This window comes from Aethalodelphis obliquidens, unplaced genomic scaffold (genome assembly GCF_003676395.1).
Source record: "Aethalodelphis obliquidens isolate GAN/ISIS:26980383/991018 unplaced genomic scaffold, ASM367639v1 scaffold50, whole genome shotgun sequence".
NCBI lineage: Eukaryota > Metazoa > Chordata > Mammalia > Artiodactyla > Delphinidae > Aethalodelphis > Aethalodelphis obliquidens.
This window is the reverse complement of record NW_020837994.1, coordinates 2377391-2518359: the sequence shown is the minus strand read 5'-3', so window position 1 is coordinate 2518359 and position 140969 is coordinate 2377391. Positions and strand designations below refer to the sequence as shown.

Sequence of the window (140969 nt, the reverse complement as noted above, 5' to 3'; positions counted from 1 at the left end):
CTGGGCTCTAACCTCATGTCCTCTTTCCCTCTGGGCCTCTGCACAGGCTGTTCTCTCAGCTGGAGACTTCCTCCCTCCACTCCCTTGCCTTCACCTGGCTAATGCTACTTATCATTCTCAGTCTCCTAATGCTCTGTACTTCCCCATGGGACCCTGCCACACTGCGAGCTCCAGGAAGGCAGGGACTATGTCTTGTTCACTGACTGGCACAGAAAAGGCTCTCAATAAATACTAACTTAATGTATTCACTCGACCTACTATGGGCCAGATCCTGTACTCTTGGGGAGGGGCAGACATTAAATAGAATAATCAGGGTGTGGTCAACAGGGAGCACCTGTCGGAGATCCCAAGGAGAGTGGACGGGGTGAGGAGATGGGGGTAGAGTTATACCCCCCGCACATACTGGATCTCTGTGGGGTCGATTGAATTCCTTGACCAAAGGCTACAGCTCCTGTCAGAGGGCCCTCCTTATACAGATATTTTGTGCAGGTTCCAATAATCTCCCAGCCCTCCGCCTTTAGACCTTGGGGAGGTAAAGTCTCCCTGCTATTGGTAGCCATGTGGCACTGCTCTATCCCTTGTGGGAGTCCCAAAACACTGTCTATGCTTTTGTAAATCCTTCCTTTATTAGAATCTCCTTAAGTTACCCCATCTGAGAGCATGCCATCTGTCTCCTGCCAATACTGATAGGAAAAAGCTTAGCACGTCTGAAGAACAAAGAGCAGTATGGCTGATTGGGTAAGTGGAGGAGGAGGTGGTACAGCTAAGACAGGGTCTAGACCTTCAGGTAGGCTGGGACTAGCTCACTGAGGCCATTAGGAATCTTGACGGGGGGACGGAAGGAAGAGTGGTTGCATGAATGAAAGCACACTAGTTAAGATAATGCGAGCCTGCCTGAGTAAACCAGTGAACCAACGGAAGGAATGGTGGGTGAGAGGCCTCCTGCCCTCTAACCGGGCCCCAGCCAGGTGGATTTGCCGACGACGCGGTCTGTGTTCTCTGCCCGCAGGACGCTGGAGGGCCCGGTGCCGGAGGAGCCGGAGCTGGATTGGGGCTCCGAGGAGCCGTGCGCGGGGTCCTGCCACGCACAGCGCATCCTGCAGACCCTGAATGCGTATCGGCGGAGCGGCACCCTCACCGACGTGGTGCTACGTGCCGGCGGCCACGACTTCCCATGCCACCGCGCAGCGCTTAGCGCGGGCAGCACCTACTTCCGCAGCCTGTTCGCGGCTGGGCAGCCAGAGCGTGGCCTGGCTATGGTGCCCGTGGTACCCGAGGCGCCGGGCCCTGCCGGGACAGCGGTGGCGACGGCGCTGGCCGTGGTGCTCGACTACCTGTACGGAGCGGGCGTGCGGCTGCGCGCGGAGGACGAAGCGGCCGCGGTGCTGGCGCTGGCCGAGCGACTGGGCGTGGCAGGCCTGCGCGAGGCCTGCGCGCGCTTCCTCGAGGGTCGCCTGCGCGCCGCTAACAGCCTGGCGCTGCGTCGCGTGGCCGCTGCCTTCTCCCTTGCCTCTCTGGCCGAGCGTTGCGGCCGCGTGCTGCGCCAGGCCTTCGCCGAGGTGGCACGCCACGCCGACTTCTTGGAGCTGACGCCCGACGAGGTGGCAGCGCTTCTGGCCGATCCAGCGCTGGGTGTGGCGCACGAGGAGGCCGTGTTCGAAGCGGCCATGCGCTGGGTGCGTCACGACCCGCCAGCCCGCCGCGGACAGCTGCGGCGCTTGCTGGAGCACGTGCGCCTGCCCTTGCTGGCGCCCGCCTATTTCCTGGAGAAGGTAGAGGCCGACGAGTTGTTGCAGGCCTGCGGTGAGTGCCGCCCGCTGCTGCTAGAGGCCCGTGCCTGCTTCATCCTGGGCCGCGAGACCGGCACACTGCGGGCCCGGCCGCGGAGGTACGCCCTGCCCCCTCCCTCCCAGCTGCCCCTTGCCTCCTGCCCTGCGTTATTTCCTATGTTATTCCCTTGTTCAACCGCTCTCTCAGTCCGCCATCATCCTTTAATCCTATCACTTGATCATGCCTCTTGAATGAGACTGTCATACATACAACAGACATTTCATAGGCTTGGTGCTGGGTCCTTAAAGAGTTCACAGTCCAATGGGGGAAATGCAGGGATCTCACATCTCGTGCACATTCTGCCTCAGTGCGGACTCAGGAGTGATTTGGAAACACCCTTTACCCTCAGGGAACACAGTCTAGTAAGGGGTATAAATAGGCAGGGCTTGGGGGAAAAAAAGAAAGGCTTATTCCCACCCCTGGAACACCAGACCAGAAGACTTCGGGTGGAGTAGTCAAGATGGTCTGTCACCCTCACAGGAATAAGGGACAGACTCTGTCTTACTCATCACTGTATCTCCAACAGTAAGCTCAGGGCCTGGTGCAAGATGTTCAATATTTGTCAAAGGAATTAGGTAGGAATTGGCTAAAGGGTTTGGAAACTCTGGTGGGGTCAGTGGGAGGGAGAATGATTTGCTGAAAGGGCGTGTAGCCTGGTTCAATGGATTCAGTGATTAGGGGATAAGTTTAGGAGATGGTTATAGGAGGAGGGACACAGCAAAATTAGTCCACGATGGAGGTCAGAAAAGGGTGAAGAGAATGAGTTAGTGGCACACCAACTTGGGCTTGAATTCCACCTCTGTCTCCTACAGCTACATGACTTTTGCAAGCCAAAGTCAGGATTAAACAAGGTGATTTTTCTAGGTAAGGGTAAGGACTCTGTAAAGATTCTTTTCTTGTAACTTAGAGGTCAGTAGAATGGGGTAAGGAGTAGTGCCCCTCTTCCCCTCAATAGCCAGAGGGGAGGCTGAAAGTGGCAGAGTCCAGCATGCGGAGGGTGGGGAGCAGAAGCGCACGGAAGGGCAGCAGGACCATACAGTGCAGTCCATGAGCGGGTGAAATAGGGCTGAAACACGGGTGTGGGTTAACCGGCATTGGGCTTGTCCCCACGCCAGATTCATGGACCTAGCTGAAGTGATCGTGGTCATCGGCGGTTGCGATCGCAAGGGGCTCCTTAAGCTGCCGTTCGCCGACGCCTACCATCCCGACAGCCGACGCTGGACCCCACTGCCCAGCGTGCCCGGCTTCGCGCGCTCAGAGTTCGCGACCTGCACTCTCCGCAATGACATCTACGTCTCTGGTGAGGGCGGAGCCATAGCCGGAGTCCCACAGGATTGGCTCATCACTTCCCGTGCGCCGCCCTCTGTTCTTCCCTCCAACCAGGCTATAGGAGCAGATCGGTCCTGATAACCTACAGTTACTGGCTGAGGTGGTACTGCAGAGCCAATCACTGGTGTGACTCCACCCTTGCAATGTTGACTTCAACTCAGATTAGTACTCATCACTTCTCTTTAGCCTAGCATGTGCTGTGCATTATGCTAAGCAGCTTACATTAGTTATTTAATTCCCATTACAACCCAATTTTATAGGGAAATTAAGAATTTCCCCTGTTGTCTTGACAGTGGCAAAGATCGGTTTGATACCAATGGATGGTGCCCGCCCTGAGATTCGAGCCCTAGAGGCTCAGAGAATAAAACAGTCCCTGCTACCCTGGGGATAGCAAGAGGGCCTGGGAACAACAGCTGCTTCTCTCTCCCTAGGAGGCCACATCAACAGCCGTGATGTGTGGATGTTTAGCTCCCATCTGCACACCTGGATCAAGGTGGCCTCACTGCACAAGGGCAGGTGGAGGCACAAGATGGCGGTCGTGCAGGGGCAGGTAGGGACACCCGGCAGCTGCTGCCTTGGGCTCAAGGTAGAGATCTATGGACTGACGGGGGGAAGTCCCTTTACAATCCGCTCTCTGTAAGAAGGGATCTGAGGCCCCCAAAAGAAAAAAGGACTTGCCCGAAGTTGCATAATGATGCTAATGCTAATAATGACAGTAATTACTGTAATAGTACAGCCTAGTAGCCGGTGGTCAAGGGTGTGCGCGCTCTGGGGCCGACGAGCCTCGGTTTGAATCTTGACTCTGTCACTTAAGACCAAAAAGAAAAAGGAAAAATAAAATCTGCCAATTATCTTTGCAAGCTACATCCCTAATGCAGAAATGCAAATAAAAGTGCTTCTTAGGATCACTTAAGTAAGGTGGTAAACCTTTAAGAAATTAGTAGGTATTTTTATTAAGCATCAACTTGGTGCCAGTTATTTTACAGATCTAATCTGTATTCAACACCCATCCTACAAACCAGTATCATCCGGTTAGTACAGGAAAATCTGCTAAGGGAGGTTCAATTATGGGGAGTCAGGACGCGGAGCCAGGAGCTGGGATGCGCCCCTGGTGGGATAGTTTCTCCACACACAGCCAGAGGCTGTGGGGCCGAGACGCAGACAGCCCTGACTCTTGGCGACCCCCTCATCCACAGCTGTTCGTGGTGGGCGGCTTCGACGGCCTGCGGCGCCTGTGCAGCGTAGAGCGCTATGACCCCTTCTCCAACACCTGGGCTGCTGCGGCCCCGCTCCTAGAGGCAGTGAGCTCAGCTGCCGTGGCACCCTGCGCCGGCCGGCTCTACGTGATGGGGGGCGCCGGGCGGGACGGCGTCAACACCAACAAGGTGAGCTGGGAGAGGGCGGTGGAGGCCTGCTGTGTGCCTGGCGCAGAGCTGGGCCTTTCATGTCCTCGTCCACGCACTGAGGAGTCATCCCCATGTTTCAGGCAAGGAAATGAATTCAGAGATGACCCAAAGGTCACACAGTAGGTCTGGACCCGAATGCTTGGGCTGGTGCCACATGGGTTTCAGAGATCTAAAAAATTAAGTGAGGGCAAGGGTGGGACTAGTTAAAATGCTTTTCCTCCATTCCAAAATACAATACACTTGGGACTTCCCTGGCAGTCCAGTGGTTAAGACTCTGCACATCCACTGCAGGGGGCATGGATTCGATCCCTGGTCGGGGAACTAAGATCCCACATGCCACGTGGTGTGGCCAAAAAAAAAAAAAAAAAAAAAAACACTCATTATTGAAAATTTAGAAAACAGAGAAATAGAAAAAAACATCATCCATAATCTCACCACCTAAGGATAACTACTACCATTAATATTTGGTGCAATGCCTTCTAAGCTTCCTCTGGGTTGACTTTTGCTTTTGTTTTAGTTTTAGTAAAATTTTGTATTCTGTTTTTTCTTGTTCCAAGTATAAGCACTTTCTACATGCTTAGAAACTCTTCACAGCCATCATTTCAATGTCTGTGTAACAGTCAATGGAGTGGATGAATCACAGTCTACCAAATTTTCTATTGTACATTTAGGCTTTCTGTGAATAAAAACTGATCTTCGTTGTGGCAGCTCCCTCCCCACCCTGATGGCCTCACAGGCATGTGATCCCGAGATCTGACTCTTTCCCAAACTAGGGTCTCTCACCCTCCTCATTCCCCCTCCACTCCCAGCACACCTTCCTGGGCTGGCTGGGGGAATGCCCTTTAGCACCTTCTTGTGCAGCACTGACATGAATAGGCCATTCTGGGGGTTTCCAAGGACACAACTGAGGAAGTAGGGAGTAAGGTGAGCAGGCAACTACAGGTATGAACCCTCAGAAATTGTAGGCGTCATAAACACCTGTGAGCCTAGGAGGCCTGTGGACAGCTATAGAAATGGGGGCTGCGAGACATCCCAGCTGGAATCTGGTCATGACCTCAGCACACCAGGGAGGAAGAGGGTTGACAGTATATGCAGCCAGGAATGCATCTCCATGGGGGACCTGCTCTGAGAACCCATGCAGACGGTATCTCCACCTCCTGGGATACAGACCTCTTCCTGGACCTTGAAAGATGAGAAGGCTTTTGACAACGGCAGTCCAGGGGGAGGAGCTGGAATGTGGAACCAGACTGAGCACACGTGAGGGGAGACACACATGCTCAGGCCTGGTGGACACAGGCATATGTGTTGAATGAGTCCCCTTGACTGAGAGAAATAGGAGGTGTGGGCAGCAGGGCAGTTGAGGGGCAAGGCTTCACCTCTGCCACTCCTTCCTCTCAGGTGCAGTGCTTTGACCCCAAGGAGGACCAGTGGAGCCTGCGGTCACCAGCGCCCTTCTCGCAGCGGTGTCTCGAGGCTGTTGCCCTGGAGGACACCATCTATGTGGTTGGGGGCCTCATGAGCAAAATCTTCGCCTACAACCCTGGCATGGATGTCTGGGGGGAGGCAGCTGTCCTCCCCAGCCCTGTGGTAAGTGGAGGGGCCTGGGCACAGCCCTGGCACTGGTTCCATTTAGGAGTAAAAACCCACTTCTAAGGATCTGGTTCTCAGAGGTACTGAGTCCTGTGTCTGACTCCATGCTAGGCGGTTTTACTAGGCGGTAGTTCTCTAGCTTTGTCCCACAGTGATAATCAGCCTTGGGCTTCAAAGATAAGGAGACTGGCCTTAGAGAAGTTGAGGCCATCAGTTAAAGCCATGTACGGCAGAACCTAGAACCCCAGTCCCAAGTGCTAGAGCTTTGGATGGGGGGCTTGGTCTCAATGACCCTGCAGTCTCTCCTGATCTGTAGGCCACCAGGTGGTAGCTTACTGTTGGAGGAGGGGGGAGAATGGAGAGGGGACTTGGTAAGTTTCCCTTGCCTCAGTGATATCAGAGAAGGGAGGTCTAGGCCCTGGACGTTCCACCCCTGCATTTCTTGCCTCCCGGCACTGTTCTGTTCCCTCTCCAAAGAGACTATATAGGGGTATGGATGGATTGGTGATCCCTGCCAGTTCTGACCTCCAGTGATTCTAAGAGCCTGAGATTTCTGGCTTCTCTGAGTCTGGTGGTAATTATTATTGGAGTGCTTACTATATTTCAGGCACTATGTAAAATGCTTTACATGCTTAATCTCATTAACTGTTAAGGGAACCTTATGAAGAAGGTACTATTATTCTTCTTACTTTGCAGATGAGGAAACTGAGGCCCAGAGAGGTGAAGTGACTTGTCTAAGGCCATTCATTTAGTAAGGGTCAAGCCAGAGCTTGAAGTCAGGTCCACCCAATTCTTACCTCTTTACCTTCCAGACTGCCTACTCATATTCTGTGGGTCAAGGTTTTGTTGTCTGGCCTGGCCAGCTAGGGACAGAGGGAGCTCCCGGCTGGACCCTATAGCTAATTGTCTTTCTGTCTGTCCACCCAGGAGAGCTGTGGCGTGACTGTGTGTGATGGGAAAGTCCACATCCTTGGCGGGCGGGATGATCATGGGGAAAGCACCGACAGGATCTTCACCTTTGACCCCAGCAGTGGGCAGGTGGAGGCCCAGCCATCCCTGCAGCGCTGCACCAGCTCCCATGGCTGCGTCACCATCGTCCAGAGCCTGGGCAGGTGACTCATACTTGAACCAGGAGGTGGGGAGGGGAGGGAGAACTCAGGTTCACCACTGCTCCCCTCATGGCACCTCGGTGTAAACAGCCTCTTAGCTTACTGCCCCTTTTCTTGTAGAAATAAAACCTCCTTCAAAGGTTGGATCTGTGTTCCAGCTCAAGCCTCCTTTGCCTGGAGAAGTAATGCCCAGTATCTGCTCCCTGCTTTGACTCTTTACAAAACACCTTCATATGTTATTACCTCGTTTACCGTCATAATAGCAGCGTGGACATTTTAAAAAATTATGAAATATTTCATGCATAAAAAGAATATATTTTGTATAGTTTAAGAATTATAATAAAATAAATATGTGTTTCCACGACCTAGCTTAAGACATAGATCACTAGCTTAAGAAATGCCTTTGTAGGCCCCTCTATTTCCAAACCCATCCCTTCGCACGTTCCTCCCAAGAATTGTCACTATTCTTAAATTTCAGATTATTGGCACTTAAAAAAAAAAACTTTTAGTGAGCTAGTTACTAATATCTGTATTTTACAGAGAAGCAACTGATTTTAAAAGATAAGGAGACTCACCCAAGGCCACATACTTAGTAAGAGGCAGAATCTATGACTCATAGATTCCATGAAGCTTTAGAATCTATGAGACACTTCTGGCCAGGATGGTTCTCCCTTTCTAAACCACCCTCTCCAATTCAAACACCTATAGCAATGATAGATAAAATTAAAAGCCAGACAACTGAGGCATAGGCTTGTAAGTAAGCAAACATGTCTGAGGACCAGAAACAGAATTGTAAAACATAAGGCAGAAGCTCAAGCTTCTAAATTCAGATTCTGGGATAAAGGCTTTAAAACCAGGATGACAAACCAGGATCACTGCTAGAAGCCTGGGCCAAGGTGGGGCTCCCCCGCTCATGAAAGAAGCTGAAACAAAACAGAACAGTTGTAGAACCCTGAGCAGCCTCGGGGGTCAAGACTCGCAGTAAACTGGAGGCCCCCGGTAGTGGGCATCAGAGCCACAGGCCTCTAAGACACCAATGAGCCCAGCTTTGCACCTGGATGTGTGAGATCCCCAACATCAACGTGGGGTACAAGCTCCTGATGCCATTATAAGTGCCTGGGTTGGTCTGGGGCTGAAGGGCAGCAACATAAAACTGCTGGGTCGGGAGGGGTGAACTCAGTAGAAAGAGAGGGAACAAAGGACTGATGCCACAGACTCTGTGAATCAAGGCCCAGCGGTTCAGATTCTGTGCCTGTATTTCTGAGGCCCAGAGGAGCTAGCCAGGCCCCACCTGGGGCTCCCCTTATTTGCACTCAGATTGCCTTCTGAAGAGCTGTCATCTGCTCCTCCATCTCCTCCAGCACAGGGCCAGCACTAAGCCCCTAGCCATCTTCCAAAGCCCCAGGGCCCTGTCTGCGGGATCTCTCCAGCTGGGGCTGACCCATCACAGAGCAGCATAAAGGCCCGGGTCCCAGCTGAGCTCCTACCCTCCGATTATCTCAGATTAGGGAGCCTGTGACCATCTGGACACAGCTGATAATGGCAGAGGGGGAGGGGAGTGGGGTAGAGGCCCAGCCTCAGAGCCTTCCTGCTCCCACCCCATGCACAACACCCAGGACAAAGCAAAGGTGCTGTACTGCTTGCTTACCCAGGCGAAAGCCGGAGTGGAAAGGGTAGGGGCAAATCCAGGGCAAGCTCTCCCCAGAGACATGGGCATCTTACCCAGGCTCAGCACTTCTGTGTAGCCAGACAGATTGCCCAGTTTCCCCCATGATGGCCATTTGTGCCCCAGTGCTTGCTCATGCAAGTGCCAATGCCCTTTCCTGCTCTGTCTGCCTGGGCAGACCTGACACCATACACCCAAGAGCTGACCACTCCCTCCCTGTACCCCTTCCTTATCAGCCCTTCTTCCATCACCTGACATACGGCCAGGCCTTCGTGTGACATCTCTGGTCTCTCCTGACACACCCATAGGATGCCTCTTGAGGCAGGAAAGGTGTCACCTTCATCTCTGGGTCCTCCAGTGACTGGAACAAACCCTTCCACTGAATACCTTAAATCAAGGTTTCCTGGATTTCTATCTCATAATACCTGTGAGGTAGTTACTACTGCTCCCCTCCCCCCCTCCCACCTCCGATTACAAATGAGTAAACAGACTCAAGAGTTGTGAAGTGACCTGCTAACTAAGGTCACAAGGCTGGTGAGTGGTGGCAGAGCCAGGATTCCAACTCGGGTCCAGCTATCTCCAAAGTCTGCTTCCTCCATGCAGCCTCTGCTAATCTGAGAAAATGGTGTGGGGCACAGCAAAGCAGTTGTTTAGAAGTAGGAGATACATCATTTCCACGTGGGAAATTCCAGCTTGACAGGATACTGTCCCTGACCTTCTGGGCTCCCGACTTGATGAGACATGGTGCTTGTTCCTGGTGAGTGAGGCTCACAGGAACACAAGCAAAAGGTGACAGCCACGGGTCCTAATTACAAGGACTACTGGTTAGACCGAGACCATATACAGAGGATCCCCCTGGCTCCTAGTCCACTGCTCTCTGGCACCCCAGGCTGCCTGCTGAATGTGAACTGTTACCATTCAGTTCAGAGGGAAGCCAGATAAGTCCATGACCCCTTAGCCACACACGGATTTGCCATCTTCTCACCGGCTGAGAACAGAGACAACTCTTGGTATGCAATCAGAAAATGATGAACCCAAATTTAATTTTTGAGTTTCTTTTTTGAGTAGATCTATTTGTAAAGATTGATATTTTATGACTGTAATTCTTTCTTAGCGGGCTTTCAAAGAACAAAGAACAAGGAGAACTTTACTTCTTACATAATAGAATAAAACTTTCTATTTTGTAATCACTATATGGACTTGTTGAATTCTTTTATAAATCTGAAACATATCCATGCTGTATATGCTACCCACCCATTAGTACAGGAAAAAACATAGTATATGTAGAGTTCCCTACTATCTGCGGTTTTAGGTAACCCCTGAGGTCTTGGAACGTATCCGCTGCAAATAAGGGGGGACTACTGTATTAAGTTGTTCAAGAGGAAAGATTTCATCACACAATTCTTTGTGACAAAAACCTGGACTATCCCATTTTGCTCAAAGACAATGTGACAGTATGTATCTTTTATGATGACTATGCCCCCAAATTTACTTGGTAGTTTGTTACAGTTCATAGAGACAAGCTGAAGGCAGCTGTACATAAAGATGAGTGGAGAAAAACAGATGCTGTAGGAGTTTTTAAAATTCATTGGTCATCTGAATTGACCTTTATAAATCTAAAAGTGAAAATGTTTTAAAATTATGAAGCAAAGAAAATGGCTATCCTCTCTTCAACAAAGTTATAAGCAACCAATTTTTTTTTTTTTTGGCAGTACGCGGGCCTCCCTGTTGTGGCCTCTCCCATTGCGGAGCACAGACTCCGGACGCGCGGGCTCAGCGGCCATGGCTCACAGGCCCAGCCGCTCCGCAGCATGTGGGATCTTCCCGGACCAGGGCACGATCCTGTGTCCCCCGCATCGGCAGGCGGACTCTCAACCACTGCACCACCAGGGAAGCCCCAACCAAAATTTTTTAAGGCACTGCATGTTGACAATCCAAGTGTAATACAAAACAAAACCAAAAAAGCCCCAGAAGCTAGAGCTTGTTAGAGATGTATTTGAAATCTGGAATCAGCAGCTACAAGATGAATACCTTCACTTCATGGCAGCTGATAAACATTTCACTGCCTTCAAGTAACATTGCTCATTTGGGGTATATATCCTTCTAGACAATGAAAATGTGAAGTTGTTTGCTGTTATAACTCATATGTCTACGTATGTATACACATACAAATATATGTATATATGACAGCTCTACTGAGATACAATTCACATACCATAAAATTCACCCATTTGAAGTTTACAATCCAGTGTTTTTAGTATATTGTTATGCTGTTAATACTTGCTAAATTTTAAATATTTTGGATACTTGTTAAAATTTATCATAAAATTGACTTTCACTTTTCCTTTATTCTTACAGTGACTTAAAATATAAAAGGGGGGTGTTTATGGGCCCAGGTGGTAAATAGTGATGGCTATTTTTTCTGGTATATTAAGGGTAAAATCAGTGAGTAAAAGATCCATTTCCTCTGGTCCCCCTCCTGATGGGAAAGCAGCCCCCCTACAGTACCTATGCTCTCCCTTCCCCTCCCTCTGTAAAGCAAATACATTATTAAAGGTTACGGGAGCCCTACCCTCTCTCTAGGCAATTTTGGATTTTAATGGCTCCAGCTTCTCTGGTTCACCACACAAAGGACTGTCGGGTGCAAGCTCGTCATGGGGGCAGTCAATGGCTTGCCAGTGAGGGCAGGATGAACCCATCATAGCTGTCCTCACCAGAGGACAAAGGCCCAGCTGCACCTGGCCGGCTGAACTATTAGTGCAATACAGGACTGAGCAGCAGAAGTGTGGTTTCATTTGAATTTCAGAACTACAGGTCTCCATCTTTTTTGTTGTTGTAGAAATAAGAGTTTGGGATCAGATAAGTTGTTGCCAATCTAGGATCTCATGTTACTTGTTCTCAAATGAGAAGTGGTAATCTCTCTGAGACAGTCTAAGTACAGCTGACCCATGAACAATATGGGTTTCAACTATACCGGCCCACTTATATGTGGATTTTTCTCAATAGTAAATACTATAGTACTGAACTACCCGGGGTTAGCTGAATCCACAGATGCTGAACAGCAGATATGGAGGAACCGCATATACAGAGTTGACTGTTAAGTTAGGGTCTGCACCCCTGATGCCCCCATTGTTAAGGGTCAAACTGTATTTTCCAAAGCCTAAGATGTATTGCATGGGTTAATCAACACTGCTATAAAATGAAGTTAGTAATAGAATCTGCCCATAACAGGGATGTTGGGAAGATTAAATGATACACCCACAGCAGGCTCAGGGCATATAATAATCTATAACAATAATCTCCTCACCATGGTCATGCTGCTTATCAAGTTATAAATGTAGCTTTGATTAGTAACAAATAGAGAAATGGCTTAATAGCCATTTCATAAAATAATGTCAAGATCTCATGTCTCTTAGGGAGAAAATAGTAAGAAAAACTATCTTCTGAGACAGAAAATGTTGACTATCAACAATACCTAAATGTTTTCTTGGTCTGATGTTGACAGGCCTTACTGACATACAACAGCTTCATTTATACGTAGCCACACTGGAGCTCAGAAACAATCACTAAATGAAACACGGCACAGAAAAAGGCCATGTAAAATGGGGCTAGTGATACCTGCCCAGCTATGCCCACTTCCCTGTAGAAGCAGAAAGCATGGCCCCTGTGGTCAGGGCCCTTACAGTTAGGATGGGGAGAATCCATTACCATGAAGTTAGCTATTAATGATTTCCAAGAGGATAGATATGCTAAGTAGGTAGTAATAACAGCTAGCATTTACTGAGCACTTGCTATGAGCCAGGCACTGCTAAAAACATGCAGATGAACAGAGGCACAGGTATGTAACTGATGTGCCCATGCTTGTACTGCTAAAAGTTGTGGATTTAATTTTGAATCCAGACAGACTGACCTGAAGGCCTGGGCTTGTAACTTGTCTCCAGATGATATAAATGACACATAGTAGGGAAACATACTGATATTTAGATCTCCTTTAACTCCCATAACAGCCCTGTGAGGTAACTGAGGATCAGAAAAGTCCAAAGGCATCCTCTCAGTGAATGAGTGCTGGTGCCAGCATTTAAACCCAGATCTGATTGCAAAGCCCAGTTTCTCCCCACAACCCCTTGAGTCTCCTTTGTAAACTGCTCTGCGAGGGAAAGGTATCCTCCACTCTCACTGTGCTGACACCCTCACAGCCTTTGCCTCATTTCCCAACTAGGAGTGGAGATTAGCTGACCTGGGGTGGGAGATGGGAGGGTGTGCCAGCCCCAAGCCTCCACTCTGCTGTGGGTTATAGCAGCCTTTTCAACAGTGGTTTGCAAAACCAGATTGTCTGGGGGTGGAACCCATCTCCCTAAAATTAACCATCACCTGGACCCCACCAGTTCCTGTGCCTTTCCTGGTTCTACAGTGCTGTTGGTCTCCAACCTTTGTTTGCCCTTTAGGCCTATTCCCACACTCTCCCATGCCAGCAGGTGTTCTTTCCTTGCCTGATGGGCAAGTGGTTCAATCAGCACCCAGCTTTTGAGGCCCCCATCACCAGCTGCCAGGAGTCCTAATGACCAGAACCTAATAGCTCTTCAGAGCCTAACAATAATCTTTTGGTGAAGAGTCCATGGAAGGCTTCAGCACTTGCTTCCATGTTGCCAACAGCCATTATTCCCACCAGGCGGTCCCAAGGCCATTTCACAACATGGTCTTGGCTGACCAGCATCAACACCTTGCCTACTGAGGGGAGGGGCCACGGCATGAGTCTGGCCACAAGGTTAGACGTCAGATGCACACCTGGAAACCTGAACCTCAAAGGAAGTGAAGCAAAGAAAAGGACGGCTGAAAAAATCATTCACTGGGAATCTCAGGGTGGTAGTGATGACATCCTCTAAGGTAGTTTGCACTTCTTGATAAGCTGTGATTATGGAATGCTCATGTCAGCGCTACATTACATCTTACGTGATTTTCTTAAGTAACTTAACACTTAATTTAACCCCTCCTCCACCTCTGAGTAATGGGTAGACAGAGGTGTTCACACTGATAATTCAAGCTGCATACTTGCACACTAATAATTTGCATACTTTTCTGCACATGTGTTACACTTCATGAGTTTACTTCTCCCTCCCCAAGCTACTTTGGTGCACCCTTCCTGTTACAGCACCACCTGGTGGTATATTAACAGCACTACTGAATGACAGACTTGACCTCCAGTTCTAAGTTTGCAGAAAACTCACCAGGAAAATAAATTTAAAAGATCACCTGATCAAATATGCAAAGAACTGACTGGCAATGCCAGTACTAGACACTAAGATTCTAGATGACCAGGACTGTCTTAACCTGTTTCCAGCACCACTACTCCACAGGCACAGGCTCAAATTAGTTGAAATGGTTTCACTACCAACAGTCTCCTCATAAATGAACTACATCATAAGCCCAGAAATAAATACAGGAATAAATCAGCTTAGCTCAGTTCTCACGCTAACATTTTTCAGTAACCACCTCTCTCAGCCCTTTCCATAAAACTTTCTTTCACTTGAGAAAGGGCTCATTCCTGGAAACGTGCCACTCCAGGGTAAGGGAAAGCACAGGGAAATGAAAAATGTTTTTGTATTCAGGCTCTAGTTCCTAGCCACAAGATAAAACATTTACATGAACCCACTCCCTGGAACACAGTAAATGGTCATTAACACATGAGCTATTTCAGTGGTTGGAGAATTGTAAAGTATTTCTACTACTGAGACATGGTCTCAACTCCACTAACACTGACAAAAACAATGAGATGTTACTCTCTAGACAGTAGAAACATCCAAGGCTCTGTTAAAAGGGGACACACACACAGATAATGTCAGCGTGCTCTCAACATAATTCACTACCTCTAATTAATCTTGTAGGATTTTTATGCCAGCCTGTCCCTCACTAGTTTCACCTGAATAAGTGAAAAAGCACCCAATTTCTAATAAATACATATCAGCAAACACCTTCAAAATATCACAGATAAAACGGTAGATAATTTAAATGTTCTTTATACTTTTCTAGAGTGTAATGGTTAAGAGAACAGGACATAGAAATGTGGATTCTAATCGCAGCTCTATAATGCTTAGGCAAACTTACTTCTGAGCATCAGGCTCTTTCTTCATCAGCAGCACAATCAAATTCCCTTTTAGAGATGTTGAGGATTAAATGAGAATGTATATACCTAGAAATGAACACCACCCAGAGCACAGCATAACCCAAAACGTAATGGTCATTACATTTTCTATGTGTAATAGACAAAATGATCCTAAATACGTCCTTCTAAACCTCTAACCCTGAACTCCAGGTTGAGTCAATCAAGGTGCTGCCCTGTTAACAATCAGCCACCACCGTCACCAGATTTACTCCCCCACAAGGTATTTCCTTGGTTACTTCTGCTTGGGTCCTCCTGTTCCGGACCTCTCCTCACAAGTACAATTGAAACCAACGGGATTTTGAGGGAAAACACACGAACACTGTGAACCAGACAGCCCTAAGAATCTATCAAGCAACGGTCTCATGGAGTGACATGACCATCAGTCTGAATACTGGATGTAGAGTCTAGTCAGGCCACAGGTCTTTTAAAAAGATTTTATTAAAGGTCTTTATAGAGCAACATCCAGACTCCAGATCCAGCGGCCAAGGAGACCCTGAAACCAAATAAAACAAATAAAGTACAATAAGAACAGAAAATACACCTGAATATCCGGTTCGCATGAAAATTAATACACAAAGAATGTCTAGAAACAACACAACAGGCGCTGGGCACAGGAGAGGCTTGTTGTTACTGTTTTAAGGGGGTTGCTTCAGAACAGCTAATTACTAGCAAGAGTGCCTTGAAAATTTTAAGGGAGGATAATAAAGAAAAACTCATATTTACAACAGTGGTAAACGTAGGAATGTCTTAAAGAGACCAAAGGCACACACTCCTCCCAATAGCATACCATGTTAAATGAGTCCCTGGCTCCAACCTGTGTTCTCTCATGTAAAGCAAGTGTAATCCGATTTTTATCCACTAGGTGCTCTCACAGCGTGGGACACAAGTGTTAACAAGGACAATGGGATAGGGTCCTATTCTGCCCCCAGAGGGCCTTACAGACATACCTATTATGCTGTGGGTACCGGCTGAGGCATGGCAGGCGGCTCTGGCTTCCCACCCTTCTGTTCGGAGATGGGAGTGGTGGGCAGTATTTCATCTTTGGGTTCCACAATGCTCACGTGATCAGGCAGGGGCTTCTTAGGGCCAATCTTACCAGTTGGGTCCCAAGGCAGCATGATCTTTACCTTGATGCCCAGCACACCTAGAAGATGCCATAGTTAAGACCGAGCTATGGTTCCATCGCCCCCCACTACACAACGGGATGGGGCAGAAGGAAAACAGGAGGCTACTCAAGAAGCCCTGGGTCTGGTCCCTTCTCAGACAAATGCCTCTAATCAATCAATGAAGAGGACACTTTTGCAAAAGGAACCCATGCACAGCACCACAGAACGTGGCACTGACAAGGACCAAGAGCAGGATGTGCCCTTTCTGACTCGTCATCGTGTCATCACTGAAGGGTACACAAGTGGCCGAGACAAGGACAAACCAACTCTCTCCAACGAAGCTAAACAAAATTGCTCCACGACTCCCAGACAAATTCCCCAAACACTGAGGTGTGTATATAAAACCACGTCTACCCATTTAAAAAGCCCCTTGCCCCAAGCACTCCTGGCTGCTCACCCTGTCTGAGCAGCACGTGGCGCACGGCAGTATCAACATAGTAGTTAACAGGGTCCCCACTGTGGATCATCAGGCCATCCACAAACTTCATGGATTTAGCCCTCTGTCCTCGGAGCTTCCCCGACACCACGACCTCGCAGCCTTTGGCCCCACTCTCCATGATGAACCGCAGCACACCATAGCAGGCCCTTCGGGAGCGCAAGAGACAAATGGCCAGTTGTGTTATCACCAGACAGGATTGCTCAACCCCACCATGCTAAAGAAAAAACACTCATTAGCCTGCACTGACTACTTTCAATGTTCCTTTAATGGAGAATAAGTCTGACCAGAGCCTGACCCAAGAGCTAGAAACTTTCTTCCATTCCCATCACACCTAATCTTAGGGAATTCCTTAGGGAAACACACGAAGTTCCTTCTAACCAAGTGCTTTCCAACCTTGGCTGCACACTAGGAACGCCTCAAGGTTAAAATGAACCACTCTGGTGTGTGCAAAATTCACCTGGAGGGATTATGACGACAGACAGCTGGGCTGCACCCCCTATTTCCCAATTCAGTGAGCCCGGATTGGAGACTGAAAATTTATTTCTAACCAGTCCTCGGGTGATGGCAGTGATGCTGGCCCACGGACCAAACTTTTGAGAATCACTGTTCTAAGCGGCAGAGCTGGCGTTCAAACCAGGTGGGCAGTCTTCTGCACATCCTTGTTGCCTACAGCACTGCCACCATGTCAACCTGTCTACAGCACAGCTCTAGCGTCCCTCCTCCGCTGAAAAACCTCCCAGGGCTCTGCGTTAAGTATTAACAAATTCCAGACACCCAGGCAAGGCATTTCCATTTACTCCACAAAGAGTGGAACTACTCAAAGAACTGCCAGCTGCAATATTACGAGCAGGCCCAGCGCTAGGGCCAATCTAACCACCTCATGTCCTTCACTCCTCATGTTACTATCTATATACACGGAAATCTGACTAGATTTTAAGCTCTCATCAGGGATGAGTCTTAGCTCTTTACAGTCCCCAGAGAATTAACAACACATAATGGATCTGAATGACTCCAAAAGGAACCCTAACCACTCCCCCGCATCACCCCGTTCTATTTTTGTTTTACTCCCAAAGCACACCCAGAATAGTTCTCCACCAGAGCACCCACCACTCTTTAAAAACTTGATTCTTTACAAGTCTTTCTTATTAGGCCGCCAGTTCAGTGACGACATGGATTAGCAACGTCTTATTGTTAAAACCCTCAGAGACTAGCCGAGCCTGTCACATAAAAAGAGTTCATTTACTAAATGAACAAAATGCTGATATTCTGACCCACAAAAGGACACAACCATTAAAAATCTCAGGACACTTACCTCCGCACAGCAAGGCCTCCCAGGAGTTTGTAACGCAGAGACTCTGCCTGGGCAATGGCACACAGACCTCTCGTGGCCACCTTTTCAGCATAAAGCTTTAAGAAGGAAACAAGGCACATCCTTGAATTTCTTACCTTTGCCACTGTTTTCAAATAAAAACCAGTACATCCATTATACAAGCATACACCATTTTATGTATCATTGTACTACCCAAGTACTAAAGCACTTCTAATGCCCACACCTAACACACACTCAGTGACATAGGCTGAACTATTCCTCATTGCCCTCCCACCCCTAGCTCTTTCTATGGCCACACCAAGGAGACCGATGGGGCATCCAATCCTTCATATGTATCATTACTATACCCAAGGTGAATGTAAAATCCTGCTAAGTGCTTATGAGAAGAACTTCAACAAAATACCAATCCATTTGTATTACTCACTGATCACAAATAACTTTTCAGGGTGATAATATGGGTTTTCAGAAGTACCATCCTAAAGAGCCATTTCCAGGTCCACAGTAACCTCTGGCATAAACCAGGATCACTCACCTCTACACTGCCCTCAGGGAAGCCAAATCTCTTCTGAACCACAGCAGTCAATTCCCGGATCCGCCGGCCCTTCTCACCAAGAACATTCTGTGTCCTGGGGAAAATAAAGAATGGCAATTCACAGCTCTCATAAAATTCCAGATGTGATTTTAAATCTTGCGCACGTGTGGTAGTAAAATCTCATTCATCTGACACAAGCCAAGTATAAATTTTGGATGACAAAAACTAGAGTTAATTTTTTTTCTAAATGCAGCTTAAAAAAATTACATTCAGTAAGACTAAATTCATTGATTGTCCCCCTAAGTTTACAGAAAAGACCACCTTAGTACAGACGACAATTATAGGCGATGGCCAGAAAAACGAATTTTTACCTGGTAGCCAAGATAATGATTTCTGTCCTGGTTGGTGTAACTCGGACCTCAACTCCAGAGTACCCATCTTCAGCCAGCTCCCGAGTGAGAAACTCATTCAGTTCAGCTTTGAATATGCCGTCAGCAACAAACTAACCAAAAAGTAAATTCAAAATTAGGATGTGGGCGCAGGCTCACTTTTTCTAGCCCAGACTTTCCGCCAATGCAATCCTCATCAAAACTCAACGCCTCCAACAAATGACCCATCATCGATTATTTTACCTTTGCTCCAGAGAAAACATGGCAACCCTTCTCAGACAAATGCCTCTAGGTCATCTTTTGGAAGTTACTTTGACCCAGGGCCCTTAAAACTGTGCCACAGAACGCAGCACAGGGTAGGGGCCACATGGACAAAGAGAACACCTCCAGTCAGACTCGTCATCTTCTCTTCACTGAAGGGTTTTAAAACTGTCATTTATATGTACACATGCTAAACAAAGAACTGCTCTTAAATGGCACATTTAGAACTAATTCAGCACAGCAGGAACACTATGTTTGCAACCAGCAAAAAGAGCAGATAGTGACTTTAGTTAAGCAGTCTCACCTGTAGACACAACTGGGCCCATGAGAATCCCAGCCACCTTAATTATTGCCTTAATTATTCCCAGGTGTTTCACAAAGTCGGCAAATCCTAACTCACAAAAGCGTGTGGATTTCACCTTAACATAGATGTTATGCGTACACAAAATGGCAAATTGTCTAAAACCAAATGCACTTTACACACTTCTCTCCCATGGAAAAGCAAAGAATTAAACTCAAGGAAGCGTCTTCCCCAGGTCCCCCCTCCATTTCCCCAGAACTTTTCCTTGGCCCCAGCTGGAACAAGAAATTGTCAGTAACCTTCCCGACTGAGGTCTTTGGGGTCAGAAGGCTGCACCCCGACAGGACTAGTAAGAAGACAGGAAGAATACACTGCTACAGCCCTTTCCCAAAGCCACAGTTAAGATGAGGGAAATGGCTCATGCCCTCAAAACACCACACGTTCACTAATTTTATTGATTGACCAAGAAATGCTCACAAGCGCCTTCTCCGGGGGAGGAGGGGTCCCCGGTGCTCATCTCTGCTCTCCGCCCAGAACCGGCAGAAATCTCTCTCTCCCATCCCCACCATACTGCGCTCGCCTGGCTCGGGCCTGCGCTCTATCAACCGCCATCCGCGGCCCACGGGAATGCCACGCGGCCCAGCCACTGCCCGAGGCATGGCAGGGAGCCGCGGGGCTCGCGACGGCACCCAGAGAAACTCCTGACCCGCGCGGCTCCAAAGTTCCCTGCAACCGGGCCCCGGTGTGTCTCACCTTCCTCTTCTTGGATATCTGCACCGCCATCTTCCCCCACGCACCGCCGAAAGGAAAAGGAGGGGTTAGTGGGAGGAAGTGCGGATAAAGGGCGCGGTTCGACGACAAAGAACTGCGCGACGTCGACGCCTGTAGGCGCTCATGGGAAATGTAGTTTTTACTTTAGGAAGGAGGTAAAAGGAAAGAGAAGAGTAATGTAGATACCTATAGGAAGAAACAGGATCAGATCAATCGGAACTTAAAAACTACAAGGGAGTTGAGAGTCCAATTCTCATCAGTTTAAAAACGAGCAACGTCCGGCGCAGAGATGGAAATTACAGGTATAAGCTCACACAACAAATGCATGGAACCCTGGTCCCTACACTTTACGCTGTAATGAAAATTGGCTGAAAGCCCTCAATGAAATTCATTGAGGCGCCTATCTCTTCCAATCTGTGTCCATTTCCTCTGTTCCAAATGATAATAATAATAGTATCTAATATGTATTAAATATTCTAAGGACTGTTTTTTCCCCCCCTAAGGACTGTTTAATTCCCTTTATATTATTAACCCATTTACCTCTACCTCACTTTCATAGTCTGTTACAACTTGTAACAGAAGTCACAATAGTGGCTCACAATTCTTTTTCAATTAAAAAAATTTCCCCTCACATTTTATTACAAAAAATTTCAAGTGTACAGAAAAGTTGGAAGGACTGTACAGTGCACACCCATATATTCATCACCTAGGTGCTGCAATTAACATTTTTGCTATATTTGCTTTATCATATATTTATCCATCCCTCTATCCACACAACGATGCATCTTTTGATGCATTTCAAAGCTACTTGCAGACATCAGCACACTTCACTCCTTAACACTTCACCAACAGTTTTTTTTCCAGCTTTATTGAGAAATACTTGACATACATCAATGTATAAGTTTAAGGCATACAACATAATGGCTGGATTTACATACACCATGAAGTGGCTTGTGGTAATCAAGAAATGATTACCACAAAAGGTTCAGCTAACATCCATCATCTCATAGAGATACAAAAAAAAGAAAGAAAAAATTTTTCCTTGTGATGAACAGTTTTATTTTAAACCTGAATAGTTTGCCTCCATTTAAAAATCAGATTTCTCTATAAAACTATTCTAGGTTTTCTTAAAAATATAGAAAAGTCTAGCAAAATACCGGGCCCACATTTCCTCATAGCAGCACTCTCCTTCCCTGTTATATGGAAAAGCGTTTTTCAATGTGCCAAGGTCTCTGGCAGCTTCACTCACTTATTGTCTGGTCCTAGAAGCCATTTGAGCTTTTCCCCAGCGCTGAAACAACTCTGATGCTGAGCTCTGTCCTATAATCATGGAATTAACAGAGTTCTGGGGGGAGCTGTACAGAGGGACCAGGGAAGATGGAAAGAATTGCATGAACCAAAAAGACATTCTGTGGACCTGATGTACCTTGGTGATGGATTGAGGTTGAGGGGGAAATTGAGAATGACACCAGGGGTGGATGCTTAGTGACAACGCTCACTGAGGTAAGGAAATCAGGAACAAGCTTTTTTCTCCATGTGTCATCTCCCTCTGTCACTTCCTCTAGGATTGGGCCTCTCCTAGTTACTCCCATAACTATAACACTCATCTCACTGGGTTGGAATGGCCTGTCAATATATTTCTCCCACTAGACTGTAAGCTCCATAAGAGCTGAGACCAAGCCTGTTTTGTTCATTACATCCAGAGTCTAGCATATGGCCTGGCTCAGGCCCAGTGTCAATCAAAGTTTGATTATCAAGCAAATCAGTGCATGAATTCTAGATCAGTTTTTGGTTGTGTGGTTCATATGAATTTGCTTACAAGTGCCATGGCTTACTGGGTTGCCCACAAAACCAAGTTGCAGAGACTCACAGCTAAGGATCAGACAATGGCAAGTTCTTTCAGGTAAACGTCACCTCTGGAGTCTCCACAGTAGCTCGTCTGCTGCCCTTCCCCAATGACACAAGAGTATGCCTGCCTGGGTATTGTCCTCTGGTCCCAGGAGAAAGCCCATGAAGGAAACCTTTACCTTTATCATAATGCCTTTCACTTTATCTAACTATTATTAAGAAGACATTATATTACTCAAAATAACGCTGTAAAAATAATAGTAGTCACAATACACTGAATTCTTTTTTTTTAATTTTTTTTTTTTTTGGCTGTGTTGGGTCTTTGTTGTGTGAGGGCTTTCTCTAGTTGAGGTGAGCAGAGTCTACTCTTCATTGTGGTGTGTGGGCTTCTCATTATGGTGGCTTCTCTTATTGCGGAGCACAGACTCTAGGCACGTGGGCTCAGTAGTTGTGGCTCATGGGCTCAGTAGTTGTGGCGCATGGGCTTAGTTGCTCCACGGCATGTGGGATCTTCCCAGACCAGGGCTTGAACCCGTGTCCCCTGCATTGGCAGGCAGATTCTTTTTTTTTTTTTAAACATCTTTATTGGAGTACAATTGCTTTACAATGGTGTGCTAGTTTCTGCTTTATAACAAAGTGAATCAGCTATACATACATCCCCATATATCCTCCCTCTTGCGTCTCCCTCCCACGCTCCCTACCCCACCCCTCTGGCAGGCGGATTCTTAACCACTGTGCCACTGGGGAAGTCCTGAATTCTTTTTTTGAAAAGAATATTTATTTATTTGGCTGCACTGGGTCTTCATTGCGGCACACTGCATCTTCGTTGCCGTGTGCAGGATCTTTGTTGCAGCATGCAGTGTCTTTAGTTGCGGCATGCGAACTCTTAGCTGCGGCATGTGGGATCTAGTTCCCTGGCCAGGGATCGAACCCAGGCCCCCTGCATTGGGAACTCAGAGTCTTAGCCACTGGACCACCAGGTAAGTCCCTACACTGAATTCTAATTAAAAGTTGGGACCGTGAGGGAATTCCCTGGTGGTCCAGTGGTTAGGACCCTGTGCTTTCTGTCAAGGGCCCAGGGTTCAATCCCTGGTCAGCTGTTCGGCATGGCGGGGTGGCGGAGGGCGGAAGATATCTGACTTTGGGACTTCCCTGCCAGTCCAGTGGTTAAGACTCCTCGCTTCCACTGCAGGGGGCGCAGGTTCAATCCCTGGTGGGGGAACTAAGATCCCGCAAGCTTCGCAGTGTGGCCAAAAAAAAAAGTTGGGACTGCGAGAATGACTTAATCCCTTCCTGGATATCCAAAATGTAAACAAGGTTTACTCAATTTGGCCCTTCATGCCACAGGAGCGTACCTGGAACTATGAAGAGAGGGCGACATGTCTGTGAGTACCACCCAGGTCCTGTCCTGAAATTCCTAAAAGTCAAAGGTGAGACTTGCCTGGTTGAATGAATATAGCCCACAGTTTTGGAGTACAGTTTAGTCACTTGAAGACCAGCACAGTGGAATCTCATAGAAAGCATTTAACACATGCGGATCCAACTAGAGGAGCTTGGCAAAAAAAGAAGAGAGAATTTAAATTGAGTGAGCCAAGGGACTTCCCTGGTGGTGCAGTGGTTAAGAATTCGCCTGCCAATGCAGGGGACATAGGTTCGAGCCCTGGTCCGGGAGGATCCCACATGCCGCAGAGCGACTAAGCCCGTGGGCCACAACTACTGAGCCTGCACTCTAGAGCCCACCAGCCACAACTACTGAGCCCGCCAGCCACAACTATTGAGCCCGTGTGCCACAACTACTGAAGCCTGTGTGCCTAGAGCCCGTGCTCCACAGCAAAGAGAAGCCACCGCAATGAGAAGCCTGCACACCACAACGAAGAGTAGCCCCCACTCGCCGCAACTAGAGACAGCCCGCGCTCGCAGTAATGAAGACCCAGTGCAGCCATAAATAAATAAATTTAAAAATAAATAAATAAATAAATTGAGTGAGTGAAGGTGGGTGTGTCTGCCTCCCTGCTCAGTGAGGTGGGAGGACAGAGGAGCCCTTCTGCTTAACCAGGCTCTGTAGGTCTTGCTTCCCGAGGACCTCTCATGGGGTGAGCATCTAGCTGGGCTGAGTGTTCAGCGGTTTATGTTTTTTTCCTACAAGACCTCTGAATAAGCCAACAACTTTTTCCAGTGTTCAACCGAAGAACCAGGGATCTGTGCCAGTCCTAGAGGGAAAACTGGATTGACAGAGAGAGGGTAGGTACATCAGTCTCCACTAGACGAAGTGGTCCCCAACCTTTTTGGCACCAGGGACCAGTTTTATGGAAGACAATTTTTCCATGGACAGGGTGCGGGGGGGAATGGTTCAGGCAGTAATGCGAGCGGTGGGGTGTGACAGATGAAGCTTCGCTCGTCCGCTGCCCAACTCCTGCTGTGCGGCCCAGTTCAACAGGCTGCACACTGATACCGGTCCAGGGGTTGGGGACCCCTGCACTAGAGCACCTCTTAAGAGATTATTGTTTTAGGATAATATCGACTACATTTGGTCATCACTTCCTTTAGATAATAACGCTTCCAAGTGAGATATGATGATGCCATCACATTCTCAATGATTTGATTAAAATTCATCAGTGACTCACTCTGGGCGTTGAATTGAGTCTGTGGATATCAAGAGAACAATACTATAGAATAAAATTTTAAAGAACTTTAATTAATTAATTAATTAATTTATTGGCCTCGCTGCATGGCTTGTGGGATCTTAGTTCCCCAACCAGGGATCGAACCTAGGCCCATGGCAGTGGAAGCACTGAGTCCTAACCACTGGATTGCCAGGAAATTCCCCAAGAATTTAAAAAGTTTATTGTCTTGTATCATTGCTAAAAGACTCACACTTCTGTTACCCCTACTTCCGATAAAAATAAGATCCAGTGTACAGAAGGGTGTGAGAAAGAGAGCATCCTCACCCTGTAGGTGGGGTGTAAACTGGGCTTCCTTTGGGAAGGCAGCTTAATGGTACCTACTCTAACTTAAGACAATTCCCTTTGGCCCAGCAAATATGTTTGTTTTTATCTACTCCAGAAAAACACACAAATGTAAATGAAAGTGGTGCAAGAATTTTTATTATGCTACTATTAGTAACAATGAAAACATAAATTAAAAACAACCTGAAAGCCCTACAGTAGGGAAATGGTTATGGAATATTATGTAGTGATTAAAAGAGCACCAAGAAAAGAGCACCAAGAAATATCACTGTGACCAAACTTATTTTCAGAACAATATGGACTGTTTAATATTTATGTACAATAAACTAAAATGGATATGCATATAAACTCATAGGAGGATCTATACCCAACCGATAGATAACTAAGCTTACTTGGGGAATTGCAGTAGTATTGGGGGAGCTTTAGGGGCAATTTACTTTATTGCTTGACTTTTCTTATAATAAAATATTTTCATGTATCACTTGTGAAATTTATTTTTTTATTTTTTGGCCATGCCACACGTCATGCAGTACCTTCCCCGACCAGGGATCGAACCCGTACCCCCTGCATTGGGAGCGCGGAGTCTTAACCACTGGACCACCAGGGAAGTCCCACTTGTGAAATTTAAAATGAATAAAAATGGAAAAATATTCAAGGGCCGCATACAGATAGGATTTCTGATCACGTGGCCACTTGTGAAACAATGTGAATGTCCCAGCCTCCAACACCAAATCCCATAATCCTTTCTTCTGGAAGCTCAGGATAAAGAAGAGTTTATTCTCTTAATCAGACTGTAAATCTGTACTGTCCCATACGGCAGCCACTGGCCTCGCAGGGCTGCTGAACACTTGAAATGTGGCTGGTCTGAGTGGAAAAGGGCCATAAGTGTAAAATACACTCCAGATTTCAAAGTATAAAAAAAAAAACCTCAACGATTTTCATATTGGTTACATGGTGAAACAATAACAGTTTAGATATGTTGAGTTAAATAAAATATGCTATTATAGTTAAGCTCACCTGTTTCTTCTGCTTTTTTTTTTTATGTGGCTACTAGAAAATTTGGTCACATATATGGCTTCCACTAATGGCTCTTATATTTCCCTTTAATAGTGCTACTGTAATCCTTTCAACCACAGAAATCAATGATGTCTTACTTCTCTGTTTCCATGAGGTTAGGCACAGTGATTGGCAGAGAGTAGGCACTTAGTAACTGTTCACAGACTTAATGAACAGAAGATTACAGTGGAGTGTTACATACCAATCTTGTTTACCTGTTTGCCTGGGGCGCTGGGAAACTCAGAACTGTTTCATGCTTGGTGGATCCCTGGGATCCCACCCTGGCTCAGATCAGCTCTAGACTGGAGCTAGGGTGGACGAGGCCCCTCAGGCAGAATTCAGTATTGTTCCTGGAGCCAGGAAAGTGAGACTGTCACAGCCCCCTCTTCCATATACACAAGCCCTTTTTCTTCTATAAACTGAGGTCCAACAAAGTCCAACAAATGAATAGAGCCAAACTCAGTGAGAACAACCATTTAACCTTGTTCAGGTTCTTCTGAGCAAACTTCCTGTGTGTCACTGGATCCACACAGTGGCCTGGGATATGGATTTAAATCCCTGCCTTTGGGACCAGCCAAAACATCCTTCAGTTTGAATGATATTTTAGAGAAGCTCTGGGTTTTTCGTTCAGCAAAAGTTTTCTAAGCATCTATTCAGTGTGGCATAGTGCTTAAGTTCACAGACTTGAGCCAGATGGCCTGGGTTCACATCCCTGGTCTGACTGTTTGCTAGCTATGTGACCTTGGTCAAGTGATCTCTGCATAATTTTCCTCATCTGTGAAATGAGATGGAAATAATAATTAACCCACCCCATAGAGTGGTGGTGAGATTAAATTAATTAATACAGGGAAAGTGCTTAACACATAGTAAAGCACCTGGAACATGTTACCGAAAGTGGAGGCCCAGCTGCTTGCACTGCTCAAAAGCCAATAAGGAGGCAAAGTTGGTGGAAATGAAAGTTTGCTTTATTTTGGAGGCTGGCAATCTTACGGGGGGGGGGGAGGGGGGACTCCCATCCGAAGGCCGACTCCCCACCACTGACCATCAGTGGGCAAGAGCTTTTATAGACAGAGGGAGGGGGCTACATTCAGAAACAGCACAGTCAGCTCTGAAAGTCATCTTGAAATTAGTCATGCAGTGGTCTGATCAGTGTCATCTTGATTGTTTTAAGTACAGTTAGTCTTTAGTTCCAGGGTCGGTTTGTTCCCATTTCTCTGAGGCCAAGTCTCAGAATTGTGGCAGTTTATGTCATGGATATAGTCTGGTCGTCACGTAGTTAACTTCTTCCACCTGGTGGGGCTTTCAGTATCTCTAAGACAGCTCACAGGATATGGCTAAGAATGCTAACTATAGCCCTTGAAGAGGAACTAAAGGACTATGCTTAATGACTGAACTATTATTATTTAGTCTTGTTGGACTGCTTTCCTTTGTTTCTGCATTTCCTCACTTCTCTGATTAAACTTATTCTTTGGCTAAAGTTTTTCCACAGACAAAAGGCAGGCTGAGGACATGGGGGGCCAGGACCATAGGCTGCTGCTCCGTTTCAGTAAGTGTTCAATTAGCATTAGTTACTATTACTTGGAACCACTGCCTATGTCAGGTCCTGGGGACATTGATGAATCTGACACTGCTCCTGCCCTCCAGGAACTCAGAGCTGGGGCTGGGGGCTGGGGATACAGACAAGTAAATAAGTGTGATAAGCATCATAGGTATCAAAATAGGGACAATAGGGCACTGAGGAGGGCAGGGTGTTGGAAAAGATGTCACAGAGCTCCAGTCCTTGAACTGAGGCTCACAGGATACTCAAGTGGTTGCCAGACAGACAGACACATCAGGCAGAAGGAATGGGAGCAAAAGAAGGACTCCCCCTGCCCCCACCATTATGAAAATAGTTTTCCTATTCAAAAAATAAAATACATTCATAAAAAGCATTGAAAAGATAGAGAAGCAAATAAAAACAGCACTCTTCTTGTTAAGCAGTGTAAACATTTCGGGATACATGTTTCCAGATGTCTTTCCAGGCAGTGAGATGCGCTGTGATGAATGGTGTGCACCTGTAATGTCACACAGATGGGGTCATCGCAATGCACGGGTGCCATGAAGGATTCTGGTGTCCTACCAGGAGGGTGCCGAGGGAGTAGACAGCTTGTCAGAGGTGGGGCAGTGGGGAAATAATGAAGCCAGCTCAATCTGTTTCATATCCCAGTGCTACCGCTTACAAGCTTTGTGATCTCAAGCAAGTCACTTAACGTTTCTGAGTCTCAGATTCTTCATCTGGAAAGTGGAGAAATGATCATTAACCTCATAGGATTTCTATGATTGAATTAAATGGTGTCTTTATATTTTTATTTTATTTTTTATAATTAATTAATTAATTAATTTATTGGCTGCATGGGTCTTCGTTGCTGTGCTCGGGCTTTCTCTAGCTGCGGTGAGTGAGGGCTACTCTTCGTTGCAGTGCACGGGCTTCTCATTGCGGTGGCTTTTCTTTGTTGCGGAGCACAGGCTCTAGGCACGTGAGCTATAGTTGTGGCACACGGGCTCAGTAGTTGTGGCTCGTGGGCTCTAGAGCGCAGGCTCAGTATTTGTGGTGCACGGGCTTAGTTGCTCTGCGGCATGTGGGATCTTCCCGGACCAGGGCTCAAACCCGTGTCCCCTGCATTGGCAGGCGGATTCTGAACCACTGCGCCACCAGGGAAGTCCCTAAACGGTGTCTTTAAAGCATTCATCATAGTGCCTAGCATGTGGAAAGTGTTCATTAAGGGGGACAGATTATCACTGCTTTTAAGGCAAATAAACAACTTGGCATTTAGGTTTATGCTAATCTTCAATGTTTTGGTTAGGGTGTCACCTTGCCAACACTAACACATGGGCCCACACCTCTGCTCTTTGCAGAAGGCCGTAACACACCAGTACCTTTCACACATACCAGGCCCTATTTGCTATGTAGGGCAGAGAAATCTTTCTTTCAAGAAAGATGTGGGGAAAATTGGATAAGAGGTCAGGTTGCAGAAGCAGAAAGACATGGCCAAGGGAGAGAAAAAGGCCAAGGAGGTCCCAGCTCATCAGGCTTTTTGCAGGGGTTTGAGATCAGCCTCTGGTCTGGGGAGATGCGGCCTGACGACAGCTGTAACAGGGACCTGCCCAGGGCCAGTAAGGGCTAGGAGGGAGAGGGCAAGGGGTAGGCAGGCAGGTAAAAAAGACCAGCTGGACCTTTCCTGAGTGGGTGTTACCAAGCCCAGCTCAAGGACGGGGAACACAGATGCAGTACCCAGAAAGAGTAAGTTTGTCCAGTTTGATTTTAGAACATGAAATTCCCCCTTTCCTAAACCGGCTCTCCCGAAGCTCTGCATATGTCGCCCTCTGGCGTTCACAACTGGCAACTACAGTGCCTTGTTCAACCTCTTTCCCAGAAAGGGGCGGGACTGCTGCTCTCCCCGAAGACGCTCCCCACCCCTTCAGCTGGTCCACTGGCCAAGTGGGCATCTTTGGCTAACCCCATGCAAAGGCCTGAGAATGTGGGACAAAATATAGCTGGGGAGGTGAGAGTCCTCCGCAGAAACAAGAGTCAGGAGGCTGGCTTAGCAGAATTTGACTAGCGGAGTCCACACATCAGGACTGAATTTACCATGACTCCATTCAGGTGACTGGAGAACAGGAACAAGATGATAACAAGCCAGGGCTACCAACTGCCTAGCTTCCTACCCAGAGCCAGGTCGTGTGAAGGGGCGGCTGGTCAGCTCGGAGACAAAGGGAGAGGACAAGAGCCAGGGGCCGGCATGCGGCCAACACGGGTATGACAGGGGGTGGGGGGGCTCGCTGCCTCTTTCTTAACAGTGAGTGCTTTGGGTTTTTGTAGAGAAGCCATTAGAATCATCTAATCTTGTCCTCCAGACCCTGATTCCACAGGCTCAGAAGATTCAGAAGGGGTTCAGGCTCCAAGTAACCTCTGCTTAGCCTTGTGCGTCCCCAGAGAGTCATGGCCACGTTTACCCTGTGAATGTTGCAGACCTCCACATGGTCAACAAGCACTGGGGAGCAGTGGAACTCACCTCCACTGCTGGGGGGAATGTAAATTAGCACAGCTGCCTTGGAAAGTTTGGTATCCTGAGGAATGTTGGTGGTGCATCCCCAGACCCCAGCAATTCCACTCCTGGGTATACAGCCCAGAGCCCCGATCTTCAAATGTTTGTGCTCACATTCTCTCTACAAGAATTTAAAGGGTACAGTTTTCTTTTGTACATTCTAAGTTACGTAGAACTTTAACATAGGTAGAACTTTTCACCCTTAGTTTAAACAAACTTGAAAAGACTATTCTTTCCAGTATTATCGTAATGTCAACTCTTTGAGATAAAGCAGTTAGTCATTCTTTTAAATGTATCATAGGAATATAAATGCCACAGTGATTTGAACCCACAATTATCCACTTTAAAGGTAGGCAACAAGTTTTTCTTGACCAGTTGCACGTTATATATTGTTTCATTTTCTCCTTGAACTTATATTTCCATTCCGCACAGCCCTGGGAATATCTTCATGTACCCTGGAAAATCCAGAGTTCCCTGTGAAGTGGATCCATGACCTGTCTGCCATTCACTCTGAGTTAACTCGGGTTTGGCTCAGCTGAGTGATTTTCCAGGAAGATCCCAAACCAGCTGGGTGTTCTTCTAGCTCGGTGACCCGTTGAAATTCAGTTCCTTTCCATTGCCCTTTGTTTGTTCAAGAAGAGTCTGAACCAGGGTCCTAGCATGCAGGGGCACAAGTGCTTCTAACGACAACACTCTTAAAAGATTGCTGCTTATGTAAACAACAGGGAATTTCACACACTAATAATTACATATATCAGAGCTTATAATGTACCAGGCACTGCTCTAAGTGCTTTATAAACTTTATTGCCTGATAATCCTCACCATGCAGTTTCACCTATTTATCACACTATGACCCATTTTACCAACAAAAGGAAAGTGTCTTCTAAGACCAAAAACCTATCCCCCTAAATAAAATTCCTTATGAATATCCAGGAATTTAAAGGATTAGGCAACCTCATTTTCCAGACGTTACTGATAATTTTCCACTAATAAGAAGCCACAATTGGAGAGAAGTTAAGAGAAGTTGAAGATGTCTTCATTTTAATTGTAATGAGACCTATTGAGAAGAAAGTAACCAGGGACCAGAATGATTCTTAAATTCTTTCCTTAAAGAGACTTTGAATTAACTACAGTCAAAACAGGACACTAGATGAGTGAAATAAATGTTTTGGGACCACAAAGTGTTTCAGGATACCTAGTCCAGTACAGTCCCATCGCGAAGATGGGATGGCTGATCAAGAGCAGGACAGCTTGGAAGAGGGACCGCTAGAGGGCGGCAGAGCACAACGAGCCCGCACCGGTCACGGGAAAGCCAACCGCGTCCCTGATGTCGAGAGAAGCCAAACGAAAAAGCCTTGCGGGCCTGGGGCGTGGGGAGAGGGGGGCGGCGGTGGGGGAACTGACCGCCTATCCCACAGCTTCTCCTGAAGGGCAAGGGAGGCAGGTGCCTGGAGGAAGGTTATGGACCAGCGGTGTCCAACAGAAATAACAACATGAGCCACTTATGTAATTTCAAGTTTTCTAGTAGCCACTTTATACAAGAAAAAAAGAACAGGTGACATTAATTTTAACATTTTAAAATTTACCCACATATATCCAAAATGTTATCATTTCAACATTAATATAAAAATTAATCTAATTAATTTAATATAATAATATATTAATATATAAATTAATATAAAAATTATTGCGATAGCTTACTTTAAAAAATTTTGGTATTAAGTCTTTGAAAACTGGTGTGTATTTTCTATTCACTACAGCACTTCTCAGTTTGGACTAGCCATGTTTCAAGGGTTCAGTAGCCACTCGTGACTATAGATATTTAATTTCTTCCAGGTAAGTACCTCCTGCAGGACAAAGGCCTTATGAGGATTCCAGTAGCATCCTAGGGAAAAGGTCAGGGCCCAGCCTACAGTCTTGACCTACACCCCCAACCCCTCCCCCAAAACACCTCCCGTACAGGTTTCTGCCGGGGCGCTGCTACCTCTCTGCTCATCTCTCAGGCCCCTCCTTGCTACATAGAGCTGCTTACTGAAATGCAGCTCAGCGTGTCAGGCCCCAGATTAGGAAATTTTCATGGCTCCTAGTGTCCCTTCTGCTCTCCTCTGCGACCAGAGATGGTCAGTCTTGAAGAGGTTCGAGAGTTTAGATAGCTTACCTTCAATGATTGGGAAGATGATAATAGCAACGATTGGATTGTACATTCAGTTTCCCACTGAGAGAGGCAGACCCTCAGAGAGGTGAGGGCAGGCTCTGCTATCACCAAGCCTGGTGTGGATCCCAGCTGTAGTGGCCTTGGGCAAATGGCTTAAAGCTGTCTCTGTGCCTCAGTTTCCTTATCTGTAAAATAGGGGTAATAATAGTCCTTATCCAATAAGCATGTTGTCAGGATTAAATGAGATACTTAGTGCTTGGCACATAGGAAGAGCTAAATAAATATTAACTCTTAAAAATCAACTTTTGCATAACTGCATGTTAACCCTTTTAAACAATTATTATTTGGCAAAATACATAAACTGTTGAGAACTGCCAGCTGCTGTGTTGGACCTGAATTTGCTCTGATTAAACCTTTGTCTGTGGTGCCTGTGGATTGGGCTGTTATGACAGCACCTCCTGTCACCAGCCAAATGGATCCCATCATTATCAGTCTGCCAACTACAATTTTTAAATAACATAAAGAAAAAGTTTACCAATTAAAATACCTTTAAAAATAATTTAGTTATTTGCTAATAAATGGCTAATGCTTATTGAATACTTGCAAAGTGCCACGTGGGTTTTTTTTTTTTTTTAACGTGCTCTAATGCATTGAATTTCCACAACAACTTCATGAATTAGAGTCTATATTTTACAGATGAGGAGACAGGTCACACAAGTAGGAGGTGGCAGAAGTTAGATTCAAATCCAGACAGCCTGGCTCCAGAGTCAGCATGGGCCACCCTTTTCTACTTTTCACCAGCAAAATCTATTCCTTCAACCCTTAGGCCTTGTGTGAAGCTCTTTCCCCCAGCCCAGCCCCACCCCGGCCTGTGTTCCCAGAGGTGCTTGGGTCGGACCGCCAGTCACCTGTCATGTGACATCGCCATGAGTTATGCTGGAATCTAGTTCCTCATACCAGCGTGTCAGCCTCCTTCCTGGTGACAAGGCCCAGGCCCAGGCCCAGGGTAGGGAGCTGGATAGGTTTGATTTCTGGCTCTGGAACCTACTTTGTGGGTGCCTTAAACAAAAAGCTTAATTTGCTGTGCCTCAAAGGTGTCATGAGTGCTTTTGGCCCTATGTGTAAAGTTCCTGACACATAGTAGATGTTTTATAAATCCTGGCTTCTTATCATCAAAGATAATGACTGTGCTATATTTTTCTCTGAATTAAAATGTAAGTTAGTTTCCTTACAACCATAAAATGGCATAATCAGTAAATTGATATGGAAGGCAATTTGGTTACAACCTGAAACTCATTAAATACACTTGCCCTTTGACCCAGCAATTGCATTTCTAGGGAATTATATACATATGTGAGAAATTATATGTGAGAAATTATATGTGCACAAGAAAGTCATTGTAAGAAAAGGTTGGGAGCCACCAAACTGTCAAACATTAGGAAACTGTTTAAACAAATTGTAATATATCCATCAGATGGGGTATGATGAAATCACGAACAAGAATGACATGGCTCTATGTACAGTGGGAGGAACCACTTTCCAAAAAAAAAGAGCAAAGTGCAGAAGAGCGTGGAAAATGTTACAATTTGTATAAAAACTAAAAAGAAAGGCTATATGTGTAAGTACTTATATGTGGATTGAATATCTCTGGAAGGAAGTGCCAGAAACTAGGGGGCTGCAGAGCTGGGCTTCACACGTGGGTAGGAAGCTGACTTTTCACTGACTACCCTTTTTGAATGTTGTATGATATGCATGTATATCAATTAAAATTTTAACTAAAAATAAAAGTGAACACCTGGGGCTTCTCTGGTGGCACAGTGGTTAAGAATCTGCCTGCCAATGCAAGGGACACGGGTTCAAGCCCTGGTCCGGGAAGATCCCACATGCCGCGGAGCAACTAAGCCCGTGTGCCACAACTACTGAGCCTGCGTTCTAGAGCCCACAAGCCACAACTACTGAGCCCATGTGCCACAACTACTGAAGCCTGTGTGCCTAGAGCTTGTGCTCCGCAACAAGAGAAGCCACCACAATGAGAAACCCATGCCCCGCAGCACAACTAAAGAAAGCCCGCGTGCAGCAACGAAGACCCAACACAACCAAAACTAAAAATAAATAAACAAATAAATGAAAAAAGTGAACACCTGAAGATATTCAATCTCAGTCATAACATTTTTCCAAAAATGATATACAAATGGCAAACAGATATATGGAAATATGCTCAACATCACTAATCATTAGGGAAATGCAGATCAAAACCACAATGAGATATCACCGCACACCTGTCAAATGGCTATCACCAAAAAGACAACAATTAACGAGTGTTAGGGAGGATGTGGAGAAAAGGGAAGGCTTGTGTAAAGCTGGTGGGAATGTAAATTGGTACAGCCACTCCGGAAAACAGTTTGGAGGTTTCTCAAATAATTAAAAATAGAACTACCATACGATTCAGCAATCCACTTCTGGGTATATATCTGAAGGAAAGGAAAACACTCTCTCAAAGCGATATCCGTATGCCCAGGTTCATTGCAGCATTATTTACAAGCCAAGATAAAGAAATAACCTCAGTGTCTATCGATGGATGAATGGATAAAGAAGATATGTATATATATATAAATTATTCAGTCATAAAAAAAGAAGGAAATTCTGCCATTTGTGACAACATAAATGAACTTTGAGGGCATTATGCTAAGTGAAATAAGCCAAACAGAGAAAGACCAATTCTGTGTCATCTTACTTATATGTGAAATCTATGAAACAAAACCCCAAACTCACAGAAAGGTGGCTGCCAGAAGCTGGGGGGGGGGAGAAATGGGGAGAAATGGGGAGAGGTTGGTCAGAGGGTACAAACTTCCAGTTAGAAGATAAAGAAGGGCAGGGGGGGTAATGTATAGCATGGTGACTATAGTTAACAATTATGTATTGTATACTTGAAAGTTGCTAAGAAAGTAGATCTTACAAGTTCTCAACACACACACACGTAAAAGTTAACTACGTGAGGGGTGATGTGTTAACTAATCTTATCGTGGTAATCATTTTGCAATATATACAGTTGCCACATCATCATGTGGAATACCTTAAACTTACACAACATCATATTTCAATTATATCTCAGTAAAGCTGGGAAAAAAACAGTTGTAGTAAGGGACATGCAAATTAAAACAAGGTGGTTATACTTTTCATCCGTCAGATTGGCCAGCATTTTCAAGTCTGGTGTCAAGTGTTGGCTCATGCCGGTCCTGTAACACCTTGTTGGTGGCAGAGTAAGATGATACAGCTAACTTTATTATTTTTAAAACATATTTATTTATTTATTTTGGTTGCACTGGGTCTTAGTTGCGGCACATAGGCTCCTTAGTTGCAGCATGCGAAGTCTTAGTTGTGGCATGCATGTGGGATCTAGTTCCCTGACTAGGGATCGAACCCAGACCCCCTGCATTGGGAGCACGGAGTCTTAACCATTGCACCACCCAGGGAAGTCCTGCTACAGCTAACTTTAAAACAACTTGGCTTTATCTAGTATTTGCCCTATGCTGGCACGACCCCATTTTCCAGGTCAGTTCAAAGCCAGAGGTAGAGCTGTGTCCCTACCCTAGCTCAACGTCAGCTCTTGGCAGCCGTCACCTCTGCGGGGCGCTGAGGCCAGACTAGAGATGCTGGTTGGAGGAGACAGGCCTCACTGTACTGTTTCCAACTTTTTTTTTAATCCAAGGAGAATGTATTCATGCATTAGTTGTATAATTAATTATAAGGTTTAAAAGTTAAAAATATTTTGAGGGACTTCCCTGGTGGCAGAATGGTTAAGAATCTGCCTGCCAAAGCAGGGGACACGGGTTCGATCCTTGGTCCGGGAAGATCCCACATGCTGTGGAGCAACTAAGCCCATGCAACACAGCTACTGAGCCTGCGCTCTAGAGCCCACGAGCCACAACTACTGAGTCTGTGCATCTAGAGCCCATGCTCCACAACAAGAGAAGCCACTGCAATGAGAAGCCTGCACACCTCAATGAAGAGTAGCCCCCGCTCAACGCAACTAGAGGAAGCCCACACGCAGCAACAAAGACCCAATGCAGCCAAAAATTTAATAAATAAAATAAATAAATTTATTTTAAAAAATTTAAAAATATTTTGGCAACCCAATCCAAAAATGGGCAGAAGATCTAAATAGACATTTCTCCAAAGAAGATATACAGATTGCCAACAAACACGTGAAAGGATGCTCAACATCACTAATCATTAGAGAAATGCAAATCAAAACTACAATGAGGTATCACCTCCCACCAGTCAGAATGGCCTGGCCATCATCAAAAAAATCTACAAACAATAAACGCTGGAGAGGGTGTGGAGAAAAGGGAACCCTCTTGCACTGCTGGTGGGAATGTAAATTGATACAGCCACTATGGAGAACAGTATGGAGGTTCCTTAAAAAACTAAAAATAGGATTACCATACGACCCAGCAATCCCACTACTGTGCATATACCCGGAGAAAACCATAAGAGTCATATACCACAATGTTCATTGCAGCTCTATTTACAATAGCCAGGACATGGAAGCAACCTAAGTGTCCATCGACAGATGATGGATAAAGAAGATGTGGCACATATATACAATGGAATATTACTCAGCCATAAAAAGAAACGAAATTGAGTTATTTGCAGTGAGGTGGATGGACCTAGAGTCTGTCATACAGAGGGAAGTAAGTCAGAAAGAGAAAGACAAATACCGTATGCTAACACATATATATGGAATTTAAGAAAAAAAAATGTCATGAAGAACCTAGGTGTAAAACAGGGATAAAGACACAGACCTACTAGAGAATGGACTTGAGGATATGGGGAAGGGGAAGGGTAAGCTGGGACAAAGTGAGAGAGTGGCATGGACATATATACACTACCAAACGTAAGGTGTAGATAGCTAGTGGGAAGCAGCCGCATAGCACAGGGAGATCAGCTCAGTGCTTTGTGACCACCTAGAGGGGTGGGATAGGGAGGGTGGGAGGGAGGGAGACGCAAGAAGGAAGAGATTTGGGGATATATGTATATGTATAACTGATTCACTTTGTTATACAGCAGAAACTAACACACCATTGTAAAGCAATTATACTCCAATAAAGATGTTTAAAAAATAAATAAATAAACTACTATATATAAATATAGATACTATATCTATTATCTAAAATAGATAATAAGGTCCTACTGCACAGCATAGGAACTATATTCAATGTCTTGTAATAAACTAGAATGGAAAAGAATATGAAAAAGAATATAGATAGATAAAACTGAAACACTTTACTGTACACTAGAAACTAATACAACACTGTAAGTTACCTATACTTCAATTTAAAAAAGCACATTTGTTTGCTTAAATGATAAACCATGTGGTATAGCAAATAATGTCTTGAACTAGGAATTAGAAAACTTGAATTAATTCTCTCATGTCTCATCAGTTTTGTGATATTAGGCAAAACATGTAATTTTTTAGATCTCAGTTTCCTCACCTGTAAAAGTGGAAGAAAAACTGTTCTTACATGAATGTGAGGTAAAGCAAACAAGCAAAAAACAAAACAAAAAAGTCTTCAGTAAAAAAAAAAAAAAAAAAAAAAAAAATTTGGAATCCCACCAGCTGTGCGGCGCGGCCAGAAATAAAAGGTGACAAATATGTTACAAACATATTCTCAGGAAACGTGGGGGAAAAGAAAAATGAAACAGAGAGGAAGAAACATCTCGATTGCCTAAGGTGACCACTTGGACATTTTAGCCATTTTCCCTCCATTGTATTTTTTTCCTCATAGTTTACCCTTGAGCTATGTTGAGAAGGTACACAATTTTGTATTCTATTTTTCCCATAACTTTATAACTTGGCATTGGTTAACGTCTGTGGCAGGTCCATGAGTCTCTCTCCACATCTCTTAATGGCCTGAGGGAAGGAAAGCATGTGGGCAGGGGGTGGAGAGTGCTGTCTGCTCTGGGTCCCAGAGGGCCAGTTTCTCAGCCTCGGCAGTTCTGCCATTTTGGTGTGGATAATTCTGGGCTGTGAGGGACTGTCCTGTGCACTGTGGGATGTTGAGCAGCACGCCGGGTCACTGCCCACTAAATGCTGGTAGCACCCTTCTCCCTGCAGCTGTGACAACCCACAATGTCTCCTGACATTACCAACTGTCCCCTGGGGGGAGGGTTGCCAGGTTCAACTGAGAAGAAGAGAGGACAGCCAGTTAAATTTGAATCTGCATTTCAGATAAACAACAAATAATTTTTTAGTATAAGTGTGTCCTAGAGGACATAATGAATAGGGACACACTGAAAAATTATTCTGTCCGAACCTCAAATTTACCTGGGCAGCATGTATTTTATCTGGCAACCTAGGGGTGGGGTGAAGGGATCGCCCTCTGTTGAGCTCCTGCTTTAGGGTATCAGACATAAAGGAACAGGCAGAGGAAATCCTTGCTCATGAGGCTTACGATCTCATCTCAGATCTCACAGCAGGAGGCGGCACTCACATGTGCCACTAAAGCGCCTCGGGTGCTGGCAGGGCCCTTCATCTCCTGGTCTGCTTCTCCCTCCTCCTCCGGCTCAAGCCACTCCCCCCAAGAGTCTCCCTGGCCTATTTACACTCTGTCCCCAAGAAAGCAGAAGTCACTGAAACCCAAAGAACAACACTGAGTCTCTAGTTGCCAAGTGTAAAGGGCTGGTGGCCTCTTGGGGCTCGAAACTGCCAAGGAGGCACATCTGGGCTCTGGGATTGCTTTGAGGGCAGGTTCACGGGGACTCCCTAACTCCCAGCTTGGGGACCCTGGGAGTGGGCCCACTGGGCCTGGTAGGGGTCCGTGGGAGAGGGGGCAAGTTCAGAACCTAGAGGCAGTGGGTGAGACTGCCCGCTCATTTGATAAAGTTCATTTATTGAGCGCTCACTGTGTGTCAGGCGCTGTACTAGGTGCTGGGGAGGTGTCAGCCCTCAGGCCGAGCTGGTCCCTGCCCAGGTGGGCAGGTGTGGAAGGTGCGGGCAGGGAGTATGGTCAGCATTGTCAGGAGAGGGCATCCAGAGGCCAGCCTGACTGGTCTGGGGACAGTGAGGTGATCAGCGGGTGGTGAGTCCAGCTCTGGACATAGGCAGAGTCCAAGACTCTGGAGACATTTGGGGCAAATGTCCAAGGAGCAGAAGAACCGTGGCTCTGGGCACAAATGTGAGCAGAAGCCCTGGTGGGGTGTGGGGTAGCCAGAGTTTTAAGAGAGAGAGTCGGGTGAGGACAGAGCCTGGGAACCTCCCTGTTTAGAGGCAGTGAGGGAGACTTAGAAGAGATGGTCAGAGAGGTAGGTAGGGGTTGACATCGTCGGGAGGGCCGGGGGAAAAGAGAGTTCCTAGGAAGGAGTGGTCGAGAGCAAGCAGCACAGCTGAGAGGGCAGGTGGCCTGAAGACAAGGATGGAGGGCATTGAGGCCACTCGCCAGCACAGTTCTGGGCATCACACTTTAGGACAAACATTCACCAGCACAGAAGATCCAGAGGTGACCAGGTGTCTCTCAGGGGAATGTTTGAATGAACTGGGGCTGCCAGCATGAGAAAGGAGTCTCCCAGGCCTGAGAGTCCCCCATAGACACAGCCCCTCAGACTCGGAGCACCTGGGGTGGCAATGCTGATTCACCCTCTGCCCCTGGCTCACTCTGCTCCAGCCCAGCTGGCCTCCTTGCTGTTCCTTGGATGCCAGACCGGCTCCCACCTCAGGGCCTTTGTACCTGCTGTTGCCTTTGCCTGGAACACTTCCTCAATACATCCTCATCTCCTTTAGGTTTTTTTTAAAAATATTTATTTATTTTAATTATTTATTTGGCTGCGTCGGGTCTTAGTTGCAGCATGTGGGTTTTTTTTTTGTGGCACGCAGGCTTCTCTCTAGCTGTGGCACGTGGGCTAAGTTGCCCTGTGGCATGTGGGATCTTAGTTCCCTGACCAGGGATCGAACCGGTGTCTGCTGCATTAGAAGGCAGATTCTTAACCACTGGACCACCAGGGAAGTCTCTCCTTTAGGTTTTTACTCAAATGTTATCTTCTCTGTTAGGTCTTTCCTGGCAATCAATTTAAAACAGCAGCACCCCCTCCCAACATTACCTAGTCCCTTCCCTACTTAATTTTTCTCCATAACACATCTATCATCATCTTATAATACCTATATTGAAGTTTTAAAATGTTTATTTTGATTTGAGTGGATAATATATTTACGTGGTTCAAGATTCAAAGTTGTGTCCAGTCTTTTGCTATTACAAATATCTCTGCCATGAATAAACTTGTGCCTGCATCATTTTATTGTATAGATGAAGCTCTAGGCTAAAGTCCCATAAGTGGGATTACTGGGTTAAGGGGTAAATGCATTTATAGCTCACTTATTAATTTTTTTTTTCTGCTCTCATGGCTAGAATAAGCTCCATGACAGGACAGGAATTTTTTTTTTTTTTTTGCGGTACGCGGGCCTCTCCCTGTTGTGGCCTCTCCCGTTGCGGAGCACAGGTTCCGGACGCGCAGGCTCAGCGGCCATGGCTCACGGGCCCAGCCGCTCCGCGGCATGTGGGATCTTCCCGGACCAGGGCACGAACCCGTGTCCCCTGCGTCGGCAGGCGGACTCTCAACCACTGTGCCACCAGGGAAGCCCAGGACAGGAATTTTTAAACTTTTGTTCATTGCTGTATCCCCAGTGCTTCAAACAAGGCTCGGCACATAGTAGACGCTCAATAAATACGTGTTGAGTGAGTGAATGAACCCATTCCTGGAAGCCTGAAGATACACTCCTGACAGCCGTTCTAGAGTCGGCCTCCTTCCCGACCTCAGGGCTGTGGATTCTTGGAGAGACTTGGACACAGTACAGTGTCCTCACCAGTCCCACACCCCCTCCAGAAAGTGAAAGCCTTTCCTCAGCAGATATAGCAATGCTGTACTAATGCTGGTTGTTCTCTCCTCTGCTTCCCCTGCTTTACCCAGGAAGGCTTTTAAAAATATGTCTACTAATATTTGCAAATGAATCAACGGACAAAGAATTAATCTCCAAAATATACAAACAGCTCATGCAGCTCAGTGTCAAAAAAACAAACAACCCAATCAAAAAATGGGCAGAAGACCTAAATAGACATTTCTCCAAAGAAGATATACAGATGGCCAAGAAGCACATGAAAAGATGCTCAATATCACTAATTATTAGTGAAATGTAAATCAAAACTACAATGAGGTATGACCTCACACCGGTCAAAATGTCCATCATCAAAAAACCTACAAACAATAAATACTGGAGAGGGTGTGGAGAAAAGAGGACCCTCCTACACTGTTGGTGGGAATGTAAATTGATACAGCCACTATGGAGAACAGTATGGAGGTTCCTTAAAAAACTAAAAATAGGATTACCATATGACCTAGCAATCCCACTACTGGGCATATACCCAGAGAAAACCATAATTCAAAAAGACACACGCACCCCAATATTCACTGCAGCACTATTTACAATAGCCAGGTCATGGAAGCAACCTAAATGCCCATCGACAGATGAATGGATAAAGAAGATGTGGTACATATATACAATGGAATATTACTCAGCCATAAAAAGGAAAGAAATTGGGTCATTTGTAGAGACATGGATGGACCTGGAGACTGTCATACAGAGTGAAGTAAGTCAGAAGGAGTAAAACAGATATTGTGTATTAACATATATGTATGGAATCTAGAAAAATGGTACAGATGAACCAGTTTGCAAAGCAAAGTAGAGACACGGACGTAGAGAGCAAACATATGGACACCAAGGGGGGAAAGTGGGGGTGGGATGAACTGGGAGATTGGGATTGACATATATACAGTACCTTATATAAAATGGATAACTAATGAGAACTTGCTGTACAGTAGAAACTAACACAATATTGTAAAACAACTATACCTCAATTAAAGAAAAATGTCGGGCTTCCCTGGTGGCGCGGTGGTTAAGAATCCACCTGCCGATGCAGGGAACACAGGTTCGAGCCCCGGTCCGGGAAGATCCCACATGCTGTGGAGCAACTAAGCCCATTCACCACAACTACTGAGCCCGCGTGCTACAACTACTGAGCCCGCACACCACAGCTACTGAAGCCCGTGTGCCTAGAGCCGGTGCTCTGCGACAAGAGAAGCCACCGCAATGAAGAGTAGCCCCCACTCACCATAACTAGAGAAAGCCCATGTGCAGCAACGAACACCCAATGCAGCCAAAAACAATAAATTTTAAAAAAAGAAAAAAAAAGAACATGGTGAAAATTGTAGCTGCCGGCAGGTCTCATCATTCCTGGGGAGAGAGCACCCAGAAGATCTCCTTGTGGGCAGGGACTCAGGTTCTGGCATGTTCAAGACATCCACTACCCCTACCCTCCAGATTAGCAGGTTAATGTTTGAGTCCCCCAGACTTCTAGGGCAATGGTGAAGAAGTTGACTGTGATAATTCCCCGATTTCTCTCACCTGTCAAAAGGACCACTTTTGTTAGTTGGCTTCACGTTTCCAGGAGTGTCTGTTGATATTTGTCTGAGTCAACTGTTTAACTGCAGGAAACTTGGCCATTCTGATTCCCTCTGGGCCCCTTGAGGATGCCCCAGGTCCCATGAGGACATCTCCTGTTGGCTTCCAGTTTCCATGGGAGTGGGAAGAAAGAAGAGGTTAAAATATGCAGCCAGACTGACCTGGGTTCACATTCTGGCCTGGCAACTGAGTAGCTGTGAGGTCTTGGGAAACTAAGGTCAAAGCTCCCTTCATCTTGTGTTCCAGCCCTGCCTATTTTTCTTGCCCCTCCTATAAGCAACCACCCTGATAAAGAGGAGGGAAAGGGTAAAGTCCAGAACCTACGACTCAGGTTTGGGCCAGAGACAAGATCCCATAATGGCAGTCTGTGTGCCCCAGGACAGGCCCCTCCTTCATCTTCATGGTCAAGTGGGCTGTTTATAACAAAACCCGGGATCCACGGCAGCAGCTCCAAACACCTTTTGGCTCCAAACCTGAACTTTCTGGATTTTCTGAGAAGTTCACTTATAAATTAGAGCATTGTTTGGATATCTTTAATCACATCTGGCACTCAAGTATTCACCGTGTGTATAACCAGGGGCGCTCCTAATAAACTTTGGTAAACACAGAAGTCCAGATTTCTAGGCTAGACACCTGCCTCAGTGTTTATGCTGGAATGGGGGATCTCAAATTTCTATAGGGACGGGACCACCAAGAAAAGGTCCTTTAAGGCTGAAAGAAATGGGAGATTCTTTTGACTCTAAAGAAACTGAAGATTTGAGAGAGCTTGAAGTAGCCTGAACTTGAAAACTGCCCAGGAAACAATAGTGATTAAAACAAGGGATTTAGCCTTTAAAGCAGAAACAAAACAATCCCTGCAGGTTTGAGCTGGTGACTGGATCAGTAGAGAAGAAAGTGTCAAATCCCTAGATTGTTTCTGTCCAAAGTGGAGCATTCCCCCGCAGCCTGGGAAAGATTTAGGAGATATGGAAACTAAATGTAATAAAGAGAACTTGTCAGGATCCTGATTCAAACAAGCCAACCGTCAAAAAGGAAAAACTATGAGATATTTAGGGAAATTTGAAAACTGACTGGATATTTGAGATGAAGCCAAACTTGATAGTTGTTGAAGGTGAGTGATGGGTACATGGTTCCTTTTGCTATTTTTTTCGACTTTTGCCTATGTTTGAATTTTTCCATAATAAAAGTAAAATAAGGCCTCCAAATAGATTGTTTCATATGTTAAGCTCAAATACTTCCCTTTCCTTACATATCATCAATTGCTTAAAATCATGCCACATTTTAATTTCCTTCACATGTGAATCACAGTTTTCTGGTACAGTTATGTGTTTTTCCTGGAGTTTCTTGGCACTTTTCCTGTTGGTTTGGGAGAGAAGAAACTTGTGCCTTCTTTACCATATGACTAAGAGCTTCTAGCTTCTTTTTTTTTTATGATATTTTTATACCTTTTTTTTTTTGGCTGCGTTGGGTTTTCGTTGCTGCGCGTGGGCTTTTTCTAGCTGTGTTGAGCAGGGGCTACTCTTCTTTGCAGTGCATGGGCTTCTCATTGCGGTGGCTTCTCTTGTTGCGGAGCACGGGCTGTAGGTGCGTAGGCTTCAGTAGCTGTGGCTTGTGGTCTCTAGAGCGCAGGCTCAGTAGTTGTGGCTCACGGGCTTAGTTGCTCCGCGGCATGCGGGATCTTCCCAGACCAGGGATCGAATCCGTGTCCCCTGCATTGGCAGGTGGATTCTTAACCACTGTGCCACCAGGGAAGTCCCAAGAGCTCTAGCTCCTTAATTGTATTATCTATTGACTGGAACTCAATTTTTGAAGACCTTTTTAAGACGTTGTTATCAGAACCTTCTGTTTTCCCGTTCTAATTTAAAGCAAATACTTCTAGGCAAACAGTTATCACTCTGGGATTTCCTTTCAATGTGTGTCTGCATTAGTTCTATTTTTATTGATACTAAGTGTGTTAGCTCAGGCTCCCCAAAAGCAGAGCCTGAGACAAGGATTCTGGTGAAAGTGACACCTCTCTCTCAGTTAACCACTGTCACCAGGATAAAGCAGGGGAAGAAAGCTAAGCAGGGAAGTATTCTTGGCTGGAGATGCTGGAGTTCATTCCTCCTTGAGATAAGGAGGAATTTTGTGCAGCAACTCACAGCAGGGGCAATGGGTACACTAGGCCATTGGGGGGGATTTGAGAGCACCATCCACCACTCTAGTGGTTCTCAAACTTGAGTGTGTACCAGAAACACCCAGAGGACTTGTTAAAACACAGATCACTAGGCCCCACCTCCAGAATTTCTGATTCAATAGGTCAGGGGCAGGTCTTGAGAATTTGCATATTTAACAAGTGGCCAGATGCTGCTTCTGGAACTATACTTTGAGAATCCAAAGCAGCACATGACATCTTACTTTTTTGTTTTCCTGGACTACAAGCTCAAGTATAATTTTTTTCAGCGTGAATGCATGGGAGGTACAAGTCTATTTTGCCCCTACACTTGTCTCTTCCTTAGGCCGGTTCAAAAACATTTCCCTCAGAACTTTGCAGGCCATTTCATAGTTTCTAGCTTCAGAGAAGCCCAGTGCCAGGTTTGTCTTTATTCTCTCCCCTTACAGATAACCTGTTTGTTTTTAAGTTCCAGAAGCTGTTAGGCTTTCTGAAACCTCGTGAGCCCTTAGTTATGCATTTTCCCCCCTTTTGGCTCTGCTCAGCATTCAATGGACACTTTTATTTATTTATTTTTTGGCTTGAGGGATCTTAGTTCCCTGATCAGGGATTGAGAACCCGGGCCCTGGCAGTGAAAGCACCTAACCAGAGTCTTAACCACTGGACCGTCAGGGAATTCCCATCAGTAGGCATTTTTAATCTAAGCGTGGTTTGGAGGTTTTTTGATTTCTTTTTTGTTTGCTGTTTTGGTTGCTCTGAGAATTTCCCTTCTATTATTTCTCTGATTATTTTCTTGCTTCTTTTTTCTGTTATTCTCATTAGAAAAATATCAGGCCTCTTGAAATGATCTTTTATGATTCAATTTTCCCCACTTATTTAAAAAAAATCTTTTTTGTCTCTATATTCTTTTTTTTGTTAATTTATTTTTATTTTTGGCTGCGTTGAGTCTTCGTTTCTGCACGCGGGCTTTCTCTAGTTGCGGCGAGTGGGGGCTACTCTTCGTTGTGGTGCGCAGCCTTCTCATTGCGGTGGCTTCTGTTGTGGAGCACGGGCTCTAGGTGCACAGGCTCTAGGCACGTGGGCTTCAGTAGTTGTGGCTTGTGGGCTAATGATTAAAAACAAGAACATTCCAAGATTTCCAGGTGGAGGGAAAAGCAGCATCTTTTGCCCTTGAATAATCTAGGATACAATGTACTTAATAGTTGGAAGAAACCTGACAAAAGACAAAATTATCCTTAGTAAAATAGAAATATAAAACTTATGACCGTGGTATTATCCTTTGCTTTAAAAAATTGTTTTCCTTCCAGTTTTATTGAAATATAATTGACATGCAGCACTGTATAAGTTTAAGGTGTTCAGCATAATGATTTGACTTATACACATCATGAAATGATTACTGCAATGAGTTTAGTGAACACCCATCATCTCATACAGATACAAAATTAAAGAAGTGGAAAAAAATTTTTTTTCCTTGTGATAAGAATTCTCAGGATTTACTCTCTTAACTTTCATATAAAACATACAGCAGTGTTAACTATATTTATCATGTTGTACATCACGTCCCTAGTACTTATTTATCTTATAACCGAAGGTTTGTACCTTTTGACTACCTTCATCTAATTCTCCCTCCCTCAACCCTCTGCGTGTGGTAACCACAAATCTGGTCTCTTTTTCTATGATTTTGTTTGTTTGTTTTTGAAGTATAATTGGCCTACAACACTATGTTAGTTCCTGTTATACAACATAGTGATTCAGTATTTCTGTACATTTTGAAATGATCAGCACGATAAGTCTAGTTACTGTCTGGCACCATTACAAAATTCTTGACTATATTCACAACGCCATACATTTCATACCCTTGACTCATTTATTTTGTAACTGGAAGTTTGTACCCCTTAGTCTCCCTCACTTGTTTCTCTTCGCCCATCCCCTCTGGCAACAACGTGTTTGTTCTCTGTATCTATGACTCTGTTTCTGTTTAGTTTTGTTTGTTCATTTGTTTTGCTTTTCAGATTCTGCATACAAGTGAAATCATACAGTAATTCTCTTTGTCTGTCTGACTTATTTCACTTAGCATAATGCCCTCTAGGTCCATCCATGCTGTCCCAGATTGCAAGATTTCATTCATTTTTATGGCTGAGTGATATTCCATTGTGTGTGTGTGTGTGTGTGTGTATGACATCTTCTTTATCCATTCATCTACTGATGGACACTTGGATTGCTGCCATATCTTGGTTATTGTAAATAAAGCTGCAATGAACATAAGGGTGTGTATATCTTTTCAAAGTAGTAGTGTCATTTTCTTTGGATAAATACCCAGGAGTGGAATTGCTGGATTATACGGTAATTCTATTTTTAATTTTGGGGGTAGTCTCCATACTGTTTTCCACAGTGGCTGCACCAATTTACATTCCCACCAACAGTGCACAGAAGATTCCCTTTTCTCCACATCCTCACCAAAACTTGTTATTTGTGTCTTTTGGTAATAGCCATTCTGACAGGTGTGAGGTGATATCTCGTGGTTTTGGTTTGCATTTCCCTGACGATCAGTGATGTTGAGCATCCTTTAATGTGTCTGCCTGTTGGCCATCTGTGTGTCTTCTTTGGAAAAATATCTATTCAGATCCTCTACTCATTTCTCAATTGGGGTTTTTTTTTTTTGATGTTGAGTTCTATGCATTCTTTGTGTATTTTGGATATTAACCCCTTACTGAGTATGTCATTTGCAGATGTCTTCTCTCATTTGTAGACTGACTTTTGGCTTTGTTGATAGTTTCCTTCACTGTGCAAAAACTTTTTAGTTTGATGTAGTTCCATTTGTTTATTTTTGCCCTTGTTTCCCAAAATTTTTATTAGCTCTTATTAGAATGTCAACAGTTTTTGCACTAATATCCTTTTTCTGTTCCAGGACCCAATCCAGCATACTACATTGTATTTAGTTATCCTGTCTCCTGAGTCTCCTCTGGGGCAGTTTCTCAGTCTTTCCTTGTTTTTGTCTTTTTTCTTTTGAAAGTGGTGAAGAGTATTTGTCAGATATTTTGTAGAATGTCCCTCAGTTTGGATTTTTTTCTCATGATTAGACAGGGATGAGGTGCTTGGGGGAGAATATCACAAAGGTGAGGTGCCCCTCTCATTACATGACATCAGCTGGTGATGGTACCCTTGATCACTTGATTAAAGCAGTTTGTCAGATTTGTCCAGTGTGAAATTACTATTTTTTCCCTTTCCATACTTTCTTCTTCGGCAGTGAGTCACTAAGTCCAGCACACATTTACGGGCGGAGAGCCAATTAAGCTCCATCTGGAGGGGAGAGTATCTACATATGATATTTGGAATTCTTCTGCAAGTAAGATTTGTCCCTTCTCCCCATGTATTTATTTATTCAATCACTTATTTAGATCAGCATGGACTCCTGTATATTTATGTTATACTTTGGGTTATACTCTAATACTCCATTATTTTGTTACTAAAATTGTCCCAGCTTTGGCTATTGAACGCTCTTTCAGGTTGGCATCTATGTCCCTTTGACACACCCCCATCCTATATATTTAAGCACTTCCTTACTTTCTGGCACTAGTTTCTAGACTTTCAAATCATATATTTTATTTCGGCAATCATATTTTTCATGTCCCAGAACTCTTTCCTGTTTTCTTTCTTTCTTTCTTTCTTTTTGTTATTTGAATTTTATTTTATTTTTTATACAGCAGGTTCTTATTAGTCAACCATTTTATACACATCAGTGTATATATGTCAAGCCCAATCGCCCAATTCATCACACCCCCACCCCCACCCCCACTATCCCCCCTTGGTGTCCATACGATTGTTCTCTACATCTGTGTCTCGATTTTTGCCCTGCAAACCGGTTCATCTGTACCATTTTTCTACGTTCCACATATATGTGTTAATATATGATATTAGTTTTTCTCTTTCTGACTTACTTCACTCTGTATGACAGTCTCTAGATTCATCCACATCTCAAAATATGACCCAGTTTCGTTCCTTTTTATGGCTGAGTAATATTCCATTGTATATATGTACCACATCTTCTTAATCCATTCACCTGTTGATGGGCATTTAGGTTGCTTCCATGACCTGGCTATTGTAAATAGTGCTGCAATGAACATTGGGGTGCATGTGTCTTTTTGAATTATGGTTTTCTCTGGGTATATGTCCAGTAGTGGGATTGCTGGATCATATGGTAATTCTATTTTTAGTTTTTTAAGGAACCTCCATATGGTTCTCCATAGGGGCAGTATCAATTTACATTCCCACCAACAATGCAGGAGGGTTCTGTTTTCTCCACACCCTCTCCAGCATTTGTTGTTTGTAGGTTTTCTGATGATGCCCATTCTAACTGGTATGAGGTGATACCTCATTGTATTTTTTTTTTTTTTTTTGCGGTACGCGGGCCTCTCACTGTTGTGGCCTCTCCCGTTGCGGAGCACAAGCTCCGGACACGCAGGCTCAGCGGCCATGGCTCACGGGCCCAGCCACTCCGTGACATGTGGGATCTTCCCAGACCGGGGCACGAACCCGCGTCCCCTGCATCAGCAGGCGGACTCTCAACCACTGTGCCACCAGGGAAGCCTGTCTCTTTTTTACCCCAAGATTGACTTAGCTTTTTCCACATAAATTTCTCATATAAAGGTCTACTAAAGAAAAAGCTTATTGGGATTTTGATTGGAATTGTATTGAATTTACAGACTGATTTTTTAAAATTAATTTATATTTGGCTGCGTTAGGTCTTCATTGCTGTGCGCAGGCTTCTCATTGTGGTGGCTTCTCTTGTTGCGGAGCCCAGGCTCTAGGCATGCGAGCTTCAGTAGTTGTGGCTTGTGGGCTCAGCAGTTGTGGCTCGTGGGCTCTAGAGAGCCGGCTCTGTAGTTGTGGCGCATGGGCTTAGTTGCTCCATGGCAACTAAGAGGCATGTGGGATCCAAGGCATGTGGGATCTTCCCGGACCAGGGCTCGAACCCATGTCCGCTGCATTGGCAGGCGGATTCTTAACCACTGAGCCACCAGGGAAGCCCTATAGATTGATTTTTTTGGAAAATAACAGCCTAATACTGAGACTTCTAAACCATGAATTTGGTATATGTCTTCATTTATCTAGATCTTCTTTGATTTCTCTCAATGTTTTGTAATTTTCAGTGTGTAAAGCAAAGGTCATGCATGTCTTTCGTTAAATTTATTCCTAAGGATTTTATGTTTTTCGATGCTCTTGTAAACAGAATTTTTAATTTCATTTTCTGTTCTTTCCTGCTAGTATTATATATGGAAGCACAACTGATTTTTATATATTGACTTCATTTATTAATTCTAGTAGTTGTTTGTACATTCCTTAGTATTTTCTGTGTTAACAATCATGTCATCTGCAAATATAGACAGCTCCACTTATTTCTTTCCAATCTTTGTGCCTTTTATTTCTTTTTATTTCTTATTGCAATTTGTATCAAATTAAATATAAGTGGTAGGGCTTCCCTGGTGGCACAGTGGCTAAGAATCCACCTGCCATTGCAGGGGACACAGTTTCGATCCCTGGCCCGGGAAGATCCCACATGCCTTGCAGCACCTAAGCCCGTGTGCCACAGCTACTGAACCTGCACTCAAGAGCCCGCAAGCCACAACTACTGAGCCCACGTGCCACAACTACTGAAGCCTGTGTGCCTAGAGCCCGTGCTCCACAACAAGAGAAGCCACCACAATGAGAAGCCCACGCACCTCAGTGAAGAGTAGCCCCCGCTCACCGCAACTAGAGAAAGCCCGCGCACAGCAACGATGACCCAACACAGCCAAAAAACAAAACAAACAAATAAATAAATTTATTAAAATAAATAAATAAAATAAGTGGTGAGGACTGAAAGCCTGGCCTTATTCCTGATCTTATAGGGAAATCATTCAGTACTTTAACTTTAAGTGTCATGTTATCTGTAGTCTTTTTATAGTTTCTCTTTATTAAGTTGAGGAAGTTCCCTTCTACTGCATTTCACAGTAAAGGGTATATTTGTCTTTTTTTTTTCTTGCTACTCAGGCTTTAAACTCCTTACTCATGTTTGGGGACTCCTCCACCCTTTAAGTCTTGGAGTAAGTTAAAGCCTTCCTTGCAATATGGAATCACAAATGCCAACCACACAGATTCTCAGTGTCCTTGCAGTACAGGTAGGATCACATGACCTAGTGCAAGGGCACATGACTAGGCTCAGTCAATCAGATGCATAGGGGACTTTGACTGAAAGATGTAGGGCCAGCAAAGAATCCATTCTGGTGACAGAGGTGACAGTGGCCATATCTTGTTTCCGGGGCAGCAATAGGGCTAGGTTTGGTTCTGGCAGTAGTGGGGGTATGAGTTGTGGTATCCATCGTTCAGCAATAGCAGCTACATGACTATCTTGCCAATACGTTCTTTGTATGATTAAGTCAGCCAGAATTGGTTTCTGTTGATTACAAATAAGAACTTTAAATTGTCCAAGTAGTTAAATACCAATAAGCCCACCATAAAGAAATCTTGTTAGACGAACTGGAGATTTGTTAGATATGTTTACACTTGTTAGACAAATGTAAAACAGCCCCTGCCATACTGGGGAGCTGGCCCATCTGTGAGCGTTCTTCCTCAGGATATGGCCCTCCTCCTCCTTTCCAGCTCCTCCCCTCCCCTCTCTGTGCTTTGGCCACAGATCCATCTGAATCCTTCCAAAGTGTCATGGCCTTTCCTTCCTCCCTGGCTTTGCAGCTGTTGAGTATCTTCTCCCTGGAATGTAGTCATCATCCCTCCCTAAACTGCTGACACGGCCTCCTAATTGGTCTCCCCCTCCACATCCCCTCAGGCCCATGTCCAGTCCATATATCATACAACGGCCAGAGCCACTTCTCAAAACGTATGTCTGAGCATGTCACCACTCTGTTTAAAATCTTCCAAAGCTTCTTTATTGATCTTTGGATAAAGACTAAATTCCTCAACACGACCCTCCAGGCTCAGCATGGTCTGGCTCCTACCTACCTCTCCAGCTTACTGGAAGACACTTAGAGGTAGAAGCAGGGAACTGGATTGATGTGGAATGAGGGGGGCAAAGGAGGAGTCAAGGATGACACCCAGATTTCTGGTTGGGGCAGAGGTAGGGAAGCTCCTTAGTTTATTCACCTTTAAGATCTCAAAGGTGTGTACTAGTCAGCCTCACATCTTTTGCTAAACAGGTAGCTGAAAACCCATCCACCCACCCACCCACTCACTCACACTTCAGTCTGACGGTCAACTACCTGACCAGTCAAGCAGAGGCTTTAGGAGTGAGCTGTAGCTCTTTTATTTTTCTGTCTTTGGCTTAGCCACTTTCCCTCCCAGTGTCTTTGTTTTCTCATCTATAAAGCAGGAATAATATCAATACTTTCTCTCTTGCCTTCCCTTCCCTTTCCTTTCTCTCCCTCCCTCCCTCTCTCCTTGATAAAAAATTATTGTAAATGGTAAATTGCAGGCATGTGACTGGCCCAAGTTGAGACATAGCTGGAGATGACCATCTCCTATGAGCCTCAGTAATAGAATCTATTTGCCTTTTAGAAAAATCACTCTGGTTTTCAGGTGAGGATGTATTGCAAATAAGTTAAGACAGGAAAGAAGAGGTCTCCAGTCTTCTCAACCCTTGGAGAAATGTGTGGGGAGGTGGGCTACATGGAGGGTGGAACAAACAGACCTGCCCCAAAACTCAGGGTAATCCTGGATCCTCCACTGTCTACAGTCCGTCCCTCAGCACATGCTGTCGGCTCTACCTCCAAATATAGATGAACCCCTTTACTTCTCTTTTTTTTTTTTGGCCATGCTACATGGCTTGTGGGATCTTAGTTCCCCGACCAGGGATCGAACCTGGGCCTCCCGCAGTGGAAGTGTGGAATCCTAACCACTGGACCACCAGGGAAGTCCCACCCCTTTACTTCTCTTCATTTCTGCTGCCATCACCTTAGTCCAACCACCATCCGTTCTCTCTGACCTACTCCAATAACAGGATGCCCCGCCTCTGCTCCTGTCTCGCTCCAAAACATCTTCATCCAAAAGCCAGTGACCTCTAAAAATGTAAAGCGGGTACTGTTACTCATTTCCTAAGTCCACCGCTGGCTCCCCAAACTCCTCAGCCCTAGCCACAAGCCTGCACGGTCTGCACCACTCCTTCCCTGTTCACCCAAACCCAGGCACCCTGTTCTTCCTTGCTCCTGTGCTTCAGGAAGGCCCAGCTTCTGTCCTTGCCGCCCCCTCTGCCTGGGTGGCTCTTCCCCCGGCTCTCCCCGCACACCGCACATCGCTGAGTCCTCGCCTGCAAGGTCTCTGCCCAGAGGTGTCTCCATGAAGAGCCTCTTTCTAGGTGCACTTGCCCCCATCACTCTTTGTTCCATCACTTTTATTTCCTTCGTAACACTTATCACTGCCTGAAATTAGACTTTTTATATTTATAGAGGTCTCCTCAACATTACTACTTTTACATTTTTATTAATTTTAATTCTACTAGGAATACATAACTGTGTTGTCCAAAGAGCCTGACAGGTAAACCCCTCTTCTCCCAGTGAGATCCCTCACTGAAATGACAGCTCCGTTTGTCCTATTGACCATGATTTGTAAGTTCCTAGAACCATGCATGCATGGCACATTCCACAAACAGTTAATGAGTGAAGAGTGAATCAAGGGCCACACTCTGGCTCTACCACATATTAGCTTCCCTTTGGGGAGGGCTGGAGGAGGAGGAATCAGAGGCCAAAGTCCAGAGGAGGCAACAGATTTGGGCAAACTACTTATTTTCTCCAACTATCAGTTTGCTCATTTATTAAAAAAAAAAAAAAAGGGAAAAGAGCATTTATCTCATAGAATTGTGAGCATCAAGTAGTGCCAGGCACACCATACACCCCCTCATGAAGTTTATAGTCTAGTTGGGGGGGGGCAGTGGGGACGTACTTGAAACGCTGCGTGTTGATTCCATAGTTCACCAATCTGTTCAGTGGCCCTAGAATGTTAGAGCCACGCTTTCCAAACGGGGCTGGAAAGAGCTATGTGGGAATAGGGGTTACCCTGAAACCGTCCGATGCATCTTCCTGGACTGTTTGTTTTACTTGGAAGTAATTTTTAGCATTATGTTTTATAGTAAACTAAACACAAAGACTTATTGAGTCAAATGCAGAACTTGCCTGAATTTTAAAATCCAGGTGCTTTGGGCATCATCATGAGGAGAGGCACTGGAGATCATGTGGGAGGGTTGAGCCCCGTGTTTTCTAGGTGGGGAAATGGATGCAGAGAGTGGCCAGACCTGGCCTCTCCATCCTGGTTAGGGTCTTCTCTGGCTCACTTGGTAAGCCTCCTGTCATCATGCAGGACTCTGGTGTGCTCCTCTCAAGTCCCTGACCTCAGCAGAAACAGCAGGTAGCTTCCTCTCCTTCCCCTGTGGGAGTGAGGGTGAAGCCCAGAGGCCAAGGCCAGGAGGAAGGTTCTGGGCCCTAATCCAACTCTCCTAATTCCTAACATTGCACAGACCCTGGACCACCCTGCCTGCCCATCAACATTTCCTCTTCTCAACCATCCACTGATCTGGACATAATTATAGTAATTATACTGGGATATCCTTTCCCAATTATGTAAAACCAGCATAGGTAACTGCTTCTGAGCATAATTACAGGAGATGTTTACAGACTCACAATCACATCAGAGTAAATGATAGTTTCCTTTCCTCCCATTAATACACCAATATTAGGGCCCTATCAGGGCCAATTAGTCAAATCCCAGCAGTGAGGGGGTGGGAAAGACCTCACACTCTCCCACCACCTGCAAAGCAGGAGGGGATCTCAGGGTCCCAGCCAGGATTTTACAGGACACCCAGAAGCCTGCAGAAGTATGGGCTAACATTCACTGGACACCTACTGTGTGTCAGGCGCTCAGGGTAGGCCAGCAAACACCTAGGAACAATTCTGCACGCTGGTGTTAATATCCCACTTTCCATGTTTGTAGACTGGTTCTGAGAGGGCTGGTTTCCAGGGTCACCCACAACAGACCATGAAGCTAGGAGGGGGCTTTTCCATTATACAACTCAACGGGCCAGACTCCCAGGCCACAGCGCCGCCAGCTCTATGCCCCCTTCCTTATCTGCTCTTTTCAATGCTTCCTCTTCCGTGGCAGTCACCAAAGCTACCCTGGCTCGCCTCCGGTCCCCCTCCCACCCTCATCAGTTCCCCAGCGTTGACACTGCTTTCTCTGGCCCCCTCCGCCCCTTCTTCCTGTCCCTGTGGGGTTGTAGGGTGTTATCTCTCCAGAAGGGCGGGGAGGTGGGGTGGGGATAGGGTGGGGCATAGGGCGAAAGCCACCGCAGGCACCAGAAGTTCCCACCGACCCCCACCAGGGGCTCCGCCCGGAGCTCGGCCCCGGGGTCGCGGGCACACCTTCGGCGTCCACGATCCCTCACACGCAAAGGCCGCCCCCCGGCGTGCGCAGGGGAGCGCGCCTGCACACACGCACACCGCACAAAGACGTGCACCCCGCTCCATCCAGGCAAACGCACCCCCAATCGGTAGAGCACGCAGCGGTGCACACGCACCCGTACCCTCGCGTGCACACACGCGCACGTATACCCACCCCAGCGTGCGCCCTCACGTACACACACACGCACACACAGACACACACACACGCACACACAAGCCGGACAGCATCCTTGTGAACCCCTAATGCCGACCTCAGGGCCCTGACGCGTCCGGGCCCTGCCCAGCGGCTGGCTCGGCGGCGCGCACACACGCGCACACGGGCCCCCGCGCGCCCTCCCAGCTCGGCTGCTCGGCTCCCCAGCTCCCCGGCTCCCCGCCCCGGCCGCGGCGGTCGCTGTGAGGCGGGCGCTGTGAGGCGGGAGCTGTGCGGCGCGGCGGGACCGGGCGGGGGCGGCGACCGGGAGCGCGGAGGAGGCGGAGCAGGAGCCGGGAACCGGCTGGCCCGCACCCCTCCTGCCGGCCGGGGATTTTCCAGCCTGGGCGCTGACGCCGCGGACCTCCCTGAGGCCGCCGCGGACCATGGGCGACAAAGGGACCCGGTGAGTGCGGGCGGCGGCCGGTCCGGGGCGCGTGGGGCGACCCGGGCGAGGGCGCGGGCAGGGGTCTAGTCCGTGTCCCGGCTGTGCGTGCGCAGCCACCCCGGCACCGCCGGCGCCTGCTCCGCGGCGGCTCTCGGCTCTCCTCCACCGGAGGTCTCCCGTGTGGTCGCCAGCAGGGCCAGGAGCGCGCGGACGGAGCGACGAGGACCTGGCCGCGGAGACACACTCACATGCACTCACTCGCTGACACCCAGCACTGGCCAGTCGGCGCAGGGATGCAGGGGGCAGGTTGACACACAAAGGCACACGCTCATGTGGACACACGGGCACACTCATGCATGGGCGCGCTCATGCTGGCATACACACTGACATTCACTGCCACATGTCAGCACATCCAGTGACACACTGTCACACACTCACTGGTACACACTCATCAACACGTTCTTGCTGACAGTCATGTTGGCATACACAGGTCACACTTCAACACATACCAATGGTAACACACCTTCATGCTGCCGCACACATGTTGGCCGACCCTGATGCATACGCTATCACTTGCACTGACCTTAACAAACACTCTCACTGAGACACACACGTTCTTACCCTTACCAACAGGAACACTTATGTTGGCATGTCTCTCACCAACACAGTGTTCAACAGGCTACGCCAACGCTGACCTCCACAGACACACATCAGACTAACGCCCACACAGACACCCCAGGTCACATGCCAACAGCCCCTGGCCGCTGATACACTCCAGGTCCCTGCAGGTGGAGAAGTGGAAACACACGCACCACACAGGGTGGGAGGCCCCCTGGAGCCTGGGAAAATGCCTCCATCCACATTTCCTTTCCCTCTGACCTCCCCAAGGCCTTCGGTGGTGGCTGGGATCTGCTTGCGCTGGGGGTGGGGAGGGCCCTCCTGTCTCTTAGGAGCCTGCCTTGCTCAGAAAGGGAGAGGGATGCCTCTGAAATGGGAAACTGGGACAGAAAGGGGAGGGGGCTGGGGCCCAAGGCAAGCCCCGGTCAGGCACTCAGCTTTGTCACCCTAGTTCTACTCCTTCCCTCAGCCAACTCCCCTTAAGTTCCCATACAAGCTTCTCCCTTAGCTGCTCTCACTCCTCTGCAACCCCCTTATTCATTTTCTTTCTTTACCCCCTTCTGTCCTTGTGCCCCACTTCTCCCTCCTCTCTTCCCTCTCTGCACCCGCCCTTACTCTCTCCTTGCTTCCAGTAATTATTTCTTGAGTGCCTGGGGTGTACAAGGTATAATATGGGGATCAAAGATGTCCAAAACCTGTTCCTTCCCCAAAGCATCTAATAGACTAGAGAGAAACGGCCCCCATGGTCATCATGTTTCGGGACCTCTGACAAAGCAATGTACCACTCACTGCCATCTGACCCTGTCTCTCAACAACCTGAGAAAAGTAATTTTTTTTAAACACATTAAAAAAATGTATTTATTTATTTTTGGCTGTGTTGGGCTGTGTTGCTGTGCACGGGCTTTCTTTAGCTGCGGCTAGTGGGGGCTACTCTTTGTTGCGGTGCGTGGGCTTCTTATGGCGGTGGCTTCTTTTGTTGCAGAGCACGGGCTCGAGGCGCGCAGGCTTCAGTAGTTGTGGCACATGGGCTCAGTAGTTGTGGCGTGTGGGCTTAGTTGCTCCGCGGCATGTGGGATCTTCCCGGACCAGGGCTCGAACCCGTGTCCCCTGCATTGGCAGTGGATTCTTAGCCACTGCGCCACCAGGGAAACCCCAACCTGAGAACAGTCTTTCAGAGATTATTTCCATTTTCCAGAAGGAGAAACTGAGACTCAGAGATAACTTGTGTTCCTAAGTTTTAGAAACTGCTTCCCAGCCATCCTCCTGATGGCTCTGCAAGGAGGTTAGCTTTCCTCTTCCTGTTTTCCAGAGGAGGAACCAGAGCTTAGAGAGGCTACCTGACTTGCTTAAGGTCAAGAGGGGTCAGAGACAGGATGGAGGCTGGAGTCTACTTGGGCCATTGCTCTGTGGCTCACCCTTGGGCACTGTCAAGCCCCTCGTGGGCCCTGGTTTGAGGCCCAAGAGGGATGGCCTGCTCTGTGTGTGGAGGCCCAGCTGGTGGTGGAGGCTGCAGAAGGTCATGAGGCATCTGCCTTCACCTTGATGGCTAGTCCCCATTGCTGAACTGGTGACTCACGCCTCTGTCCTCAGCAGGAGCATGTGTGACCCTCTCCTCCACCACATCCATGTCCCCCATTGCCAAGATCCTCCTGACCTCTGAGGTCAGACTTTTCTCCCCGCAGGGAGTCAGGAGCCCTTCTTCCTCTCTCAGTCCTCACGTGCTACTTCACCATCAGGGTGACTCAGCCCCTCCTGGGCCTTGGTTAGCCTCACTGTGACTTGGGGGAAAGTGTCATTGTTCTCCTGCTGGCATAGGTTGTCAGCAGGATGGGGACACCATGAACAGCCAGGCACCTGTTGGAGACCCAATCTTTGGGGCCAAGCATTTTCCACGACTCCCCCTTCTCTCACTCTAACTCACTGGGGGAGCTTGAGGACCTTGGACAATGGTCCTCACCTCTCTGGACCCTATAGTGTTCCTGTCTGTAAACTGTAGCTATCAATACCTAACATTTTCAGGGCTCTCCCTGTGTTTCCTGAATATACTGGGCAGGGGAGGAGGTGCTGCCAGAAGCCTGGTGCCCAGGCCTGGCTATGGTCCATGTAACGGTGGCCCTGCTGTCTCTTCCGGTCTCCCCTGTAGTCCCAGGAGGGCTCCCTCTCCCTTCCAGACAGGTTTCCTGAGTAATTTGGAAGAGAAAGACAAAATCAATAATGGGCTGTACCTTGCCTTGTTCTGTAAACTGTGGGATTCTACTTTATCTCTGTCTTAGAAGAAGAGGCTTGCAAGTATCCAATACTCCAAGGATCAGCAGTCGTTGCATCCATCCTGCACCTGGATTTTCAACCCGCACGTGAAAGTGACAATGAGAATTTTTCAGAAACTGTCACTGCCCTCTAGGGAGTCCCAGGGTCAAGGGGGAAAGAGGGCATGAGACGAATACCTGGATAGGACTAATTACAGGTCGTGTGATGACTGTTCTAACAAGTGCTCTAGGAGCAATCATACAGCCATTCAACAAATGTTGACCAAGTGCCGGGGCCGGCGGTTCAGAGGTGAATGGCTCTACTCTGTTTCCAAAAGACTGAGAGCAGAGCAGATGATTATAATGCAGGGTGACATGTGCTGTGGGAGGCTGAAGGAGGAGCCCCCCCGCCCCAGTCTTGGCAGGGGGCATGGTGAGGGAAGCTTTCATAGGAAGGAGGATGGGGGCAAGGGGGTGGGACCGGGGACGTCATTCCTGGCCGGGGGTACAGAATGTGACAAGGCTTGGAGGCATGAAGCAGCCTGCGGGTTGGGCTGGGGTGATGGGTGAGAGTGAACACGGGCCAGTTATCAACAGGCTGGGATGTCAAGCTAAGGAGAGGAGATTTTCTCCCAAAGTCCCTGGTGACTCAGAGAGGACTGTGGGGAGGGGAGGGATGGGAGCAGATCTTTGTTTTGGAGGGATGCCTTTGGCAGTGGCAAGGAGGGGCAGGCCTGGATGCAGGGAGACCGGTGAGGAGACGGAGGAGGAGCCTGAGAGAAGGCAAGATCCGATCTAAGGCTTTGGCAAGGATGGAACCGAGAAAGATGAACAAGGAGCTGGAGTCCATTAGCCTTGCTGCCTGGATGCCTGGTTATGTGTCAGCTTTACATGCATGATCCCATTTGGTTCTCCCTGTGATCCTATTAGTGTGAGGACTGTTGTTCCCGTTTTACAGATCAGGAGACAGACTAGGAGAGATTAAGTAATTTGTCCACTGCCATTCAGCCAACGAGCTTCTGAACCCAGGCCTGTCTGTCCTGCTGCTCCGTGCTTTCACCCAGAGGGACGGGGTTGTCTGGCTCATAGGTGGCCTCCCCCGTCTCCCTGGTGGCCTCATTCTCAAGTTGTGCGTCCCTTCTGGTTCTTGCTGTCCCCACTAATTCAACTGGCAATATACAGGAGCAAAGTTGAACAACAGGAGGGACTTCCTGAGAGGTGATGGGACGGAGTGGCATTTCGTTTCCTACAGATGTTTACGAACTCTTCTTTTTTGGCAGAGAAGGAGGGTGGGTGTGATGGGGACACGTAATCACCAGCTCTCTGCGAACCTTGGCTGTTGTCTCCCTTGGTGGTTAAGCTCTGTGTGATCCATCTTGGCTGGAACATAGGGGAAGTCCTGTGGCTTTGGCCAGGGGTGCTTATGGGGCTGCTGGGAGTGGAAGCATTGAGCTTGACCCATCTTCTCTGATCCTTGAACTCCGGGCTGGCCTCTGGGCTTCACACGTCTCCCCAGCTCTCTTTCTTCTGAGTTTGGGCCTCCTTGCCCAGGGTGGAAACCTCCCACTGGCATGGGTTCAGGGGTCCTGAGTCATGGGTGTGCCATACCTCGGGGCTGTGGCAATGGAAGAACAATAGCCTGGGAGTCAGCACGGCCCGAGTGGCCTCCTGGCCTCTGCCAGGCCATCCTCCACAGCGACCATGCTGACCACTGTTGAGGCCTGCAGGGGGTGGCAGCTTGACAGGGAGTCAGGCTGGAAGTTGAGGAAGATGTAGGGAGGCTTCTGCATAGATGGGTCCGGATCTTGGGGCAGGGATGGACGTGGGAGGCAGGGATTTGAAAGTCTTCGGGTTAGAGGTGGTGTTTGACTTGGGGATTATGGGTGACATGGTACAGGGAGAGGGAGAAGATAGAGCGTATGAAGAGAGGATGGCTGGGGGCATTTGAGGCTTTGGAGAGCACATGCCTGGGGGTGGAGAGAGGAGGGAAGGACCAACAGAGGATGAGCTTGGGAAAGACCCCTGGGATTTAGGCAGAAGGCAGTGGCTGGTGACTTGGTGAGAGGGGTTTTGATGGAGGCATGAGGGCAAAGCTGGGTTACAGCAGGCAGAGGAGAGAAGAGAAGGACCTTGCTTTTCTCTGTGCCTGGAGCTGGGGGGGAGGCTCTCGGAAGAAGGGTATGAGGCCCTGGGCTGGGGGTGGTGGGGTTTCCGGGTGTGGGGACCTGGGGGGTGAGGCTCGGGTGGGGGCGGGGGGGAACATTGCAGAGGCGTCAGCTGGTCACAGGGGGGTATGTCTGTGCTGGCTCCTGAAAGAGGGGCTGCTGACTCAGGCAGGGGGTCTTGAGAAAGGCTTCCTGGAGAAGGTGACCCCCTGAGCTGGGTCCTGGGGCACAAGGAAGGCTTAGGTGTCCTAGACAGAAGGAAGAGCCTAGGCCAATGTGCAGGTGCGGGCGTGTGAGGGGTGAGGCTGCCGAGGGAGGTGGCAGCCCTGGCGAGCAGGCTTTGGGTGCTGGGGTGGGTGGGTTTCGAGGTACTTTCTACCCAGGTATTCACACCTCAGGTGTCTTTGTTCCCCAGGTGGTGAGCTCCTTGTGATTTGGGGCTCTTTCTGTTTCCTGGTTGCTGGTCCATTATCCAGCTCTGGGTCTGGTTCACAGGAGATGCCTGGCAGGGATTTGTTGATGAGACTGAACTCCTTCCTCCCTTCTTGCCTCTGCTGTCAGCCCAGGGGCTCCCTGAGTGCTGAAATTAGCTCTTTCCCATTAGGGAATCCTAAGGATGGAAGCCATGCCTCCCATATTAGACCGGCTGTTGGGGGGTCTCTTCCATCAGACTGGGAAGTCGCGAGGGAGAAGGTTACCACCACTGTCAGAACGAGCTTCCTGCAACTGAAGCCTGTTTCTCCCCCATCAGATAGGCTTCTGCAGGTGGGAGCCATGTCTCCTACATCAGGCGGGGGGCTCCTGGGGGTGGGGCATGTCTCCAGGGCACCCTTATGGTTCCTGGGCACCCTTCTTCCCTCCTGTGTGCAGGATGGGTCCTGCCCCAGGGGTGGCTTGAGTCCTAGTAGGGGGATATAGATCAGAGGGGGTGCGACAGGGCAGGGTGGCTGCTTTTGAGAGGGGAACAAAGGACACTGTTGTCCCAGCCCCCTCCCTCCCTCCCTCCCAAGGGGCCCTGGCAGGGTCATCTCTCTGGAGACACACCTCCTCCTTCCTGGTCCTGGCCCCATCTTTAGTCCCATTTGAGAGGAACTGCTTGTTCCTTCCCAGGAGACCCGTTGCTAGATGAGGCTCCCGGGAGGCCAGATCCCAGGGACCGGACCAGACAGGTCCCTGGAGTTCTGTGTGATTGAAGCCACCGCAGCCACTGAGCTGCTTTCCCTCTGCCTGGGGCTGGGCCTGGCCTGGCTGAGACCATAGCCAGTGGGTCCTTCTGTAACTGGAGAGGGATCTGGGGCAGGTAGGGTGTGATGGTCCATGTCAGGCCAGCGGGAGGCAGGACTCCTCACTCAAGGTCGGAGGGGTTCAGTGGCCATGCAGGGTGCAGCCTCTCCCCAGGGTGTACTCGGAGGCCCAGAAGCTGAATGAGTATGGACCTGCACAAGGCAGGGGCTCCCTCGCATGTTGGCCCTGGGCCTCTGGCCCCACAACTGGTCCTCCTGGTCCTTTTGCAGCCTTACCCCCTTCCCCGAGCCTGTGCAGTCAGTGGGCATGGGTGCATTTTGGCAGAGGACCAGGGAGGGGGTGGGGAGTGGACTGCTGGGATGTGCCATCCCAGGAGGGTCCCAGAGATACGCTCTAATGCTTGCTCAGGGCTGGAGGGAAGAAGCGGGGGCTTGGGCAGCTCAGGCCTCTGCCACCCACCAGTGGGACTGAGACCGCTGGATGGCTGAGGGCTGTGTTCTTTCCTGTGAGACCAGGTCCTCGCCTGAGCAGCCGTCTGCCTCTCAAAGCACCTGCAGGAACCGGCAGGCAGGCAGGCAGGTCCTGGACCGTTTCGTTTTCTCTGCCCAGGCTGTGCCCTCCTTTAGGTACTCACGGTCACCTCTGTGATCTGATTAGCGTGTATTAGAGGCTGATTAGTATAGTGGTTAGGCTCTAGGAAGAACCAGGTTTCCTGGTTTCAAATGCCGGCTCTGCCACTTACCAGCCTGGCAACTTCTGCTGATTATTTAACCCATTCTCTGCTGCAGTTTCCTCATCTGTAAAATGGGATAGCAATAGTGCCTGCATGATACGTTGTTTTGAGGGTTAAATGAGTTAAAATAGGTACAGCTCGGGGACAAGTCCCTGGAACAAGTGCCGTGTTACATGCGGTTAGTTCACAACACCCTTCCTGTCCTTCAAGGCTTGGATCACACATGGCCTCCTTCTCTGGGAAGCTCTCACTGATTTCCAAGTGCCTTGTGACTTTTTTTTTTTTTTTTTTTTGCCATATATTCATTCTCTTTCTCTTCTCTTTCTGTTGGCACTCATCCTTCCGTCTCTTCGTGGGTCCTGGTTATTTGCACACTTGTGATGTCGTCTGTGTGAGGCCAAGAGCACCTGTCCTGGATCTGTTGTCCCTTTGCACCTGTGCAGACCTGGCATGGCACTGAGCTCCATAAATATTTGTTCAGTGAAGGAGGCTAATGTAGGTGTTTCACTGGGAAAAAATATACTTGGGGATGGGCAGTGTGGTGGGTGAGGACAATGGGACACCACTGCTGATTCTGAAACATCTAAAAGTGACCTGAACCACAGGCATTAGATTATTCTCTGTGATCCAAAGGGCGGAGGTCACAGGATGACTCGCTTTACCTTTGCTAGGAGAATGTGTTTTCAGACAACCAGAGCTACCTGGCGAGGGGCTTGGTGGCTCATTCCAGCCTCTGTGCCCTTGTTTTTCCTGCTCCCACCATCCAGAATGCCATCCTGTCTTCTCTCTGCTTGTCCAAATTCTACGTCCTAAATACGTGCCCAGCCGTGGTGCCGTCACTTCCTGGCCCCCAGAGGCTGGGCTCCATTCATCACGCCCATCCTCAGACATTTACTGAGCCTTTCCTGGGTCTGGGCGGGGACATGGGAAAGTAGGGAGCTCCCCTTTGGGGTGGACATCTGGATCTGGCTATAGTATATCCAGTGTGGCTTGACCTGACCTGAGGAGGGGACCGTGGCTTCCAATGATCCACCGGTGATTAGGGAGCTCTTTATGCAGCTGGAGAGCCCTCCCTTGGCCTGCTGGCAGAGCATAGAACTCCCCCGTGGCTTCCCACTGGGCAAGTACTCAGAACCCACCTAATTACTGGGGACAGAGTTCTGGGCACTGGATCCAGCAGGCTGCGGTCCAGTAATAATCAGCTAATTAAACCACCCAAGAATTGCTCCTTGGCCCAGAGGAGTGGAGGGAAGGGGGTGGTGAGGCTCAGAAAAGTCGTGGGAAGGAGAGGGCTGCTCTGTGCAGGGAGAGTTCAGACACTGGGCCTGCTGAGCAGAGCTGGGAAAGGGAAGCAGGAAATGGGGGGGGGCAGGGCAGGGAGAGAGACAGCTGGATGAGAGAGGGTGTTATCTGGGGACAGCACTCAAGTGAGATGAATCAGGGCGGGGATCTGGTCTGGGAGGCAGGGACCCCATTGGTTCACTGCCCCTGTGACATCACGGATGAACTGTTTTTCCTCTGTGGACCTCAGTTTCTCCACGTGTCAAGCAGCGTGGGGGAAAGGGATTGGCCTGGGAGGTCTCTGGGACCCTTAGCTTTGGTTCAGCAGCTAGCAGGGGAGGGGGGCGTGAACAGCAGTCTGTGTTTCTGCCCGATAGCTTGGCGTCTAGCAGCCCTGTCTTCTGGAAGCGGCAGACGGTGCTCGGGTCTGATCCAGCCTGAGATTGAGTTGCCGTAGGTTAATCAGAAGGGAAGACTGTAGGTGGCAGCAGGCACGCCCTCGGCCTCTGGTGTGCCCTTAGCCCTGCCCTGTCCTCGTGACTGTCCTGTGGTTCCCAAACCGAGTGTCCTCAGCGAGTGGCCGCGTGAGGCTCTGCAGTGTCTTTTCCACCAGTCTAGAAATTTCCCAAGTAGCATCCTCAGGTGTGTGGGGATGGGGTTCCCCGAAGGTAAAGCCACAAGGTTTGGAGTTTGGATTTCAGAATCACACAGACTCGGCTTTGCTGTCCAGCAATATTGTGCACTAGCTCCGTGCCCTTGGCCGAGGGTCTTAAACTCTCTGGGCATCAGTGTTTGCATTGATGAACTAAGGGTAATAATATCCCCTATTGCGTGTGGCTGCTGTGGGCAGAGAGGGTAGGGATTTGATAACAGTCATTGTTACTCTTCGGGACTGGCAGTGGACCTCAGCTTTTCTCTCCGCCCTCTCTCTCCTGCATCCCCTCCCTCCTCCCATCCTGCGCAGGACCGTGTGCCCCGCTGGGTGTGTTGGTGTGGGAGCTGTGCTGGGCTGGAGGAGAAGGTCAGATGGTGGCTGGAAAGGGAAGTGAGATTGCCCGGGGAGGGGTGGGGCAGTTGGGGCTGGAGCAGCCATGGCCCCTTCCCTTTGGGGCCCGCACTTATGATGGGTTCTCTAGGAGGAAGTGGGGAGAGCGTGGGGGGTAGGAAGCTGGGGACAAGGATGGGCTTTATGGAGCGTCCCAGGCCTCTCTCCTTCAGCCCCCGCCCCCAGGTGCCGGGTGCGGAGCCCAGAGCCTGGTTTTCTGCCAGGGAAGCCAGCAGGCCGCTGTTTCACACACTCAGACAACAAACAGCCCTTCCTGGTTCTCAACCCCTGCTGGGAGGTGCCTGCTCGAAGCTGGGGCACTTGGAAGGCAGCGCCTGCCTGCCGCGGAGGTTGGCCGAGGTCTGGAGGAGAGGCCGCAAAGGAGGGGACAAAAGCCGCCTCCCCCTCCCCCAGCCTCTCCCCGCAGTGCTGGGCTGCGGCGGCGCCAGGGCCTCTGACTCCAAGGAAGCTGATTACATAATGCAGCTGGACTCCCTGCTGGCTTCTTCCATTCCTCCCCAGAGCGGCCTCGAAGGAGGTGCCGCTGTGCTTTGGTTCCCGGGCCCAAGAGGTCATTGTGACCATCCCCCCGCCTAGGGCGCTGGTATGTGCTGCCCACACCATCTCAGGAGGAGAGCTGCATGCCCTGCGCTGCCCTCGTGCAGGCACTGGGGTTGCCTCTGCGCACTGCCTCCCTTCCCACGCTCCTGGGAGCAGGGCTCCAAAGGGGAGAAGCCTCATTAGAGGAAACAGGCTATGTCCTGAGATCATTTGCCTGCACAGTGCCCCAGAGGGAAGCTGGCCTCTCTGCAGCCAGAGGGACGGATAACCAGCATCTTCCAGTTTGTTCAACTCAGTTCCACAAACGTTTCTCGAGCACCTGCTGAGTGCCAGGCCCAGACCTCAAGGCACGTCGCCGAAGCCGGCTGGCTGACCCCCATGGCGTCTCTCTCCTGGTGGGAAGCTGACTTAAGGAGCAGCTCTGCCCCCCGTCTCCCACCTAAGGCAATAGCCTTTCTCACAGGCCGGGGCCTGGCTGTCCTGTGTTCTGGGGTGGCAGGGACATCACGACAAGGAAGCATGGGGGTTCCTCTGGGCTAGGCTTTTTCAGGGTTGGCTTATAGCCTTTCTATTCAGCCACCCTGCCCTCCCAAGGAGGTTCCCGTGAACAAACCTATGAGTGTCTGCCCCATCGCAGGCCCTGGGCCGGGCACTGGAGGTATGAAGAGGAAACAGGCAAGTCTCAGCCCTCGTGCTGCTTGTATCTTCTGGGGGAGAGGAAACAGATCATCCCAACATGCTATAAGAAGGGGGGTAGTGGGAATTCATTTATACGGGGCACAGAGCAAGCCCAGTAGATGTGTCACAGGCACACCCCCAGAAGCGGGGGGCAGGGGCGTCATTGCAGCAAGCTTTGGAAGGTGAGTTTGACATGAACCAGAGGTGACGCTTGTCTTGGCGGTGCCTGTGACCGATGTTCTCAGCGGGGACTGACCTCCTTCATCAGATACTTGAGAACCCACTATGTGCCGGGCGCAAAGTCAGACACTCACTTCATCTGCTGTGAGTAAGGTGTGTCCTGGGACTGTTGGAGGACGTAAAATCTAGGGTGAAAAGTGAAGGTTCTGCCACGTGGCATCACAGTGAGTGTTTGGGCCTGAACAGGAGAAATGGGGCAGCAGGTGTAAGAGGAGACACCGGGCTCAGCAGCCACGCCATGGAAACCAGGAGCTGCCTGGGTCTCCCCTGGTGGAGGGCAGCAGGAGCAAAGGCTTCCCTCCAGCTGGGAAGACCTTGCAGAGGTCTGATGACTGTTCCCAGAAAAGTGATGGACATGAAAGAGCTGGGAAACCATATCTTACGAGAAACAGCTCTAGGCTTGGGGCCGTGGGGCGGGGGTGGGATGAGGGCACACGTCTGCAGCTCCAAGGGCTGGGAACACAGAGGCCAGGCAGTGACGTGGTAGAAAGTGGGAGCTCATCTGGGGTTCTCACCTCCCCTCTATCAGTAGTTTTGTGTCTGTGGGCTGAGTTTTTCAGCCTCTGGGCATAAAGTTTCCATCCTTTCTGTGTTGTATCTGTGCTAATGAAAGCACTCAGCACATTAGCAGGTTGATTTTATTATAGGACTCTATAGCTCCAGGGCAGTGGAAGAAACCTGGAAGCATTTTTAAACTCAGTAAGGAGAACTTTCTTTTTTCGCAACAGTTTTTTTTTTTTTTTTTGTGGTACGCGGGCCTCTCACTGCTGTGGCCTCTCCCGTTGCGGAACACAGGCTCCGGACACGCAGGCTCAGCGCCCATGGCTCACGGGCCCAGCCACTCCGCGGCATGTGGAATCTTCCCGGACAAGGGCACGAACCCGTGTCCCCTGCATCGGCAGGCGGACTCTCAACCACTGCGCCACCAGGGAAGCCCTCGCAACAGACTTCAATATCCTAAAAAGGACAAAGATGATCACACGGCATGATGGAGTGGTTAATATGCACATATTCTTTTCTCATATTATTTAGAGCGATCACTTCAGCAGCAGCGACTCCCTATGCATACTTGAAACAATCCAGCCATCTCTGATGTTCGCAACTTTGCAGCGTCAACTTTGCCAAAAAACTAAAAAGAAAGAAAGAAAGAAAAATTTTTTAGTAGAACTTTCAAACAAAAAACCACGACCCAGTCTTAGGCTGAGCCCTGACCCTGATCAGCTTCCGTCGGATTGTAGAGCTGGGATGGGGGTGGGAGAGGTCCCAAACTCCAGGGAGAAAAGAAACCCTCACCTAACCCTCAGGGGTGGGGGGCATTTAACCTGATGGTGATGGTTACATGTCCCCATCACCAAAGTGCTTTTCTTCTCCCTATTCCACAGCCACCAGCTCAGTCCAGGCCCCACTTCTGGCCTGGACTTACTGCAGTAGTCTTCTGGCTGCTCAGTCTAAACCCCCCAAATCCTCCTCTTACTCTGAAATTCTCATCTGACCCTGTCCTTCTGCAGCTTAAAAACTGATCAGGGGCTTCCCTGGTGGTGCAGTGGTTGAGAGTCCGCCTGCCGATGCAGGGGACGCAGGTTCGTGCCCCGGTCCGGGAAGATCCCACATGCCGTGGAGCGGCTGGGCCCGTGAGCCATGGCCGCTGAGCCTGCACGTCCGGAGCCTGTGCTCCGCAATGGGAGAGGCCACAACAGTGAGAGGCCCGCGTACAGCAAAAACAAACAAACAAACAAAATACTGATCAGTTTCCCCTGTTTCCTATGAGACAGTTCACATTCTTCTGGTGGCACTGGAGGCCCTTCCCTCCCACGCTCCTTTCCCAGTTCTCCCCACCACGCAGCCAACATTCTGGCTCCACTGAATTTTTTGGATGTTCCTCCACAGTCTTTGTACTTTCCACACGTCTGTGTCTGTTCAAGCCGGTCTCTTTGTCTGGAATGCCTTCCTCCTCTGCCTGGTGAAATCTCCCTTGTATTTTAAGGTTGAACCTAAGCTCAGTGCGGTTCAACTGAACGCCATGCGGTTGAACTGCATTAGGCACGTACCATGTGCTTGGGCGTGACGCCTTCCCTTGACTCTGTGTTCCCTGCCCCAGCAGAGTCGATGCCCTCCTCCACGCTCCCTTGGCGCCTCGCAGGCTTCCAGGACGGCAAGTTGTATCGGAATTGGCTGCTGTCATGTCAGTTTCCTGTGCTAGAGGGCAGGCGTGTGTCTGGTACCTCTTGGCTCCCCAGTTCCTGATAGGGGCTGGCCGAGCTGGGCGAGGTCCATGTTTGCAGAAGTGCACTGAAGCAGGAGTACAAGCAGCGCACACACACACACAGCTGTTGTGCTCAAATAAGCGGGGGCCAGAATTGGGTGTTGTGTTGGGGAGTAAGTCAGGGAAGGTTCTCTGGAGGAAGTGAGGCCTGAGCTGCTGACCCAAAGGAGAAGCACTTTTTCCTTCTTCTCACTTGCTTCCTGGCCCTGGCTGAGAGAAAACAGCTGAAACTGACTGTGAAAAGGGAAATGTAGACATTTTGAACTGGGGGTTGAGAACTTCTAGCCTGGAGATGATTAAATAAGGGTATACCTCCTCCCTCCCTTCCTTCCACACACATTTTCTGGACCTCTAGGACACGCCAAACACTGGGGCTACAAAAACTGATTAAATAAAACAGGTCTTAGCATATTTTTCTGTCTTAATATTCATGCTGGAACCTGCCCTTTCCTTTGTTTGTCTCATTGGAGTCTAAGTCTTGGCATGTCACTTACAGCTCTGTGACTCGGGACGGGTCATATATACCATGGAGGTGATAGTTTGCCCCTCATAAGGTTGTGCTCGATAATGTGTGTGAGGTGCTGCGCAGGTGTCTTTGACAGTGGGTCCCTCATGGAGTGAGAGCTCCTCTCAGACTGCAAGCTTCCTGAGGGGGGCAGCGGGGACCGTGTCCAATGTGTCCTCAGTGCCCAGTGCAGGGCCAGGCACACAGTACACTAGGGTGGTCGAGCATCCCAGTTTTCCTGGTCTGTCTCAGTCCCACATTTTGGGAGAACCCTCCGTCCTGGGTGAATGGGGACAGTTAGTTGGTCACCCTATACCGTGTTCTCCATAAGGGTTTATAGAGTGGATATACGGATGAATGAATCATGAGGGACAGACAGCAGTGGGACTTGGATGATCAAGAGCAGCGCTGGGCGGCTGGCTTGTGGGGTGAGAAGTGACCTTGTGAAGGGTCTGGAAGGCCCAGCAGGTGGAAGGCGTGAGGCAGGCATGGGGCCCTCTGCTCCTCGGCAGAGAAGACACGAGGCCCTGAGTCTTTAAGACTGTTGCTTTCAAGCAGATTTCAGGCTTCCAAGGCCCATGTGCTCTTCCTCGGACTCATCCAGAGAGAAGGCAGTCATTGAGGTCCACTTTTGCTGGGAGGGCCTGTAATGAGCCCCCAGTTGCTCCTCTGCTTCGGAAGTTGGAGGCCTCTGGCCCCTCCACCTGCTATGTTCCGGCAAGCCTGCCCACTGCCTTCTGAGCTGTCCACTCCAGACGTGGTAGAGGCCTGGGCCGCGAGGTAGGAGAGCAGGGCTGCAGCCCCATTCTTCAGCCCAGGCCCAGAGACTGAGTTGGAGCCTCTGTTTCCCCACCTGTTCCGTGGGGATACGGCCCCTCCTGCCAGGGCGTCTGTGAGATGCCACTTGTGGAAGTCTCCTTGGCATGTCTAGCACTAGTATGTGAATAACTAGTGTCATTTGTTGTCTGCTTCTGTAAATGGGGACAATAAAACTTGCCCTGCATACCTCCAGGGGCTGTTGTATGGGCCCAATGGGATGTGGGATGTGGGAACACATGCTCAGCCACGTCATAGCCTTCAAATATTTGGGGAGGGGGGCCTCAGAAGAGCTGCTCAGGCCGGCCCAGGGTTCCAGGCGCAGGTAGGGGTGGACCCTGCCCGCCAGGAGTGAAGGATCCTGTGGGGTGGGCTCCAGCACTACTGTCCGTGAGGGCACTCAGACCCTGTGAGCAGGCCCTGTGCTCAGGTGAGCTCTGCTGCTTCTGAAACCATGGCAAGAGAGAGACGTGGGAGGGTTTAGTAGCAGCAGGACACGTGACGAGAAGAAGGAATGTTCCAGAGCCTCGTCTGTCTGTTGGGCCGGAGGCAGGGCCTTTGTGAAGGCGGGTTGTGCTCAGATCGCCTCTGGGCCCTTCCTCCAGCCCAGAGGCAGATTCACCTGGAGGCTGGTGCCGCTTCAGCTTCAGGCCTTCACACTCCAGGGCCGTTTCCGAGGCCTAGCAGTGTGTCCACAGGCTCACAGGCTCAGGGGGTTTGTGAAACGCGCAAAAGGAACAAGATATTTTTGTACTCTTTTTTTCTTTTTTTTTTTTTTTAAAGAGGGCTTCCAAACTACATGAGTTTCAGGCCCATCCAAGCCTGGATCTGTCCCTGCTTTAACCTGGAGTCCTTTGTGCCAGGAGGTTGGTGCCACGGCGCTGCATGTCCTCAGGGAGTTCTCATCCCATCGTGGACCTGGTCATCAGTTAGAACCCTCCCTGCTGAGGCAGGACCTGAAAGGCATCTAGGGGAGCGAGTTCTGGGCCAGGCCAAGCCCACAGTTCCTGCTTGCTGTGTCAGTAAGAGACTGGAAAGGCGTCTCTGCCCTCAATCTTACTCATCCGTGAAAGGGACATAAAGCCTACCTTAAAGGCTGTGAAAAGGTTTAAAAAATGTACCACTGCCTGGTGCTGCAGGTACCCAGTACCTGATGAAACTGCCTGGGAGAGCCCAAGGCTTGTCATGGGAGCTCAGTAAACGGTGGTGGAAGCTGGATGGACGTGGCGCAGGGGGCCGCCCCTTCTTTTTTTTTAAAAATTAATTAATTAATTTTTGGCTATGTTGGGTCTTTGTTGCTGCGCGTGGGCTTTCTCTAGTTGCGGCGAGCGGGGGCTACTCTTCGTTGCGGTGCGCGGGCTTTTTATTGCGGTGGCTTCTCTTGTTGCGGAGCACGGGCTCTAGGCGCGTTGGCTTCAGTAGTTGTGGCCTGCAGGCTCAGTAGTTGTGGCGCACAGACTTAACTGCTCCGCGGCATGTGGGATCTTCCCAGACCAGGGCTCGATCCCGTGTCCCCTGCATTGGCAGGCAGATCCTTAACCACTGCGCCACCAGGGAAGTCCAGGGCGCACCCCTTCTGTCGGGATGGAGCCAGTTCTGCTGACTCTGCTTCACCTGCACTGTGCCGTGCCCGGTGCTAGGCGCTAGGGTTGCGGGCTGCTGGGGTGGGGTGGTGGCGGTCGGGTGAGCTAAGAGGGTGAAAATGTTTATCAGCTGTCAAGTACAGCTCCCCGGGAAGGGGCCATTGTCAACGGAGTAGCCCTTTTGTGGGGGGGGACAGGGTGGAAGTCTGGACTGTCCTTTCCTGCTCGTGGAGGGGAGGGGGAGGTGGTGGTGCGGAGCCTGGCCGGCTTTGTGTCTGAGAAGAGCCGCCTGTGCGGGCTGGGCTGAACTTTCCTGCTCAGAAAGGAAATCAGGCCGGCAGGGTGCGCTGCTTCCTCCTGCACCTTCGGGCAAGGGTGGCTTAGTGGTGGTTGCCTCCTGTGCCTCCCACCTTCAAACCACAGTGCCCTCTTCAGGGAGGGGAGGGAGGAGGAGACTAGGGCGGGGGCTATGAGGAAAGAACATGGCTTTGGTGTCATGCCAGGTTTCAGGTCCCACCTCTATTGCTTATTAATGTCTATGACCTTGAGGCAGTTATACCTAATCTATCTTTTGGGTTTTTTTGTTTATTTTTTTTGGCCTCGGCAGTGAAAGCGTGGAGTCCTAACCACTGGACCTCCAGGGAATTCCATATATATATATATATATATATATATATATATATATATACATATACACACATATACATTATATATATGTGTGTATATATAGTCTCTCTGAACCTCAGTTTTCTCATCTTCAAAATGGGGTTTTATCCAGGGAATTCCCTGGAGGTCCAGTGGTTGGGACTCTGTACTTTCACTACTGGGGGCCAGGTTCGATCCCTGATTGGCGAACTAAGATCCCACAAGTGGTGTGGTGCGGCCAAAAAAAGAAAATGGGGGTGATAATATCTTCCCCAACACCCCAGTGTTGTGGTAAGGCTTAAATGAGGTAATGTAGGGCTTAGCATAGTTCCTGGCACACAGTAGGTGCTCAATAAATGCTGATTGTCCCTCTCGCCTGCCCCATGACCCTCATCAACCTGTCTTCCCCTCCATCCTTTACCCATTTGTGAGTGCCCTCAGTGGGACTGCAAGCTCCCTGGCAGCAGGGGTTGTGTATTGTTTGTCCATCATTATACTCCAGCCCTGGCACAGTACTTTCAATACGCCTTGAATTGGTTGGCGAGAAGTTGCACTGGTCCAAAGAAAAGAGCACTACGTTTTAGCCAGAAACTCACTGTGAACCTACTATGTGCTCCTGCCCAAGGCCTACTGTGTGGTCTCCGCCCTGCAGAGCTTGAGTAGCCACTCATAACTGGCTGGGACCCTCTGCACCAGCGGCTTTGTTTTCTTTTCTTCTGAGCACTTAGCACTCATGTAACCAAATCACTCTTTGCTCAGCCTTTAAGATCCATCTCTCCCCACTGGAACGTGAGGGCCACAGGAGCTGTGTCCCCAGGTCCCAGTGCCTGGCACAGGGGATACCCATACATTTTTGTTGGCTATCCCTTTTTTTCCCCTTCTCTGAGGTCAGGCCTGGTGTTCCTCCCAGCTCAGCCCCTTTCTAGCTGGGACAAATCACCCTGCTTCTGTCAGGTTCAGTTTCCTCATCTTTAAAGTGGGCATAATGTTGGTCCCAAATAATCAAGTGCTCAGCTGTGCCCGGAGCAAGGTAAGCAGCCCATCATGTCAGCTCCTGTTTTTTTAAATGATCTTCAGGGGTCCCTCTGGTTCTGACCTTCAGTTACCTCACTGCTTCTGGCTGGGAGGAGACTGGGGAGAACATTCCATTCCTTGCAGACCCTCTCTGCTGGTCTCACAATGGATTTGGAGCTCTGTGCAAAGTGTTTATGTTTCCCGGCAGAGTTTATTACCCAACTGGGCCTTCTGCAATTAATTACAAGCAGAGCAAATAACTTGTCCCTGGGAGGCTGGGCTCAGGCATAAACATTTACATCCAGCCAGGGGCTGGCCCAGGGGCTAGGCTCTTTCCTCCAGACTCTGGAACAGAGAAGGATTAGAGGATTAGGGCTGGGAGGGGTGGGGGCCCAAAGAGAGAACTTTGCTTCAGCATCTTTTCCTGGACCCCTCCTTTGCCCCTGAGATGCTGGGCGTATCCTTTCTCTTTTACTCCTCCTTGGTACCCTGCCAGTAGAGTCCCTGTTTGCATATGAGGAAATTGAGGCTCATCTAAATTAAGGAATTTGCCCAAGGACACACAGCTTGCAGGAGTGGCAGGATCTTAGGGTTCACATGGCAGCTGTGTAGAACCATAGACTAGAAAAGAGAGGACAGACATTAGGAAATCACCGAGGGAGTGTTTGTTTGATCGTTCATTCATTCATCACGTATGTGTCAGGCCCCTGTTGTGTGAAGGGATAGTGAGGAGACAGTGATGACTGTTCGTGGCTGGGCTGAGACTGTCTGTCTCCACACTGAATGCTGGAAACTCCCTCAGGATGGTCCCATTTACAGGCTAACGTTGGCTGAAAGAGGTTTCCTGGAGGGCTAGGAAGGGGGCAGCTTTCTCTGGGTCTCTAGTGGTCATAACCATCTCATCTTACAAAAAGAGATGGCTCCAATGGAAAAGTAGTCTTCCACAGGAAGGGGCCTCTACAGTCAGCCTACTCATCCCAACCTAGCATCTGGAATTCTAGGTCCTTGGGCCCCTGCCTTTGCGCTGAGAAAGGCTCAGAGAAGGTTTGGCTCCAGGCTATGCAGCAGGAGGGCATAGGGGGGCCCCTGGCAAAGTGCTTCTTCTAATGCATTTATGTCTGAGAGGGAGATGACTGGCAGGGGGAACCCTCACTGCTGTCCTGATGCCCCGCCCCTGCCGCACTGCGGGGCTGTGAATTTTCTGAAGGCCCTTCCAGCCTGGCAGTCCCTGCTCCCCTCCACGGTCCCACTGTGCAGATCTCTGGAGCCTTCTGCTGGGGGCCATCTTCCGTCTTTGCAGAGAGAAAAGCTGAGACCAGGGAGGAAAGGGTACGTGTTTTGGACATGGTGTGCCTGGATCCTGGAACACCTGGGTGAGGCAGGAGCTCAGGCTGGAGGCTTCAGGCCTTCTGGTTTCAGGCCCCAGGAGACTGGGGCTCAGCCTGAGCTGTCCACTCCGTGTTGCCAGCTCCCAGCCCAGAGCCTGGAGTGTGATAACTGATGCCCGGGAAAAGTGTGACCTGGGGGGAGGAGTGACTAGCTGATGGGACACATAGGAAGGACACTCTCATCTGGGAGGCAGGGGGCTTCAGTCCAAGTCACTGTCTCTACCATGAATGGTGATGCCTTCTGGGAACCGAGACAGAACAATAGTCCTCACCCACAGGGTCATGGTGAGGATCACAAGGCAGCAAGTGACTCTTCACAATGGACAAAAAGTGGAAACAAAGGGCCCAAATGCCCTCAGTGGATGCATAGGTAAACAAATTGTGGTCTGTCTATACCACGGAGTATTATTCAATCCTAAAAAGGAATGAAGTACTGACGCATGCTATGACATGGATGAACCTTAGGAACATTGTGTTACGTGAAAGAAGCCAGACACACAGGTCGTGTATTGTATGATTCCATTTATATGAAATGTCCAGAATAGATATGTCCATAGACCCAGAAAGCTGACACTGGTGGTTGCTGGGGGCTAGAAGGGAGGGGAGGGTGGGAGAAGAAACTGCTTAGGAGGGATGGATTTTATTATTTTTTTAAATTTTATTTATTTGGTTGCGTTGGGTCTTCATTGCTACACATGGGCTTTCTCTAGTTGCATACTCTTCGTTGTGGTGCGCAGGCTTCTCATTGCAGTTGTTTCTCTTGTTGCGGAGCTCAGGCTTTAGGCACGCAGGCTTCAGTAGTTGTGGCACGTGGGCTCAGTAGTTGTGGCTCATGGGCTCTAGAGTGCAGGCTCAGTAGTTGTGGTGCACAGGCTTAGTTGCTCCGCGGCATGTGGGATCTTCCCAGACCAGGGCTCGAACCTGTGTCCTCTGCATTGGCAGGCGGATCTTTAACCACTGCGCCACCAGAGAAGTCCTGAGGGACGGATTTTACTGTGGAGTGATGGAACTGTTTTGGATCTAGAAAGACGTGGTGGTTTTGCGCAACACTGTGAATGTAATAAATGCTAATTGTTCACTTTAAACTGGTAAATTTTATGTTATGTGAATTTCACCTCAATAAATTATTTTTTTAATTGCTAATAAAAGAAGGCAGCATCATGAGGAGGAGGTACTGGAAATGAGATACAGGTGTTGGGGTGAGGCTACTGGAGAAAGAATGAACGGAGCGAGCAGCTCTGACAGGGTAAAGGTGTCCAGTGGGTGGCACTTTGGGAGCCTGGTTAAGACCAGGGGTTCTAGAACAATAATGCCTAGGGGGCAAAGCTGTGTGGCCTTGGATAGATTATTCAACGCCTCTTTGTTTCAGTTTCCCCATCTGTAAAATGGGAACAGTAAAGGTTTTTATTATGGGAACCTAAATCTTTTGTGGTGGAAATCTTAAAAGTTTTCTTGAGGATTAAGCGAGTTAATATTTGTAAAGGGCTTGGAATAGTGCTTGGCACAAAGTAAGTACTGCGTAAGTGTTAGCTACTGTTATTATCGCTCATTCACATTTTTATTTAGTTGTTCATTTACTGAGCACCTCTGCTGAGCCAGGCCGCGGGCTGCATTCTGGGGACACAGCTGTGAGCATGAGTCAGGGCCAGCTCTCAGGAGCTCCCTCACATCCTGGTACCCCCCTCCCCTTGCTGCCCCTGCAGCTTCAGCTGTTAATGAAAATTGTTCATCACCTCCTGCTTCTCCAGAGCTGCCTGAGCAGGCACCGTCTCCCCTGGGATCAGACAGGCCTCCTTTTGAAAATTCCCTGGGTTTGTGGGCTGGTGCCTTGGGCTTGGAGGGAGGGCGTGCCTGGGTCTCAGTTCCCCAACCTGTCAAGGGAGAGGGCGGGCTGGCTGTGCCCTGGGGTCCTTCTCAGGCTTTTCTGGCCTCCAGACCTCTGAGCCACATAGCTCACTAGCCTATGTTTGGGATGGGCCTGAGGAGTCACATCTGCTGAGATTTAATTTATAAAGAGTAGGCAGTTGGGCTTCCCTGGTGGCGCAGTGGTTAAGAATCCGCCTGCCAATGCAGGGCACACGGGATCGATCCCTGGCCTGGGAGGATCCCACATGCCGCAGAGCACCTAAGTCCGTGCACCACAACTACTGAGCCTACGCTCTAGAGCCCACGAGCCACAGCTACTGAGCCTGCGCTCTAGAGCCCGCGAGCCACAACTACTGAAGCCCGCGTGCCTAGAGCCCATGCTCTGCAGCAAGAGAAGCCACCACAATGAGAAGCCTGCGCACGGCAAAGAAGAGTAGCCCCCGCTCGCCACAACTAGAGAAAGCCCATGCGCAGCAACGAAGACCCAACACAGCGGGGGGGGGGGGGGGATGAAAGTAGGCGGTCTTTTGGGGGCTGGCATTTGGGACAGTAGGGGTTGGGGGGATCCTGCCTGAGCTCCAGGCTTCAAGGACTGGGCTTCTTCCCTCTTTCGAGCATGGCCGGCCCCTGTCAGTCTCCCCGCTGACCCATAATCATTCAGGCTGAGTCTGACTGCAGTTCTCCTAGACTGAAACAATCGGATTCTAGCTGCTGCCCCTGCCCACTCTGTAACCCCCTCCACGTGAGCACCTCTTCCACTGCCATCCTCAATCTGTCACCTCTGCACGGTCATATGCCCCACCCTCTCACTGTGACAACCAGCACACAACCAGCACACACACACTGTGACAACTATCACTGTGACAACTATCACCTGGCCACTTTCACTCCCATTCACACCCTAGCGAAGTCTTGCTGAGCTCTTGTACGCTCCTCCCACCCTCCAACACCTGCATTCCCCATGTCACACTCCAGCCACCTGCCCATCTCCCTGCCCTGCTCCCCCGACCCCCCGACCCCCACCCCCATCCCAGCTCGGTCTCCACCTGCTGGCTTCCCTCCCAGATGCTTGTCACAGAGGTTGTCCCAGGGCGAAAGGGCAGAAAAGTCCTTCCAGGAAGGAGCTTGCTCTCTCTCGTCTCCTTTTAAAAACAAACCTATGTCTTGAGTAGCTTGAGTCAGGCCTTCCAGAACTCCTCCCCAGTGGTGGTGGAGGAGGGACCAAAGGGGCAGCTGAACAGGGAGGGCCTGAGGAGGCAGGGAGGGGCAGAGTCAGGCCAGGCCAGGCCCTCTGGGTTCTCAGAAAACCCCGATATATTCACATCCCCCTTCTTTCTCGCATACACAGGCATCTCGCTCTCACAGACACGGAGGTTTCTTTGCCAGATATTCATTTATTCAGCCCTTCATTCATTCATCGGTCTTGGCTCTGTGCCAGGCCTTGTGCTGAACCCTGGGGACACAGAGTGGGGCGGGACCTGGTCCCTGCACGAGGACCGATGAGGGAGGTTGCCGTGTATTCACAGGGACGCAGTGCATCTGATATGCGCCATTCATTCATTCCCTCATTCAGCACATGCTGGATGGGCACCTGCCTTGTCCCAGACACCATTCTAGCATCGGCGCACCAGCTGTGGCCAAAGCAGGTGACAAACCTTACCCTCGCCAGGCTGAATTCTAGTGCTGTCATCCTGGAGACCGGCGTGACCGAAGTTCTGAGGGGACATTTGAAAGAACTGACATTTATCGTTCAATAATTATTTTAAAAACACAAAACCCTTCACATTTGGATAGGAGAAGATAGCAGTCAACCATAATCTTATCACTTAGAAAGAAAATGAAAAAAATTTTTTTTTGGTCTTTGAGCTCCTTGCTATTTTGTGTGTATGTGGATGTGTGTGCACGCAGGTGCCTGTATATTCAAACACAATTGTGCTTAAACTGTTCGTGACATTTGGTTAACTGCTTTTTTCCCATGTCATTAACTTATCCTAGTATCCGTGTTTGTCAATGACACGTAAGGGTTCCTCGTGTGACTGCTCTGCAGTTTATCGAACCATCCCCTTATTTGGCATTTACATTATTTCCAGTTTTTTGCTATTGTAAATAATGCTGGAATGATTAGCTTTGAAGCCATCTGATCACTTCTGGAGGGCAGAATCCCGGAGGTCGCAGAGGTCGCAGAGGTCCCAGGCTCGCACACACCCCCGCCCCCTCCCCCCGCGCCTTTCTTGCCCCTCAGGGGCACCTTCTTCCCCTGTGGAGGAGAGGAGCTTCCCTCCAGGTAACCCTCAATATGAGCTGTTCCAGTTACCTTTTGGTACCTAACCAATCACCCATAACTTAGTAGCTCAAAGCAACAAACATTCATCTCCTTATCTCCCGGTTCCATGGGTCAGGAATGTGGGAAGAGGTCAGCTGGGCAGTTCTGGCTCAGGGCCTCTCCTGTGGTTGCAGCTGGCATGGGGCTGCAGCAGCTGGCCCTGGTGGTATTAACCCTGGCATCTGGACTCGTCCCTCTCTTTCTCTCTCACGGCTGCCTCTCTAACCTGGACCACCTTCATTTCTCACCTGGGTGAGTAGTATCAGCTGAGCACACCGCTCTCTCCACGGCCCGGTATCGTCCCAGGCTCTTTACACACAAGACGTTGCTCATTTAATCCTCACGACAACCCAGGAAGACGGGTGCCGTCATGATTTCTCTTCTAGCAAATAAATGGCACATCCTGGATCTGAACCCCAGGCAGCCTTGTTGTTCATCCTGCCCCTAACTGGTCTCCCTGTGTCCGCTGTAGCCTCTCTGCCCACCCATTCTCCAGCCAGCGGCCAAAGGGATCGTATTAAAGTACAGTTACAGGGCTTCCCTGGTGGCGCAGTGGTGAAGGGTCCGCCTGCCCATGCAGGGGACACGGGCTCGAGCCCTCGTCCGGGAAGATCCCACATGCCACGGAGCAACTAAGCCTGTGGGCCACAACTACTGAAGCCCGTGCACCACAACTACTGAAGCCCGCGCACCTAGAGCCCGTGCTCCGCAACAAGAGGAGCCACCGCAATGAGAAGCCTGCGCACCGCAACAAAGAGCAGCCCCCGCTCACCACAACTAGAGAAAAACCCGCGCGCAGCCACGAAGACCCAACGCAGCCAAAGATTAAATAAATGAATTAAAAATATATATATATTTAAAGTACAGCTACATCTCGTCCATTCCCCACTGTAACCCTGCCACCATCTCATCACGGCGACAGTAAGATCTCATCACAGTGACAGTGAAATCCGACTCCTGACCAAGGCTGCCTGGTGACCGGCCCCTGCCGGCCTCGCCTACCATCTCCCTCAGCACCTTCCTCCCCCAGAGCCTTCCCACTGCAGGTTTTGTTTCATTTTGCTTCTATGCAGCATCCCCATCCCAGCCCCCTTCAGAGTCACATTACTACCTCTTCTTCAGCTCCTAGCTCAGGTGTCACTTCCTGGGGAAGCCTTGACTTTCTCAGGCTGGTCAGTCACCCATCCTGTGCTCGGGGAGCACTGCCCTTGACAGCCTGTAGCCTGAGAGTCACTGTATACTGTTTGCTCACTGTCGCAGGGCTGTTGTGTTGCACGCGTGCAGGGGACATGGTGGTGCCAGTGGGCACTGTGGTCTGTGCCATGCACCCGCCAGAGTTGGGCAATGCAAGGCCCTGCTGTCTTTCCCGCTGGAAGGGAAACTTCAGACAGGCAGGGGCCATCGCATGGATCTGCTCTGGTCGCCATGTGTCCCTGGTGGCCAACAGCATCTGACACACGATAGGCACTTGATAACTATTTGTTGACTATTGTAGAGCTAATATGTATTCCTGGGCGGCCAGCACCACACACATTTATCCCTCAGAACAATCCTTTGGGGTAGGCTATATTGTGGTCCCCTCTTTTTAGAAGAGGAAACAGGCTGAGGGAGGGAGAGTCCCTTGACTGGTGTCCTCTAGCGAGTGGAGGTTTCACCTGAGGCAGACTGGTTCGCTCTGATAAAAAAAATGAATGAAAGAAGGACCCCTGTATTGCGGCAGCTTAGAGCCAATCATATGAGGGTAAGCTCAGACACAGGTCATCGCAGTGCTGGCAAGGATGTGTGTGGGGAGGGGGTTTTTCCTCCAGTCGGGAGAGAGCAAGGAGAGAAAAGGCCCCCCGACAGGAAGTGGGTCTGCTCTGGGGCCACTCTCCCCTTTGTGCCAGGGCTGGCTGCCTTCTCTCCTGAGTGCAGCTTGTCTCCCAGGTTCTGTACCGTGATGGAGGCCTGAGGAAAGAGGGTGCCTGCGGGGCAGGGATAGGGTGGGCATGGGAGTGGCGGTGAGATTCTCTCCTGTGTGCGTAAGTCATACCAGCGGACTCTGTTCTCACCTACTTGGAGGTCTGTCCTTCCTGTCATGCCTCCCCTGGGAGGAAGGTGGGCACAGGAGAACCCCACTGTACAGGTGAGGGAGCGGAGAAACCAGGAGACATCAAGGGATTTGTCCAAGTCCCAGAGCCCAGATCCCTGGAAGCCCCTCAGCCCCCGGAGCTGAGTGTGTGTGTGTGTGTGTGTGTGTGTGTGTGTGTGTGTAATGGGGGTGGGGATGCCCCCAGGAGAAGACGCCTCCCTCTTCCTCAATCCTGACTCCTATCCCAGCAGCGTGTCCTGTTGAAACTGTGCACCTCAGATTGGGACTCGAAACCACGTGCTGGGACTCGAACCCGGCCAAAATCCACAGTCGTCCAACTGAGATCACACACCTGGTTTCAGGACTTAATGAAGGTCAGGTTCTTGATGTCTCATCTCAGAAAGAATTCAGTGAGAGACAAAGTGATAGGTAAGAAGTGGATTTATTTAGAGAGAAACACACTCCACAGACAGAGCTGGGCCATCTCAGAAGGCGAGAGCAACCCCAGGGTATGGGGTTGTCAGTTTTTATAGGGGTGGGTAATTGCATAGGCTAATGAGTGGGAGGGGTATTCCAGCTATTTGGGGGAGGGGTGGGGATTTCCAGGAATTGGGCCACTGCCCACTTTTTGATCCTTGTGGTTGGTCTTGGAACTGTCACTGCGCCTGTGTGTCATTTAGCTTGCTGATGTGTTACAGTGAGCGTGTCCTGAGGCTCAAGGTCTAGTGGAAGTTGACTTGTGCGCCATCTTGGACCCATTTGGTTCTAATCAGTGTCCTTGGGCCATGTCATTCTTTCAGAGGTTGTGACCTGCCCCCTTCCCTCCTGTTTCACTATCAGAGGAAAAGGCCTCCCATAAGGCTTTGTGGACTGGCCCCAAGTGCCTGCCAGTCCCTGGTTATCGGGGAGTCCAGAGCCACCTCAGTGCCCGTGCTGCCTCCTTTGAATTCCTTGGGTTTCCCACCGGCCTGTGGGCTTTCTAAGGGCTAGGCCTGGACTCCCCCATCCAATCAGTTTTGCTGCAGTGTTTTCTGAGTTTGTGCTAACTCTGGTGATGGAGCCCAGCCCAGCCCAGAGGTTGGGCCCAGCGGCTTAGGGAAGAGTTGGTACCTGAGTGGGTCTTGGAGGAGCTGTAGGAGTGACCATATGGAGTCCACATCCCCTTCCTCCCTGAGCCTCGGGCCCCGTGGGACAGAGCTGGGCAGGCCCCGGTGATGGATGGGGCCTCCCCACCACCCCCATGCCTGGCAGGGCTACCCAGCTTCCAGAGGCTCCAGCCCTGGGCTCCTTCCCAGCCACCCGCCCCTCTGAGGCCCCGGCTTCATTCCCTGTCTCCTTCCCCACAGGTCTCAGTCTGCTGGGGATTCTGTTTTCGTTGGAAAGAGGAGGCGGAGGTGTTTGCGTGTCTGGCTGTTTCCTCCTTTCTCATTCCTCCTCCCTGCCTCCCTCCTGCCTCTCAAGATGTTTCCTCTGCCAGCCTGGCTCCACTCCAGCCTCTCCCCTCCCAGGGCAGACAGCAGCCATCCTCTCCCGCCTGGGGCTTCTGCGGGCTGTGGCTTTCCAGAGTGCGCTCTTAATGCCTTCCACCCACAGGAGGGGTCCACAGGGCATGTACTTCAGGGTAGGGGCACACTGCCTCCTTCTTCCTCCACTGTTTAAATCTCCTGGGAGAGGAGGCCAAGGGCCCACTCCAGGGCTGCCTCCTGCTTGGGGTTCATCCCTTTCCCCCTCTGGGCCTCGGTTTCCTGGGGAGCCTACAGCCAACACGGCCCCTTGGCACAGAGACACATAGCGTGTCTTGTGTTCATTTGGTAGTAATTTTGTGTTGCTTTGCCAAAGGCATTGGGGGGATGCTCCCCACAACTTGGCAGGGCCCTGGAATGTAGAATTTGTACTACTACTCCTCACATCCCCACCTTCTCAGATATCCAGCTGAGGTCTCATCACTTCCTGGGGACCCTCCCTGGCCCCCCTCTCTGTCTGCCCTCCTGGCAGAGGCTTGTAGGGTGAAGCAGACCCATACCCTGGCCTGATGGAGCTCGGTCTGGGCTTTGCCTCCCCATCACCTGCTCTGTGCCTGCAGCAGGGCAGATGCTCAGTAAATATTTGTAGAATGAATGGTTGGAGAGCAGCTAGGGAAGCAGAGGTTGGCATGATGGAGCAGTGAGGACAGACAAGGTGCTGAGGGAGGACTTCGCAGAGGAGCTGACCTGAGGTTTTGAAGGATGGAAAAGAGTTGGACAAATAGGCAGGGTAGGAAGGGCATTCCAGGAAGGAGGAACAGCCTGTGCAAAGCCTGAAACAGATGGTGTGTGATCTGGGGCTTAGGGTATGTGTGAGTAAGTGGCTGGAGGGGAGGCTGTAGAGAAGGGCCAGGATATGGGAGGAACCTCCAGTCTGGGGGTGGGCACCCTGGCCTGCTGGAATGATGCCAGCAGTTAGCCCCTTCAGTTGGGTCCCAGGTCTTTGTGCTGCAGGCCTGGCCTTGGAGGGCAAGCAGACGGTGTGTGGAGGGCCCTGGAGGTTTGCCAAGGCTTGTCAGAGCTTGTCAGGGTTTGGGACTATGTGAAACCAACCCAAGGCTATGGCTCTGCTCCCCTGGGCCGAGCAGGTCGTGGGATTAGAACCTATCAGGGCCAGCTAGTTGAAGCAGGCTTTGTGACAACACGTAAGATAGAACCAGGTTCAGTTGTGGTCTCCGTAATTTCCTGGCTGTGATCCTGGGCAAATCATTGATTTCTTTATGCTATGTTTTCCTTTACAGTAAAGATAATAGAAGCTACCTCTCAAGATTGTTACAAAAATTAACAAGGTAACTTGTAAAGTTGTCCTTTTTCCTCCTTGCTTTTTCTCCCTGGCCTCCCCTACCCTCCTTTCCTTCTTAGCAGAGCTGGCCTTTTGGACTGAGGCCTGAAGAATGCTGGGCACCCTCAGCCCTGATAGCCCACCTGAAATCTCTCCTTCCTGGAGGCCCTGGATTCAGAATGCCCCTGTTAAATACGCATTCCTTAGGGCAGTGGTTGTGTGTCTCAGCCCACAGCACCAGTGTCAGCATAGAAATGCAGCAGTTAGAAATGCAAATTCCCAGGCCCACCTCTCACCTACTGAGTGGGAATTCTGGGGGTGGCTCCCAGGTGATTCTGACCTAGGCTTAAGTGTGAAAACCACTGCCTGAGGGGACCGATGCTCAAGGGCCTCTCAGTGGGAGAAGCCTGGCTTTGGGCCTGGAGTCAGAGCACATGGGTGCCCAGGGGGCTGGCTTCAGGGGTTCGTAACCTGTGCAGTCACTCAGGGCCCCAAGTTCAGAAGGATCTGGTTTAATGTGCGTCTGTCTCTGTCTTGAAATCTGAACAAGGGGCCCCACGTTTTCACTTTGCACTTGGGTGCACAGATTATTATAGCTGGTCCTGGGTGCTGATCCCAGCGTGTTCCTGGTTAGCTGGGTATCCCTGGGGAAGTTGCCTTCTCCTTGAGTCTCACTGTCCTCATCTGTGTAGGGGGGTGGTAATCCCCACCTCCTAGAGGGATCCTGAAGATTAAATGTGATGAGTGGGTTCAGTAGCTGGAGCGGGGCCTGGCCCAGGCTTCCAGAGGCTGTGTGCCAGCACTGGGCACACCTCTGGGGATGCCATGGCAGCAAACAGACACTGCCCTTGGCTTAATGGGGCTTCTGGTCTGGAACAGGGACACAGATGGCAAGAGAGGCACAGTGTGAGAAGCGCTCTGCCGGTGCCTAATGGAGGGATCTGCCCTAGTTGGGGGTCACCAAAGGCTTTCTGACGATGTGAACTTGGTGTGGGGCTGGACAGCATTGTCCAGATGGAGGCAACAGCATTACGGGTGGTATTTTCATAGTTATTTATTTTTTTATAAATTTATTTATTTTATTTATTTATTTTATTTTTGGCTGTGTTGGGTCTTTGTTGTTGTGTGCGGGCTTTCTCTAGTTGCGGTGAGCAGGGGCTACTCTTCGTTGCTGTGCGCGGGCTTCTCATTGTGGTGGCTTCTCTTGTGGCAGAGCACGGGCTCTAGGCATGTGGGCTCAGTAGTTGTGGCACGCGGGCTCTAGAGCACAGGCTCAGTAGTTGTGGCGCACGGGCTTAGTTGCTCCGCAGCATGTGGGATCTTCCCAGCCCAGGGCTCGAACCTGTGACCCCTGCATTGGCAGCTTCTTAACCACTGCACCACCAGGGAAGTCCCTTCATAGTTATTAATAACAGACCTCTGGGAAGGCTGAGGTGAGGTGAGGTGAGAGGGCCTGGAGGGAGGAAATGGGTCACGGTGGCCACAGGCGGGTCAGGAGGCTGCGTTGGGGCCTCGGTGTCCAGTCTGGGTTCCTTCCCTTCAAAAAGTCTTTAGACCACAATAATTTGGAATAGGAACGGATCCTTGCCCAGAGGCCTTCTGGAGCAGATAGGAACATGGCTTTGTCAGCTGGTGCCACAGGCAAGTTCTTCACCCTCTGGAAACCTTCAATAAATGGGCCTCCTAATCCCCTCTGGGTGGGCGGTGGTGACGTTCAAGTGAGATGAGTGCACGGAAGCCCCAGCACAGTGCCACCTGCAGGAAGTGCTCCGTGCTAAGGGTGGATTCCTATTTCCCTCTGTTGATGTGGAAGTGGGAGCCCAGGTTTTGATCAGGAGTCCCTCTAGCCCAGGCTAGCTCCCTTGGGGAAATCCTTTCTTTAATTGTAAGGCAGATGAGGCCGACAAACCCTTTCCTAGAGATGATCAAGGACTGACCAGCATTGGGGGCCCAGAAGCAGTGGCTTTGGCGACAGCTGAGTGCTCACCTCTCCGGGTGCTTCCCCAGGTTAAATTAAACCCACCAGCTATGTCACAGAGAGGGGGTGAGCTCCCCCACGGGCGTCCTGAGTCCAGCCGCTACTCTCTGAATGGTGAGAACAACTTTCATTTATCGCCGGCCTCACTGTACCGGGTGCTTCTCACGCATTCCTGGAGAAAGGCACTATTATTCCCATTTTAGAGGTAAGGATCGGAACAACTCTCCCCTTACGCAAGGTCACCCAGCTAGTGAGTGGCAGACCCCAAAGCCTTACCTACTACCCCAAATTGGCTCCCATAGTGACACACTGTGGAGCGGGGGGCAAGTCCAGACCTTTCTGGGCCTCAGTATCACCATGTATGCCCTGAGGGGTGGGACCCGATATTCTTCAAGGCCCCTTCAGCTCCAGTGTCCTAGGGTCTGTGCATCTGGGAGGGCCCGTCCCCTGGGGAGTTCTGCCACCACACCTCCAGGCTGCTGTTGTCTTTACTGTGTAGAAAATGACCAGCTTACCCAGGCCCTCTCAGCTCCAGCCTCCCAGGCCTGCCATCTAGGGCTGACCCCTGACCCTGCTCCCTCTCTCGTAACCCCCAAGTAGGAGCAGGAATGGCCAGGACCCGTGGTTTCTGCACCACAAGTGGCCTGGGGCTGGCGTGGGGGCCAGTGGGGGCAGAGCCCTGTGGGAGATTCCAAAGTGGAAAAGAGTTTGATGGCTCCAGGGAACTGACCAAGGTCAGTGTGGCTGGAAGATATGGAGGTGCAGGAGACTGTGGGGGAGGGGAGGTTGGAGGGGTGAGTAGGAGCCAGATTGCAAAGGGCTTGTGGGCAGCAGTTAAAGAGCTTGAGGCAGAGAAAGGACTTGATCAGGTCTGTCTAGAATGACTGAGAAAATGCCAGCGACAGTTAACACAGTGTCAGGCACGTAGCATTCAAAGCCGTTCATTATGGTTTGATGCTTTTCATTATATCGATCATTAGGAATACCCAGATTCCACTCTTACCAGCTGTGAGAACTTGGGCCAGTCACTAACCCCTGGGACCTCATTTTTCGCACCAGTAATGCAGGAAGAAGGATAAGGAGCCTTCCTCCCAGGGATTTTATCAGGATCAGAGAGAGAGAATGGGGGGATTTCATCTCATCTCCGTTAATCCTGAAAACACTCAGCCCCCTGAGCCCAGCTATACAGCCAGTGCCCTTTATCTGTGTCACATGCATCCCTGCTTCCTAGTTTGGGGCAGAGTATGACTCAGACACTGGCTCCAGAAGCCCCCAGCCACAATACAGTCCCTTTCAAGCAGGACTTTACCTTCCCCAGATCCCTTCTCTGTCCTTGACCTCAGTCCTACAAGCAGCAGAACTCTTCCTCCCCCTCAGACTCTCCCCCAGCCTTGAAGCTCTGGCCAAGGGGCTCCCAGCCTTAAGAGCTCGTGGAGATTCCCAATAAGCCAGTGTGGTGTGGAGGGGAGTGTGCAGAACCTGAGAACATCACGTGCCTTCTCGGAGCCTCACTTTCCTCATCTGCAAAATGGGAATGGGAATACCTACTTTATTAGTCTCCTATTGCTCCTGTAACAAATTACCACAAATTTAGTGGCCAAATACAACACACAATAAATTCTCTTATAGTTCTGGATGTCAGAGTCCTAACACAGGTTGGCAGGGCTGCATTCCTTCTGGAGGCTCTAAGGGAGAATCCATTCCTTTGCCTTTTCTAGCTTCTGGAAGTTGCCTGCATTTCTTGGCTCCTGGCCCCATCCTCCATCTTAAGGCCGTCAGCACAGCATCTTCCAATTTCTCTCTCAGTGCTTCCGTCATCCTCACATTGCCTTTTCTCTCTCTGACCCTCCTGCCTCCTGCTTATAAGGACCTTTGTGATTGCACTGGGTCCACCCAGATAATGCAGGGTTATCTCCCCATCTCCAGATCCTTAACTAACATCGCATCTGCAAAGTTCCTTTTACCACGTAAGATAACAGATTCACCGTTCCAGGGATTAGGATGTGAGCATCTCAGGGGGTCGTGATTCAGCCTGTCACACACTCCTTGCAGGGTGGTTGTGAGGATTAAATGAGACAAGAAACGTGAAAGGCTCAAACAGTACCTGGGACGTGGCAGTCAGTCCCTCGGCACATTTTCTTTTTGTCCTCTCTCTGGGCTTTTGTCTCCCCATCCATAAAAAGAGGCCTATTCTAGCTCTAGCAGTTGGATCCCACCTTATCTAGAGCATGTCATATGGTCAGGCAGACCATGCCCTTAGCACGGAATTCATAGGAAGCAGCAGAATTGAGCCCAGGATGCCCCCAGCGGCCCCCTTCTCCTCCTCCCTCTTGGGGGTAGGCCTCCTGTTAGTTCCTGGCCAGCTGAGCATTTCCCATCATTCCCAGGGACGGCTGATGGGAAAGGCTGAGCTCACTGCTCCCTGGGGAGGGCGAGGGGTGGAGGGAGGAGAGGGAGAGGCTGGCGGCAGCTGCTTCAAGAGGCGAGAGGCGGGGAGAGGAGAGGCCAGGAGAGATTTACAGTGGGAGAGGTGGAGGTTATCAGCGCTCAGGATGAGTGGGAGAGGGTGAGGCCGGGCCTTTAAGCTGGGCCTTGGAGAATGGTCAGCTCTTCCTTGGCCTCCTCAGCCCAGCCCCGGCCATGCGGCTGTGTCCCTCTGTCCCTCCTGAGAGGCCCTGGGGTCTGGAGGAGTGTGTATGTGTGCTGGGGATGGGAGGAGGGTGTCACAGGCCAGCAGGGGCTGGAAGTGAGAGGTTTTGCTGCCAGAGAGGAATACCGTCCCGTCCGTGAGAAGAGAGTCGTCTCAGCCAGCATACATGGCCCGCCCAGAAATCAGTCACCATATGCCCTTTGGCCCATCATCTGCCTTCACTGTACCCCACTTTTCTTATTTGCGTGTGGGGGGGGAGGGAGGGGGGAGGTAATAACACCATTACCGGATTTGAGAGAATCAAGTGAGAGAGTGACTTTGCAGCGTATACTCTGCTATATAAGGATGTGTGAGTCCATGCTTATGCACGTCACTTTGATGTTCTCTCTTCTGCACCTTGACTACCTGGCAAACTTAATCGCCCTTCAAGTCCCAGCTCAGATGTCACCTGCTCTGTGTCACTTCCTCAGCAGCCCGTTGTCCATCTGGGAAGAATGGAGCTGCTCCCGCCCCCGAGTTATCCTCTTTATAACCCTCTCTCGGTGCCTTTGGCAGGATAGCGGTTGGTCTGTGCATCTGCCTCCCCAGCCATATGTGGGCAGTGCATTCACCTCAGACCCCTCTGCTTCTCAAGGTCCCAGTGGTTGTGGTAGAACAGAGGCAGGATGATAAAGGCCCCGGGGGAGCTGGCCTCCTGGCCTGAGCAAGGTCCCCACTTGGCAGTCCAGCCCTTAGAATCGAGCAGACCCCCATGATGGACTCAGTCAGATTCAGAGACCCCACTCAAAGCAGGTGGGCAGTCATCCCTGTGAAGGGTACAGGAACCCTTCACTTTCCGTGATGCAAATGCTCATGCCCGCTGCCCGGGACCTCCTGCGCGTAACCAGGACACCAAGGGGGACACGTTGGTAATGAGGTTTCCTGATGAGGGTGAAACCTGAGCCAGGGGACAGGGAGAGTGTTTCGGGAGAGGCTGTCTAGGCCCTGGAGAGTGTATCCCATAAGCTCATCCACCACCCTCCAGGGACCCCCAGGAGGCCCATATCCCAGTGCCTCAGGCCCGCTAGATACACAGAGACGGCCACGTAAACGTTGGGGGACTTGGCCTCCCGCTCCTCGCTGTGTGTTCTCACCTGTGATTATTGGTCTCCCGCATCTCTCCAGAGTCCTGTATAGCCCTGTTCATCCTGGCACTTCCGGTGCCTCTCAGTGCCCTAATCCTACCGTATATTGAACTTGGATTATGTTCCAGGCCTAGGCAGACATCAGCCCATTCATTCCCCTCCACAGCCTGGAGGTGGTCATATGATCCCACTGTCCAGGTGAGGGCAGGCGAGGTGAGCAGCCGTTCAGTGCCAGGGTAGAGCTCTGGACCCCGTTCCCAGTTGCTCTTTTCCGTTTCCTTCACCGTTTGCATGGTCTCCCTGAGGTTCGAGGAAAGATGGCCTGAGCGTCTAGGTTGCGGCAGGTGGAGCTGGTACTGAGTTGTCACTTCAGACGGTTTGGTAGCTAAGGCCCAGCGCTGTGCCTCCCGGCAGGTTTCTCACACCCCACCCCCGCCCCCAAATCCGTGTGAGGAGCAGGTGGAAGGTAGACTGCCAAGCCCCAGGCTGTGCTCTGGGGAGAGGTTCGGAGATGCCCTGGAATGCCCTTCCCTGCTGGCTCTCTCACTGACGCAGCTGCACTTGGCTGGCTTCACTGTGCTCACCTCATCTGCAAGCCTGTATGTTTTTGGAAGTAATGGAAATGCATTTCTTAAAAATGCTCGATAATTCAGCCTGGTCCTGATAACAGGCCTTGGTCTCTGCCCAGCACTCTGGCCTCCCAGGAACTCCTCATACCCATCACCTCCTCTCAGCGGCCCAGGCCTGTACGAGGTGACGTGACCCTCACGGAGAGCTGGTGAACCAGCTGAACCCTGTTCATTGGGGACCTGCCCAGGGCCACCCAGCGAGTCTGTTTCTTGTGGGGATGGTGGTGCCCGTTAGTATTTTCACCACTTACAGAGTTCTGACTGTGTGCCGGGGCCTCACTTAACACTCTAGAGGGCTGAAGTGCAGGCTGATGAAACAGCAGGGCTGCCTCACCCCAGCCCTTAACTCCTTTATGTTGCACCTTGTCTGAGCCGGAGCACGGTTCCTGCCCTGGAGCAGCTCCCATCCTGGGGGGCAAACCCCCGCTGGATTACGCCCGCCAAGGAGGTGTATGAGATAGGTACCCTCAGCCTGGGGGCTCAGTAAAGCCCCCGAGGGAATAATGCCTCTTTTTTCCCCTTCAGTTGTTCTCAAGATTAAACAGGAGGAGTAGGGCAAATACTTAGCATATGACAAATAAATGATAAATCTTAAAATAATTGTTATTATGGTTTTTGGGGTTTGTTTTCTAAAGTTTAATAAAACCACTCAAAGTTTCCGAAGAAAACTATGATTTTGAGATGACTGACAAGCACGTATTGTACGTTTGTAATATTCCTCTTTCAGAGAACCTTTTACATTGGAACTATACCACAGGATGTCCAATAATGAAAGTATTTGGTTTGGAACACACTTAGGGTAAATTGTATCTTTCAACAGTATCTCATTCTTTTAAAACCCAGAAGCGTTGTTACTATATTTTTACTTTCTAATTTATCAAGCATTTGGTTTGAACTGCTTACGTTTCTTATTTCTACTCTGTGACTTTGAGCAAGTTACTTAATTTCTCTGTGTTTCCTCATATATAGAGTGGCGATAATAAGAGTATCTACCTTACAGGGTTCTTGTGAGGATTAAATGAGTTAAATACACTGTTTAGAATAGTGCCTGACACTTAATAAACATCAGTTATAATAATAATAATTATTATTATTTCTTAATAAGAAAATACACCCAGATTTAGTTACCAAATCCGGTCAGGTTGCCTTTCAGTGACTGTGCATTCAGGTAACATTTACTGAGTGCTGCTCTTGGGTTTGGCTGGGTCTTGATCTCGGGACTCAGCTGCCCCCTGGCTCTGTCCAGGGGCCTGGGCTTCCTGCACGGTTTCTGCCTCGTGCGACTAGCCCCCAGGGCCCCGGGGGAGGCTGAGCTCATAAAAAGTGTCGGCAAAGCACTTTGTGGATCAATGCTAACTAATAGCAGCTCCCTGGAGCTGGCTCATATAGGGAAGACTATCGTGGAGGCAGCTTGAACCAGGCTCAGGGGCGGCCCCTGGGGAAGGCCAGTGATGTCCTCAAGGTGGGACCTGGGAAGGGCCCTGCCGTCCCTCCTCCCTGTTGCCTCCTGCCACTTTAACCAGCAGTGGGTGCTGACAAAGTCTGGAGATGGGCGGGGGGTGTTAGTGGCCACACGGGGAAGAGGTTTGCCCATTTAGTGACAGAGTCAGGAGCAGAGACCCATCTAGCCCACACACCTGGTCACTTCCAGGCCAGAGCTGGGTGCACGGCCTGTCCTGGGCATCCTCTTGTCAGGGATCTCCCAGTCATCCCCATTACTCTCTCTCAAGAGGTCAACATTCCTGGCTGAAATAGACAGCTGCTGGCCTTTGCCCAGACACATGCCTGTCTTAAGGATGGCAAAGCAGCTTCTGTTCAGTTGTGGGCATGAATGGGAAGTTGGCATGGGACCTTGTGCAAAGGAGGTTGTGGGCAAGACTTCCCCTAGTTCTGCCCCAGGGGGAAGTCCTTCGAGTCTCAGACGGAACTGAAGTCTGTTTCGGGAACTGCTGAGGAGGCAGCAGACAGGAGTTTGCCCTCTGGGAGCTCGTGGTCTGATGGAGGGGCCATGGTCCTGTTCTCCAGGAGAGAGATTCCGGTCTGCTGGTTGGGGGCAGGGAGGGGGGGTTTGGCTCCTGTTTCCTGGGACCTCCAATCCAATGGAGGGGACACAGCCCTCTTGTCCTCTAGTAGCTCCTTGTCTGAGGAAGGAAGCACGAACTTTGTCTGCAGCAGTCTCCTATCTGATGGAGGAGTCATGGCCACTTCCTTCAGAGAATTCTTATCTGATAGAGGAGATATGACCTCTGCCCTCAGGAAGGCCCCCTGTCTCCCTGTTTGATGGGGGAGGCTCATCTTCTCTCACTTAAGAAGCCCCATTTGATGGCCTCTGCCTTTGTTCCCTGCCTCCCTGGCCTGATTCATGGGGAGCTCTGGTCTACAGGCAATAGCCACAGAGAGCTGGGCAGAGTAAGGGCTAGGCTGCTGTGGGGCAGGGCAGAAGGGAAGAAGGGGGTGCTTTAGAGGGGCTCCTGTAGCGAGTAAGGGTGACAGGAAAGGCTTCCCAGTCGAGATGCCTTAATGGAACAGTCTGATGGAAGGAGGTGCCTGGCTGTGATGAGTACCCACTGGGGATCAGAGGTTGCTCCTCCAGGCTGGGAAGGGTAACTTGAGGGTCACTCGGGAGCCTGTCTCCACGCAGGCCAAACTGCTGGAGTGGAAAGGGCCCCTGGAGACGCTCACCTTCTGCCTGTCCGTGCACAGGCCGACTACTGCCAGCCCAGAGACCTCCGCCCTCCAAGGCCTGAGAAGCCCAGAGGAGGAGAGGAAACAGGACATGTATCAGGAACGCCTTTTCCTTTTGTTTGTAACTAACCCCCTGACTTGGGGCTGGGGAGAGCTGATTCTGCACGGCCTGCCCTGGCCTAACTGCTGCTGCCTGCAGTCCCCAGCACTGGGTCTTCCACGGCCTCCCTCCTTCCCACACAGTGCCCCGCCTTGCCTCAGCTACTGCTCCTGGGCTGGTCCCTTAATTTCACCGAGACTCAGGGCTCTCATCTGTAAAATGGGGTAAGACTTCCTATCTGCCTCATAAGGAAGTTTGTTTTTTCCTTTCTTTATAGGACTTACATAATTTATTCCTTTATCCATGAGATGTGCCTGGAGCATTTCCTGTGTGCTGACCTCTGGGGTGGGCAGGGGCAGAGAGTGTAGGCGAGGAACAGGTGCGGGCAGACAGGAAGTCGGTTTGGGACTTGTGTGAGGAGTCTGGGGACATCCGAGTACACATGTCCCAAGGCTAGTGGGTATGGGGTCAGAGAGGGTCTGGCTGGAGATGGGGGTTTGGCTTACCAGCATCTGGTGGCAGTTAAAGGGGCCAGGTGGGTGGGGTCACCAAGGGAACTGCTTGTCATGGGTCCTGGGAAGGGGTGGAGGCCAGGCCCTGGAGGCCACAGGCAACCGGGCTCTGCTCTGGAGCCTACAGACAGCTGGGCACAGGGCAGGGATGGGGGACCACTGAGTCAGGGCTCCGGTGGCTAAGAGGAACGGGCCTGGGATGGGGTCACAGGATGGTGCTCCTGGGGGGTGTCGAGACTTTGCTTTGGCAAGCGGGGTGTGGGGGTGTGTGGGACGGATGGTCTTTGGGTTGAGGAGACAGTAAGTTATGGCAGAGGTGCTGAGACATCAAAAGAAGGTGGTCAGGCAGATTGGCATTCTCTTTTTGTTTTGGCCACACCGTGTGGCATGCAGGATCTTAGTTCCCCAACCAGGGATTGAACCCGTGCCCCCTGCGGTGGAAGCGCGGAGTCTTAACCACTGGACTGCCAGGGAAGTCCCGGATTGGCCCTCTCTTATTCTCATGATTTCAGTTAGTCTTCTGCTGGCTAGAGGGCTGCTGTGGGAGCACGTGTGTTTACGTGGTGTGTGTATGGTGTACGTCGGGGGAGTTGTAGGTGAGATGTGTGTGGGGTGTGTGATGCAGGTGTGCGCATGGAGTGTGCTTAGTATTTGTGTGTGTGGTCTGTGTATGTGGTGTGTATAAGTGTAAGTGGTATATATGTGGTGTGAGATGTGAAGCATACGTGGTATGTGTGTGGTGCAAGGGTGCACGATGTGTGTGGTGTGGTATGTGGTGTGTTTTGTACATGTGTGGTGTGCCTGTAGGTACATGTGTAGGGCGTGTAGGGTATGTGTGGTGTGTGTTGTGTGTGTGTGGTGTTTGTGGGTATGTGTCTCTGTGTGTATGCATGGTATGTGTGTGTGTGTGTGTGTGTGTGTGTGTGTGTGTGAGGTGTGTAGAGTTTGTGACTGCGTACAGCAGGCTGGTGCTGAGCCATTTGCCTGGGCTGGAAACTTAGAAGCATCCACCAGGCTTCCGAATTTCCCTTCTCTATTTAGGGTCACATCCAATGGTCCACTGGTAACAGCTGGCTATCCAGAAAAAAAAGTGGGGGTGGGGTTTTAGTATTTGCCGATTTCTGTGGTGTAAATTCTTCCACCAAGGATTTCACCCTACTAATGTCATGTCATTGAACATGGAGTTGGGAAGAGATGCACAGTAGGGCACCATCTTTATAGAGAAATTTAGTAAAAAAATGGTAAGTGATAAGTTTTGAGTATTTATTCCCTTTATTTTTTTTTAATGAGTGTTGATAGTTTTTTTAAAATAAATTTATTTATTCATTTTATTTTTGACTGCATTGGGTCTTCGTTGCTGTGCACGGGCTTTCTCTAGTTGTGGCGAGCGGGGGCTACTCTTCATTGCGGTGCGCGGGCTTCTCATTGCGGTGGCTTCTCTTGTTGCAGAGTACGGGCTGTAGGCACACGGGCTTCAGTAGTTGTGGCGCAGGGCTCAGTAGTTGTGGCTCGTGAGCTCTGGAGCACAGCCTCAGTAGTTGCGGCGCATGGGCTTAGTTGCTCCGTGGCATGTGGGATCTTCCTGGACCAGGGCTCGAACCTGTGTCCCCTTCATTGGCAGGCGGATTCTTAACCGCTGTGCCACCAGGGAAGTCCCCCTCCCTTTGTTTTTAATATAATTTATTTAATTGTAATTTTGGATCAGGATTTCTCACCATCAGCACTGTTAACATTTGGGCTCGAGGTTTTTTGTTGGGAACAGGGAAGGGGCCGGCCTACACATTGTGCAGGCAGCACCCGTGACCTGCGCCCACTAGATGCCAGTAGCACCCCTCCCCCAAGTCGTGATCACCCAGATGTCTCTAAACATTGCCAAATGTCCCCCAGGGGGCTGAGACAGCCACTTCACCCCCAGTAGAGAGCCATTGGCAATGGCTGTGTTTAACAACTAGCTCACAACATTCCTACAAGTGTGACAATCGGCTCTATGAGCCTGTACAAGCCAGCTCCAGCCCATCATGGTCACTGTATCTAGCCAAATATAAGACGTGGGTTTTTCTCCCCAAAATTGTTTCTCAAGAAAGAGCCACTATCCTAGGCCATACCTTTCAATCTGGACAGAGGTCCTGACCACAGAGGGCTCTCAGCCCCTGACTGGCCCCCAGAGTGGTTGAAGCAAAGTTGGAGATGCACTGCCCTACTGATCTGTTCTGATATTTCATGAAATGTGACAATGGAGACAAAAGTAACACTTCTGAATCAATATCTTATTTTATTATGTGTTCTTCTGTATCCCTAAAAGTTTATATGTGCAAATTGGCAAGAACAAAAAAACCATAAACACACACACACACACACACACACACACACACACACACACACACACATACACACGCAAGTAGAACTTTAAATAAAGTCTTCCCACTGGGAAAACCATGGCTGCCGCGTCACACACCCGTGTTTTATCCTGGCGGCCAGGCGGCCCGCCTCTGAATCGTCTCTTGGCCCAAGTCCTATTTTTCCCCATCTTCAAGCTCAGGGTTTGGCCCTTGTTTATGCATTTATTCATTCATTTGAAATATTTACTAAGCACCCACTATATATCAAGGAAGATGACTGAAGGAAGACAGGGTTCCTGCTCTCTGGAGCTTGTCAGTATTTCACTCCACGCCATCCACTGGGGAGCAGAGATGTGCAGGCTCGTGTGGATGCTGAGGGGACATGGGGCAGAACAGAGGCGAGGAAGGGAGAAGTGCATGTGTGGGTGGCTATTGTGTGCCTGAAGCTGAGCTGGGCACATCATACATGGCATCATCCCACCCTCCTGCTGTGCTTCTGAGGGAGGGTTTTGTTTATTTGTGGAGTATCTCTCTCTCTCCCTGCTCCAGAGTGCAGGTGTCCTGGTGACAAGGCACAGGGGCCTGTATCTTCTGGAGGTAAGAACAGTGTCAGGCCCAGAGATGGGAAAAAAAGGAAGAAAAGCAAGGAGGGGAGTAGCAAAGATGGTTGGAGAGAGGGAAGGAGGAAGGGGTCAGGGCAAGGACACTTTAAGCTGAAGCAGTCAGGGAAGGCTTCTTGGATGAGGTGACATTGGGAAGGAAGGATGGGAGGGATTGCAGTGGGAGAACTGATAGAAAGGCTATTGCAGAAAGAGGGAATAACAGGGCATGTCCCTGGAGATTTCTGGAATGTGAGGGTCTAAACTAGGAAGAGAATATCATAAACTGCTGTTTTCTACCCAAGACTGAGAGAGAGACAGCTAAAAAAGCTTGTTTGTCTCCATTGGAGTTAATATAACCATCCCCTCCCACCTGAGGGACAGCTGGGCAAGAACTCTCCCCTGGGCGCTGGAGGGAAGGCAGAGTGTTGACTCAGGGAATGAGGATAATAGCAATAATAATTACAGTCCCAATGATGTCCGCTTCCCTTTATCATTCCCTACTAGGTACCAAGGCTTTATATATGCCTTCACCTATGGGGTAGATATCAACCCCACTTTCCAGATGATGGAAAGTATGCCTCAGAGAGGAAGCAAAACTCAAGGTCACACAGGACTCAGGCGGGGTCTGCGTGCTTCAGCGTCTGCACTGTTTCCTCTGCCAGCACCCTTCCCTTCCTGCCTCTCAACCCTCGAGAAGGCTGGAGAGCATTCAGGTGCAGTTTGTGGGCTCTTTGGGATCCAGCGGCCAGCCTGCTTGGTGAAATTATTAGCTTTCGATTTCAGATCTCCAGTTTCGTGGGTTACTAGAAAATGGGCCAGGCTCCTTTAAGAAATTCTCCCCTCTGTCCGTGGCCACCTGGTGGCTCACTCTGCACCCCCTGGAAATCTTCACATATATGGATCATGGCTAGAAAAGTGAATACATGAATGTGGACAAGAGGCTGGAGCAATTGCTGTCTGCCTAGACGCCTGTGAGAAGTCTGGAGCCCGGGAGCTTGACTTGGCCAGACCCCCATCCACCACCCCTCACCCCTCAGGCCTGTGCCCAAGGAAGCCATGCACGATTCTGAGCAGGGGTGTGACAGGAGCACCAGAAGCCTGGGGCTCTCCTCCCAGTCTGTGACTGGACACACCCCAGAGTCTCTCTGGGCCTTAGTTTCTTGGCCAGGTGCAAGATTCTTCTCTTCCATTGATTTCTCCGTCTGGGAAATAAAGCAGGCTACACTGTGATCCCTCATGCTCCCCAGATCTGTGAAACAGGGGTGACATCTCCTGTCTTCTTGCCTGCTCCCCCTGTCCTGGGCTGTCCTGAGAAGCAGGTGCACTCATGGTGGATAAACGGGCAGGCAATGTTCTGACACAGGGAGGGCTGTTCAGTTCTGGTAGACCAGACAAGCCTGCACACAAATTACTCTGCTACCAGGGAGGGTGTGATAAGGGCTCTAGAAACCTCCTTGCTGCCACAGCTACCTGCTCCTCACACCTCCCGGCTCCCTCATGGCTGTTCTCACACCCAGGAAAGTGGGTCAGAATGTAGGGCGGGTGTACCTGAGGGTGAATGCCCCCTTGCAGGTCCCTACCCTACCTAGATGAGCTATGACTGCTATCAGGCGCAGGGATGGGGGAAAGGTATGGGGTGACAGCATCTCTGTGTCCAAGGTACAGTCCTGGCCATTCTCCTTCCCCCTAAGTGCCTATGGCTCCCCGTTGCCTTCTGGATATGGTCTGAGGTCCTTAGTCTGGCATTCGAGACCCTTTATACCTACCCAGGGCCTGGGGCATGGAGGTGCTCCGTGACTATCAGGGAAGCGAGTGGACCCTTCTCTGGTCCGTCCTCCTCCCTGGTGCTCCTCCCAGGCACTTGGGACATACTGCAGATTGCCTACTGTCTCTCAAATGCACAGTGGACTCAGCTGTGAGGCCCCCACCTGCAGTGCTGTCACCTCTTCCGCACCTCTGTGTGTTCTTCAAGATCCCCCTCGTTGCTACTTCCTCCCTTGAAGCCTTTCCTGACCCCCTCAGACAGAACCACACAATCCTACCTATAAGGTAGGATTGTGAGTGGTGAAAAGTGTCATCCCTGCAGCCAGACTGCCTGGGTTCCAATATCAAGCTGCGCGCCTTACTAGCTGTGTGACCTTGGGCAAATGACTTAGACTCTCTGTGCCTCAGTTTCCTCATCTGCGAAAGTGGGATAGTCGTACCTCCTCATATGTTGTTGGAGGAACAAATGAGTTAACGTTGATGACACACTTAGAGTAGCAACTGGCACCTGATTTCTCTCCTGGATGAGTTTTCTGTTGTTGATTGAGGTTAACATCTGAAGGTCTCCCCACATTCACTGCATTCATAGCATTTTTATCTAACATGAATTTTCTGATGCTCGCAAAGGATTGAATTGTTGCCAGTGCTCTCTCAGTTCACTGGTAGTGAATCTACGTTCGTGGATAATCTCTACAAGATGAGTTTTCTGATACTGAGTAAGACATGTTTGGCTAAATGATTTCCCATAGGCAGCCCGTTCATGGGCTTCCTCTCCTGTATGAGTTTTCTGATGCTGGCTTTGAGACATTGATTAAGTTATTCACGGTCTCTGAAGCTCAGGTTTCCCCTTTGAAAAATGGGAATGTTTAGATGGCATAATATACTATCTTAATGTGTGTGAAGTTCTTAGCACAGCACCTGGATTACAGGGAAAGCTTAATGCACGGTGGCCGACGTGATTGGTGGGTTTATCTCACTTGACTATACCGTGGTTTTTTGTCAGCAGGGACATCTTAGTGCCTGCAGAGCCTGGCAGTGGTAGGAGTGTGTGAATGTTTACCGGGTAAGTGAATGATAAATGGGAGAGTCATTGGTCAAAGCTGAGCAGAGGCCCGTGGGGGTGTATCAGTTGTATACCTGGCTCAGCCTGATGGTGGCTGGGACCCTGCCCCTATGAAGTATTTTCTAAGCCCGGTGCCTATTGATCATGACAGCCGAAGAGAAGCATAGATAGAAGAAGAAATCCCTGGAGTCCACTCACCCAGAGCAAAGGACCATCCCCACCATCTTTTTAAACATCATCCATCCTCCCTATTGACTAATTCTCTCTTAGGGCATTCATTCAACAGCATTCCACCTGTTTTTATTTACTGAGCACCTACTGTGGCCCAGGCACCATGCTGTGCCCCAGGGATCCAGTGTCAAAAATACAAATAAGATCTCTACTCTCATATAAGTTATGAAAGAGAAGCAGAGGGTGAGTAAACAGACTTTTACAGAGTGTGGTAAATGTTGTGACGGAGACACACTGGGTGTGGGAGTTGGGGGGCGTCTAATCCAGACCTGGGGGGAGTCAGGGAAAGCTTCCTGGAGAAGGAGAGTGCTGAGCAGAAGACACAGCATGCAGTTCTGGCAGTTGACACAGCAGGCTTGGGGAAGGTTCTGAGGAATCACAGAGATGTGGACTCTGGCTTGTAAAATCGCAGAATCAGAGATTCTAGCATCAAAGGATCCAAATGACAGGAGCCATATTTTCTCTACTGTGCTTACAATATTTTTTTCACTAAGACTTGAGACATACCTTGTTAGGGAAGTCCTGGCATCTTTATGAAGTAATTTGTGCTCATTGTACAACATGGAAAAATATGGGATATAAAGAAATGAGTGGGTGGGTGGACAGAGTTTCCTTCAACCCCTGTTAACATTTAGGCACATTTCCTTTCCTTTCATTAATTTTTTGGGGTTGTTTTTAGTTTTAGTTTTTAAAATTGAGATATTTACATACCATAATGTTAGCAGTTTTAGTGTTTTTGAGTATTTTCACAAGGTTGTATAACCGTCACCACTATCTAATTCCAGAATATTTTCATCACCCCATTAGCAATCACTTCCCATTTCCCCCTCCCACCAGCCCCGGGCAACCACTGATCTTCTTTCTGTTTCTATGTAGTTGCCTATTCTGGACATTTCGTATAAGTGGAATCACACAATATATGGCTTTCTGTGTCTGGCTTCTTTCACTTAATACAATACTTTCGAGGTTCATCCATGTTGTAGCATGAATCAGTGCTTCATCCCTTTTTATGGTTGAATAATATTCCATTGGATGTATGTGCCACTTTAAAAAAAATAGATTCATCAATTGATGGACTTCTTTTTCACTTTTTGTGACTGTTATGAATAATGCCACTATGAACATTTATGTACAAGTATTTGCGTGGACATCGTTTTCAGTTCTCTTGGGTATCTACCTAGGAATGGAATTGCTGGGTCATATGTTAACTCTATGTTTGATGTTTAGAGGGACAGCCAGACTGTTTGCCAAAGCGACTGCACTGCTCTACATTCCCACCAGCAATGTACGAGGGTTCTTGTTTCTCCACACCCTTGATAACACTTGCTATTGTTCTTCTTTTTCTTTTCTTTTAAAATTTTATTTACTTATTTGTTTATTTTTGGCTGCGTGGGATCTTTGTTGCTGCGCGTGGGCTTTCTCTAGTTGTGGCAAATGGGGGCTACTGTTCGTTGCGGCGCGCGGGCTTCTCATTGCGGTGGCTTCTCTTGTTGTGGAGCACGGGCTCTAGGCATGTGGGCTTCAGTAGTTGTGGCTCGCAGGCTCTAGAGCACAGGCTCAGTAGTTGTGGCACACGGGCTTAGTTGCTCCGCGGCATGTGGGATCTTCCCGGACCAGGGATCAAACCCATGTCCCCTGCATTGGCAGGCAGATTTTTAACCACTGTGCCACCAGGGAAGTCCCTGTAGTAAGTTTTGAATTTGGGAAGTCTGAGTCCTCCAACTTTGTTCCTTTTTTTTTTTTCAAGATTGTTTTGGCTATTATATTTCCATATGAATTTTATGATCAGCCTGTCGATTAATGCAAAAAATCCAGCTGCGATTTTTGATAGGGGTTGCATTGAATTCATAGATCAGTTTGAGGAGTATTGCCATATTAACAACCTTGTCTTCTCCTTCTTTCTTTTGGGTATTTATTGAGTATAAAGTTGAGCTCATGCCAAAAATACTGTTTTGATTCCTGATTTATTCTGCTTAATATTCTATCATAGGCATTTCCCTGTGTTATGAAAGATGCAAGCATAATTTCAATGCTATGTAGTATTATTCCATTGTTTGGCTGTACTATACAAACTTATAAACTCTTGGTTGTTAGGTAATCTATCTAGGAAGGTACTTTGTTCTGGGTCCCTCACGATATAGGCCTCTCCCTATAGGCACAAAGGGGCATTGGGAGGACTGGTGGCACACAGAAAAGCGGCAGAATCGGAAAATAGGATCCAGCAGGCTGCACAGACACTGATACAGCATGTTTGTTTTAGGCATGTTCTCTAGAACAGTGGATTTTAAACAGTTAAAAATGTGCAGCGTGGTATTCATTTTACATTGCAACTCAGTTCATCTGAAACAAACGTTTTACTAAATAATATTTACTTTTCCTATTAGCCAGGAGAAGCTGGTCTGCTGCAGTTACAAATAACCCCCAAATCTCAGTGGCTCAAGAGCTTTTTTTCTCTCTCATGCTACATGTCTGTCATCTAGCAGGAGAGCCCTGGGATTTCGGTCTCTGAAGGCTTTCGCATCCAGATCATTGCTGGTTTCAGTGAGAGAGGAAAGAGGCTGTGGTAGGCAGAAGAATGGCCCCCCAACAATGTCTACGTCCTAATCCTTGGAACCTTTGAATATGTTATATCACATGGCAATCAGTTGATCTTAAAATAGGGAGCTACATGTATTCATAAGGGTCTTTAAAAGTGGAAGAGGGAGGCAGAAGAGGAGGTCAGAGCGATGCAATATGATAAGAACCCAACCTGCTGTTGCTGCTTTGAAGATGGAGGAAGAGGCCTTGAGACATGGAATGTGGGTGGAAAGGGCAAGGAAACAGATTTACCCCTAGAGCCTCTGGAAAGGAACGCAGCCCTGCTAACATCTTGATTTTAACCTAGTGAGGTACATTTTGAACTTCTGAACTACAGAACTCCAGATAATACATTTATGTTGTTTTAAGCCACTAAGTTTGTGACCCTTTGTTATAGCCTCCATAGAAGGCTAATATAAACAGCATGGGGAATCATGCACCAGCCCTTAAATGCTTCTGCCCGGAAGTGACATATGGCCCTTCTACGCATGTTCCCTTGGCCAGAGCAAGCTGCATGGGCACGACTAACTTCATAGGACTGGAGAAATTTGATCCACCCATATGCCCAGCCTTAGAGGGCAATAGAATATTGGTAAAATAGTAGTATAGTAGTATCTATAGTAGTATAATAGTAGTATCTACTATACCTTTGCCATCTGCACCTGATGCTTGTATCTTTTATTCTATTGCATTAAAAAACAACAACAACAAAGTGCTGGTGGCAACTCTGTAAGTTGATTTCATTGTCAACTAATGGGTTGTGACCCCTGGGTTGAAAAACACTGCTCTACAGACCCTCCTCTGCCCATGCCTGATGGACCACATGACACACCCTAAGCCTAGTTGATTGGCCCAGGCATCGGACACCTGACCAAAACTGACCAATGAAATTCCTCTCCTGGGGATTTGGAATTGGGCCATTCAACCAGTTAACCGTGGGAAGCTGAGCAGAGGCAGAGTAGAAATAGGGTCGGAGTGAGAGCCACATGCAAGCCAAAATGATGGAGGGGCAGAAAAGCCCTGAGTAAGAAGAGAGTTGGTCCACAGAGGCAATGTAGCAGCCGCACACAGAGCAGTGCAGCCGGGAGAACATGCAGCCCCAGGGAGAGAGGTGGAGAAAGAGAGCAGCCGCCTGAGAGGCTGATGGCTTCCCCGTTCCCGGCTCCAGCCCCCGTGCGTCCTGCCTGCATATCCTTCCCGTGAGATTTTTGCCTCCTTATCATACCCTCTCCTTTTCTTGAGCTCTGCTAGGTGGGTTTCTGTTCCTTATCTCCAGAGAGTCTTAATCAGCTAGAACACCACCAGTATTTCTTGCGTGGGACCCAGCTTTGGCTCTGAGGGTCGGGCTTATGGGGTACAAACGGGACTTGGGGATGAACTAAACCCAGCCATCCCACAGTCTGGAAGTTTGGCTTTTACCTCAGTTTTGTGTGTTTGTGCTTGCTCTTCAAAGTGGACAGGCAGAAGCCATCTCTGAGGTCCTGCACCAGGTGGGGGTCCCAGTGAACTGGAAGCACCCCTGCAGGGGCCTCTTCTCTGACAGCATTGTGGTCAGGAAGCCAGTGGAGTTGTTTCAGGGACCGTTTGGCTGTGGGACAGAGTGGAAAGGACATGGGCTCTGGAGACAGGCAGCCATAATTCACCTCTTTGAGCCTCAGTTTTCTCATCTCTGAAATGGGATTGTGGAAGGATCAACAACAGTGTTCTGGGAAAAATACTGAGACATGCTGAGGGCGTACAAGCCTGGACGCGCCCGCAGCTGTTGTTGTTGTCTGAGGAAGCCATCAGCGTCCAGCTTCCTGAGGAGGTGGCCCGGTGGCTGGTTGAGTTAGCAGCGGGCCATCTCCCACTGCTGGGCTGGCCGTGCTTCCTGCCCCTCGTCACGCTTACTCTCCTGGTCGCTCCTTCCTCACCCTTTCATTTCTCCCCCCAACTCCTGTCCTCATTTCTCCTTTTTCTGTTATTCCTGACGTTGATAAAAACACCTGCTTTAGGAAAGTAGCAGGGTTGGACAGAAAATAACCAGCCTCTGGAGGCAGACAGACAGAACTGGGTCTGAATCCTGACTTATTAGCCCCTTGCTTGCTGTATGTTTCTGGGAAAATTACTACGTCTCTTTGAATCTCGAGTTCGTTGTCTGTAAAATGAGGGTTATAATGCTCATTTCACAGTGCTGTTATGAGAAATAATTAATTGGGCACTCAACAAATGCTAGTTCCTACTTTATAAAAATGTTAATTGCTTCTTCCTTCCTTCCCTCCCTCCCTTCTCTCTCTGACTATCACTACTCCCAGCTGGCCCCCCGCACCAGCTTCCTGTGGCCAGGGTGCTGCTGGTCCCTCTCAGGGGTCACTGGGGTGGCCTCAGGCATTTGTGGCCTCTCCTTTCCATCAGACCCAGGGCTCCTGAGGGGTGGACTGAGGCTTCTGGAAGCAGCTGGGATCTCTGTGGCCTGTCACTTCTCTGGTCTCCTCTGCAGGTCTGGCCTTAGCTTGGGAGCTGCTAGTTCAAGCTGTGTGATCTGTATTCTTTTTTCTCCTTTAGCAATTATTATACCCCAGCTGACTGTGGCATCTTCACACTCCAAACACTGATAAATATTGATGAGGAGGAGAAAAACCCAGAACTCCTAGGGGAGGTGGGGGAGGGATGTGCTAGGCTCTTATTTGCCAACCAAGCTCAGACCCATCAGTGGTCCCTTGGGCCCCAAAAGTAAGGGGGGAGGAGTGATGGGGGGGCTACGGAGGCAGCACAGAGCCACCACCCCACTCCCCTCTGGGAGGACCTGCTGTCGCTGGGACACTGTGGGCCTCACCCCGCCTTGCCCTGGATGCCTGCTGGACCTCCTGCCCCTCCAGCATTCGGGCTGCCTGCATCGCTCGCAGCGCATGCAGGTCTGCTCTGTTGCTCTGTGTCTGCTCCATCTCTCTGTGTGACTGTCTCTCTCTCCCTCTCTTGTTTGTTTGTTTTATCATCTCTCATTCCATCCTTTATTGTCACATCTCCAGAGCCAGCATCCCCCTCCCTTCCCTCCCTCCCTCCCCTCCCTCCTCCAATACCTTCTCTGCCTCTGGGTCTCCGTCTCTACCTTTCTTCTCTCCCTCCCAACATTGCTCTGAGCGGTTCTGGGGCTGGATGATGGGGGATAGGTGAGGGGCCTCAGGCTCCCAGACCAGCTGCAGGGAGACAGCAGGAAGAGCTGCTGGGGCCCAGGGAGTGCTCTGGGAGGCAGAGGGAGCACTTTACGGGAGTCAGGGACCATGCCTCTGCCCGACCCCACATCCGTGCTCTGCTGTGTGGCCGTGGGCACATTCCCTCCCTTCCTGGCCTCAGTTCCTCAGTTGATTCCTTCACTAATTCATTCATTCACCCTCTCAACTAATATTTATTAAGTGCTGGCTGCCTACCATTCATTAACACAGATTTAATAAACACCTACTAGATGTGCCGTTCTAGGTGCTTGGGACGCATCAGTAGACGAGAGAGACAAAGATCCCTGCCCTCGTGGAGATGACGGTAGCAGAGTAGACAGGCATAAATGTAATCCGAGAGTCAGTTATGTAGTGGGTTAGGAAGTGGTGAGTGCTGTGGAAAACGGGAAAGTACAGTGAGAGGATGTGGAACACTGGGTAGGCACAGGGTGAAGCGTCATCGTATAAAGCGCGGGGCTGGGCAAGTGTATCTGTGTGGGGAGAACGTCCCAGGGAAGGGACTGTTGAGGCAGGGACCACCCTGGTGTGTTGGAGGAAAGGCCAGCAGGCTTGCGGCTGGAGGATGGGGGAGAGTAGGGGGAAGTGAAGCTGGGAGGTAAAGGGGGAGGGCAAACCACACACACAAGGCCGTGCCTCTGCGTGAGCTGGGAGGACTTTGAGCAAATGAGCGGCCAGGTCTGACCTATCTTAGAAGACTCCCTCCGCCTGCTGGGTGAGGAACAGACTGAGGGGGCTGTCGAGGGAGCCCAGGGGACCTATAAAGGCAAGCATGGCGTCTCAGGTGGGGATGGCAGTGGAAGAGAGTGAGATCTGATCATGCCAGGCACTGTTACGGCTCCCAGCACTTGGTCAGTGCCTGCAAGTCACTCCAGACCCCTTGTTCTGGTCCTGCCGAGGGACGGCCTGCAGGAACCTTCCCCTGGGCAGGATATGCTAACCTGGCCTTCCCGCTCTTTCTCTCCCCAGGGTGTTCAAGAAGGCGAGCCCCAATGGAAAGGTGAGTCTGTAGCAGCCGCACCCTGTCTCCTCTCTGTCCTCAAACTCTCATCCCCTCTTCCGGCATCTTTACTGCCGCGAAGGACCTGCACACCCTGTCTGAGGGAGAGACACAGCCCTGTCCTTAGGAGCCCTCGACTACAAGGAGAGGGGCCCTGTCAGCAAACTTGCTGTCTCAGGGGGGCAGGACGACTCTCCTGGACTTTAGGGAACCCCTGCCCTGGTGTGGCCCATCACGGAGAGGCTGCACTGTGAGTGCAATAATTAGAGCAAGTGCCAAGGGCCTCAGGGGTGGTGAGTCCTCTGGCATAAGCGGCCCCTGGAGCCTCTCTACTGAACCCTGTTATCCGGGGCAGCTCCCAGTGCCTGCCCTGTTCTCTTTCTTAATACAGCCCCAGGCTCCATCCTGCTTTCCTCTCATTTCAGCACATATTACTGACATCATTCCACGTCAGGTATAGGCTGAGCCAGTGGGAATCAGGGTAGGGTGTACTGAGATAAATAAGGCACAGCCCGTGCCCCTCAGGGCCAGATGCGGGAGGTAGGCACAGAAACTGGTAATTTCAATATAAAGTGGTAAGTATAGCTGCAGACCCAGCCTGGGTGGTCAGGGATGGCTTCTGTGGGGAAAGATGCATTCCCAGGCAAGGCAGGGTGGAAAAGGGCATGCAAGGCGTGAACATAAGTTGTAGGGAGTCTGGGTGCCAAGAGGGAGGCAGAGGGAGCGGGAGCTGAGAGGGGGAGGTGGCCGGGCTTAGGAGCTTGGACTCCTGGCCTGGGCTGGCAAATAGCACCACGTGCACCCACGTCTCCCTTCTGAGCCCACAGCAGACATCACCAATCACCCACGTCTCCCTTCTGAGCCCAAGGCAGACATCACCAATCACTGTTCACCCTTTCCTGCTGAGCCCATATTCCATCTTGGATTCTTCTCAACCCAGGGCCCCAGGCAGCCCTTACCAATCAATCAGAGTTGGCATTTGGAATGAAACTCATTTGTCATTTTACCTCTGGGCACTGAGGAACCATCAGAGGGTTTTCAGACCAGACTACCATGGTTAGATTTGCATTTTAGGATGACCAGTGTGGCTGAGGAGCGGAGAAAGGTCCAAAGTAAGGGAGGCTCCAGGCAGCAGACCGTCAAGGGGCTGGCGTGTAGTTCAGCCAATGCTGGCTGTGAGGATGGAGAAATCTGGTGGAGGGAGACTCATCAGTGTTTAGGGATTGGGGAGGAGTAGGAAGCATCCAGGATGACACTCTGGATTCTAGCTCTGGGGTTCTTCCCTGAAGACTGGTTAATGAGTGGGGCGCTCACTGCCTCGGAAAACAAGTCCTTCGAGTGGATCACTGCAGGCTGCACAGAGGCCGGGAGCAGTGAAGGGCACAGAGCTCAGTGTTCAGAGCACCCTCTCGGCGCTGCTGGCCCTGCTCTGGGTCCCCCTGTCCTTTCAGAGCTGCACCCAGCACCCCCTCCCAGCAGACTCCTTTGCTGCCGCCTCTCCACCCTCAGTGGTGCTTGGCAGGAAGATCCCTGCAGGCCTCAGTGTCCTCATCTGCAAAATGGGAACAATGACAACTTCTTCACAGGGCTTTGGGATGAACGGGTGCTTTAAAAATTATACAAGGGCTTGTTCGTATTAGGACTGGGGCTCAGGTCCAAGTCCAGTTAGGATTTTGATGAGGGCTAGGGTTGGGCCCAGGGGTTTCAGGGGCAGCTCCCAGGGTTTCCTCCAGGGCGGGGGCCCACAGCTGCTAACACCCTCTGTGCCTCTCCTCCCCAGCTCACCGTCTACCTGGGAAAGCGGGACTTTGTGGACCACATCGACCTCGTGGACCCCGTGGGTGAGTCCCTGGAGGCCAGAGAGGGAGGGGAGGGGGGAGGCAGGGCTGGCCTGGCTCCTTCCAGAGAAGAGCGTGTTGAAGCTGCCCAGGAATAGCCTTCAGGTCTCCAGAGTGGCCTGGTACCAAGAACAGGACATGTGTTCAGTCAGGAAAAGCTTACCAAGCAGCTACTTTCCTCTTCAACTGAGGGACCTGTGAGAGGAAATTGTGGGAAGGATTGAGGTAAGAAGCAGGGCCAGTGCCTGATGACACCAGGAGGATGACAACAGCCACCACTTATCGTGAGCCTTATTATTACCCAACGCCGAGGGTAACTGCTCCTATTATCATCCCTGCTTTACCGAGGAGAACGAGGCACAGGGAGGTTAAGTGACTTCCTCCAGGTCACAGAGCGAGTAGATCGAGGAGCCTGGATTCAAACAAACCCAGGCAGTCTGGCTTCGCAGAACCTTTGTTCTGCTCCCTCCTAATGGCAAAGGGTGGGAGGTGACAGGAAAACCTAGGGGCTTTTGAAACGGAGGCTGTCCTCGCTGACGTGGGGTTCTTACCGGAGGTTGGGCTGTGGCTGAAGGCACTTGCAAGGACTTTTTCTTGTTCAGGGCTTCTCAACCTCAGCACTCTTGACACTTAGGATTGGATCATTCTTTGCTGGCGGGGGCCATCCTCTCTGCTGAAGGGTGCTTAGCAGCATTCCTGGTCTCTACCCTTTAGACACCAGCAGTCCCCCCATCCCAGTACGACAACCAAAAGTGTTGTTAGACCTTGCGAATATCCCCTTGTGGGGCAGAATCGCCCCCAGTTCGGATTCTAAGAACCAAAGCTCTCCTTAAAGAACCTCAGTCTCATTGCCTCTTCCCACAACTGTTTGAGGGAGGGAGGCCCAGCATGACCCCTATTTTACAAATGTGGATGAGGCCCAGAGAGGTTAAATGATTAAAGAGGGACGTGAACAAACCCGAGTGAGGCCAAAGAAGGTGACGGTTTGGGAGGATGGGCCTGGAAACTGCATGAGGCCAAGTCCAGGTGAAGAAAGTAGGATGTGTTGCTTGGGGAAAAATTCACAGAGAACGTGGCCTGTCATCACATCCCTGCGGGCTTTGCTGGGGCCAAGGGGACAGGAGTGACTTGTGGTTCCAGAGCCCAGGTGGGAGCAGAGGGAGCAGAGTGGCAGGTTTCAGCTCGCTGAGAGGAAGGCCTTTGTGACGTTATGGAAGGAGACCTGGGGAGTCCCTGGGGTCCCTGAGCAGGCTGTGGGCTGCAGAGTCCAGCTCTGTTCCAGGCCCCTCCCTTCCTGGCCTGGAGCACTATGACCCCACCCCACTTCTTCTCCCCAGCCCTGTCTGGTGTCCTCTGAAGCTCACTGCCCCCTCTGCCATTTCCATCTCCTCCCTGAACTTGGAGGCAGGGAGCAAGCATCCCTGTGTTCGCCTGTGGCCTGCTCCAAGGCAAAGTTTCCTACAGGCTGTCTGAGGCCAGGGCTGTCACACCCCTTGGCCTTTAAGGATAGCAGCGAGGTCACGGGGACTGGGGAGAGGGACACGAGGGATCTGGCTCCCCTGACACACACAGGCACCCTGAGAACTGTTTGACAAGTGTTCATAGAGCACCTGCTTCATGCCAGGCTCTGCAGATCCCAGAGAGTGCTGGGGTGTCGTCCAGAGTTGCTCAAATGACCCACAGTGAGAAAATCTTTTTCCCTCACAACGTTGAGCTGATTGTGTCTTCCCGATGTTTAACTCTACCCCTGGTTACCCTGCAAACTCAGGGGCAAGTCCGAGCCCCCTGACCTCACAGACAGGACGTTTAAGGTCAGGCCCGGCCCTCCTTCCTCCTACGCCTCCGGGGTCTGCTCTCCCAAGCCTCAGAGCCGTGCTCTTCCCACTGCCCACCTTGGGCTGTCCCTTGGTCACCTAAATGATGACCTTTACTTGCCCTTAAGACCTGGTTCCCCCTCCCCCTCCCCCAGGGAGCCTTCCCTGATACCCCTGGTTCGGGGAGTGCCCTTGCTGGGATGTCCTCTGCATTGAGTTTCCACTCAGCCCCTGGTGCCCAGGCCCAGAGGAAAGCCCACGGTAAAAGGAGGGAAGATGCACGTCAGGCTCTGGGCACGGGGTGGGCACCCCCTGACCAGTCGTCCCTTGGACCTGCCCAGCACTGGGAGAAGACCAGGAACCCTCCGGGCACTCACTTCCTAATGTGGCCTCTGAGGGGTCAGCTCTGGGGGTCAGTGTGGGGTGAGGGGGGCTGTGGGTTAGACTGGGGAGGGCAGGTGACAGGGTGACCCCTGAGCCAGTCTTTTTGGCCTCCTGGGGTCTGGGCAGAGAAAACATCCTTCGTCTTCAGCTGGACTCTGTACTCCCAAGACCAGGCCTCGGGACATTCTCCATGGTGTCACACGTGTCAGGCACTGTCTAACACTTTACACATACTGACTCATCTCGTCCTCACAGGAGCCCTATGACGTAGGTACTACAGCATCTGTTAATCCCAAATCCCAAAACTCTGCAAGCCCCAAACTGTTCATGAGTTTGACACAAAATTCCATCAGTGGCAAACCTGACCTGAACTGATGGGAGGCCACCGATACCTTAGTGACCCTCTTGGTGAAAATATTTGCGTCTCCCTGCAGAGGTATCAATGATTGACAAGGGGTGCCGCCCCAGAGCTGGCAGAAGACATTAGAGAACCTGTGGACCATATGGTGTTCCTACAATTCAAACCTTCTGAATTCCAGAGTATACCTGATACTGGGGTTTTGGACCCATCTTCTTATTCTGACTAACAGATGAAGAAACAGAAGTTAAATAATCTGCCCAAAGTTGTGAGCTGGGTCTGTCAGGCCAGCCTGGGTGGGTGCGTAAGGGGGGACATGGTGGTACCATCGACCGGGCGCTGGCCTCCCCATTTCGCTCATGATGCTTTTGGACAGAAAAATGGTTGAGTTTCAATTGAACTTGGTGTTTGGGGCTCAGAAGTTGAAATGGTCAAGTCTACTCACCCTCTGTCCTTCCTCCAGATGGTGTGGTCCTGGTGGATCCTGAGTATCTCAAGGAGAGGAGAGGTGAGCTGTGGCCCTTACCCCCAGCCTGTCAGGGGGCCTCCTTTTCCTCCATGACCTCCAGCCGAGGGCCTTCCTGACTCGCAGGCAGAATGTCAGCAGTAAGAGAGGCAACAAGCCTGTCCCTGCCCCTCCCTGCTGGTACTTCCCTCGACAGCTCCAGTCAACGTCAGAGCAGGTGCCTTGGCCTCCCCCGGCCTGGGGCGGCCCTGCCCGCGCCCATTTTGGGAGAACCTTCTAATGCCCTGAGCCCTTTTACATCAATCCATCATGACTGTTGCAAGGCTGGGGATGCAAACAGAGCAGGAGTTAGGGTCTCATTGTACAGAAGAGAAGATTGATTCCTGGGGAGGTCAAGGAATTGTCTAAGGTCAGGAGGACAGGAGGTGGGGCGGGGGGTGAGTGGGACAAGACTCTGAGCCTTCTGGACACCACCCAGCACTTGTTTCCCCTCCCACTACTCTTTCCCACTGTGCTCCTTCCCAGCCCCTATCAACCCTGTCAGACCCTCTCCACACATGCCCTGGGCTGCAGTGGGGGTGGAGAAGAACAGAACCGATCCAGCAGTCAGCCCCACTTCCTCCCAGGGGCCAGGCACCTGACACCCCATCCCAAGGGCAGCGCAGCCCTCCCCGCAGGAGCTCTGGGACAGACCTGTGCCTCCAGTGGGGCCAGTCCCAGGGCTGCGGCTCACGCTCTGGGGGCGGGGGGGGGGTGTTTGCTGCCCTCCCAGGCCCCTCCTTAGTGTCCCCTGCTTCCACAGTCTATGTGACACTGACCTGCGCCTTCCGCTACGGCCGGGAGGACCTGGATGTCCTGGGCCTGACCTTTCGCAAGGACCTGTTTGTGGCCAACGTGCAGTCCTTCCCGCCAGCCCCTGAGGACAAGAAACCCCTGACTCGGCTGCAGGAGCGCCTCATCAAGAAGCTGGGCGAGCACGCCTACCCTTTCACCTTTGAGGTCAGGGACTGCCAGCCCCTGGGGCCCCACTCCAGAAACATCACGTCTAGCAAGCCCTCTGGGCAGGCATATGGGGGCAGCTGGGGCAGCAGCGCCGTGCCACCCAGTTTCCCAGTGTACGCTGGGACCAGGGCATTGGCACTTACGTTGCCTGGTAAGTGTCTCTGGCCACTGCCAGGGGCATCACCCTTACCTCTGCGCTACTCCCCAGACCCTCCTGAGTCCGGGTCATTGATGGGAGAAAGGGGGGTCGAGGGGGGCTGCTGCAGAGAAAGAAGGAGCCCTTTCTGGCCCCTGGGTCACCGCAAGGCTGTCTCCTCCCTCAGACCGGCTGCCCACTAGCCCTGCTTCAACCCAGCTCACAAATGAGGATGGCAAGTAGTGGATTTCCCTGCTCGGCCATCTTTCCACTCCAAGACCCCAAGATTCTGGATTTTCAAATTAACTGTTTCTCAGACTCTGATTCTGTGATTCAGTGAAATCCCCCGGCTTTCTGTGAGGGTCAGAGAAGGAGAGAGGACGCAGAGCCATCCTCTCTGTCATAGATGTGTTAGCTTCTTCTGGCTGCTCTAAGGAATCATCGCAAACCTGGTAGTAATTAAACCTGCTAATTTAAACACGAATGTGTTATCTTACAGTTCTGGAGGTCCGAAATCAAAATCAGGTCTCACGGGGCTAAAATCAGGTGTCAGCAGGGCTGCCTTCTTTCTGGAGGCTCCAGGAGGGAAACTGTTTCCTTGTCTTCTCCTGCTTCTGGAAACCACTCACACTCTTTGGTCCCTAGCCTGCCCCTCCTCCATCTTCAAAGCCAGCAATGGCTGGTCCAGTCTTTCTCGAATCCCATCACTCTGACGCTGTCTTTTCTGCTTCCTGCTTTCACTGTTAAGGACCCTGTGATAAGGCCCATCTGGTTAATACAGGGTAATCTCCCCATCTCAGGATCCTTAAGTGAATCACGCTGTAGAGTTCCTTTTGCCATTTAAGGTAACGTTATCACAGGTTTTGGAGATGGGGATGTGGACGTCTTTGGGGGGCCATTATTCTGCCTACCACAGTGGACATCGTGGAAAGACCTTTTCACCTCTTGTTCTGTGGGGACTGTGCTGGGTTAAACCCTTAGATAAAGAAAAACACTGAAATCCTTGGTGTAACTGAAGGGGCCTCTGGTCTAACATGGGGCGTGGCTTGGCATGGTCTGATGGGGGAAACATGGTCTGTCCCCTGAATTCCCTAGTCTGATGGGAGGGACATGGCCTGTCCTCAGGGTCCCCTGGTCTGATGAATGTGTGTATGGGTGCCTGGGGTGGGAGACACAGAGAGGTCAGTGGTGAATGTGACAGGTCTGTCCGTCCTCTTAACAGATCGCTCCGAACCTCCCATGTTCTGTGACGTTGCAGCCGGGGCCTGAAGACACAGGGAAGGTGGGTCACCCCCAAGGGAGCATCTCTCTGGGTCCAGGACACTGTGTCTCCAGTTCCCTGGCTTTCTCTCTGGGGAGGGTGCTGGAACCCTCCGTGTGGAAGCCTCCTTGCCTCTAGGCCAGGCTGATCCCACCTCAGATGAGCAGTCTACAGACAGGGCAGCAGATACGGTATCACTCAGTTATGTGTCCAGGGTCACTCTCGCTGGCCTCGGTGTCGTCTGCAGAATGTTCTCTGGAAAACCAGCCGGCCTCACAACCTTGTGCGGAGGTGCCGTCATCACTGTTTCCCAGGTGGGGAAACTGAGGCTCAGAGAGGAGTGACACCATGAGTGGCCCAGGCCTCAGATCTCTGAGCCCGTTTCCTCATCTGCGAAATGGAGGTGGTAGGATGTGCCTCGTCGTGCGGTCTAGAGGGTGGAGTGAGACGCTGCAGGGACACGCGCAGTGCAGGGTCTGTGCACCGGAGGTCAGGGGGAGCTCTCTAAACAGGGCTGCAGAGGTGCCTGTTGTTGTTTCTGGGCGGCTGCCTCGCTGAGTGATGAGGACAGCCCCCCAGACAGGCAGGAGTCTGGAGAGGAGCCCGGTCAGGGAGCAGCTCTGCGGGAAGGTCGGATGGGGGAGGCAGCCCCGCGGCTGGCTGAGCGCAGGGTTCCGAGTCAGACGAGGGGGGTCAGGCCGTGGGAACGTGGTGCTCCCATCCAGCGGCCTTGTTACATGAGAGGGTGGGCAGGCTGTGCTCACGGGAGCCGGTCCTCTCCAAGGCTCTGCGGTCAGTGACCCCTCCCCACAGGCCTGCGGTGTGGACTATGAAGTGAAAGCCTTCTGCGCCGAGAACCTGGAGGAGAAGATCCACAAGCGGTGAGAAGGGCGCAGCTTCCGCCTGCCTGGGCGTGGGCTGCCTGCTGGCAGGGGTAGGGAGACAGGATGGGCAAAGTCCGAAGAAGACAGAAGTCACAATGCCTGGAAGTGTGCGAGGAGGGGCCTCACGTTCCAGCCTTGGGAACTCTGCAAAGGGCACTCGGGAAGGCTTGCAGGTTGTGAGGGCTTCCTGGGGGAGGTGGCTCAGTTGCCTTGGCTCAGGCCTCAGCGCTTTTTCCTTTGCACCACTGTACCCGCTTCCCTTATCTCCCTGCCTCTAATCTCTTCCTCTCCAGACGGCGTGTCCTTTAATTTTGTTTTGGAAAAAAAACGAAAAACGAAAATCAGATTGTTTTAAACAGTGAACAAGATGTTTCCCGCCAGCTTGGACCCCCATCTCCCAGTTCTCCTGGGAGGCCATCAGCAGGAGGTTGTGGCGGCGGGTTAGGGGGGTGTCAATGGAGGCTTCTAAACAAGGCAGGGAAGGGGAGAACGTGAGCCCACCCAGGGCAGAGGGAGGAGGTCAGCCGTATGTCAGAGAGGGGAAACCTTTTCCTGGAGAGACACAGCCCTGGGCAGACAGAGAGCCCAAGCTAGCAGCCAGAAATAGCTGGCCCTGACTTCTGGGGTGAGCTGCCCAGCCCCGCGCTCACACCTGCCCCTCCTGGGGTCGGGCTCTGCTCTGGCTCCCGGCGAGGCTGGCCTCAGCCCCCAGCTCTGATGCACCCTGCTTCCTGAGGGCGCTGCAGCCTCTTAGGGAGCGGGCTGAGTTTGCCACCTAGTGGTCGCAGGATGCATTGCACATCTCTAACTCCAGCCTGGCAGCTTATGTGTGTGTGGAGATGGGATCCTTCTCCCTTGCTTCTCTGTGCCCCTTTTCTTCTTAAGCCCTGAGATCAGAAGAAAGGAAGGGGGTTGTAGGTTGTGGTAGGTGGCCTAACCAGAGCAGGGAAGAGGAGGCAGCATTGAGAGCCAGCACCTACCACCAATGGGACATTTTAAGTCCACGCTGGAGTTACTAATAATGAGATAGCAACTATCACTTATCAAGAGCTTATTAGACACCAGACACAGTTCAAAGTGACGGACATGTATGAACTAATTCAGTCCTCACAGCAACCCTAAGAAGTGGGTCCTGCTGTTGTCACCATTTTACAGATGAGGAGACTGAGGCACGGAGGTTAATTTACTCAAGGTCATATAGTTAGTATGGGGAGAGCTAGGACTTTAGCCCCGGCTATCCAGCTCAGGGAATGGAGGTGGCTTAGCTGAGAAAAAGGGATGCCGGGATACCTAGCACACCTGACAGGAGACTGCCTGACTGAGTCCCATCCCCTCACCAAATCTTCGTGTCCTTGTTTCCTCCCTGAGCCCATCACCTTCATTGAGCCCCATCCCATCTCTGGGCCTCCATCCTCTCACTGAGTCTTTATCCTCTTTACTCCCTCTGCCTGAATCCACACCTCCTCACTGAACTCCTTCACCTCTCTGAGCCCCGTTTCTTCATGGGCCCCTTGTTCCCTGTGTATATTTTTATTTAATAGATACTTAGCAGGTATTTATTATATGGCAGCAGGCACTGTCATAAATACTGAGAATACAGTAGTGAACAACGTAGACAAAAACTTCTGTCCTTAAAGAACTCACACTATTAGGTGACATAAGAGATGCAGGAAGTGAAACAACAGTCCCTTTCTTAGCGTCCCGCTGGCTACCAGCACACAGATCCACATGAAGTGCTGCCGTGGGACGGTTCGGCCTCTGATGTGGTGGGAGGGAGTTCAGACCAGGAGAAGATCAGAGTGGGCGGATCTCGGGAGTTTCCTGGTCGAGCGGGTGTTTGGCTGGGCCTTGAGGAAGGAAGCAAATGAGGGCAGAAGCTGGAAGAGAGTGTTATAGGCTGGGACCCAGTATAAGCAGAGCTTCAGAAATAGGACTAGATAGACCATCGAGAATGATAGTGAAGAAGTGGAGGAGGCTGGGGACAAGATGGAGGAGGTTGGAGTGGGACCAGATGGTGACAAGGCCCTATGCCAAACTCTGCAGTTTGGACTGGAGTCTGAGGTCATGGGAACCATGGCAGTCTCTTCAGCAAGAGAAGGATGTGAGGGTCGCAAGGAAAGAGGATGGAGGCCGGTGACTCTGGTCATCTTTTGCTCTACCCATCTCCACTAGGAATTCTGTGCGCCTGATCATCCGGAAGGTGCAATACGCCCCGGAGAGGCCCGGCCCGCAGCCCACAGCCGAGACCACCAGGCAGTTCCTCATGTCGGATAAGCCCTTGCATCTGGAGGCCTCCCTGGATAAGGAGGTAGGAGGCTCGGGCTTGGCAGGGGGTGGGGACCGCTCCCCCAGGGCTGGAGCCTCAGATCCCACCTCTCTCATGCCCTCCGGGCCTCCTCGGCTGGGAGCTTCTGCCTCCAGCCCAAGGATCACAGGGCTCAGGGAATATGAGACCTCCGTTGGAGGATTTGGAGAAGCCTCTTGGGGACTAAAGGCGTGGCAGAGGTGGGGCATGAGCTCGAAGTGTGCGATTGACTTCAGAAGTCAGCGTACCTCCTGAAGGTTCCTGGGTCCTGGCCATCTCCCTGCACCCCTGTCCCCCTTTGAAGTGTGAGCACCTCCTCTCCCTTTGCGGGGGCAGCTGAAGGCAAGTGCTTGGGCCAAGATGCAAGTTGAGGCTCTTCAATGAGGATTCAGAGCAGGTTCCCTCAGTGAGTGCATCAGCCCTTCCCCACCTTTCTCCTGCTTCTTCCAGACCCTCCTGGGTCTAAATTCCAGGCAGCCAGAGCCGGCAGGGACTTGATATATCACCTACTCCAGTCCCTCCATTGTACAGAGGGGGAAACTGAGGCTTAGATAACCTGTTCAAGGTCACACCACTCTCACCCTCATTACCATTATTATTACTGTTATCGTTACTTCTGGTGGCCAACCCCGGAGTGGAACACAGGAGTATCACCTTCTAACTTAATTATCTTTCAAGGTCCCACAAAGGAACTTAAGTTTAACATGCCCAGTGGCATCAGTGGCAAGTGGCTGATGAACTTGGGGCCAATGTCAGAGTGGCCAAGGCCTGGGGAACCCCAGGAGATGTGTGTGGGGCCTCTTCTCCCTCCCCGTCATCTAAAGTTTTGGAGGCTTCCCATCCATCCCTCTCCCTTCTTACACCTCCCAGATCTACTACCACGGAGAACCCATCAGTGTCAACGTCCACGTCACCAACAACACCAACAAGACAGTGAAGAAGATTAAGATCTCGGGTACTCGGGCAGAGGGCCGGCCCAGGGGGTGGCAAGGGGACTCCTCGCAGGGGTTGGGGTAGCTGAAGGCTCTCCCCTCACTAACAGCCTTGTACATAACTACCGGCCCACAGAGAAGCCCAAGGCCTGCTAAGCCAAAGGGCAAGGCTTTTGAGGCTGGTAACACAGGCTGCTTATTGGCGGGGTAATGAGTTTACTGTTGAAGCCCCCTCTTCTCTTAGGTTCCCTAGGTTCTGGCAAGGGCTGTCTTTCAGGGGGAGATTTTTGTTTATGGAAGGAGTGGGCATGTTTGAGCTGCCATGTAGAGGATGGGTCCATCTCCTGCAGAAGCTTCTGGTGGACTGGCTGTTGTCTGGGGCTGAACATCCCCAACTCGGGGAGCCTGGGACCCCTGGCTCACCCCACATTGTTTCCCTCTTCCTCCCCAGTGCGTCAGTATGCAGACATCTGCCTTTTCAACACAGCGCAGTACAAGTGCCCCGTGGCCATGGAAGAGGCCGAGTAAGTGAGCGCAAGGCCAGCTTTGGGCGTGTGGGATCCGGTGGGGAAAAGAGAAGCCCTAGGTCTGGTCACAGGTCCAGGTGGCTCTTCTCCACCTGGCAGAGGGCCTGGCCTCAGATTTCCTTGCCGCTCAGTGTAAATGACCCTGAACAGCCTTTTAGAAACCATCCACTTGGTTTAGCTATAAGGAAATGCATGCTACAGTCAGGGGAAAGACCCACTAAAACTAGAATGACAAAATAAGAGCTAGTGAATCTAAGAGGACCGGGGTTATGGAGGGAAGAGAATAATTGCACTGTACTGGAAACCTAGATCGCACAAAGCCCTCTGAGTTGGGGTTGCTGCTGACCCCAGTCCGTAGGGAAGGAAATGCGGCCAGAGAGGTGACCTGCTCAGCCTCACAGGGCCGGCCGGCGGCAGAGCTGGGGCTCTTCTGACTCTGAGGCTTGCTACACCCCAGCTCGCTCATTGTTGAGAAGGGGGATGGCGGATGGAGCAAAAGCAGGTCAAGACTGAACAATCCAAACACCTTACACGTGATGGATGGAGATGAGATACAGCAAATAAGGTCTTCATTGTAGAACCCAGGGGGTGGGTATATGGGTGTTCACTGCACAATTCTTTCAGTTTTCCTGTATGTTTGAAATTCTTTCATAATAATGTGTTAGGGAAAGAAAAAGTCCATGCTGTCTCCACTAAAAAATTATCCTCGCCAAACAGCACAGGGCCGAGCAGTACCTTGAATCTTTAAACCTTGCACCTGCTTACGAACCAAGAATGAAGTTGTTGGATCACCCCAGAGTCACTGCTGTTTGCATGTGGAGCAGAGATGTGCCCCTTTAGGGTGGCAGTGGTCTCCCTGCCAGAGCTGGGCCTGGCCCATGTGGCCCCTTCGTGGCGGAGGGGGACTTGGATCAGGGCCGGGCTCTGTGACCTGGCTGGGCTGGGGTTGGCTCTGGGGGGCATCTCCACATCGGTTCCCCTTCTTCCCAGTGACACAGTGGCGCCCAGCTCGACATTCTGCAAGGTCTACACGCTGACCCCCTTCCTGGCCAACAACCGAGAGAAGCGGGGCCTCGCCCTGGACGGGAAGCTCAAACATGAGGACACGAACCTGGCCTCCAGCACCCTGTGAGGACCTACCCTCCCTAGTCCCAGGCTCTTGGATGTCCCCCCTCCCCTGGCTCCCCTACCCTTCCCCAAAACGGGTCCACACCCACCTTGGTCCCACCAGTGCCAGCGTGGGCTCAGGCTACCCTCTCCCCAAGCGTTGTCCAGGGCCTGTCCTCATGAGCTTGAACTGCCAGAGAAGCTGTCCCCCAATCCCACCCTTATCCAGGGGTGCCCCAGAGAGCAAGATGGACCACTCGACCAGCCTCTCGTAGTCAGTGCTGCGCTCTGCTGGCTTGCCTAGGGGAGGGCAACCTGGAAAGGCTTCGTGCAAGAGGCAGGAGCTTCTGACGTCATGTCTTCTGTTGGATAGAGTGTGACCCTGAGGCAGAGCAAGGCTGGAAGGAAGGAAGGAAGGGAGTGGCTTCTGGGAGGGTCCTAGCAGGAGAGGGTGACTCAGGACAGGCCTGGGGAGTCTGGAGATCTGAGGGTGGTGAGCTGGGCTAAACCACACGTGGGGGTGTCCCCGGAGGGCAGAGATCCCAGGGCCATAACATAGGGTCACTCCTGTCCCACGGTCACCACTGACTCCCTGAGGCCACCCTCCACTAGTGGAGACCTGGGGGTGTGGGGACCCGTCTTGCCCTGCCCGCTGAGGTCTGGCCCTTCCTGGGGGTTTGACCCACCTCTGCAGCACCGCTGCCCGCCACTCCAGCCCAAACACCGTCTCACCCGCCCCTTCCTATGCTACCATCTCCCCTTGGAGTGTTTGCTGTCTTCTTCCCTGGCTCAAATCCTACCTGCTTTCGAGACCTAATTAAAGCATCACTTCCTGCAGGGTCTTCCCTGGTACCCACTCCCCTCCTCTCCCCTGCCAACTGCCCTCTCCTCTCTGGCTCAGGAGTGAGACAAAGGGAATCCACGCGAGAGCAGGAAGAGCCGCTCCGCACAGCAGCACAGCACTGCTGGGACTCAGGCCCCTGGAGGGAAGCAGGGGTTCAAAGCCAGACTCGGAAGCCAGGGCTCTGAGTTCCCGCTCCCTGAGAGCAGACCTCGCCTTTCTCACGCACTGGGCTCTGCCTGGACCTGGTGGCTGAGTGGCCAGGAAAGGGACCGCTGGCCGCTGCCCACACCGCGCCCCATCCTGCCGGGTCTTGCCCACCAGCAAGCCCTGTGAACCGACTTCCCCGTGTCGCCTTGCAGGTTGAGGGAAGGAGCCAACCGGGAGATCCTGGGCATCATTGTTTCCTACAAAGTGAAGGTGAAGCTGGTGGTGTCTCGGGGAGGGTAAGTGCTACAGCCCAGCCCAGACCCAGACCCCGAAGTGCAGCAGGGAGGTCCCTGATGGCCACACCCGCTGCCCCATTCTGCCTGTTTGCTGGACCTTTTAGCTGAATCCTGTTCCTTCCCCTTTCCCTCTTCTACTTCAGAGGCCTTTGGCCCCTCTCTTGCCCCTCCCCTCTTTCTCTCCTCCCCCCTTCTCCTCTTCTTCCTCTTTTTCCTCCTCCTCTTCCCCATCGCCAGTCTGGGCACGTGGGAGGTGGGGGGAAGCTTCCTCAGAGTCTGTGCTGTGGGGTCTACAAGGGTGCCATGTCCGTCATCACGTCTCAGGGCACAGCACCCACCCCGACTCATACCCAGGCTGATCTGCTGGGGAAATGGCTCAAGGAGCTCAGAATTCCAGAGTTGGATTGGGGATGCTCCGACTCTCCCATTTTACAGATGGGGAAACAGAGGCCCAGACAATTCCTCACACATTTCCTGAAATCTCCTCCCTTCATCTCAGGTCACAGGCTGGCTGCTGGGGTCATGGCGGTAGACCAAACGTATCCCCTTACCTGGAGCATTGTCTGGTGGAAGCTCAGAGAGAACTCCCACTTTTCTCCATATGTTGGGCCTACGTGTTGTTATAAACCTAGAATTAGGATTTCTAATTTGTCAGAGGGATTTTTTTAATTCATAAATTTCTATGAAAAGATTGGAAAGCTAATAGCATTAGACATCGAGTCTCCTTTATTCTTAGAATAATGCCTCGTGCAGGTGACAGTGTGTAATACGGACCATATATTATAGGACATCTCAGAATCACAAATCTCAAATCCCGTGTCCTGCGACTCTTGCAGGACCCGCAGTCTGCCTCAGGCTCCTTCTTGAGGAACCCTTGGGGAATCCTAAAGTGCTTCCTTCTGCCATTGGATAGCCCCAGCCTCCCCAGGGCAGGCAGCACAGGGGTTAACTTTTATGTCTCCTTTACAGATAATGACCCTGGGGCTCCCCTCGCGGGGAGTTTGGCTTAGCCGGGCCTGGGTTCCAGTTCCCCACGCAGGGCTCACACCTCCGTATGTCCCTGAACGAGCAGTTACAACTGGGGTGGGTAGAGTGTGTCCCAGGATCTAATCTACCCCAAAGGGGAACAGAGGTGGTAAATGAACGTGCTTTCTGTTTTCTTCCTCTCTGAACTCTCTCCTGACCACTTCTCCCGCCTCCTCTGACCCACCCACAGCCTGTTGGGAGATCTTGCATCCAGGTAAAGTCCCTTCCTTCAACCTGATCAACTCACCTGCCTGAAGGGCCCAGAGACCATTGTCCTGATTGTCCAGAATCACGGGCACTGGGTTGGAAGGAATCTTAGCGGTCACTTTTGATTGCCAGGCTCAGGCCTGTGCCGGGACTAGGACCCTCTCCAGAGGGACTGGGGAGGTGCAGTTTCTCCTTTCAAACCTCGCCCTGCTCTTCCACCCTACCCAAGTGACAAGGACCTTTGCGGACAGCAAAGTTGGCTCCATTTATCTGGGGAGTGGCCCCCAATCAGTCTGTTTTACAGGATGTTTTGGAGAAATGCAGGCTTTGTGGCTTTCAAACTTCTACACTAATGAGAACTACCTGCTGGCTGAGTGTGTCAGGGAGAGGTCCTGAGATCTGCCTTTGTAGACGAGGCTTCCTGGAGCCAGCTGGATCCACGTGCATTCCAAAAATACCTGTGCCCCAAACTCAGTGCTTTGCTTCCTCCTGTCACAAGATGCCACTATTGCTCATCCAAGAAAACTGAGTCCATTTGGAGAGGTGAAATTCAATGCAGTGTAATTCAGTAAGAATTTCCTGAACCCATACTTGAGCCCAGCCTTGTGAGGGGGACTGAGCTCCCAGAGAGGAACCAGATCCACCCCCTGCCCTTGACTGCTCATAGCCTGGTGGAAGGTTAAGGTCCAGATTCTTCCATCTGTATTCTGGATGGCTTTAGTGAAGGTTGGCAGTCAGTCTTCCACCAGCTTCCATTCTGATAGCTCACTTTTCCAAGTGAACCTGGAGAAGCAATCCCCTTTGGAAGCAAAAAGCAAAAAAAACAAAAACAAAAAAGCCAAATTGTTTCAATAGCCTTATGAAACCCCCATGTTCCTATTGAGGGGAAGTAATAATTCTGGCAGGCATAAGCTTCACAGTTTAACCAAGCCTTTTACCTACGTCACCTCCTGGAAGTGGCTCTAGAAGGTAGGTATAGTTAGCCCCGTTTTCCAGATAAGCTCAGTGAGACTTAAAGATGTGAAGTGTTGGGGCTTCCCTGGTGGCACAGTGGTTGAGAGTCCGCCTGCCGAGGCAGGGGACACAGGTTTGTGCCCCGGTCCGGGAAGATCCCACATGCCGCGGAGCGGCTGGGCCCGTGAGCCATGGCCGCTGAGCCTGCGCGTCCAGAGCCTGTGCTCTGCAACGGGAGAGGCCACAACAGTGAGAGGCCCATGTACCAAAAAAAAAAAAAGATGTGAAGTGTTCCTCAGTGAGTGGTGGGGCTGGTGGAACAGCCCTTTCTGGTTGCGTAGTTTATACCCCTGACCCCTCCGTCCCCTGCCCCATCCTCCTCTCAACCGGCCCCTGGCAGCAAAGTCAGTAAGATGATGTGCCTGTAGGCGCTCACAGTTGATAGGGCCTTGTAGGGTGATACCACCTAAGTGGAGTGGAGGAGCTTTCAGGGCTGCTTTTGTCTGGAGTGGAGAAAGAAGGTGGGTGGAATCACCTTCTCAATTCTGAGATGTTATCACACAGGGTTAAGGGTGTGAATTAGGGAGTCAGAATCCTCAGTCTGTAACTTTCTTTTTTTTTTTAATTTCTTTATTTAATTAATTAATTTTTGGCTGCGTTGGGTCTTTGTTGCTGCGCGCGGGCTTTTCTCTAGTTGCGGTGAGCGGGGGCCACTCTTCGTTGCGGTGCGCGGGCTTCTCATTGGCTGGCTTCTCTTGTTGCAGAGCACGGGCTCTAGGCGCGTGGGCTTCAGTAGTTGTGGCACTCGGGCTCAGTAGTTGTGGCTCACGGGCTCTAGAGCACAGGCTCAGTAGTTGTGGCGCACGGGCTTAGTTGTTCCGCGGCATGTGGGATCTTCCCAGACCAGGGCTTGAACCGTGTCCCCTGCATTGGCAGGTGGATTCTTAACTACTGTACCACCAGGGAAGCCCTGTCACTTTCTTTTAAGAGCTGTACGGCCTTGGATATGCTGCGTTTTCTCCTTGGTCTCAATTTCCCAGCCTGTACATTGTTGTTGTGAAGGTTAAATGAGTGACTCTAGACTACTCCTTGGCGGAATGCCCTGGCAGTCCAGTGGTTAGGACTCTGCGCTTCCACTGCAGGGAGCACAGGTTTGATCCCTGGTCAAGGAACTAAGATCCTGCAAGCTGAGCAGCAAGGCGGAAAAAAAAAAAAAGTAGACTCCTCCTTGGCACAGAGTCAGTACCATGTGAGTGTCTGCTCTTGTTATTATTCTGTCCATCAGGGCTAAGGGGAGAGAAGGCCCAGTCAGAAACGTTAGCCAGTAGCAGCACCGCTCCCATCCTTCCATCCCCACATGGCTTCAAGGCTCTATGCACAATGTAGACGGTGCTGGGGCCTGGGTCCCATCTAGCTTGAATTTGATTAAGCCGACCTCAGCAGTGCCTCATCTAGATTGCAGGGGGCTAGGGCCACCTGAGCACTTTCACAGGAGCCCCCTGGAGATGTTGGGAGATAAGACAGAGTGAGGGTGGGAGGAGTTCCAACCAGGAAGTTGGGAAGGGCAGTGTCAGGGGAGGCTGGGCTGGCTGTGGCCATTTGAGGCCAGCAGGGACTCAGGGCACCTCTGGAGCCACTCAGCGAGCAAGATGCACACTCACTGCCCTGGGCAACCCTTTTCCCACCCCTGTGCCTCCTCCCAGCTCGTGGGAATCCAGGGATCCTTCTCAGGAAAGGGGAAGTTTCCATGTTTTTTGGAGCCAGGAGAAGAAATCTCCCAGTTCAACTCCCAGATAGACTGATGCTCAGAGAGTGGTGGAACTGGGTCTTGGGGCCAGATTTCCTGCCTCTTGGCCCACAGCTACCGTAAAACCCTCCCCAGTCCTCAAAGTGACAGGGCATTGAGACTCACAGCCTGGGACTGGATTCAAGGCTCAACTGGTCTGGGTCTCTTTCAGTGACGTGGCTGTGGAGCTGCCCTTCACCCTAATGCACCCCAAGCCCAAAGAGGAACCCCCGCATCGGGAAGGTGAGCAGAATCTGTGGGTCACTGGGATGGGGTATCCCTATCACCCCACCTACCTCTGGGTCAGCCTTCAGCCCAGGGTCACGCCTTTTCCCCAGCTCATGGGATCTTTTGTGAGGCCCACACTCCTATTTGCATCTGACTCCTCAGGAGATAGAGAGGTCTGGCTCTGTTCTCTCTGGGCTGGGGGTGGTGGTGGGAGCTGCACAGGCCATGCTTGGAGCCCTTGTCTGGCATCCAGGCATAGCGGAAGGGGCTGCATGGATAAGATGATCCCTGGACACACCATCCCCATAATTTTTCCAAGTGATACCGGATTAAACCTAAGACTGTTTCGGTTGAAAGAAACATTGTAGTATGTACCACAAAGAAAGAAAAGTGTTCCCACAATTAAACTTTGAAATGCCATTGATTGTAAACATACCCCAAGTTCAGAGATGTGAAAATGTGAATAAATGGTTGTATTAGAGTTAGTAACAGTCCTGCATGCGACAAATGAATCTAAGTCGTGCTGGAGAAGTGCCAAAAGGAGCAGGGTCCAGAGATTTTTCTGTTCTTCTGGGCCTGCTGTGGGCCTCCCTGGCCCTCCCTGGACCCTCCTCCCTGCATTTAAGGTTATTCGAGGTGTTACCAAGACCAGGGACCAGCCCCCCCCTTCTCCACTCCCCTTCCTCCTTTCCCTCCCCATCTTAGCTTAGTTGTCCCAGGGTGGGGACCTGTGCCCACCTGCCCACTTGCCCACTCACCAATAACCCATGGGCGCTCGTCTGCCCTGTGTTTAGTTCCAGAGAACGAGGCTCCAGTAGATACCAATCTCATAGAACTTGACACCACGTAAGCCAAACCCTGCCTGCAGACATATTGGGGGGGCGGGCCTTGGGAGGTGGGCGGGGCTACCTGGTTATTTGCATTTATGCTAATTAACCCCGTGAGGAGCAGCTGGTCTAACCCGTCTGCTGAGAGCTGCCTCTGCTCGCCTCTTCAGCAACCCGCTTGCCTGCATGTGACTTGAAGGACCCTCGGTGCCTGTTCCTCTTCCTCCTGCCTTGGTGGGGTCTGTCTTCCTCCCTCGTCCTTGCACGTCCGTCAGTCCGTCAGTCCGTTCGTCCATCCACAGCACCTGCTCGGCTGTCACAGGGCTGGTTTGTGGCCCTGGGCTGGGGCTCTCTTGCCTGGGCTTCACCCAACCAGTGGAATCAGGCCGTAGGGAGGGGAAGTTTCTGGGGATCTTGTTGCTTCTGACTCCTGAGGACCAATGTGGATTCCCCTGAGGTCGAAGGCTGTCGTGTCACCGGACAGTGGCCAGAGGGGGAGGACCTGGGCGAACATCAGGAAATACCTCCAGGGCCAAGCAGCTTTCTCACTCCAGCTCCAAATCTACACTTCCTTTGTCCCCCAGGAGATATTTGGGATATGGGGTTTTAAGTCACCCCATGAGGACACCCCATGTGGCTGGCTGAATTCTGTGGGGCTTGGGCCTTGGGTGGGCCTATGCGGACATGTCTTATAGTAGAAGGGAACTTACTGTTCTTAGAAGCAGCCCTTAGCCCTGAAACCCCCTCAGGCACCCTCTTTTCCCACCCACATTTTCTCTGCCCCCCTATTTAGATTGGCCTACCCCCCCTCCCTGCCCCCCACAGACCCTGTCTTATCCAAGATCCCTCAGGGTAGAATGTGAGCTGACACTTCCCTGGAGAAAAGGGGTTTTCTCTTCCAAGCCAGGCCCACTGCTTCCTGTGCAGAAAACAGGAGTGCTTTCTTCGGGTGGTTGAATGGGGCTTCTTGGGCCTGTTCTTGGGGGATTCAGAATAGAATTTGCTGTGAAACTACTGGTGGCCTGGCCTCTTTGTGGGAATAACTTCCTCCTCTGGCCCTAACCCAGCCACACTGACCCCCTCTCCCAATTTTATGTGTCCCTTGACCCCAACTCCTCAAGAACCAGGTCAATTTCCAGCCCTTAGGCAAACTCATGCCTCCCTCTGGTATTTCCACAACTGGCTGGTCCCACTGTCATTGATGGGCATTCAGATGTGCCAGCCTGGCAGGCCTTTCTATCCGAGGCCAGTCCCAGAGGCCAGCCTCTGGGTCCCACCTGGCTGTGCAGGCTCTCCAGCCCCTGGATAAGCCTACTCTCCCTGCCCTGCAAACACACCCGTTTTCCTTGTCTTTCCCACCAGCGACGACGACATTGTGTTTGAGGACTTTGCTCGCCAGAGACTGAAAGGCATGAAGGATGACAAAGAGGAAGAGGAGGACGGTACCGGCTCTCCACAGCCCAACGACAGATAGACTGGGGCCGGCCCTCCCTCCGGGCAGCTCCAGGTCCTCTCTCACACACTAGGATGCTTGTTTGTCTTCTTCCTGCCCTGGTTCCCCCTCCCCTTTGTTCTTCCAGCTTCTACCGGGGGCCCCAGTGGTCTTTCAGGTCACGGTGGTGAACCTCTGGCCTCAGGATTGGCCCCGTCACCATGCCAACAGGGCCACGTGCACCACCCTCACCACTCTCACTGCAGTCACCTCTCCATCCCCCGCTCTTTTCCTGTTGACCCCCAGAAAGGCCAACATGGCTCTGGTCTTGGAATTTGACTTGGGATGGGGAGCAGAAAGGGGAAGATGGGGCATGAGGGCTTGGAGGGGCGGGGATGGGGGTTCAAGACACGTGAGAGGATGTCCACCTTCCCAGGTGATTAACACAGTTCTGGCAGCTAAAACATGACCGACTCGAAGGCCAGCCTCTGGCTGGGAGGGGCAGACCGGTGGATAGATTCTCCATGCAGTTCTTTTCGCAGTTTGGACCCACCAAACACCTCTCCCCTTCCTCCCCCATCCCCCCCCCATGTCCCTCTGTGACTGACAGTGGCATTGGTGAAGGTTTGTGGACCCCAGGAATGGAGCAAAGTAGCTGGACTGACTTTCTTACCAGCAGTTACCTAGTCTAAGGCAAGTTGTGTGAAGTAGCCCAAGTCTATTTCAGTATCGTCAGGATGTACTATCCTAACTGCCTTGTATCTTGTGTGTGTGTCCTATCTACAAATATGCACAGAGGAAGAGAGAGAGAAGGGAGGGGTCTTCAGAAAGCACCAAGGTCCCGAGGAGGTTTCCTGAAGGGTGACTCTGAGAGATGGGGGCGGGCTGGGAAGATGAGAGTCTGCCCAGCTCCCTTCCTTTGTAGACCTAAGAGTGATCAGTGACCCCTGAAGTGATTACTGGTTTGGGAAGTGAGGGCTACCGGTGTCCTCCTGCCCTTGCAGTTCTCCAGGGCCGGGCTGGGCTGCCCCTGCAGGCTAGGAGAGAGCACCTGAGGTCACTGTGCCCACAGTCAAAGAGGATCCTTCCCCAGAAGGTGGCAGGGTCCATCAGGATGCCCTCACCTAAAAGGAAGGGGGGGACTCCTTTGTTTCCTTGGGGAGTTGATGACCGCCCCAGTAGTTCCCAGTGTCATGGGTACCCAGTACCCATTGGCTAGTGTTGGTGTGATTGGGACATGGGGCATTTCCAGGGCAACAGGGCAGGCAGACAATGAGGCAGAAAGTGTTAAAAGGTATCTGTTTTTGTCTGACCTTTACTGCTCATTTACTGTGTGACCTTGGGCAAGTTCCCTTCCATCTCTGGGCCTCAGTTCTTCACCTAGAAAACCAAGGGGTTTGACCAGATGATCACAAAGGGCCCTCCCAGCTCTGCCTCCAGGAATTCGTGAACATTAGAGCTTCTGGTCTGGTGGGTGGAGCCAGAGCCACTGACTCTGATCTGTCTGCTACCAGCGAGGATTCATTGGACCCCAGAGGTGGCAGGGCCATGGAGAGCACCTAGCACCACCACCCCACACCCACTCCAGGCCTGAGAAAGGCCCTTCTTGGGCTCCTGAGGGGTTGTGTGATGTCAAGCTGTGGCCATAGCTAGCATGAGCTGCTTGGCCCTAGGGCCCGAGTGTTACAGAAGGATAGAGCTTGTATTTGCTGAGGTGGGTGGGGGAAGAGCTTGTGATAAGCCCTCCAGTACTTCACACCCCCTTTGGATGTCCTGAAGTTTACCTTATACCCAAGCAAATATATTGATTCGCAGGGCAAGGGGATCTCTTGCTCCTTTCTATCCCTGTCCCATACTTGTGAAAAGGGAGATGGCGAAATTTTATTGTACAAATTGCATCTCAACCCTTTTCAGTCCAGCCCCTCCTGGAGTGGACCGAGCAACCACTTTCCATGGTGAAATTACCCAGTTCACGTGCCTGGCGCTGTACCCCCGCCCTTCCCTTCTGAATCTCATGAAGACTCAACCCTAGGGACCCCTACTCCAGGTCAGAACCAAGTCAGCTTGGGGCAGTCACACACCCATGGCCAGTTCTGGGGTCCCCGCTGCACCCAGCCCCTCCCAGAACCTGCTGGGCAGTCTGTACCTCATTTGGGCAGCTGGAGAGTTAATGAGCTGTTGGAACAATGCATGGCAAGCATATGCTCTTCAGGGTGGTCTTCTGGAACCTTTGGGGCTGATATAAGACCCTTTAGGATTTGGGGGTGATCACTTGCCTACAAATAGACCTCTTCCCCCATTCCTAACCCGGTCACACAAAAGCTTTTTCAGGCTGGTTTCTTGACCTCCTTCCACCTCAAAATCACACTCACCATATTGGGTTTATCCCAGTGTTGAACTGAAATTTCTCCAGCTGCAAGAAGCATCATGGGCCCATTTAGCCTTTTATTTACTCTTTGGGCCCAGGGTTGCAGAAGGGCAGTGGTCAAGTTCATCTGAAATTGGCTTAACCATCCTTGGTTGACAACTTCTCCGCTTGGCGCTGAGCACTGGAGACACAGAGTTGGGTCAGTCCCAGCCCCTGTCCTCAGGAAGCTCATGGTCAAGGGAAAGTTTTACGGGAAGTAGCGAGGGGGCCATTGCATTCAGGGTTCCATGATCGCTGCTAGTCTGTATAGTGCCTTGATATGAATTAGAAATGGTGTCCCTTCCAGGTGGATTCCACCCACATTGGAATGCACAGCTTCTTGAGTGGTCACAGGCTGGAGTTTAGCCCCACTTGCCCCTGGGCTGGGCGCCCTCCTGCACAGACATGCACTGCAGCCCAGTGGGACGCTCAGGCTTCTTCCTGAGAGAAAGAACATACAGATCATCTTGCCAAGTTTCTGGTTGGTTCCAGACCCCGCTTCTCCTGCAGTCCCTAAGCATGACTGAGTTCTTCTCTGCAGGGTCCCTCTCCATCTGGAGTCAGCCTGTCCAGGGGAACCCTTGGAGTGAAACTGGGGGTGGGGGAGCCCCACTGGGCTCCAGGCACCAGCCCACAGTACTGGCTCTCTCTGTCCACACATTTGGAGCCTGTGCTGACCCTGCCTCTCCACACTGAGACTTTGCAGTGGGCCATGCGGGTGGCATGTAGATAGCAGTCTGGGCAGGAAGGGAGAGCACGGCTCGGGGTGAAAGTCTGCAGGCAGACGGCCAGCTGGACTTCCTCAGCCTTCCAACCTAGAGAAGAGTTCAGTCCCCGTGAAGATAAGGACAGAGTTCTTTGGCTAGACTCCACGGGCCTTCTCAGTCTCAGAGCCCAGACAAACAGAGTGGACTCACTTGGGGTCTTGGTTCAGCTGGGGGAGTTGCTGACAAGCTGGTCCCACGCGGTGCCATGAAGAGCACCCTGGCCTGCGAGTCCACGATGCCGCTCCGTGTTGGCTGTTACCACCCAGCTGAGGAGCCTGAGCAACTCATTCAACCTCTTGGGATTGGTTTCCCTAACTGTAAAATGAGACTGCCATCCCTCTCCCGCCCAGCTCGAGGAACTTGTGAGGCCCAGAGGAGATGCAAGTCAGCTCTGTAAGTTGCATACGGCTGCCCAGGCTGTGGCCCTGCTGCTGCGGGGGGGTAGCCCAGGGTCACACAGGAAGTTTGCCGCTGGCAGAGCCCTCCCAGCCATCTTCATCTCTTGCCCCCATGTCACTTAGGCAGAGGTCAGCCAGGATGAGACGAGGCCAGTTCGGCTTTGGTGACCCAGCCGAGAGGGAAATTCAGATACTGTTCAGGAATGCTGTGTCTCCGGGCAGTGGTCCCAGCAACCCAGACAGAGAGACTGGACATGGATTGTGTCAGTGATTGGGGGGGGGTGGGGGCACACCTTGGTGTCAGAGGTCAGGAAGCATTGGATCTGATCCCAGGTTAGGGACAGCCTCGTCCCACAGGCCCAGGGGTGCTAACCCCCCCCCACTACCCCAAGGGTGAAGTGGAATAGAAGTTGCCTGCCCCTTCCCTTCAAAGTGTAAGACCCCCTCCAGGACCAACCAGAGCCGCCAGTTGTCGCTTCTTGGTGAAACTTGGGAGGGATTGGGGTCCGGGGAAAACCCAGGCCTCTTACGCTGAGACCTGAGCCCCAGCTGACGCATCCCCGGTGGTTTCAGCAGCCCACAAAGGCAGCTTCCCTCCTGCCAGCGACTGGGGGCTGGACATCCTCCACCCATCCCAGAGGAAGGCATTAGGCCCCGATCTTGGACTCTTATAGGGTCTCATGGACATAGGCCTATACCTGTTCTGGTTTTTAAAGTCAACAAGGACCAAAACAGACTCCCCCGACTCGTGCATAAGCCTGCCTTGGGCCTGGCATTTTGCTTTCCTGGCCCAGGCAGCTCCCTCTCTTTTTTTCTCCTTCCAGGACTGGAATGGCCTACCCATGGGGCAGGATCCCCACCTCTACCACTCCCCTGCAGGCTCACTGCACGGTGGCTTCAAAGAGAGGCCCGTTGAAGGGGGAGCATCCTCCCCCCATCACTCTCTCCCAACTCTTCACCCCGAAAGGGAAGTCAAAGCACAGATCCCCAGGACCCATGACCCGTAGACTCTGACACACTGGTTTTCAAACCAGGTGCTGTGGAACCCCTGGTGTGCCACAGAGCTTCGTCAGGGGCTGCTAAGGTGGGAGAATGGGGGTGGAGGCCGAGGATAGGTCTCCAGCCCTCCCCGCCATTCCCACTTCCACCAGAACAACTCTGCTTTTATCTGTCTTGCCTACTGAGGTTTCACCTTTAAACTTTCTTTTGAAGAAAAACTTCTTCAAACCACCATTCTGAGGTTTGATCTTAGACCAGCAAGCCCAGCTTCTATTCTTGCATTTCCTGTTGGAATGACTCTAGCATTCCAATACAAAGTATCGTCCTATTGGAACTTGGGTCACAGACCCAGGCTCAAGCATTTGCTTATTCGCGCGCACACGCACACGCGTGCGCGCACGTGCACACACACACACACTTGGTTTTGTAGCCCACCCCCACTGAAGCTCCGGCCTGGGTTTCATTTGGGCGGGGGCCTGGTGCTGTGAGGACGGGTCTTGGCCCTGAAATTGGCCCAGGCGTTGTGGGGGACCATGGAGGAAGCAAAGAGGTACAGCCCCACCCCAGGACTTGTGTCTGTGCCCCAGTGTGACACCCCACTCCCCCGGCCCAGGCCCATGAGATGGCAGAGGGACAGCGTGGTGGGAAGAGAAACTAGAGTTAGGTTCCTCTTTATGTACAGCCAGCTTTAGTAAAAGAAACGCCAAGGGAGGACTTTATGACAAAAGTCCCTCCTATGAAGGCAGGATTCCTCCAGAGACCCTTTAAGCAGCAAATTTCCCTCGAGCAATTCTCATAGGATTCCATGCCCACCTCTGCGGTCAACTGAATGTGTGGGCAACAGGCGGGTGTCTGAAGAGAGGCTGGTTCCCTACCTCCAGTCCCCCAGATTTTCTTCCTGCTGGTCTGCCCCTCTGCCCAGGTCCCTCACTGGGGCTGACTAAGAGGTGGGCACTTCGGGGAGACCTGGACCAGCCCTGGGCACAGCATCCTGCCCGGCCCCCACCCAGGGCATCCAGGTGGAAATGTGAGAGTCGGGGCACAACAAGCCACGTGGCATGGGAGAAAGAGCGCCCAATGCTATTCTGTGTTCAGTCCGAGTGTGCCCTTGGGAACCTGACCTCCGTTTCCCCTTGTGTAAGATGAAGATAGTGCCCGGCTCTGCCCAACTCAAAGGGATTACTGCAAGGGTCATGGGAGAGGTGGGTATGAAGGGGGGCTCACAAATTCGGGGTGTGATCATGGCCTGCCCTGGAGATCCAGGAGCACTCGGGGGATGATGGTTGGATGGGCCGTCTTCCTGGGACGTCTCTGCTCAGTGTTGGGGTCTAGCCACAGATGTCGGGGGCGGGGGCTGCGCCTTCCTTTCCAATGGGAGCCGGCACTCAACCTGGTACTGTGTGTGGATCCTGGGTGTGAGGAGTGACAGGTGGTGGAGACTGGTCTCCAGGTCTGTGCCCCTTCTGTTAAGTGATTCTTTTGTGACACCCTTATTCCTGGGTCACCTGCCAGGTTTATCTGTTGTACCTGTGGCATTCCTTATTATGTCAGATAAGTTATTACAGTTTATTCAACTCTAACAGGACAGTTCTAACCGTTCTAATGAAAAAAAGAACCATAAATAGGAGACCATTAAAGGTCTTTTATGACAGATGCTGGCTGTGCTTTTATTTCTGTCTCATAAGCCCATGGCAGGACATAGACCAGCAGAAGCTGTCCCTGCTGCCCTGGACTAGCTGGGTCAGGTGGTGGCCCCAACTCCAACCTGGCTGCTCACCCCCTTCTCCTCCCCTCGCTGCCATTTACCAGCCTTTGGGCCTGGGGAAGTTGCCAAACCTCTGATCCTTCTCAGACACCACTGGGTCCCATAACCCCTGGTTTGCGCCTGGGGTGAAGCCGTCCCATCTTCTCCCCACTGACCACTTCAGCTGGAGTCCTGTCCCAGTCCCAGCCCTGGTTCTTACTCAGTTCTCATCTCCTGCTCTGCTGGGTCTCCCCGAAGTCACTTCAGTTTTCCATGACTTACCCACTGCCTGTTCCAAAAGAACACATGGGAGGAGTGGGGATATAGGTGAGGAAGATTCAGAGTCCTAAATGACAGTGTATCGTATTAACACGAAAGGAAGATGCTGCTGAATGTAAGATGGCTTTCCTAGAAAATTGGTCCTGTGTGTGAAACCATTTTATTTTTTACATTCCTGTAGAATAATGTGCAGCTTAGATCAGTGCATTGCCCTCCTGGTCGGCCAGAGGGTGGTCTCTTTCCTCTGATGCTCCCAGCCAGAGAAGGGTAATGGGCAGACACTGACATTTGAATCAGGAGACATGAGCTAGAGCTTTGATTCTGCCCTCCCACGTGGACTGTATCAGTCCAAGTCCAGATAAACGGAGCCTATGCCAGTATATCAGTAGCAGGAATTTAATCAAAGAAACTGGTTGTGAAAATGTTGCAAGAGTTGAAAGGGCAAATGGGGTGTAAGGCAACCCAGGTACAATAGGAAGTCACTACCATCTGTAGGGTGGAAGGACAAGGGAGAAGAGGTGGTGGTACGGAGCTAAGGACCAGGGAAGCCCAATAGGGCTGTTGAGGGAGAGCGTAGCTGAAGAATCCAGACCATAGAAGAAAAGCCTCTGTTCCTGGGATGCTGCCCAAAGCAAGAGGGTGGGGGAAATACTCTGATTTCTCCTTTCCTCCTGCCCTCCTAATGGCAGACTCGAATTAAAAGTTAATTTTCAAGGAATCTTGGGGAATGTAGTTTGCAATGGTCAATGCCCTGCAATACAGAGCAGGAGAAGGTCAGGGGATTAGATCTGAGACCAAGTAGGCAAGTCACCAGCTCTTCCTTAATCTTCTCATCCAAAAACCAGAAATAATCCTATTGGCCTGGATACCACAATTTAGAAGAAGTACCCTGACACCTAAACAAGGCTCTAAACATGGAAGAGGTCTTTGCGGTTACCTCTTAGCTTTGAGCTTTTCTCCTGTCACTGTCTTCATGGTGTTCTGAGACTTCATTTATCTTAGCTTTTAAAATTTTCAGCAAATCAAAATAAATTGTGTAGGAGTTTCAAATTCTGGCCAAAACAGAGTAAGTCCACTACAGCCTCTCTCTCCTACTGATTACATAAAAACCCTGGACAAAAATACAAAACACAACTACCTAATGACTCTGAAAATTAAACAAAAGCAGGCAAATGGTCCTGGGAGTAAAAATTTGGAGAAGTAACCTGCATGGGGTAGATTTCCCTTTTATTTCTCCTTTCTCTTGTGGATTTGTGCTGCGATTAGAACCACCCACAGCCCAACAGACAAATTGGGTCTGAAACTAAATCAGCTGATAACCTCTTGAAACAAAGACAACAACAACCACAAAATCAACGTTCTATCAAGGATTATAACAGGGGGCTTCCGTGGTGGCGCAGTGGTTGAGAGTCTGCCTGCCGATGTAGGGGACACGGGTTCGTGCCCTGGTCCGGGAGGATCCCACATGCCGCAGAGCGGCTGGGCCCGTGAGCCATGGCTGCTGAGCCTGCGCGTCCGGAGCCTGTGCTCCGCAACGGGAGAGGCCACAACAGTGAGAGGCCCGCGTACCAAAAATAATAATAATAATAAGGATTATAACAGGACCTAGAGTCTACACAACATAACATTCACAGTGTCCAGGATACAATCTAAAACAACTCAACATACAAAAACCAGAAGAAGAGGATGATCAATGAGGATGCATGATCAGTATACAAAAATCAATTATACTTCTGTAGAGTAACATCAAACAACTGGATCTTGAAATTTAAAAGACAATGCCAAATAAAAAGATAATACCACCTACAATAGCACCAAAATGGAAATATACTTAGGTATAAATAGGAAAATATGTGCATAATCTCTATGTACCTCTCTAAAGCACAAAATACTGATGAAAGAAATCAAAGAAGACCTAAACAAATTGAGACATGTACTATGTTCATGGATTGGAAGATTCAATGTTGAATATGGATTCGATATGGATTAGAAGATGTCAATTCTCTACAAACTATAGATTCATGCAGTCCAAATCAAGATCTCTGCGGGACTTTTTCTTTTCTTTTGTATGTGTAGACAAGCTGATCCTAAACATTATAGGGAAAGGTAAAGCAACTAGAATAGCCAAGCAATTTTTAAAAGGAAGAACAACATTGGAGTTGCCTACTAACTGATCTCGAGACTTACAATGAAGCTACAGTAATGAAGACAGTGTGGTAGTGGTGAAAGAATAGACACCTATATCAATGGAATGAACTCCAGAATCCAGAAATAGACCTGTATATATCAACTGATTTTCCAAAAAGGTGCAAAGGCTATCCAATTGTTCTTCCCAATAAATAGTGCTGGCGAGGGTGTGGAGGAACTGGAACGCACACATGGCTGGTGGGCATACCAAATGGTACAGACACTTTGGAAAACAGTTTGGCAGAGTTTCTTATAAGTTTAAAGATACTTACTGTAAGACTTAGAAGTTCCACTCCCCAAATAAATGAAAAGTTATGTCCCCACAAAAACCTGTCTGTGAACGTTAATAATGGATGCATTCATAACTCAAAAACTGGAAACAACCCAAATGCTCTTCAACTAGTGTGAATGGATAAACTCTTGTACAGCCATACAATGGGATACTACTCAGCAATAAAAATGAACAAACTAGTAGTACAACAACAAGGATGAATCTCAAACGCATCATGCTAAGTGAAAGAAGCTAGACTTAAAAGGATAAATATGTATGCATCTATTTATAGGACATTCTGGAAAAGGCAAAACTATGGGGATGGAAAACAGACCACTAGTTGCCAGTGGCTGGAGTTGAGGAAGGGTTGGCTACAGAGGGGCAGCAGGAGGTATTTGGGGGGGTGATGGAACTGTTCCATATCTTGATTGTCAAAATAAACTGTATGCCAAAAAAGAGTGGGTTTTTACTCTATGCAAATATGTATCTCGTTAAAAAGCAAAAAAAAAAAGAAAAAAAAGAAAAAGAAACTAAACAATCTATAGCTCACAAATCGCAAACTATTTACTGGGCATGTACCATTTGCTGGGGCTTATGCTGGACCTTGAAGACACAAAGATTAATAAGACAGTCCCTTTCTTCAATGAGTTCACGAATTCACAGGAATGTAAGGCGTGACGAAAAAGATTTGGACTTGATGTTGAGGGATATTGGAGATGGGGGCTGACACATACTCATGGTGTGCCATGGGAGCACTAAAGAGGGGCGGGTGGGATAGGAAATAAGGCAAGCTTCCTAGAAAGGGAATTGCTTCAACTGAGTTTTGAAGGATGAGAAGCAGTTAAGCAGGTGAGGAGAGGCTATGGGCATTCCAGATAGAAGGGGTGGCCCACGGGAAGCCCCAGGTGGTGAGACAACCTGGGACCTTCAAGGAATTGTAAGGACTTCAGTTTGGCTAGAATGAAGGGAAGCAGAAGAGCTAACAGGAGATAGGAGCAGACCATAGCCATGGGGAGGAAGGTTAAAGAGAATCTGTCCAAAGAGCTTTTTATCCAGAAGACGGTGGGACAGGTTTTAAGCAAGGCAGTGAGATGCATCAGCTTCATGCACTTTTAGGATCACTCTGGCTGCATTGCAGAGGATGGACCAGAGGGGAAGGCTGGAGGCAAAGGGATCAAGAAGGAAGCTGGGACAGGGATCCGGCTGAGAGATGTAGAGGTTGGGGCCAGGTGGGGAAGCAGAAGGACTATTGGAAGGTAGAATGGTCATAACTGGCCTCCCACTCAATATTTGAATATTCAGTCTCAGAACCTTTGCACTCGCTGTTTCTTCTGCCTGGATTGATCTTTCCTAGGCGGTTTGCAGAGCTCCTTCCTTCCCGTTGTTCAGGGTAAGCCACCTTCTCAGAGGAGCCTGCCTGACTACCCCATTCAAAGGACAACCTTTCCCATCACTCTTACAACACTCTGTTCATTTCCCTCATAAGAGGTATCTTACTTGTTTATTGTTCTTGGTGCAAGCACATGGGCTCTGAGTTCTAACCCCAACTTGACTCCTTTATTAGCAACGAGCAAATTATTCATCTTTGTCTTAGTTTGTTCATTTGTAAAGTAGGAATAATAACACCTACTTCATAGAATTGTCATCAGGCTAAAATCGGTTAATATATGTAAAGTGCCTAGAACAACTGCCAGCTTCTTCCTAGCATAGTGCTTGGCGCATAGTAGGCACTTTATAAAATACTTGCTGAATGGATTTGACTAAATGAAAGAAGGAACATTCCCATGTTCACCAGCAGATGGCGCATGTACGGAAAAAAGTTAAAACTGCGGCCACTCTCACAAATTGGCCAATAGATGTCACTATAGCTCCCTGGGTCAAGGAACCAAGGCTGAGACAGGCTGTCGGTGGTAGATGTTGCCCAGATAGGACGCTGGACAAGAATTCCAAATGGAGGGCCAGAAAGCTATAATTGTATTAAAAAGTCAAAGTCTAAAAGCTAAAGCTAAATTATGTTTTACATGATTACATATTCTAAAGCTGCATTTTCTTTCTGTTCTCTCACTTTATTGAATAGTAACAAGGAGCTGACCATGCAGGCATCTTCTATAACTGCAGCCTCAGTTCAACAAGGTGAGAGGTTGTGGGACTTAAAGGGAGTGGGCATCAGACATACAGCAGAAGGAGGCCAGAGCGAGCCCTGCGTGATGCCTCTTCCTCTGCGCTTTGGTCTTCTGTGGGGTGCAGTGCTCAGAAATCTCTGTGCACCAGGGTCAGGCACCCAAAAGGGAACTGGGCCCAGCCCCTGCAGGGAGTGTCTGGTCTGGTGCAGACAATGGGCCAGAAAACAAATCAGTCCAAATGAAGGTCTGGGGGTGTCCAGAGACAGGAAGAAGAGGGTGAGGTCAGGAAAGCAGAGGGGACCATTGAGCTGTCCTGCTGCTCTCTGTTGGGGGTAAGGCATCCCAGGCAGAGGGTACTGTGTGAGCAAGGCATGGAGACTGGAATAGCTAGCTGGGCTCTGTTACTAAAATCTGAGTAGTCTGGTGCGGCTAGAGAGTAGTATTCAGGAAGTTGTTTAGCATGGCTGGAGGACAGGGGCAAGGACAGGGGGTGTATCAGTTATCTAGAGCTGGCAGACTAGCTAGTCTAGCAGTCTGGCACTTTTTCTTTTCCCCTCCAAGTCTTGTCAAAAGTCATTGTAGCCCAGGGCCCAACAGCCTGGTACAGTCCTAGTTTATTCTTGTCCCAGTGTAATTATTATTATTATTTTTTTTTTTTTTTGGCGGTATTCGGGCCTCTCACTGTTGTGGCCTCTCCCGTTGCGGAGCACAGGCTCCGGACGCGCAGGCTCAGCGGCCATGGCTCACGGGCCCAGCCGCTCCGCGGCATGTGGGATCTTCCCAGACCGGGGCACGAACCCGTGTCCCCTGCATCGGCAGGCGGACTCTCAACCACTGCACCACCAGGGAAGCCCCCCCAGTGTAATTATTAATAGAGGTCCCTTTCACTCTCCAAAGTTTCCTAGTTTGGATGGTCACCTTAGTTTGGGGCCCCCATGCCTCCATTATCACAGTGACCCCATCTTTACTAAGCACAGGAGCCGGGTATGGTCCATCTCAGCAGGTGCTCGGCAGAGAGGAGAGACTCAGGAAGGATGAGTTTCATGCAGGGGGACCTCAGAGCCTGCGGGTCCAGAACAAGCCCCTTTCTCCTCTCGGAGAGGGTAGAGATGCCCCTTCCCTTGAGAAGGAGCCCCCATCAGAGTGTCTGCCTGCAAGAGGCTGGGGCAGGTTTCTGAGGCCTCCTGGAAGCTGCTGATGGAGGCTGAAGAGAGCTCTCCACCTTTTCCTTGCTGGCTTTTTGCTCATCTCCAGGGCACCACAGGCCTGGCCGCAGGTGGCAATGACCACAGGGGTGGAGATACAGAGTTTGGAGATGGGGCAGAACTGCCAGATACTCAGACCCAGAGCAGGGCAGGGATGGCCCCAGGGGGCACCCTGAGCTCTGGATCTGCTCTGCTCCTGACACCCTGTGTGACCTGGATGGGCTCCTGCACTCGCTGGGCCACAACTTCCCCACTAGTACACTGAAGGGTTAGTTGAGGGGGTCTCCATGGGACTGGCCATCCCCGGGCAAATCGCTGTGAGGCAGGGCTGAGGGAAGAGGGTGGAGGTGGAGAGGGAGGGGTAGGGGGCAAAGGCGGGGACTCTGAAGGCAGCCAAGTTCATTACCACAGGAATATTAACTGCCCCTGTAACTTCTCCCAGTCCGGGAAAGGCCATGCCGGTAAATTAGGGCCATGAGTCTGCCAGGCAGAGACTTAATGAAGAAGGAGATGGACTTCAGTGAGAGCAGCGAGTGCCTCTGGAGGTCACAAGTCCAGCCCTGGTCTGACGGAAGGAACCTGGAGCCAGGGACGGGCAGGGGGTGTCCACAGTCGGGGTCGGACTGAACCAGAAAGGCACGAGCCGGCCCTGCTGTGTTCACTGCTGAATCCCCAGCACACAGCACACAGTAGGGCCTAACCAATGCTTCTGACTGACTGGGGTCCAGGCGACGTGGCAAGTCATGCTGAGCTCAGACTGAAACCCAGTCCTCTGGACTCCAGCTGGGCCCTCACTTATTCCCACCCCAGACCTGAGGGGCCTGGGTAGGAAAGGGGTCGCAGAAGTAAAAGGCTTCTCAAGGAGATGGTGATCGTGGCTCCCCTTTGTGTTTGAGAGGAAATTTCAGTTTTTACAGGGTCACAGAAGCCCAGGAAGTCTGACGTGTTTCTCGGTGCTGAGCTGCCTTGATGTGTTTCACACTTCTGACAGTCACACACGTTTTCTCTCTCCTCTACCTGCTCTCTAGCCCACCTGCTCTTTAAGGGCACATCCTGGATGGAGCTTCCCCCCTGGCACTTGGCCCCTGCAGTCACCTGCCCACCTCAAACTTCCAGCAGCATTCACAGCATCTGATTAGAGGGGGAGGTTAACCATTCGGTGAGTCCCTGGCACTGCTGAAAGAGGGTCTGCAGTGAGTGGGT

At 50.4% G+C, this 140969-nt stretch overlaps 3 protein-coding genes and 3 non-coding genes across 7 annotated transcripts in view; 2 read left to right on the top strand and 4 right to left on the bottom strand.

Moving 5' to 3' along the window:
* Positions 1 to 7452, top strand: part of KLHL35 (kelch like family member 35) — a 9798-nt gene extending 2346 nt beyond the window's left edge. Inside the window, exons 4-9 of the mRNA XM_027083420.1 lie at positions 1010 to 1888; positions 2946 to 3130; positions 3591 to 3709; positions 4356 to 4544; positions 5964 to 6152; positions 7083 to 7452. Coding sequence (XP_026939221.1) covers positions 1010 to 1888; positions 2946 to 3130; positions 3591 to 3709; positions 4356 to 4544; positions 5964 to 6152; positions 7083 to 7271 — 1750 coding nt within the window. The 3' untranslated portion in view covers positions 7272 to 7452. The remainder of the gene's footprint in view (positions 1 to 1009; positions 1889 to 2945; positions 3131 to 3590; positions 3710 to 4355; positions 4545 to 5963; positions 6153 to 7082) is intronic.
* An 8058-nt stretch (positions 7453 to 15510) lies between these two features.
* Positions 15511 to 20363, bottom strand: RPS3 (ribosomal protein S3). The gene is made up of 7 exons (XM_027083411.1): positions 20262 to 20363; positions 18929 to 19059; positions 18558 to 18651; positions 18008 to 18102; positions 16654 to 16841; positions 16038 to 16234; positions 15511 to 15583 (listed from the first exon to the last, which is right to left on the bottom strand). Exons 1-6 carry the CDS (start codon positions 20289 to 20291, stop codon positions 16041 to 16043), a joined length of 732 nt encoding a protein of 243 aa, XP_026939212.1. The 5' UTR covers positions 20292 to 20363; the 3' UTR covers positions 15511 to 15583; positions 16038 to 16040.
* Positions 16345 to 16489, bottom strand: LOC113607887 (small nucleolar RNA SNORD15). The gene has a single exon (XR_003428137.1). It is a non-coding gene; the product is annotated as a small nucleolar RNA SNORD15 (small nucleolar RNA).
* LOC113607883 (small nucleolar RNA SNORD15) lies at positions 19216 to 19365 on the bottom strand. Its single transcript, XR_003428133.1, has one exon. It is a non-coding gene; the product is annotated as a small nucleolar RNA SNORD15 (small nucleolar RNA).
* Positions 20364 to 52881: 32518 nt separating the features above from the next.
* Positions 52882 to 52954, bottom strand: TRNAG-UCC (transfer RNA glycine (anticodon UCC)). Its single transcript has one exon. It is a non-coding gene; the product is annotated as a tRNA-Gly (tRNA).
* A 2685-nt stretch (positions 52955 to 55639) lies between these two features.
* On the top strand, positions 55640 to 131681 carry ARRB1 (arrestin beta 1). 2 transcript variants are annotated; one of them, XM_027083410.1, is made up of 16 exons: positions 55640 to 56089; positions 106595 to 106625; positions 108406 to 108466; positions 111483 to 111527; positions 112288 to 112484; positions 113846 to 113905; positions 114698 to 114765; positions 116941 to 117076; positions 117944 to 118028; positions 118457 to 118529; positions 119523 to 119660; positions 120843 to 120926; positions 122143 to 122166; positions 125072 to 125142; positions 125922 to 125973; positions 127317 to 131681. In XM_027083410.1, exons 1-16 carry the CDS (start codon positions 56070 to 56072, stop codon positions 127426 to 127428), a joined length of 1257 nt encoding a protein of 418 aa, XP_026939211.1. In that variant the 5' UTR covers positions 55640 to 56069; the 3' UTR covers positions 127429 to 131681. The 2 variants fall into 2 exon arrangements, with proteins under 2 accessions (XP_026939211.1, XP_026939209.1); XM_027083408.1 differs by lacking the exons at positions 55640 to 56089; positions 122143 to 122166 and adding an exon at positions 103378 to 103615.
* The last annotated feature ends 9288 nt before the right edge of the window (positions 131682 to 140969 follow it).

Bases quoted from the DNA above. Each gene is read 5' to 3' on its own strand.
- RPS3 (XM_027083411.1), bottom strand. From the start codon at position 20,291: ATGGCGGTGCAGATATCCAAGAAGAGGAAG. The intron at 19,060-20,261 runs GTGAGACACACC...CTTTTTGGTTAG, and splicing joins AGATATCCAAGAAGAGGAAG to TTTGTTGCTGACGGCATATT. The intron at 16,842-18,007 runs GTAAGTGTCCTG...GCGCTCCCGAAG, and splicing joins GGAGGCCTTGCTGTGCGGAG to GGCCTGCTATGGTGTGCTGC.
- ARRB1 (XM_027083408.1), top strand. From the start codon at position 103,560: ATGGCTTCCCCGTTCCCGGCTCCAGCCCCCGTGCGTCCTGCCTGCATA. The intron at 114,766-116,940 runs GTGAGAAGGGCG...CATCTCCACTAG, and splicing joins GAGGAGAAGATCCACAAGCG to GAATTCTGTGCGCCTGATCA. The intron at 119,661-120,842 runs GTGAGGACCTAC...GTCGCCTTGCAG, and splicing joins AACCTGGCCTCCAGCACCCT to GTTGAGGGAAGGAGCCAACC.